At 41.5% G+C, this 144179-nt stretch overlaps 1 protein-coding gene across 3 annotated transcripts; it reads right to left on the reverse strand.

The window, feature by feature from the left end:
- Positions 1 to 7131: 7131 nt before the first annotated feature.
- On the reverse strand, positions 7132 to 112339 carry Kiz (kizuna centrosomal protein). Of its 3 annotated transcripts, XM_038330305.1 has the most exons (14): positions 112204 to 112339; positions 107055 to 107117; positions 104385 to 104547; positions 98516 to 98596; positions 82918 to 83563; positions 81663 to 81966; positions 42168 to 42246; positions 33987 to 34152; positions 33115 to 33177; positions 25679 to 25744; positions 23093 to 23179; positions 20259 to 20355; positions 7948 to 7991; positions 7132 to 7271 (listed from the first exon to the last, which is right to left on the reverse strand). In XM_038330305.1, the coding sequence occupies exons 1-14, from the start codon at positions 112317 to 112319 to the stop codon at positions 7168 to 7170; spliced, it is 2079 nt and encodes a 692-aa protein (XP_038186233.1). In that variant the 5' UTR covers positions 112320 to 112339; the 3' UTR covers positions 7132 to 7167. The 3 variants fall into 3 exon arrangements, with proteins under 3 accessions (XP_038186233.1, XP_038186234.1, XP_038186235.1); XM_038330306.1 differs by lacking the exon at positions 98516 to 98596; XM_038330307.1 differs by lacking the exons at positions 98516 to 98596; positions 104385 to 104547; positions 107055 to 107117; positions 112204 to 112339 and adding an exon at positions 94242 to 94338.
- Positions 112340 to 144179: the final 31840 nt, after the last annotated feature.

The raw sequence follows: 144179 nt of genomic DNA on the forward strand, positions 1-144179 counted from the left end.
CTCAAGGAGCCAGAGATTTTCAGATGATTTTGAAGTAAATATCTACAACTACTTTCTAAAGCAGTTGGACTTGAAATCTTTGCTGCTGAATGCCAATGAGCCTTTCCATTGGACATGTTCTGCCTGTCAGTTAAGTTATTGAATAATATGTTCTTATCTGCCTGGATTTGGGGCTGGAGTTTTGCAATCATTTTTAATGTTTTTTTTTTTTTTTGCCAGCTTTATCCAACTGATCCAATGAAATCTAACTGTCACCAGAACACTTTGCTAAGGATGCAGCCATTGGTGACAGCGATATCGAAAGTGGACAGAAGCTTGAGAATTAAATAAAAGCTGCTAGGATTTTCAGTTGCTTGGTTTTTGTACTTTTTTGTTATTGTTTGGGGAAAAAGAAAAAAAGAGAATTGGATCCTAAATGAAATCTTGTCAATCAATAACACAACTAAATGCTGAGCCTAGCAAATCCCACAGTAATGGAGAAAGTCAGAGAGGAAAGGGTGGTACACTGATCACTTTAAAATAATTTGAAAGTAGAATAACAATTTATTAAAATGAAAAACATTCAAGAATAACCAAGATCTAATGGCAGCAAATACAGGTAACTTCCTGGGCTTAAAGTCTCCATCCAAGACTTTAGGAAGTTAGGATGTATGCCTTGACAAAGTGTGGGCAGTTTATAGGGATGGGTTTCAAAGGAAAGGATTCAATGAACGTAATTTTAGTGATTTACAGAATTCACCTTGAAATTGGGATTCTCTACTGAGAACAATTTGTATGACACTATGCTTGAGGAGATGTAAACAAATGTTTGCTCACTCAGACAGGGAATTAATGACAGATAAAAGTCAGGATTGGTGAGCCAATATTTTATTAAGGAAAATTTCTTAGAAGAGTATTGGTGAGGGATTACTTCCAGGAACAAGTATGACTCAAAGACAGTTGCATCACCAGAAGCCCACCCATCATCATGGGTGACATCTCACAGAAGCTGGAAATCTAGAGGTCGCTGCATCACCTACCAGGAGTATGGAAGTTTGGAGAGGGACTCTTCATGTAGTTCAGCTGGTCTGAGCCACAGTCAGGAAGCTCAGTAGGATTGAGACTTAAGAGTTCTAATTGCTTATTTAACATTGGGGATGGAGGAGCCTAGTGAATCTACTTAGTTTTCAGGGACTTTCTGAACCTTTTGAGTTGTCCACTTCATGAGTTTTAAGGAGCTACCCTGTACAATGGAATGTTTCATCTCTCAACAGAATTATAATATTTCTCCCTTTTTCCCTCTAAACCCTGCCATGTACCCTTCCCCACTTTCCTTTAGCTTTATGGCCTCTTTTTTCACTAATTGTTATTGCATGCATGCACGCGCGCGCGCGCGCGCGCGCACACACACACACACACATTCCTAAATTTAACTTGTTGAGTTTATATAATGTTATTTGCATGTGTGCTTTCAGGGATGGCGGTTTGACATTGGACACCAATTGGTGTGCTTTTCCTCAGAGAAAACCACTTCTGCTCCCAGCTCTCCTCAATTTCGTAGTTCTTTGTATAGGGTTGAGTCTTTGTGAGCTTTTCTCCATCCACTTTGGCATGCTCATTAGTGTCATCTGTAGCACAAATAATAAATGGGGTTCAACCTGATGATCAGAAAAGCAAAGCAGTCAGCCATTGATTCTTACCTCTACCTCAGACCAAAATGGGAATCCTGCCTCCATGAATCTCAGAATGAGACTGAGCAGAATGCCTCACTGATAGAAGGTACCAAGCCACATGGCTAAACATAGACAAGAATTATGGGTTAAGTTGCAAAAGCTAGTTAATAATAATCCTGAGTTAACAGGCCAAACAGTTTATAATTAATATAAGCCTCTATGTGTTTTTTGGGGGGCTGAACCAGCTGTGGGACAAAAACTTCTGTCTACAAATGGCACCCAACATGGGGTTTGAACCCATGACCCTAAGATTAAGAGTCTCTTGCTTTACTGACTGAAGACAATCATTCTGGTGAAACCTCATGGGTGTAGCTTCTCATGTTACTAGGTGATAACTGTTAAAGTCACTTTTAGGAAGAAAGGTAGGAAGGAAGAAGCACATGGAAGTGAGGCAGGAAATTGTAGATAATGTACAGAAGCTGTGCATTCATGGTTTAGATCACTTTTTCACAACATTTTTTTTTGTGTTTTTACTTACTAGGCATATAATAAAAGAAATTGCTAAGTCTGTTTAATAAATACTGTTTGTGATAGTTTAAATGAAATTGGCCCCTATAATCTCATAGGGAGTGATTCTATTAGTAGATGTGGCCTTGGAGTAGGTGTGGCCTTGTTGAAGGAAATGTGTCACTGTGGGCGCAGGCTTTGAGGTTTCATATATGCTTAAGTCATAAATAGTCTAGAAAGCAAAGTTTTCATCTATGGAGTTGCTGCTCTTTGGATCCTATCCAAGTTAAAAGAAAAAAAAAGAGCAGCAACTCCATAGATGAACAGTTTACTTTTTATATCCGTTTGATAAACAATACAAATAGACATGAGATTTTCTATCTATTGTCCATGAACTTCTTTTTCTGATTTTAGCTTTGGATTTTTTTGTCTTATTTAAATAAGTTCTCTTCCCTTCTCTCTTCCCATCTCCTCCCTTTTCCCATCTACTTCCCTCGTATCCACTCCTCCTTCATCTCCATTCAGAAAGGGACAGGCCTCCCATGGGCTTACACAAAGCATTGCACATCAAGTTAAGGCAGGACCCAGATCCTCCCCTTAGGTCAAGGTGGGACCAGGTAATCCAGCATGAGGGACAGGTTACCAAAAGCCAGCTAAGTACCAGGGAGAGGTCCTGTTCACCCTGCTAGAAGATTTATTAAGAGATTGTCACACACATGCAGAGGACCTAGGTTGGTCCCATCAGTTACTGGATATAGTATCTTCGATGACAATTAGGTAAGTCATTAATTTGCTTACAGTAGATGGCCAGTTCAGATACCTTCTCAACCATTGCTAGGAGTCTTAGTTGGGGTCATTCTTGTGGGTTCCTAGGAGTTTCCCTGGCACCAGATTTCTCCTGAATCCTCAAATGCCCTCCATCAAGACTTCTTTTTTGTTACTCCCCCCATTCTGCCTCTAACCTGTCTCCCACACTGAGCTGGCCCAACCTGCTCCCTCTAGCTCCCATCCCTCCAACCCCCAATCCCAGCTCCCAGTTTACCCAGGAGATCTTTTCTATTTCCCCTTCCCAGGTAAATCCATGCATCCCTCTTTGGTCCTTCCTTATTATCTAGCCTCTCTGGGAAGGAAGGAAGGAAGGAAGGAAGGAAGGAAGGAAGGAAGGAAGGAAGGAAGGAAAGGGAAGGGAAGGAAGGAAGGAAGGAAGGAAGGAAGGAAGGAAGGAAGGAAGGAAGGAAATTTTTATGAGAAAGCCATGGGGAATGATGTATAGAACAGAAATCCATAGAGTTCTTCAGGTGCTAGCATATGGCAAGGTCTTTATATTGTGCCATACAGTAGAGCAACTGAGAAGTCAGTTGAGGAGGGGAATAGGGCCAAGCTCAATCTTTTAACCAAGCAACATTCCTCCATTACTTATGATTCCATCCCTGCCTCCACATTCCTGCCCTGACTCCCCTGGATGATGGACTAGAAGCTGTAAGATGAAATAAACCCTTTCCTCCCTTTTGGTCATGGTATTTTATCACTCTGAAACAGAAATTGGTACCAGATCTGTGGGATATTGCTGTGACAGGCCTGACCTTGGTTTGGGGAGGATTGTGGAAGTATTTTGGAACTTGGTGCTAGAAAAGCCATTGAGTACTCAGGGTTTAATGGGCTATTCTGTGGGGGCTTGGAAGATAAGAATGTTCAGAGTGATGTAGATGGTAGTGGCCTGACTTACGATGTTTTGGAGGGAAGCAAAGACCATTTGTGTGGTATTTTGTATTAAGAATATGTGGTTCTAGGTAGTAAGGGTTGGATAATCTGCTGTTTTACACGAGACCAGACTCACTAAAGTGAAACCTTTGCAATGGATGCTGCTAAGCTCAGCCGGAAGAATCATCTATGATTAAGAAGAGACCATCATTATTGATGATGGCACAGTCTTTGGGGAAGCATTTCCTCAGGGTCAACACACAGAATCTGTAGTCCAGAGAGCCAAGGCTGTACCTTGTGCTGGCAGCCAAACAAAGTCATGTAATCGACTCCCAGGTGGTACTGGTTTAAAGGCATGAATGGAGCATGGAGAGCAGCTGAGGTTTGGCACGGGGTCAGGGGAGGCCACTGGTGAAGGTGCAGTAGAAGCCCCGGGATGGAGAGAGGTTGTGCCTGAGCACCAAGTGGCAAGGTCAGAGTTCCTGCAGAGAACCCAGACGAGGCTGGTGGTGACACCAGCGTTTAGGAGATGAGACAGTGAGTAAGCACAGCAGCAGGTGTGGCGTTGAGCTGGCTTGAATGAGATGAGCTGTGTGTGCTGTAGATGGCAAAGCTAGAGAAGCACAACTACCACAGCCGTCGGTGCGCAAAGGACTGTGAGTGTGTCCCAGAAGTCTGAACTGAGCTTCACACGGTTGGGTTTTGATTTTGCTTCGACTGTGGCTGTGCCCTGGTTATTCCCTTCTGGAATAAGAAAGTTTCTAAGTTATTTTTCATCTTAAAGGAGCCCACAGTTGAGAGACTTTGAACTTTTAAAGAGGATTTGGATTTTCAGAGACCTTGGAATTTTAAAGAGACTTTGAATGTTTAGAGAGACAACTTTCTAAATATTTGAATTTTTTTTGAGGACCGTGGAACAAGTCTTACCTTGGGAAGTAAGCCAGTAAGCAGCATTACTTCATGGTCTCTGCTTCAGCTCCTGCCTCCACGTCCCTGCCTTCAGTTCTTGTCCTGACTTCCTTTGATGATGGTCTGTGATGTGGAAGAGTAAACCAGATGAACTCCTTCCTCGGCAACTTTCTTCTGGCCATGGTGTTTTATCACAGTTAGAAACTCTATGACAGGCAGCCAAGAGAAAACAGCTTGGGAGCAAAAAGAAAACAAGGGAAGTGGGGAGGAGTTGGCAAGTATTGTTAAGTGTGGAAAAGAAAACTTGAAATTTTTAAAGAAAAAAAGGCAACTATCATGACTTTGGAGAAAGAGAATTTATTAACAGAAAAGACCCAAACTCATTAAGGGAAAGTGTCAATAAATATCATGACTTTAAAACATTTGGGTGCCAAAATTGCTACAGTGTGAGGACACAAACCACTGTTGAAACACTGACATTTGTAAGATACCTGTTTGCCAAAATCTGCGAAATCAATGAGAAATATACAACTCAATCGAAAAATCAAAGGGTCAGAAGGAGAAAGTTTTGGAAAACACAATCAGTAGCCATAATAAGGAAACCAAATTCATAATGCTGTATACTACAAAAGAAACACACAATAAGATGCTGAGTCATACCCAGTAGACTGTAAAGTTTGAGGGACAGATCATAGGAAGTACTAAGAAGGACTTCAGGAAAGGGGGACTCCTACACTGTCAAGAGTATGCTTATTAAGAAATGTGGACAACCTGAAACCATATTAGTGTCCGAGGGCCATGCTGCTTTCAGGGCTGCACTGATCTGGGTGACCTGTGCTGCCAAGGGTCATGACTGGGTCCATGGTCCCACTGTAGCTGGGGTCTGTGATGATGTCCATGCACGGGAAGCGAGTGGCGGAGAGTCATAGGAACCATTCTGTGCTGAACCAGCCCCACCCTTTGCTGGCCCTGGGATAGCTGGTGCTGCCCCTCACTGGACACTGCAGCAGGAGAGTATCCTGGGACACTGCATGGTCCCACCCCTCAGGAAAGCTGGTCCCCACATTCAGGAACGATGTCCTTGTCCCAACCCTTCACCACAGGCATGCATCTGGGCAGCACACTAGAGCTGACCCTGTTGTGGGGGACACAAGTGAGCCAACCTGCATAAGTCGAGCAGAGTTGACCCTGTACCCTCTCATCTGCCATGTGGTGGCATGGGTGAGGGAAGGACACTCCACCCTTACACCTTGTCACATGCAGCAAGTGAGAGAGCTGGCCCTGGGGTCATGAGAGTGAGAGTTAGCTCTGCCCCTCACCAGCTGCCGCACACAGGGAAACGGGGTCTGTACCCTGCCTGAGCAGCACACTATAGCTGACTCTGTTGTGGGGTGGGGGACAGGTGAGCCAGCCCTGGGGGGATGAGAACAGGAGAGTGGACAACCCCCCATATACCCCTTACAGCAATTAGGATAGAGGGCCCTGCACCTTGCCTAGGCAAAATGATAGAGCTGGCCCTGGCGCTGTGAGTGTGAGTGACCTGGATCTGAGGACCTGAGGGCAGGAGAACTGGCCCTGCTCCTTGCTGAAGACTGCACTGGGTAAGCTAACCGTGGTAGTGATGGTGAGGGAAAGCTGGCAGAGTGACCAACCCAGCTACCACCCAGACCCAGACGGCAGGGCAAGTCTGTGGTTAACCCTTTGAGGGCTGTTTTCCAAAAATGCTGTACCGTATCCTATCCAATCCTTCCAGCAGCCTGTGAGATTTCTTCACATATGTATCAACACTTGGATTGTCTCTTTAGAGCCTAGTGGTATCTCTTTGCGGTTTTGACTTGCATTTTCATAGACTAAAAGCTTTGTATTGTGCTTACTGGCCATCTATATCTTTGGAGAGATGTCTAGTCAAATGTCATGTCCATTTGAGACAGGGTCTGTCTTAGTTACTGTTCTACCGCTATGTCAAAACATCATGATCAAAGCAACTTACAGAAGAAAGCATTTAATTCCGGGCTCATGGTTCCAGAGGGCAGTAGAGTCTATGACCATCATGACAGGAAGCATGGGCGCCAGCAGGCAGGCAGGGTGCTGGAGCAGTAGCTTACATGTTGAGATAACACCATGAAACAGAGAGATGTGCAATTACACTGGCTCCCCATAGAACTCCCTGGTGCTAGGGATTAACGCCCCCGAGCCTTTCTCATGCTAGGCAAGTGCTGTACGACAGAACTACTCCCCAGCCCCTGTTCACATTTCTATCATGCAATCTCACTTGATAATAGTCTCAGTTTTCCCCTTTAACAACTAGCAAACTTAGAAGGATATTTTTATGTTGGGAACTACACATAAACACACAGTGACAGTTTGTTTAAAGACTTTATTTCCGGCATCTAACAGCTTACGTGTCATAAAAATCATCGAAGTCATCAGACATGTTATGGTCTCTAGGACGAAGAGCAGCTTCGATGTCAGAGTTGCTGTCATCAGACTCCCCCCAGAAGGCTGGAAGAGAACAGGACATGGCTTATTAGCATTTTGTACTCTAATAGAGCGTTTTCAAAACAGCAAGGCAACCGCCTAGTTGAAGCACTGGCCTGCTAAAGGTCTAATAGTACTGTGTCACCTGTACAAATTTACATATTTCATGCTATGCTCTTCACACTGTTCCAGCACAATCCTTGAAGAATCCTTCTTTTATCTTTCATTATGTCCAACGCTTTACTATAGGATAGACATCTTCTGTGCTGCAATTAGTGAGAGACAGTGGGATTGGAAAGCAAGTGAAGAGAGTACATCCGGGTTAAATGCTAGTAGCTGGTAGGGACAGGAGGAATTGGGTATGGAAAAGCCAGTTAGGGCTACTGCAAGAGTCCTTCCAGGCATGGGCAATACATACTCATGGGCCCTGCCTTGGGGGCAGGGAAAGAGAGGCAAAATACTCTGTAGGTAGAAGGCACCAATTCTGACAATCAATTCCAAATAAGCTGTACTACCACTGTGGCCCACGGCACCTTCACGGTCCTTTCACTGAAGGCCTTGTTCATGGGCACCTGTGTGTGTTGTCCCTGGGCTCACAGGACATGTCATAGTCCTCACACAAGGACACAGAAGACAGAGACACAACATAACTATTTTGGTTAAAATGAGAAATGACAATTGGTGTCCGTTTATTTCTTACCATTTGACTTTATAGTGGTCACAGGGTCCCTTTTGCTTTCATGCCTATAAAATAAGAAAGTGAAAATTGACAGCTGGTCTAATAGCTTCACAGGGAGCTGCTCAGGAAGAAGCGGTAGTGTTTATGTTAAGGAGAGAAGTTTTATATTTCCTTCCCAGGCTCTAAAAGCATAAAAGTGTTAGGGATGGGGTGGCCAGAGGCATTTGCTGGGGGGCCCTCCTGCCGGAGGGAGACACAACAGTAGTCGGCAGAGGATGATTTCCGTTCAATAGTCCTCTGCAAAACAATGTGTACAAAGTGTCAGCACTTTGGAGAAAACGCAAAGTGGAATACCTGAAGAGAATTCAAGATGTTGGGGAGGAAGTTGAAATACCTCAGTCAAACCAGCAACAACAATGCTAACAGTTTAACTAAGGCAGTCACAGTAGACACACTGTGAGAAATAGCAGGTGTTTTGCGCACCCAAGTTTAGCTTTCTAGATATCCACTGATAGAAATACTTGCAGCTATGGCCTCTGGCACCTACTGGCCTCCTCTGGTGAATGTAGGAGGGCAGGGTAGCGGCTCTTTGGAGTGGGATTTCTCAGTGTGCCTTTCCAGGGCTGTATGCAATCTTATTAACTTAAAGAGCCCTTCTGGGGGCTGGAGAGATGGCTCAGTGGTTAAGAGCATTGCTTGCTATTCCAAAGGTCCTGAGTTCAATTCCCAGCAACCACATGGTGGCTCACAACCATCTGTAATGAGGTCTGGTGCCCTCTTCTGGCTTGCAGGCATATATTGTTGTATACATAATTAATAAAGAAAGAAAGAAAGAAGGAAGGAAGGAAAGAAAGGAGGAAGGAAGGAAAGAAAGAAAGAGAGAGAGAGAGAAAGAAAGAGAGAGAGAGAGAAAGAAAGAAAGAAAGAAAGAAAGAGAGAGAAAGAACGAAAGAGAGAAAGAAAGAGAGAGAGAGAGAGAGAGAGAGAAAGAAAGAAGAAGAAAGAGAAAGAGAGAAAGAAAGAGAGAAGAAAGAGAGAAAGAAAGAAAAGAGCCCTTCTGGGAGCATCACTTACACTCTGTATTGTACCTAAATTCTCCAAGTGTCATGTTGAGGGACAAGTGATCAGTGGCGACATTAGGGAAGAAATACACTTTTTCTATACAAGGTATCACCATTTCCCTCTCATGGCCAGGACCCTGTTCACCTAGATGGAAGAACTTTTCAAATTCATACCCCACTTAGACAAGTCTTGACAACCTGCAGTTTACACATATGCCTTGTAATACATGCATCGGCAAAGCAGGCTCTACTAGGGGTCCGTCGTTTATGCTCTACAGTACCTTACAGTACTCCTTTGCACTTGGTACCTGCTGCTGACCAGGATCTAGCAGTATAGCCCATGGCCATTCTTCATAAAGAGCACATCAGAAAGGGGCCAACAGATAGTCAATAGTCAAACTACCATGGGGGTGGGCATCAACAAAGTGAGCCTCAAAAATCCTTTTATGTAAGGTATGTACACAAAATGAACCCCATGTGCATTGTGAAATTATTCACCTACTCCCATTACCTAGGTGCTAGATAGCTGGGCTACGTGCAGGGAGGCAGAGGTAGATTATAAAAGCTCTGGGAAAGTGGTAGTCTTTAGACAGCTGTGATCTGGATAATAAGAGGCATAGGAAGAGGGTCAAGTCTATTGCTGGATGGGATTGAGAGAACAAAGAGCTTGGTGACAGAGAGGGCTGAGAGCTGCAGGGTCCCCAGATGGCAAGGTGCTTCTAGTTGAGAAAGAGGACACTGCAGGTCTGGACTGAGGAATGGGATGTGGTGGGATGAAGCAGCTGAATATCTTGATGCAAGAATAAAACCATCCAAGAGTAAAAATAAATAAATAAATAAATAGGAAGAAAGAAAGGAAGGAAGAACAAAAGAGAAAGAACAATGAAATATCAACTGTAAAAGAAAATAAAAATTGAAAAATGAAGACTTGCATGGTGAGGCCTTTAATCCCAACACCCAGGATTTCAAGTATCCCCATTCCCTTTCCACTGCAGTCCTCATCAAATTGCTGTTTTCCACCCATTCCCTCTACTAACCGATAGGCTACTCCTTATCCCATAGGCTGCACGTGGATAACCCGGTGCTTAACCCGGTGCTTAGCAATTAGCAGGTGCTTAGGGTGGAATGAATAAATGACCTTTTTAAAGCACCAGACCCTACTGAAAGGCTCATGATCAATGTTCAATGACACAAAATGTGATCTACATGTTTATAATTAACATGTGACCCCAGTATCAGGTTGAGTTTCTTTGTCTTCTCAGCAAAGGGAAAAATATCCAGGGGGAAAAAAAAGAGGAAAGAAAGGAAAAAAAAATACCTCATACAATGCTGCAAATGTGGCCATGGCCGTGTGACTATCCTCCATGCAAGTGAGTGTTTGTAATCACCAAACTAATCAAAAGCAAGTGAACTGAGCCAGCAGCAAGGTCAGGTCCCACTGCGTGGAGGTGACTCACAGAGCATGCCAGGGACCTCTTGCTTTGTGCAAGGTAGTTTAGGAATATCATCTCTCCATGAGGCCACTCGAGCTTACTTTTCTGTTTGCTCTGTGGTTAAGATGCATGGTTTTGAATCATTTAAACCATTGGGAGCAGGAAACAATATCAGTGAAATATGAATTAATTGTACAGTGGCTCTGAATTATTAGGCTTCTTACAAGAAATCTATTTAAGAACTACATATGCCACAGTTCATCACTGAGAAAGATAGAGGATGCTCTCAAGTATTCTCCATTCTACCCTGTTATCTTAGGAAGAATAATTTTTTTTCTCTCGGTAGGAACCCATCTCTAAAAATCAATGTGATACTTTTATTACATACAATTCCTAGAGTCAACATTTCTTTCAAGGGTCTCACCAAGCATGTAAAAAAAGGCACAGGGGAATGACTGTCTATGGAATCCTGAACAGAGTCAACTAGTTTAGTTATGGAGAGAAAAGTAGACGTGAACTTTCCCTTTCAGAGTAAGACACTGGCTTTTACGTTCCAGGCCACACACTTGGGCCATCAGTCCATCAAAGTGTTTATAAATGAATATGGTTGTACCTCAGTGAAACTTCATGTAGAGAGAATGGCACTTGAATCTCATGTACTTTCACATGTCATGAAACAGAACTTTACTTTGGGCCCTTTTAAACAACCAATTAGAAGTATAAAAACTAGCCAGGCGGTGGTGGTGCACACAAGCTACTTCCAGGACAGGCTCCAAAGCTACAGAGAAACCCTGTCTCGAAAAATAAAACAAAACAAAGCAAAACAAACAAAAAAGAAGTATAAAGACTGTTGGACACAGTGGTTAATCCCAACACTTGGGAGGCAGAGGTAGGCAGATCTCTGTGAGTTCAAGACCAGCCTGGTCTACATACTGAGTCTAGAACAGCCAGGGCTACACAGAGAGATCCCGTCTCAAAGAAGGACAAACAAACAAGCAAAAAGTAGAATTATAAAAACCACTCAGCTCAGAGTACAGATCACTCCTGCTTGTCATTTACAGAGCCGTTTATATATCTGAGGTATATCATCTTAGAGGCTGCAGTACCCAACTCTGCTCGCCATGTGCCCTGGGCCAGTTCCCTACCCTTCTGAGCATCAATCAATCTGCTTGCCTATAAAATGGGTCAGCAATGCCTTCCTTCTAGTATTCTGTCAAGCTTACAGATGATCTCATGGGGTAGCCCATATAAGGTGGACTTTGAAGCAGAGGCAGAGCACTTTGGGCACATTTGAATGAACAAAAGCCCCTGGATATTCTGGTGTGCAGGTATGAATTCTAACTAGAGACAACAAATCAGGCATACAGCAAAGGCAAACTAAGGCTTGGGACAGTGGAGGCAGGCCTGACATACATTTCCTTAAGTTGCACAGTAGGTAGGAGCACTGAAGGTGACCCGTCAGACTTCCTCCTAGAGGTGGAAAACAGCTCCTGCTGTCCTCCTCCAGTGTGGCCATGACATCTAGTCTGAGTTTGTTCACCCATTCAGTCATTCTCTAAGCAAGAATAAAGAAATGAACGTTATGGAAACCACAAATTAGATTCTGAGCTTGGGCATCAGAAAACAAAATTCTAGGCACCTTCCAAGAAGAGAAGGAGACTCATTGGGAACTAGTCCAAGAAGAATAACAGTTTTGCTGTTGTTGAAAGTTGCAATGCTGAGGATTCTGAGACAGCCCTAGCATTATTGCAGTGTAGACGTAGACTGTCTCATTAAGGAAAGGTTTGAGTTGCAACACTAAAGCAAGAAAGGAGTTGGAAGCAACATACTCTAGGATCCACATGGGCAAGATCTCACCTAGCTCTTCATATTAGCTCCTGAATTTCATAGACACTCAACACTGTAAGATGCTAAAAATGTAGAAGGCTGGAAAATTCTGAAGCTAAGAAGCATGCGCTCTAAAGAAGACAGGGAGAAACCAGAACAATAAAAGTCTAAGAGGACAAAGCAACACAAAGACCAGGCCAGAGAGTGCCTCCTGGTAAAATGGGATTCCTGCAGGATTCCTACTAGATTACAGATGACCTTGATCAGACATCATTGGTCAGCCCAGAAAGATATGTTTGCAAAGACAGCCTGTCTCCCAAAATAGTCTGTCCACTTGAAACAGACAGTTTCAGGAAAGAGACTATGAACACATACCAAGGCTGCAATGCTCTCCTCATTTTCAAGCCCCTAACCTGTATAAAGGGTTGCTCCCAGACCTCACAGTTCCTCTTGCTGTGTGTGCTAATAAATACAGTATGTTGAAAGTCAGACTCTGGTCTCTTTCTTCCTTCTGCCTCTTTCTGATGCTTCAGAAATCTAACACCAGGGGCTGCAGAGACTGGGATGTGGGAATAAGGTGGTGAGTTCAAGAGCCTGTAGGCAAGTCTGTGGTGCATCTTCTCAATTAGTGACTGACATGTGAGGGCAGTGCTAGCCGCTGGACAGATGCTCATGATCGCATAAGAAAGCAGGGCAAGCCATGGAAAGCAACTCACTAAGCTGCATTCCTCCATGGTCTCTGCTTCAGTCCTGTTCCTGCTGTGATATTCAGCCTTGATTTCCTTAAGGGATAGACTGCAGCAACCAAATAAACCCTTTCTTCCCTAAGTTGCTTTTGGTCATGGTGATTATCAAAGCAAACTAGGACACTCACTAGATTGAAAAATCTAATAGAAACAGATGAGTTTCTTGATATAACCGGCCTACTAAAATTAATGACTACGTTATGCAGTTACCAGTGGTCACTTTCATGCAGACCTTCAATAAAAAGGAACACATGAAACAAGGAGAAATGTAAAATGTACAATGTGAGGAGAAAAAGAGCACAAGGAAAGGTGATGCCAAGTCAAGTCCTGTACTCAAGGAGGTAAAAAATTTAAAGAAAAGCCTATGCTAAATGGAATAGAGTGGTAACCCCAGGGAAAGACCCCGATCTTGCTAAGCTTCCAACTTGTGAAAAGAAATAAAAGGAACACTAAGGCAGCAATTGGAAATGCCAACAACAGAGAGTGGGGTTAAAGGTGACTGAAAGAGGGGACAAGTTCCAGTCCCAGCAAGCAGAACTTGGTAGTTTCGGCCATGTGCCTCTGACTTACAGTCTAGGACACAAGACAGGGGTTGTGGAATCTCCCTTCACAGTTAAGGAAAGCCACTGAGGCCAGGTGTGTATTAGGGGTGTCCTTGAGTGGAGGCTGAGAAAGGTCACTGTGTGAAGCTGTGAAGGTGAAGCCTGGATTGTGTTAGAGACCCCCAAGATGTAGATGCCAGATCTTTGGGAAACCTGCCAACAAGAGCTACAGACTGGGTGTGGGACCAGCCCAAGAGAGAGGAATATGGCACAGTCAACAAAGCTGAAAGGAGTTGGAGATCTGAAGACAGCTTTTACATCACACATAGAGATGCAGAATCTGGCCTTTGCCCTGCTGGTTTTTATTCTTGCTTTCGTCCACCATCTCCTTCCTCACTATGCTCCCTTGACTTCCTTTTGGAATGGTAATGTACATTGTGTACCAATGTATGCTAGAATACGTGATCTGCTTCTTGACTTTGATTTATAGGAGTTACAGTAAAGAGACTGCCATGAGTCCCACAGAGACTTTGGACTTTTAAACAGCACTGAGACTGTGATACACTATGGGGGCTTCTGTAGTAGGAATGAATGCATTTTTTTGCATTATATGGCTAAAAGCCTAGGGGCACCAGAGAGTTGAAGGTGGTGGTTTGAATAAGAATGGCTCCCATAGGGTCAAATATTTGAAGGCTTAGTCACCCTCCAGGGAGTGGAATTGTTTGAAAGGATTAGAAGGATTGGGGGTGTGGCCCTGTTGGGATTGGTGTGGCCTTGTTAAAAAAAATGTGTACCACTGGGGGTAGGATTTGAGGTTTCAAAAGCCCATGCCAGGCCCAGGCTCCTCTCTTGTACTCTGCTTTCAGATCAGGAGGTAGCTCTCAGCTGCTTCTCCTGCACCATGTCTGCTTGACACCATACTCTGTGCCATGATCACAATGAACTAACCCTCTGAAACTGTAAGCAAGGCTCCAATTAAATGTTTTCTTTCATAACATTTGCCTTGGTCACTGGCGTCTTTCACAGAAACAGAACAGTAACTAAGACAGTGGCTCCATTACAAACAGTGAGACTGAAAAAAACCAAACCAAACAAAACAAAATCACTGAGGAGCTGGAGAGACAAGTCATCAGTTAAGAGCACTTGCTCTTGCAGAGGGGCAGGCTCTTAGCACCTGCAAGGCACTCACAAACATGTAAATTCCACTTCCAGAGGACCCAACACCCTCTTCTAACCTCTGAAGGCACCAGGCACACATATGGTGCATATACATATATGAAATCAAACACTCATACATACAAAAAAACACAATAAACACATCTAAAAAGAAAATCTGATTTAACAATGGCCAGGCCCAAATGAAGTCACTGGTGAATTTTAACATACTTTCAAAGAAGAATTAATACCAATGCTTCTCAAATTATTCCATAAAACAGGAGGGAGCACTTCCAAACTCTAAGATGATCCCAAAACCAATAAAGCTATAACAACAAAAGGAAACGATAGACCAGTCTCCTTGAATGCAGGCACAAAAATTTACAACAAAATTCTTGTGAACTAAAATCAATAAGACATCAAAAGAAATGCAAAAACAGAACATTCGCCCTAATAAAGCTCAATAAATATTCTTTATAAAAACAATAAATTTAACATACCAATAAATAAAATCAAAAGACACAAATCATAAGGTCATCTTGGTAGATACAGAAAAGGCTCTGGACAAAAATCCAATGTCCTTTCATGACAAAAGTACTGTAGACCAGGAACCGAAGGAATGCATCTCAACACAATAAAGGCTGTTTCAGGGCCCTGACATGCACCAAGAGTCTACACATTCCCATCTAGGTCAAGATAAAGACCAGTCTTCTATCAGCAGACTGAAAGGCAGGCAGGAAGGAGCCCAGGAAGGCTTTCTTGAGCATGCCCACCTAGTTCCTGTTTCTCGAGATGGAATGCAGATGGCACTGGGACAGTCTGGGAAGAGGACCTCACTTGAGGTGAGCTAAGATTTCCCTTTAAAATTTCTCCTATACATACCATGTGCAGATAACTGTATAGAATATATACTGCCCTTCAGCTCAAGAATGCGATGCCAGACTGAGGGGAGGCACTTTTGCTTAAAGAAGAAGGCTTGAGTGGATGGTAGAGCACACTCTAAGCAAGTTCAGCAGTGGCCTGGGGTGCCAGTGAGAAGCTCACATGGGGAGAAGAGACAGGTACCTAACAGCTTTTATACCTCGCTAGGTGGTGATAGGAACACCATGGGGCCACTAGAAGGGCATCTGGCACAGTCACCCTCTGCTCAGGAAGCATTGGAAAAGTCAACTGAAGCCAGGTAAATGGTAGGGTAGGTGTATTCCAGTCAAACAACGAAACCCTCAAAGACAAAGGACAGTATGCTATGTCAGGGCATGACATCAGACTTGGCACCGTGCTGGACATCCCATAAGTCTACACAGTAGGTCAGCAAGAGCACCTAGAATGTGGCTATTCCAGGGTGAGGGGTACATGCAGCGCATTAGGATGTGGCCTGCTTGATACTCACTTCTGATCCTGAAAGGAGGACAGAGACTAGGAGGCTGGGGGATATGCTAATGTTAGCAACATACTGATGGCCAATCCTCTCTCGCTCTATCTCTTCCTCTCCCTGCCCCTCCCACCTGTCTTCCACAGGGGAAAAATTCCACATTAACAAACACACTCAAGTTACTGGATTTGGGGTCCACTTAAATTTGGCAATTAACTTTGAGGATCCTGCCAAGAACACAACTTGTGACAGAGAGGACAATTAAGGCTGGCTGTGGGTGGGCTGCATCCTCCCTGTTCTAGGAGAAAGCCTGCTGTGAAAGCATGAGGACCTGCCTTTGGATCCCCAGGGTCTAACTCCACGTGCTGGGGGTGGGGCGGAAGGAGGCAGATCTTTGGGACTCAGTGGCTGAATCTAGACAAATGGATGAGTTTCAGCTTCATGAGAGAGCTTATCTTGAAAAATAAGGTACAGAGAGCAATCAACAAAAACATCCAACATTAACCTCTGCCCCCACAGTATGCCCCCCCCACATAGAATCAGAAGACATTAAAAAACTAACCAATGAGAAGATATAAGATGCAGTATCTGTCTGTGAACGACAAAAATTTCTGTGGGCTTGAAATTCAGTATTAAAAAATTTCAAATAGCATGTTTAATTGTATTTTTCTTCAAAATAAACATACTTCTGGAAAAATGTAGGGCAAAAAGCAATCCAGAAAGAAAGGAAAATAAGTACAAATGGCCAGACCAACAAATCTCCGCGAATACCAATTTTAAGTTTTAAAAGGTCACCGTCTGAGGCTGCTTAAATTTGACAAAGCCTGAGCGCCCCCTGATGGCTAGTTGGAGCTCCTACAGCACATGCTGTAATTTTAGCAGCCCTGGGGTCAACTTGTTTACTTTTTTCCTTCAAATAATCAAAGTGATTATTATTAAGCAAAAGTGCTGTGCGCAAGAAAAACAAAGTGTATGGGTTTGTGACAGCAAATGTGGACTGTTTAAGAAGCTTCTAATTTAGTAAAATTGAAGGTCAAAGCGGACTTCCTAAGCTCGAGATGAGGTGTGCACTTTTATAAGGGTACGTGAAGAACTGCCAGGGAATTTTTGCTTTTAATTCAGTGGATAACTAGTGTCTAAGAATCTTTAAACCATTCCAGGGAAAATAACACAAACGATCAGATGAGAAAGGAAAGCTGCAGCCACCATCTGAGCATCAGCTGCAGGCTGGCGCCCTCCGCTGGCGGCTCCCATCGCTGCAGGGCTGGCAAGGAATGCCACCCACGATGGCCCAGATAAGGGGTGTGGGTGGCCGGGTGACTTTTTGTACCTTTCCCCCAGGCAATTGTGTTGCAAGTACACACTCTTTTTCTTTTGGCAAAAATCTTATCTTGATTCAACCCGAAGGGAACCGGTAAGCCGAAGTTACAAGGGAGCTGTGCTGATACACTCTCCATTGAACAAATGGATCCTGGAGAGTGAAGCCGCCTCCTGGGGAAGGTAAAGAGAGACAATGTTTGCAGAGGAGAGGAAGCTCCGGCATGCACCCCCGAACAAAAGGGAACAAGTGGTCTTTACTCGGAAAACAGCTTCCTATTAGGACTCACTCCTTCGGACATCATGCCTTTCATCCCCACTCAACCACAAAATGATTTTACTGAAGCAAATACAATGGTAGAAAAAGATTTACACTGAAAGAATCTTTAATAATAAACTGTTGCCGATCGGCCTACTTGCCCGTGATTTATAATACAATAAACATCGGATTCTATTACGGCTCATGCACTGAAGCCTCTGCTCTGAAGAACGGAATATGAAAGCACGGGGACCCCGCCATCATCACAATGAAATGAGCATGTATAAATGTGCTAAGAGTATCTCTTTGCATCTTTTATAGCTTGTGTGTATTAATCTGTAACGCTTATTAAGAAAGTCATTGCTATGCAAAGCAGCACCCAATCCCTTTCTTTGGCTTTTCAACAGAGTGCACTGTTTAGCCAATAGGAGGGACCCTCTGGCCCTCATTCTGCATTCATCACAGGCAACATTTGCACAATGTATCTCTCAAAGGCGGCTGAAAAGAAGGCCTTAATACTCATGTAAACAACTGCAAACCAATTACTTAATGAATCAGGCCCACACATAATGAGGTGCAGACAAAGAGCTATAAATGCATTTTTGCGCCCAAGCCCCTGCTTTAAAGTAAAATCCCTCAGCTGTAGTTTGGGCTTAACTAGCACATCATAATTATTGTCTCTAGGACATCAGAGGAAGCCATTTTTTTTAAGGTCCAACAGGGTCCTTTTTTTTTTTTTTTTTCCGAGGTTGCTCATCAGCTCACTGACAAAACAGAGCAAAGAAGAATTTTTAAAAGTGCTACAGCAGCGCAGCAGTGTTATGTTTATTCTCAAGTACTGGGTTTCGAGACCACTTGTAAAAGCAATAAAGCACAAGGAGTGACTGCAGTAAGTGGGATCCTTAAATGTAAGCCTCTAAGAAATTTCAGCGAAGCCAGGCACAAACAGCAGAACCTGAGCTCTCCAAAGCCCAGGGTGGGGTATTAACACTAACAGCCCCAGCACAAGAACCAAACTGTGCCCAACGGCACACCAAGCTGTACACACTCACCGCCGAAGCCTTTCACGCTGGATTACTATCAAGTGTCTAGAACCAAGGGTTCCTGGAAGACCTTTTAGTGGGTTTATTTTTCTTAAAGGGGGAGGGGGTGATGAGATTACCTATAACTTATTAGGAAATTAGCTTCATGCAGAAATATCATAACAAGAGGCTTCTTGCTTTAATTTGTACAGAAACAAAATTTAATTTTAATCTTTGAAATGTGCCCAAGTATGAATGACCAGGTTGAGAAAATGTCCTATATAATCCTATTGCTTTCTAAGTGTGATTAAGAACTTCCCACAGAACTTGTTTTATGTCTTTAAAATATAACGGAAACAAATATTCCTAACAATCTTAAAAACTGAAGGGATAAATTTTTAAGCCAAATAGTAACATTAAGCCCGGGAACTACCTATAGAATTTATTGACCTTTTAAAATTCTCTTACAAGACTGAGAACTTGAATTTACAGCATAACCCTAACTGTATCGTATTCAATCTCTGCAAAACCCAGTTAGCTCCTGTTTTCCCCAACAATGTGAACAAAAGCCAGGATTAAAGTTAAATTCTGATAAACAAGGAAGCATCTTGAATACTCATCAAGTTTCTAAAAGCAGAATTTTAGAAAGTTAACCCATCCAAAGAGTCCAGGTCCTAAAATACCGAAATGTTTTGTAAAACACAAATGAATAGATTTTTCTCCATTTTCATTTTCCTTAATATGACATTTCTGGATCAAATCATTTTGTTATTTGGACATTACACACAGCAGTAGAAATGTAAAGGTCATGTTTTAACATTTTAGCAGGGTCAAGTAGTAAATTCAAAGGTAACACATCATCTAAAGGACACTTTTTTAATGAAGGAAACTTTCTAGGCTGCTTGAAATAGTGTTAGCCAAAGGTAAAGTTAGCATTAGGCAAGTGCTCAGATTCACATTATAAAGGCTTCCTGAGAGACTGGAAGTCACTGCACGATTCGTATTGTAGGCAGATGGTAAATTCAGCACACAACTCACTTATCAGAACTTATAAGGAGTGTTACATTCTAGCGAATGTAAAAACATCAGTTCTGCTCTTGAAAAGGAATAGGCCAGAACGCATTAGAAAAGGAATGAGTAATGTGGCCCAAAGACTTAAGAGAAAAAGAAACCACACACAAAAACTAACATGCAGCAATTGCCTGTTCGTCTATCAGTTGCCTCAGAAAGAAGAACATGCCACTTTATTTCTTTTAAGGCCTGATGTTTTCTCCCTGCCCTTTTCCTGACAACCTCCTTTGTGTGGTCTCTAAGCAGTCCTACTGCGAGCAGCTGTAGACGCTAATTTGTGGTTCACTGAGGTGTCAATTGAGTCTTAAACCAAGGAAACAACAGCTGCAAAACAATACTTGGCTCTGGTGCAAATATTTTCAGAGGTAGACTAAAGTTTCAACTGTTATTTTAGATAAACAAAAAACCCAAACCATAACCCTCCATCAAGTCACACAACAAAATAACAAGCAGCCAGGGCTGAATTCACTGTGTAGTGACATTTCTCATCTTGTTACTGCTATTCAGAAAGGCTTTCACGACTTTACCTTGACAAAGGACTTCCTTCACTAGATGAAAAACTAGCTTCCGAAGCGATTTTGTGGGCTGTCTTTGTCTTGAATGTGCTGCTGCCAATATCCAAACCTGTGACAAGCACAAACAAGGAGAGTGAGAGCTAGCCACCAAACAGCCACGAAACAAGCGCAGATACAGACCCATGATAATTTTGGAAAATTCTGTTTAAATCACAGAAGGGTTTAAGCAGGAAAAATACTCACTGCAAAGAAATAAGAATTTTCTTTGTAATAGAAAAAAAGGTAAAATTAAAAAAAACCAACAAAACTACCCAAAGAGTTCTGCTTTTACTTCATTTTTTCATTCTATTTTGTGGTATGGGGGCTGAACCCAGGGCCTCCTCAAATGTGCTTGGCAACCATGTGACCTAGAGCTAAGTTCTCAGCAAGTTCTGCTTGAAATGGCCAAGATGTACATGTAGGAACATGGGCTGAATAACTGCCTTGGTTAGGACTTAGGCAGGGATGGCTCACCAAGACAACACATACTGGGAACCAGGTCTCAGACACAAGTGAAACTTCTGGATGACAAGCATCCACACTGCCTACTCCGAAGCCCCTTTGCTAAAACCTGTTTCCCATCCCACAAAGAATAAATTTCTGCTAAAAGCCACCAAGGTCACTCTTTCAGCTTGTGCTGAGGAGATGGATATACAACACACTTTCTTCCCTGGGGATGGAGACTGGAGTCCTCATTGTCCTCAGCCTTGGATATTTCTGCAGCAATCTGGTTTCAATGGGCAGTCACCCCATATCCCAGCCTGTGAATGGCTTGCCTGCATGTCATCTTTGTAGCAGAGTAGCTCTGTCAGCACCAGGTCAACTCGACAGGGGCTCCACTTTCATACAGGACAGGGCTTTGGGCTATGAAAAGTGGGGTTCAAAACTTAAGTGGTTTTCCTCTGTAACAGATCTGGAGACAGAGACCTAAACCATCTAACTTGGAAAGTAACTGAAACACTCCTTCAGGAATGAGGGGTGAGGATGAAGAGTCCTATCCAAACCGCCTTTAAATGCTGGGAAGGTTCTCTTGGCCTCACAGATGGTCAACTGCTTCTCTGCAGCCCAAAGGACCTGCGGACAGCACAAGTGAGAAGACAGTGCACAGCCAGTGGAAAGCGCATGCGAAGCACCATCATCCCGAGGGCAGTCAACAGCACAAGAAGCTCGTGCCCAATACTACCATTAGGCCACGAGGTCTTTCAAGGAATACAGTGTCACTGTGAGGTGGCCCGAGGAAACTGACCTGCCTGTGCTTAGCTGTACAACCTGTGATGTGTCATTTCATGCATGAAAAGTTTAACAGGATATGATCAAAATACACTGTCTATGAACTGTTCAAGGAGTTTTATTTGAAATAAGTTATTAATATATTTAATAGTAGTATAATTTTTATAGACAGCCAAAAGATGACAATTTATGCACCTCCCAATTAGTTATCAAAATACATTTGCCAAAAACATTGCAGCACCCCATTCCCAGTCATGTGGATTGCTAAGCAGTTATGCTTGAAGCAAGGCATGGCTCTCTTGGGACCTTATTTATAAAATGAGGGGCTAGACAAACACCTTTTAAGACTAGTCTTGATTCAGATTGTATGACTCCAATGTTAACAGAAAGATGACAGGCATTAAAATCTTTCCAAAGCAATAAGGATCTCCTGTAGGAACGAGGTCCTGCTTTATACTCCAAGAGACTTTGATTTTTGTATTTTCAGAGTTAAATCATAGCTACCAAAAGCTCTGCCCAGGAGGGGTCTTTAACCTAAAGTGGTTCAATGAATCCTTAAAGCAACCAAAATAAATATACTACCACTAATATTACCTAGCCATGTATTCTCCAAATATAGACAGTTCTGATACAGCATAAGCAAGTGTCTTGAAAAGGTGTCTGTCTGAGGAAGAAATGCTCAACACAACCTGCAATCTGAATATAGTCCAAGAATTGTATGACATTAAGAAAGCGCTGTACAACTCTGATCACAGAAAACTAAAGCCACTCTGAGATGGGAAGATGGCTCAATGGTTATGAGCACAGGTTGACCTGGGGTTTAATTCCCAGACCTCTCATGGTGGCCCACAGTCAACTGTAACCATGGTTCTAAAGAATCCAACTCGCTCTTCTGATATGCATGGGCATCAGGGATGTATATGATACACATTTATACATGCAGGCAAAACACTCATGCACATAAAATAAAATATACATAAAATAAAATAAAAATAAGCTACTCATACACTTTCTTCTGTATTATATATCTTTTATAAAGGGTGCTAAATTGAGTAAAACCTAAAAATAAGATATAAGATTAAAATCACTAAAATAATAAATGTAAAATGGGAAAATATAAGAAAATTAAAATAGAAACAAAATCCTATGCTAAAGGATTTTGCCTACATTTTACTTTACTGGGGTTTACAGACCTTTCTTTATAAGAGGAGAATTTCCCTTCCTACAGAGTGAACATGCAGCACAAAGCTGCTCATTTGATGATTCAGAAATGAGGAGATGTGGGGAAGAGAAGACAGGAGCATCTTCTGTGATAGCTGGTGAAAAGATACCACCGTGAAACACCAAGTAGAACCGTAGAGTCTGTAAGAGCTATTACCATGCTGGGCCAGCCCCATGTATCCAGAAGGCAGAGACATTCCAAATGTTTGTTTGCTAAGGATGTCGAAGTTCTTGCTCACTCAGACTCAGTAACACTCCTCACAAAGCAAACTCTAAAACCACACTTCTCTCTGCATAGTGTAGTTGCTGTCTTGAGCCCAAAACAGGATTCAAGTGTTGAACTTGTCCTTACTTACTTGAAAATTGACTTTCAAATTTCTCTTCAGTTTGATTCGAATTATCCTGAAGGGTAGACTTCTTCAGTAACTGGTAGGCTTTTGTCTCTATAGATGAAGAAAATGAAGAAAAGCACAGAAATATTTCCACTGTTCATAACTGTTACTTAAATTCCTCTTATGTGGCTAACACTGATGCATGGTCTCCCTATGGAGCCCAAGTGATGGCATAAAAGGTGTGTGCCACAAATAAAAATTGTGTTGAACCTAAATTTTAAGATTTGGGTTGAATTTTAAGAGTTTGTTTGAGGCCGCGAAATGCACTCAGCTCTTTTGGTGGACTGTGGGTAGATTCAGTAGCACATGAATAGCTGCTCTCCATCCCAAGCCCTGCAGATGTATCCTGGGTAGGCAGGTAACTCCAGAGCACTCCAGACCCTGGTTTTCAGGCTCTTAAGCTAGAGAGTGGGGCTCTGAGAGAGAGGAGGGAGAATGCAAAGATCTCCGGAAGGGCAGAGGCAGTAGGATAGGTTCAGTAAAAAATCTGATCTCAAGGGCTAAGGAGAGGGAGCCTGACTGCAGAAAGCAAGGCCAGGTGCACAGAGGGATCAGCAAAGCTGCGGTCAAAGGTACAAGTGAGATGCTAGGGAAAGCCCTCCTGAAAAGGTACGGACCTCAACATGATCCGGAGGGGTTGTGTCAGCTGTGATATGTTAAGTGGTTGCGGATCAGCTTCGACTTTGCAGGCAAGTGTGCTTTTTGCAAGAGGTTCTCAAAGAATGCAGATCCCCTTCTGTAACAGTCTAGAAGACTTAGTCAGGAAGCCAACTCACAGTACAAAAAGGCCAAACAATGCATGTGAGTTTTTGCAACGTGGGCCCAGGCTCCTCTGTAAGGAAAAAAGAGAGCAAGGAATCGTGCAGTTGAAGTTGCTGTGCGCTGCTGCCTTGCAATGCAGTCACAAAGCCAAAGGAGAAAAAGTAACATGCAGAAATAAAAGCTAGTCTACTATAAACAAAGGACTAAGGGATAAAGAACTGGCTGCAAGAACAGCATAAATCAGAAAATCCGAGGCCTAGGTGGCTGTTAAGGGCTTGATGCACACTGTAGCTTGTGCCTGAGAACTCCAGGGAAACACTTCTCTCATTTGTAATGTCAACCACTCGAAAAATTATGGAGTAATAAAAATTATTAGATGAAACCAACCTTTTAAAAGAAGTAAATTCTTTTCATACATAGAAACAAATGTATATGCATCTTCAAGTTTTTGGTTCTGAATCATGCAGTCAAGCACCATTATATATTCAACTCTATGTCAAACTTAAGCTTAAAAGTAGAAAATGTTGCAGTTTAAAACATAAAACAAGGCAAGAAGTCTACATCCCATGTAGTTTCCAGTCCCCAGGATATGAAAATCTATCCTGTTTTTTAATCCCAGGCTGGTGACACAGCAGGACAAATATATTTCCTCTACTTTGTTGCATCAGCTGGAACCCAATCATTCATCTCCCCGCAAAGCGCTGAGGCGATTTTTTTCTTTTTGATATACATTTTTGGTCTAGAAAACAGAAGTAGCTATAGAGAAAAAAAGGTGAAAACACGCTGAATAAAGGGGCTAGGAGAGAAATGATGCTGAGGAGAGGTGAAAGAAAAAGCCCCAACTTATCTTTTATTCTCTTTTATATGCAAATGTACACCTGCTAAAATACTCCTAAATCTACAAATAAAAAGAAAATATCTGATGAACAAGTGCTTTTAACAGCCCATTACAAGATACCATGTGTTTCACAGTCTCTAAGGGGTGTGTGGAGGCAAGGGATCTGCCCATTGCTTGTGCAGAAATCCTTAATGAAAAAAAAAAAAAAAAAGAGAGTTGGCCTGGAAAGGAATAACAAAGGGAAACACAAACAATACTATCACGGCCGTGCTGCAGGGAACCAGACCTTGAACTCACAAAGAACTGGGGCATTTAACTCTGGGCATATAAGTACTGTTCCTATATGAAGTGGGTAGAAATTCTAAAATTAAAATTGAAAAACGCTTTCTGTATAAAGAATGCTAAGGTTCTATTTATTACTTTTCATGGATTTCTATACATTAAAAATGTTTTCCATTTATATTAGACGCATTGCCGATGAAATCAAACTCAGTTGCTTTTGCAAAATAAAATTAAAAACAAAAAATATATTTCTAAAATTAATTCAAAAGACGTATATTATCATTTTAAGTCCAAAAATCAGCTATCTAGTAATCTGCTCAAATAAAAAATATTTGAATATGAGTGCTTTTACAATTATGAAAATATAAAAAATTCTTGTAGACTTCAGAGAAAGAGGCCAAAAGTCTATGAATGTGGGCAGCACTGGCCCAGGGGAATCCTCGCATCTGGACTTCCGGTGCTAAACTTGTCCCCCTGGAGACCTAGACCAGCAAAATCACTGTGAGCTCTATCTGCTTTCCCCACGAGTGCTGCGGATACACAAGGAACGCTCCTAACTCACAGGGGGCCTGGGGCAGTGTCAGAAAATAGATTTACATTCTAGTTTTAATGTTTGTGAAGCAACTCAACAATTAAACCTGAAAATAAAAGCCAGGTTTGTCACTGACCTTTCATGGCTGCTCCCAAGCTGAACTGAAATAGCTCTGAGGGTACTATATCCGCTTCTCTGTGTCCTTCAGTTCCACATCCACAGGTCCAAAAACCAAACATGGATTAAAAATATTTTGGAAAAAATATATTAGTATTGGGTATGTACAGACTTTTTTCTTGATATCACTTCCTAAATGACACACTATTATGTAGCATTTACATCATATTAAGTGCTAAAAGTATCTAGAGATGATTTAAAGTACATGGAAAGATGTATGTAGACCATATGAAGATACCAAACAGTTTTATATACGGAAGTTGAGCATGTGTGCGGTTTGGTATTCAAGGGGGTCCTGGAGCCCATTCCCCTTGTATATTGAAAGAACTGCACTTCCTACAAACTTAACCACCATACTGCTTGCTGCTTATCACTGTTTAGTAACAGGAAGAAAATTTTCAGCTCTCAAACTCAGGGAACCTTTAACTTTTAAAAGATTGAGGGATTTCTGTGAAAAGCTGGGTTTTAACAGTGTATTCCAGTGCTTTTCATTTTCCCTAGTGCTGGTGAGTGAACTCATGGGCTCATGCAAATTAAGTAGGTGCTCTACCACTCAGCTGCACTCCAGGCCCTAAACATTTCCGAAAAAATCATTTTTAGCAATTGATACTAAATAATTTATATGTTGGAAGGAATCAGAAATATTGGCATTATCTTTGCTACTTACAGAATGACCAGGAATAATGGGTATGAGGCAACCCAAATGCTAGAAATGTAAAATATGAAGAATGCCCTTCTTAAACCCTACAGTGGATTGAATATCGCACTGACTTCCCCTGCCCAAATTCAAATCCACTCAAACCTCAGCATGTGATCTTTTTGGTAACAGATTATTGCAGACACATGAGCTAAGGAGAGCAAGATGACATCTCCTTGCATTTTCACTGGACCCTAAGCCAACGGCTGGCATCTACTTGCTAAAAGGAGCAGACACACAAACACAGAAAAGGAAATAAGAAAGCAGAGGCAAACACTGAAGGGAAACCACCACAAACCAGAACCACAGGGGCTGGGAAGAATTCTTCCCTGGTGCCCCACCCTGGTGGTACCTTGGTTTTTTGCATCTTGAATTGTTCTACTATCTCAGGTTTGTGGCATTGTTTTGTTGCTGAGGGAAGCACCAATACTCCCGATTTTATGAAAATGTCTGAATTCTGACCTCTTCTCTTGATCTGAATTGCCTATGTAAAATATAGGTCCTTTGACAATCTACCGTAGAGGCTCTCCCAGCTTTGAGACTCCCACTGCTTAATTCTCTCAACCTGGAGGCTGACTTGGATGTGTCATAAAATGCTTACACCTGGGATCTACACTGAGTTCTGCTCTAGCACAGTGCAGGAAGCCCACATGGAATTTTACTGCATATTCACTGGGGGACTCTCTTCTCAATTACGAGTTTATGTCTTCAAACGCTGACACACTAATCAACAGCACTTCTCAGAAAGGTCTTTTTTTTCTTTCACATCTATGTCCCCCAGCTGCAAGCAGCAGGTAATAGGCTCAATAGCAGAGGCTGCCTTCTGCCTAGAGACAGAGGTGCTGACTACCATGGACAACACTACAGCAAACCACACCCTGCTTTCCGCATTCCCTGAAGTTCCGTGACCCAGGCACAGCAGATAACCTGTCTCTACTAATTCTTCTGAGTAAAGCACTTCTGGGACAAGGGAAGAAAAAAGCATTCTTGACGAACTTGCAGTCCTGGAGGTTATACGCCATTACACGTGGGTGGCCCAAACTTGTCACTGCATTCTTTTCTCCTGGGGTAAATCCAGTCACCAGTGACAACCTGGCCATTGTATGTGTCCAGCTCCCTTTCAGCTTGGTATAAAACAGAAGCTGTAATGTCTGGAGGGCAGTGTCCAGAACTCCAAGCAGCACCCTGCAAGTTGATCTGATCTGTAAAGCTTCTCCGCGGATGCTTCCGTGTGACGCCGGGAGTATTTCAGCTGGCCAGAGAATATTGAGGAGGAATGGCACAGGGAAGCGACACTTTTAACACAGCTTGACCAACAGAATTGGTGTTAAAAGAATGAGGGGCTGAATGGACATTCTTAGAGGCTTAATCCTCTTGAGATGAAAGCTGACAGCCCTTTTCACATGCAGCTTAAGGAGATGAGTTTTGCCAGGATGGGCACGTGGGGTGGGAAAAGTGGCAGTGGAGTGAGTGATTGAAGAGATAGTGTTCTGGCCTGAATCAACAAGCATTTAAAGAAACTCCTTAATTCCCCATTTTTATTCATTTGTTTGACAAATTAAGGGCCCACTGTGTGGTACATACTATGTAAGGGGCTGTTTTTCATGATTTAATGTAAGTTGTATCATTTGCTTAAACTAAAGCTTGATACTGAAAGGGACATTAGTGTGAATACAAATTAAAATGCCATCACTGAGGATGTGAGTACTTCAGAGGGACATGTTCTCTTATAATCTTACTAAGCATCACTTTCCTCCTGAGTGTTTCCAGGGAAACTGACCAGAATATCCTGCATCCTCCATCTGGATGAAGATGGTCCAGATGTTCTCAGGCCTGTCACACTTTAGAAAAGGAAAGTCTGGCCTTGGAAAATTTTTGCAAGCTGCTCACTTCTCTAGGTGTAGTTAAAGAGAAAGGAAAGGTATGACTGCTTAACATTGCTCCCCAGAACTTCTTTGGTAAACCCATCTTTTGCTATGATGTACACTGAGGTCTAATTGGCCCAGATGCCTGAATGCAGCCGCCTTTCTGCTGCTGTAACAAAAGAGACAAGATGGAGGAATGAAAACATCAAACCCGTGGATTCCACATCCTCTGAGCTAGCCCTTATGCTTCTGTTTGACGTCAGGATGAGCTACTCAAATTGAGTCCTGTAGGACTATTGTGAATATTAGAAATGACTGAGGCTTTGAGGCCAGCCTGGTCTACAAGAGCTAGTTCCAGGACAGGCTCCAAAGCTACAGAGAAACCTTGTCTAGAAACAAACAAACAAACAAACAAAAAACCAAACCAAAACAACAACAACAACAACAAAAATGAGTGAAGCTCACTGAGGGCAGAGGCATTCTTTTCTGACCTGGATATCCCGAGATTCAGTCTAAGTAATAAGCTAATACATTAAACATGTAAATGGTATATTACTTATCATATAAAGAAAAACATATGTTCATAGATGTGACATTCATCTGTTTTATCTGGATTCTTTATTAATGATACTAGACAAATCAAAAGGGCTAGACTGTTAACAACAAACTAGCCCGTGGAAATACTTGGTCTTGTTGACTGGGGAATGAGTGCTATTATGAGGGGCATTCTATTTAAATCTTAGTGAAGAAAACTTACTTTTTCTATGATGACTAACAGAGCAGATATCTTTAGAGAAATAATAAATTCTTTAAGAATGGACTTCTCTGCTAAGAAGACTTACGTTTGGGATGGCTTAAGTAAGAAGGGGAAATAAAGACATTAGAATGTTAGCATATTGTAGTTGACTTTATTTAGGCCACCAACTCACAAATAACACAGAGTCTTATTAATTATGAAAGCTTGGCCTTACCTTGGGCTTGTTTTTAACTACCTCTTATAACTTAAATTAACCCATTTCTATGAATTTATGTACTGCCCATCCTGCTTCCTCCGTGTCTCCCTGCATCTCCAGCTGGCAACTCCCCTGAGTGCCTAGATTCCTCCTCCTACTTCCTCTCTCTGCCTGGAAGTCCTACCTAGACCTCTGCCTAGCTTTTGGCTGTTCAGCTTCTTATTACACCAATCATAGCAATACACTTTCACACAGTGGACAAATATCCCACAACAATACATTAATTCCCTTAGTGTACAGGGAGAATCAGTCTTGTATGAAGGAATGATAGGTTCTATAACAAGAATTCCTTCTACAGAGCCTGGTGTGGTTCAGGTTCTCAGCCCATTTAGGATATGAAAGCTAGAAAGTGCCTCTGTTACTGATCTGTACTTTAGCTATGCTCAGTAAATGATCGACCTTGCACAGAGCAGCTCCTCAAATATACAGAAAAAGAGAGGGAGCAGGTGTGCCCCTCTTATGTTACTGTCTCAGGACTCTTATTCTGAGAACAGTGTAATTTCAGAGTTCTCCACCCAGCCTGGAACTTGCCCTAGACTTCACCTTGCCCTCTTGCTTTCCTATTTCCTTTTAAAATGGACGCAAAGCGAATAGGTACACAGAGAAAGACTCACACTGGAGAGCTTTTCCAGACACTAAAGTCACTACTATTACCTTCTGGTTAACCTGAGGGACAGTTTTATAAGTAGTTTTCAATTCTAACACCCCAATATAATTTTATTTGAGTTGCCCCAAGTCTCATTAGAAAGCAGTTTCATCCACTAGCAAGGGCCCACAAAATGGCACACAGAAAAACAACTGAGGATAATTTTACTCTACCGAGAAAGCTGGTATCCCAACTGGATCTCTATTTTAAGAAAAGGTCCCAGGGGCAGGAGAGATGGCTCAGAGGTTAAGAGCACTGGTTGCTCTCCCAGAGGTCCTGAGTTCAATTCCCAGCACCCACATGGTGGCTCATGACCATCTACAATGGGATCTGATGCCCTCTTCTGGCCTGTAGCTGTACACGCAGAGCACTCATATGTAAAATTAAATAAAATTAAAAAAAAAAAGAAAAGGTCTCATGCATGTGTTCCACGGCATGTTTCACAAAAAAAGAAGTTAATTTTGTTGGCCATTAAGGACTTCATCCAGCCTGATCTACACAGCAAATTCTAGGATATCCAGGGTACACAGAAAAACCCTGCTTCAAAAACAAAACAAAACAAACAACAAAACAAAACAAGCAACAAAAACCAGGACTTCATTTTCAACTACACAATACAGTTGTGAAATGGCAGCTCACACTTTCAGTTTCCTTCTGAGTCTTCATCATGGTATGCACATTATGTATGCTACAGAAAGCTAAAGATATCACACGGTTAGCCTCAAACTATGTTATTCATTGAAATATTTTCTACACAGAGTGCATTTTGGGTAATGTTGCATTGTCCATCAATACTTATGAGACAGTACCATAGAGAAGGCCTGCTGCATGGCCATCAAATACCCTGCAGTACATTCATCTGTGAGCATTGAGTCACTAAGGGCTTCTAAGTGCGCAGAACCAGATACCCCCAGCCTGGTAAGTAAGATCCCAGGAGCCAGTCTGCAATTCACCTGTAAGGGTTTCACTTGTGGAACTCATTGGAATTTCCAAAAGTATCCATGAGTTAAAAGTATCTTTCTGGAGTCAAATCATTGGCTGTGCTCTCAAGTGGAGTTGTCCTGAAAGAGCTAACTCAGCAGTGCTGCTGGGAAGTACTATCCCCAATGAGCCACAGCTACACCATGTTCAGGCTGGTCTTGGGCCTCAGTCACGTCATAACTCAGGGAGGTTGAGCAGTGACAGCCTGACACACTGGAGGCAGCCAGCCACCGTGCAGGCCCACCTAGGGACTTCTTTTTCTGAGGCATTGCATTTTCACCCCTATGATTATTTTGTTTGCTTGTTTTACTCTTTGAGCTTGTTTTGTAAGAATCCTTTTAACTGAGAGCTAGGAACTGATTTGTAAGTGTTAGGGGGTGTGATATCCTGCACAAAAGACCTTATTGTTACCAACATTTGGACTATTACTGTAGACCACAGACAGCAGGTCTCGAGCGTCTAATATCTAGTATTGTTATACAGAGAAGCCCTGTCTCAAGCATGAACATCCTAAGAGGCTGCAGGGGAACGCTTAGAAGGACAAGCCCATGGGTGGAGAGGACAAAACAGCAATGCTCTAGGAAAAATAACTTAACAAAGTTTTCCAGAACTTCAACACTATTATTTATCTATTCATTTATTTTGAGACAGGGCTTCTCTGTGTATCCCTGGCTGTCCTAGAACTCACTCTGTAGACTAGACTGGCCTTCAATATACAGAGTTGCCTGCCTCTGCTTCCCGAGTACTAGGATTAAAGGTGTGCATACCACCACCTGGCCTGAAACTTGCACTTTATACCAGGCTGGCCTTGAACTGGAAGATCTGCTAGCCTCTGCCTCCATCAGATGCAGCTCTCCTGTGCTATAATACAGTTAATACTTCAGTACACTATGGCATGGTATTCTCTGTCAACTACTGACAGATGGAGGGTGGGCTGTTAAAGTTACAACTTATTTTAAGTAAATTTACAGATGGCCCTTTGTGATCACAGGTTTATAGTCCTAACTGAAATTCATCCAGAGTCATTAAATACTTCTGCACTCAGAGGTATCAATAAATATATACCAAATAAAAAGATAACCAAAGGACTTCATGGACATCTACAGCTTATGAATCATCTCTACTTCTAGTAACATCACCAACTAAAATATACAAGCAAAACCCAGAGGAAACCCTATCAGCATTTTCTCAAAATGACAAATAAAAGCACAATGAACATCAATTGGAAAAAAATATTTAAACTAAGGAAAATCTTTGTATTTGGGAGTAAAATGTTACACATACATAATAATTGCTCTGCTATAAACTCCATTTTCAAAACAAGAGTTTATAACAGAAACTTGAGTTTAAAAATGAATCATCATTCCGTGAACTATATTACCACAGCAGCAAGACATTCACCTTTGCTTGTAAATGAAAACAAGACTACCTCATGCGCAGATGCATGCCTCAGTACCTCATGCGCAGATGCATGCCTCAGTACCTCATGCGCAGATGCATGCCTCGGTACCTCAGCAACGGTGTGTTTACTTGTATAAATATTTAAAGTCAGACCTTTGAATTCATAATGAAGCAACATAGCACTTTACAAAATAAGGATCTAGTGAATTTAGATGTACAACAAATAAGATTCTGTTCAGAATACTAATTGCTGCTTGCTGATATTTTAAGCCTAAAAAATGTAATAATACAATTCAGATTCCACCTATAAACACACCTAACACATATGCAGAAGTCTTAATAGGTCTTGATAGACGAAGCATGATTACTGAGACTTTTGAATTGCCAGACAGGCTTTTGTACCTGAGGTATGAGCAAATTTCTACCTAGCACATTTTTTTAGAACATTAGTTTTAAGCAGTTTCCAGTCTGATTACTACAGGAAAGAAAAAACAAAATCAGAAACATCTACAGTGTGTCATCTAGTAACTGGGCACTCTGGCAAACTGACACCTCTCCAATGGCTACAGGGGCTAAAAAGCTGCATGACGGAGGATATTTACAGACTGAATGTTTACAATCAAGATGAAGAGCTCAGTGGACAGGGGCTATGCTAACACAGCCTGCATGCAGTAGCTAGGATATTCTCTCTCCTCACTGAGTCCCTGGACCCACCAATGACTGACCCTGAATGCTCTGATGATGCAAAGACTGCATACTGGGCCTGAAACTGTTAGGCTCTGGCAACTTTACCTGTGGCTGGGGTTGCAGCTATGCTTTCTTCCTTGCTCTCATCTCCACAGACACTCGAAACTTCTAAAAGTAAAAACATAATAAAAATGTGTTTCAAATTTATGGAACAGATGTTCTTCAGTGCTAGCAGTGGAACTAGGGCCTCACACATGATAGGCAAACTCTCTGTACCACTGAGCTACACTCCCAGCCCTATAGGTGTTTTAAGATTTATTTTATGTACAAGAATGTTTCACCTGCATGTATAAATGTATGTGTGTCTTGTGCCTGCTGGAGGCCGGAAGAGAGCTGGAGTTAACAGACAGTTGTGAACTGTCATATGGATGCTGGGAACCAAACCCGAGTTCTCCCAAAGAGCAGCCAGTGCTCTTAACCCCCTCTCTCCAACCCCTGTATGTGGAGTATTAATAACCATTCTTTTCTTTTTCACTGTCTCTTCATTTACAATTCTTGTCTATTTATTTGTCTTAAGGGCACATAAGTTTTTTTTTTTTTTTGGTTTTTGTTTTTTTGTTTTTTGAGTTCGAGACCAGCCTGGTCTACAAGAGCTAGTTCCAGGACAGGCTCCAAAGCCACAGAGAAACCCTGTCTCGAAAAACCAAAAAAAAAAAAAAAAAGTTTTTTTTTTTTTTTTAACTTGTGAGCATTTTATTTCACTAGAAGCTTAACAGAACAACACTTAGGGTTCCCACTTCTGCCTGACTGAGAACATGCATATTAACTGGAAGGTACCACAGAACAAACACAGACCATGCACTTAAAACCTGAGCTAGGCTTTAGTTAGTCATCTTTTATAGTAATACCCTGAGAAAGAGGATGCTGCATTGACTTGGAACGCCTTTTTGCTGTGGACACTGTTTAACAATGGTTACCTTGTTCCCTTGTAAGAACACTGTTGAGCCGCAGAGCGGGTTTTGCTTCCTTTATTCCATTATTGTCATTCAGAATAGATGGCATGCTGCACGATGATTCAGTGCTGTGAACAGCTGACCTATGGTCACATTCTTCTGTAAGGACTTTTTTCAATAATGCTGTGGCCTACAGTGTTTCAAAGAAAGCACACACACACACACAAAATCAAAACAAACTGGAACCCCATTCTCTTTGCTCTCAAAGACTCAGATTTAAAATATTATTTTAGGTTAATCTTTACTTAGAATTTAGATCGTTTCCTGACATTAAAATGTCCTTGAGGTCAAAATAGCAGAGAAGGGGAAGGGGAGAAAGAGAACCTGCATGAAGTTATGAAGTTGGGTGGGTAGGGAGGTGGAGAGAATCTTGGAAGAGTTGAGGAAAGTAAAAACATGATCAAAACGTTTTAAATTAAAAGTAACATCTGGTTATTTTCCAGTACAATTTAATTCTATACAGGAGTTTCATCACAATAATATGTTCTTGAAGACTGAACCTTGGGCACACAAATGTTCTACTTAGGAAGTAAGTATGTGAGATGAGGTCACCTCTGTTTATCTGAGCTAGTTTGTTTGCCCTTTGGTATACATAAGAGCAGACCCTCAGACCTCCTTTCTGAAGGAAAAATTTATTCTTTCATTGCAGGAGTCCTGTTTTCTAGACTTGTAAGAGAGAGTTGGTTTAAGGCTGGAGATGTCTCAGTAGTTGAAAAGCACTTGCTGTTCTTGCAGGGGACTTGGGTTTGGTTCCCTGCACCCATATCAGGCAGCCTGTAATTTCAGTTCCTGGGGATCTGATGCCCTATTTGGACCATTGCAGGTATGTGATGCACATATAGACAAACATGCACACATACCTAAAAATGAATTAAAGAAAAAAAATGCACCAAGCAAAATGATAACCAACTTGTTTGAGTCTTAATCTTTAGCCAAGGATAAAAGTCTACACTTGCCTTTGAGTGTTCTGAGCAGCTGGGGAAATTTACCTGCTACCCTGCATATCTTTTTCAAAGTACACTAACTAGCCTATCTATATAGGGAAATTGATTTTTAATCATAGCCTACCTGAGAAGCAAGGTGAAGAAAAATGGCAATGAATGGATCTGAGCTAACTAAGTGTTTTAATTTCCAGGTAAGCACTTTGCTCCTAAGACAGAGCTTTGCTAATAACAATAGTTCGGTATCTGTCCCACTGACAGAGTACACACTCTATTAGGAAGTGGTGATTTGCTCCATCCTGGTCATAGTGCTGGGGACCTGTTGACTGATGATTATAGAAAATATGGGGCAGCATCCAATCTGTAAGAAATGGGTCCAAGACATCACAAGCCAATAGGACAACGGCCCTCAAGTCCTATGCAGTTCAGTGTTCGAGTAACAAGCAATTGTTCAGTGAACAAAAAAGAAATCACAATCCTTCATGATTAGCATGAAGAAGGAAAAGATGCTCCATGTGAGAGCCACTGAAGCAGAGCATGGGAGACCCAGCTCTGAGCATTCAGCTCAGCTAATCCTTCAAGACCACAGTCTTTGGCTCTAATGCTGCTGCCGCTGCAAAGCTCTTTCTTTCTGATTTCCTTAGGGCTGATTTATCTCCTGGACCCAGGGCTTATGACAGAAACTAGAGAAACTGGTCTGGGGGTGTTGTGTTAAGCAGCTGTAATTGTTGGCCAAAGACCCAGCTATTAAGTTAGCCTTGGAGTAGGACCTTGTGCTGCAGTGCGTTATTAGGTTCTTTGCCTCTATTGGTATAAACTGTGCCTGGATTTTACTTCAATTCTGACCAGTCTATGTAGAGGAACTACTCAGGACTTCTGCTTCAGTAGACTGAGGTATGGAAATAGAGCTCTGCCCCTGAAGCTAGGCCCAGAATGGCTCCCATCATCAGCTGTCATTCTGACAGCCCAGCAGCCTACATAAACCTCTTTACTATGTATGTTCCTTAGATCTGAAAGGAAGAAAGAAAGCCTCCTTGAACTGCATCCTCACACTGCCCAAGGGGCTTTTTGGACCCACCCTGGTCTATCTGCCTGTGCCCAGAAATCCTAAAGCATCATAAAGTATGAATAAAAAGAAACCTCACCTTTAGAAATCTTAGAGTGAAATCCATAACTTGTTATGTTCTCAGGTTTAAAATAATCCATACATTCTAATAGAATTTAGAATGTGTATTTCTAAATTATGATATGTGATATAATTGATAATAATTTTTAACCTCTTAAGAGTACTGTCTTAAACCTGTCAGTAGAGAAATTCCCAGGATTCCACAAGGATGACCCCAGCAATTTTTATTATTTATTATTATTTATTATTTTATTATTGCTAAGACCCTAAGCAATAGTGGAGAGGATGCCTGAACTGGCCTTGCCCTGTAATCACATTGATGACTATTTTAAATGTTATCATAGAACCTTCATCCAGCAACTGATGGAAGCAGATACAGAGATCCACAGAAGAGCACTGGGCTGAGCTCCCAGAGTCTAGTCGAAGAGAAGGAAGAGTGATAATGAGCAAAGAGGTCAAGATCATGATGGAGATACCCACTGAAACAGTTTACCTGAGCTCACCGATTCTGGCCAAACAGTGTGGGGAGCAAGTACAGGACCAAAGTAGGCCCTCTGAATGTGGGTAGTTTTGTATCTGGGGTAGACTAGGGGGCCCTGGCACTGGAACCAGGATTTATCCCTATTGCATGTACTGGCTTTTTAGGACCCGTTCTCTTTGGAGGGATACCTTGCTTAAGCTAGATAAAGTGGGGGAGGTCCTTGGTCCTGCCTCAGAGCAATGCCCTAAACTTTGTTGAATTCTCTCTCTCTCTCTCTCTCTCTCTCTCTCTCTCTCTCTCTCTCTCTCTCTCTCTTTCTCTCCCCCCCCCCTCTCTGAGGAATGGATGGGGGTGGGAGGTTGGAGGGAAGGTGGAGGGAATGCAAGGAGGGGAGGAAGTGGGAACTGGAATTGGTATGTAAAATGAGCTTAAGCTGAGTTGAATTGGGCTTCAAAAGAATACAGAATAAAATTCTAAAATAATATTGCAAACACTTGTCTAGTAAATCCCTATGTGCTTGATAAAAACACCATCACTACTGTGTAGAGAGCCCTCTTTTCCACACAATGTGGTAGACATACTGCATAGCTGGTTTAAGTTATTTTGTATATTTTATGTCATTTACCTTCACTACTCAATATTAATTGCTAAGATTTCTTAGTTTTTCTAAAGAAATGTTCAAGAACTGATATGTGAAGACAATCTTATAACTATAATTTCTCAAAGATGAGTATTTTATTATTATGGAAATTTAGGTGGATGGTCAAATTGTAACATGAAAATAGATGGCATAACTACCAGATCATGGAGACAACAGACAGTAGCAGATCTGCCCAGTGAGTCATCTGCAAAGGAATCTATCTGTAGTGTGAGCCCCTAAAAAATAGGAAATGATATAAACTGACAGAGACAAATGTCAGACCACGGCAAAGAGCCAGTCAAAAGCTTTCTAATTCAAAACATCTGCTGAGTCATAAAAAATATCTGCAATAGTGTGTGTGTGTGTGTGTGTGTGTGTGTGTGTGTGTGTGTCTGCACACACGCATGCATGCAAGTGTATGTTCGTTCATGCGTATGTTAGAAGACAGCCATGGTCATTCCTCAAGATTTGTCTTTTTTTTTTCTGGAGCTTGCTAAGTAAACTTGACTAGTTGGCCAGCAGTACCAAGGATCCACCTATCTCACAGCACCCCAAGACTGCAAGTGTATAGCCTCATTCTCCGACTGTTCTTGATGTTGTTGCTATATGTTTGTTTGTTTGTTTAACATGGGTGCTAGAGATGAATTTGGGTTGTCTTTACTAACTGAGCCATCTCCCAGCACTGTAACACATTCTTAAGGCATGCCTTTTCAAATGTTCAAGAAATTTGCATTTTCTGAGAAACTCCCAATTCAAAGGAGGTTATCTATTGATAAGGAGATTCTCATAACTGCAAAGGAGCAAAGGCCCAGGGCAGAGTTAGAGCAACAAGCTGTCTTGCACATCTTACACTAGGATTGAATGGACTCTGCAGTCTGGAGACTCGCCTTCTATTTATTTTTATTTTTATTTTTCGAGACAGGGTTTCTCTGTGGCTTTGGAGCCTGTCCTGGAACTAGCTCTTGTAGACCAGGCTGGCCTCAAACTCACAGAGATCCACCTGCCTCTGCCTCCCGAGTGCTGGGATTAAAGGCGTGCGCCACCACCGCCTTCTAAAACCAAGAATTGGCCTTTCTCTTCCATTGGATGTGCTTATGAATAGACCATGCATAGGTTTTAAATTTCTCTGCTACTAAAAAACCTCTCTTTAGATTAGACACCTTTGGAGTCCATGAAGGAAACTGGGGGGTGTCCTGGTGTAGGAGTTCCTTCTGTTTATGTGTTGTTTTCATTGGTTAATGAATAAAGAAGCTGCCTTGGCCTTTTGATAGGGCAGAACGTAGGTAGGCGGGGAAAACAGAATTGAATGTTGGGAGGAAGAAAGCAGAGTCAGAGAGAAGCCATGGATCCTCCACCTGAGATGAAAACTAGTTAGAATTTCCGGTAAGCCACCGCCATGTGGCGATACACAGATGAATGGAGATGGGTAAAACTAATATGGAAGAGTTATCCAATAAGAAGTTAGAGCTAATGGCCAAGCAGTGTTTTAATTAATACAGTTTCTGTGTGGTTATTTCGGGTGTAAGCTAGCTGGGCAGCCGGGACAAACAAGCAGGCCCCTCCTCTCCCTACAACAGTGTCCACTACCCTCAGCAGTCTGAAGACTTAGCACCATCAAATGGTTCACTGGTCTTCTAGGGCCAGGAAATAGAGTTTGGGAATGACATGCAAGGGCACACACTATCTGTAAAATGACTGGTGTTGATGCTTCCATATTTCAGAACTAATGGTATATAAACTTTTCTATGATTTTCACTGAGTAGTATTCCTAAACCTATCAGCTCAATTCTTTTAAAATTTAATCAGAGTTCAGTTTAAATATGGATCCTGTTATGTTTGGACCTACAAGAGTCATGACTGTTCATATATATCCCCAAGTTTATCAATTACTATTTTCAAATACATGCAGTGTGTAAGGTAGATAGGTGAAACTATTAGTGAAAAAGATATCATCTCCAAACTACCCTTAATGAAAGCAAATATCAGCTACCAAAAATATGGCAACAATATATACAAATTTATATTTTAAAAGTTCTTACAAATCAGTAAGGAAAAAGCATTATTAACCTAGTAGAAAAATGAACAATGTGCAAATAGGAAAAGAGTTAACCACACCACAGAAAGGCCAAGGGAACACAAAAGAAATGAAATGTCATTTTCACATCTCTAAATGGTTCCCCAAAAAGAATTGACTATTTAATTTAGAAAGAACCCAAATAAATATTTTATTTAGCCATTATTTTTAACTCTACGACCCTTCCAGGTAATGCATAGCAAAAACCTGAAAAAATATATGTATATATACATATACACATACACACACATACATACATACATTTGACCTGATCATACTAAACATAGGAGTTTGTTCTAAGGAAATATGATATTTGGAAACCTGAATTATATAGATATTTTATGAACCTTTCTTAGTGGGGAAAAGGAATAAATTTAAATGTTCAACAGGCAACTAAAAGAAGACAGGGGACTGTAAAGTGGGCAGGGGCCTGTGTATAGTGGACAGGGATTGTGTATAGGGACACGGACTGTCTATAGGGACAGGGGTCTGTGTATAGGGACAGGGGATTGTGTATAGTGGACAGGGATTGTGTATAGGGGCAGGGGACTGTGTATAATGGACGGGGGCTATTAAAGTCATTCAAAATAAAACACAGAATATGGGATGCTATTAAAGAAAATTCATTTTGTGGCAAGCAGGAAAAGGAGGATCAAACACTGACAGTGTGGTGTGTGTGTGTGTGTGTGTGTGTGTGTATTCGTGCGTGCATGTATTACTGTGGACTGAAACCAGATTCTTGTGTGCTAAGCAGGTAGTCTACCACTCAGTTATCCTTCTAGTTCTATTTGTAAACACTTTAAATATTAAAGGTCTTACCTCATGCCAACAGTATTACTTATGGCAACACAGAGGCACTTTTCTGTTCAACATTTCAGTTTTATTTTATTTTTCTGCTTGTTTCTTCAAAGAAATCACACCCAACTCTAAAGAATCTGAACTTTTGATGGGCACCATGAATCCAGAGAGGAAGGAAGTGGAAAGCACCTGGGGAGTTAAGCTCTCTTCTATACGCAAGCAGTGCCAGAGGCGTAATGGCAGCGATGACAGTTCCCAGAATTAACTACCACTTCCTCAAAATCCTTCCTCTTGATTACAGAGAAATAATTTTCAGAAGAGAAACACATTTACCAGTACCAGTTACACCTGAGTTAAAGCAAGGAAAGGAATTTCATTCACACATCATTTAAAAGATGAAGAAATAATCACAAGAGCCAGGAAATGAATATGTAGGAGATATCAGAAAACAATCCATCATTTAGGGGACATTTCTCCTGGTAAATGAAATATGTGTGGGGCAGGACCAGACCAATTCTGAGTGAGTTGCTCCTTTGTGTCACAGTCTGCCCATGTTGAAACAAACATCACTTGGGAGAAAAGAAGTATTAAGCCACTTTGTATTTTAATGACACTCTCAACTCATTTCCCCCACATAAAGTAATTACAAATTTCTCTGAATTAAAAGCATGCAGCTCAATTGTGTAATTGCCTATGGGGTTATGAGGGTGCTGACAGGTCTTCCCTGGTCTCCAGGGCAGTGAGTGTCTATGGCTTTGGCCATGTGTTTACTCAAGAGAAGGGATTGACTAGAGCCCACAGGTAAACATCATTTACATGTGGCTGCTTAATTAGCCTTTTCCCCAAGAGATCAAAGTAAATACTTCTGGGCTTCATTGGACTTTAAATTTCCAATGGAGCATTCTTAAATTTTCAAAATCACTTACTTTTAAGATTTTCTCTAAAGAGAGATATTTAACCCACTGTATCTACTAACTATCTATCCTGTTTCAATACACAGAAATAACTCTGATACTCTATTTAGCTAATCATGGGAGGATGATGAAGGATGAGGATGTAGAGTAAAGATAAACATGTGTTTAACATGAACAAGACTCTGGGTTCAATATCCAGCATCACATATACTTGCAAGCACATGAACGCATGCACAAATCATCTTCAGAAATTACACATGCATTTTGTATTGAAGTTTACGGGCATGTTGTTATTTTGGTACTAATACTATTCTTTGGATTTGTGAATTTCTTTGGCCACAACTACATGTTTGAGAAACTGCTTGTTTACTCCACTTTTTAAGTAAAAGCCATCTTAGCCCTGCCCAAAGGCCTGCAGTCGTGTTCCAAACTCCAGGAGATATGTAACCCTTTTCTGGCCTTCATAAGCACCTATATTTACTTTCACATATACACAATTAAAAATAAAATAAGTCTTGGAAAAAAAGGATGGTTCTACTCCTTCATATATGCTGGTTTCTAACAGCTCTTCCCTGTCACCCCAAACACTTCCCTGGTCTCACTTTGTCAAAAAGCCAATTTGTAACGGGTCCCATCTTACACGTCCCTGTACTTCCATCAGAAGCTTTCCCTCACTTCTCCTCCAGGTAGCTGGCCTCCCTTTCTGGTTCCCAATCCTCAGCAAGAGAGGGTCATATGTCACTTATTTCTTTCCTTCCAATGGACCTGTGCACAATAATACAGCAAAAAATGTATCTGTTGGCTTAACCTTAATGACTTTACAATATTTTAAAGTAGGACACACTGACAGAAAACCAGTATGTTACAGATGTTTCTAAACTCTGAAGAAATTGTAGTGGATATATTTAAGATATCTCTGGGAATCAACATTAAGTCAGAGTTAGATCCTTTCACAAATATGGAAAAGGTCTAAGATTAGAAAGTTAAAAATATTATCTGCCAATCATGAAACCTAACTTCCCACTGTTATCATTTTTTCAAACATGTTTATTATTCAGAATATACTATTTCTCCAAACAAAAAGCTTGCATAGTCTTGGAACTTATTTAAATGAAAGTTACTACTAACCCTAGTCCTTGGTTGTAACTAAGAAAATAACCTCACCACGTACCTCTTCTTTAAGAGAATTATCATGTTCCTTCATACACTGTTGTGTCTTCAGTAAGTGCCAATTTGGTACTTGTTCAGATCTGTAAGACAGAAATAGGAGACACACTATAGATCTGGAAATATATGTAAAAATGGGTAAATAAAAAAATTCCCATATTTTTAAAGGCCTTATAGCCAAGTTACTAGAACAACATTTATCAAGAAAAGTCTGGAACCTAACATATTTGAGACAATAAAACTGTGTTCAAAGTCCCCTGTGACGTGTGTGTCTGTCTGTCTGTCTGTCTGTCTTTGAGTGTATGTGTCTGTATGTGTGCATGTATCCTATGTCTGGTTGTGCTCACTTGTGTGTGCACATGTGGAGGCCAGAGGTCACTGGGTGTCTTCTATTACTCTCCACATTAATTTTTGAGACAGGGTCTCTTAATGAATCTGAAACTTGCTGTTCCAGATAGACTAACTCTTGGTGAGTCCCCAGGATCCACATATCTCTTTATCTGACCCAATTAAGTTATCTTTCCCAGATTTTCACCAACCCCACATCAGACAGAGATCTGATCTCCAAAATATACAAAGAACTCAAGAAACTGGGTCATCAAAAGAACAAATAATCCAATAAAAAATAATGGAGTACAGAACTAAACAGAGAACTCTTAACAGAGAAATCTAAAATGGCTGAAAGACACTTAAGGAAATGCTCAACATCCTTAGTCATCAGAGAAATGTAAATCAAAACAACTCTAAGATTCCATCTTATACCTGTAAGAGTGGCCAAGATAAAAAACCCTGATGACAACTTATGCTGGAGAGGTTGTGGGGTAAAGGGAACACTTCTGCATTGCTGGTGGAAGTGCAAGTTGATACAGCCCCTTTGGATGTCAGTGTGGCGATTTCTCAGAAAATTAGGAAACAATCTTCCTCAAGACCCAGCAATATCACTTTTGGGTATATACCCAAAGGACATATACTCAACTATGTTCATAGCAGCATTATTTGTCATAGCCAGAACCTGAAAACAACCTAAATGCCCCTTAACCGAAGAATGAATAAAAAAATGTGGTATATTTACAAAATGGAGTACTACATAGCAGAAAAAAATAATGACATCTTGAAATCTGCAGGCAAATAGATGGATCTAGAAAACATCATATTAAGTGAGGCAGACCCAGAAAGACAATTATCATATGTACTCACTCATAAGTGGCTTTTAAATATAAAGCAAAGAAAATGAGCCTACAAATCACAATCCCAGGGAACCTAGACAACAATGAGGACCCTAAGAGAGACATACATTGATCTTATCTACATGGGAATAGAAAAAGACCAGATCTCCTGAATAAATTGGGAGCATGGGGACCATGGGAGAGAGTTTAAGGGGTGGGGAGAGGAAGGGAAGGGAGCAGAGCAAAAAGTATAGCTCAATAAAATCAATATAAAAAAGTTATCTTTCCCAAGTCCTTTTTAAAAATTTATTTTATGATGTTATTGTTAATAAGCATTCTCAAGTTTGACTGCATATAGAAATAGCCAGGAAGCTTTACAAAATCTAGATACCTAATGCTATTCCTGCTGAGTCTCACAAAATGGTCTATACTGTGACCTAGACTCACTGCATTATTCTAAAGCACAACCATGTACCCTGGAAGCATGAGATATGACTGTAAATAACATAAATCACATCTCTATCTCAATAACAGCTTTTTGTGCCATTTTTATTATACAATGAAAATCATTCAGGTACTGTTATGGAAGAGTTAAGAAGGAAGTGTGAGCTGCAACAGCACCAGCTGTATTTGCTATACTAAAAGGTGGCTCCTCAAAGGGAGGCTCCCTTCCAGTCTGGTTGCAAGAAACTCATCAGCTGAACTCAAAACATCAAGCAGCAGCAGAAACTAAGATGTCCCCCAAAGTCGCTGAGGGTTATTGAAGGATTCAGCCTGTCCTGAAGGGGCTCCCACAGCTGACACTGGAGACCATGTGGATGTCCGTGGTCCATGCTGTCATCAGAAACTATGTGCAAGTCCATGATCCATGTTCCTGTTGACTCTGAAAGGAAAGGAAGCTACTGCATGGTAGTGATGACTGCAGACTTACAGGTGAGAAGGAGGTGCATATGGGCTTGTGTGACCAGCTCTACTCCCACACACCCTCCTAAACTGTAACTGCCTAAGCAGAAAGCCATCAGACTCTTAAAACTGATGAGGCTGCTGGAGGGTAGCTCCCCACACCTGATAGCTTCTCAGTTTCTTTAAGGGGCTGGCCACTGGGCCACGCTCCAGTGGTATATAGGCAACACAAATTAGACTTTTTCTTTCTTCCTTCCTTTCTCCCTTTTTCTTCCTTCCTTTCTCTCTTTCCTTCCTTCCTTCCCTTTTCTTTTTCTTTCTTTTTTTTTTTTGTGTGTTGGGGGTGTTCCAAGGACTGGCAGGACTGAGAAGTGAGTGTGTTGGGGGTTCACGATGTGAAATTCTCAAATAATCAGTAAAAATGTTATAAAAAATTTTAGAGAGAGAAATGTACAGAACAAAGTACTCGACAACGTTCGCATGCTATAAATGGCGTCTGTGTCTATGTGGGCACACACCTGAGTGCAGACATGGACTATTTCCAGCCATCTTGCTTTCCCTTTTCTGGTTATCTGTGTCAGAACCTCTGTGGCACTATATTCCCTCTGATCACCTTTGTGTCATTGGCCCCTAAATCACAGGTTGCATAGACTGGGCAGTGGCTGTCAAAACTAGAGGTGTCTTTCCATCTCTATGTACAGGAAAAGCTGTCAACAAGCTTTCTGCGGGCATTCCTTAGATCCTAGCACCTCTAAGCCTGTGTCAATGCTTGTCCCTTTTCTAGAGACCTACTAGGTTTCACTGTAGTCTATGGCCTATGGTTCGGACCCGACTTCCACATGGAACACTGTGTGGTTCTGACTCAGGGTTTTCCTATCTGGTTGAGGTACTGTGCAAGCTAAGATGCAGAATAGTCTCCTAGTCTCCTCAGACCAGCTCTGGCTTCCCAGAGTAGGATTCTTTTATTTTTAAATTTTGTCTCATTTTCTCTAACTCATTTTCTTATTCTCCCCCTCTGCTTCCTTCCCTACTCTCTCTATAGCCCTCCCTTACTCTCCAGTATCTTGTTATGTATCCCAGGTTGGCCTGAACTCACATCAAATTTCCTGTGTCAGTCTTCCAAGTCCTGGGATTACAGGTATGTGTTACCATGTCCAGTTTATTTGAATTTTTTCATGATAAAATGTAGAAGAAAAAGATCTAGGTTCAATTTAGAATCTTTGTTGTTATTTTTTTTTTGTTCTGATAGAGTCTCATCATTTCACCCTGACTAGATTAGGATACACTCTGTAGACTAGGCTGGCCTCCAACTCACACATATCTACCTGCTTCTACCTCCTGAGTGCTGGGACTAAAGGTATGCACCAACACACCTGGCCCAGAATCTTCTGTAACATGTCTTGCCTGACCCAACTCAAGTTTTCCTAAATTGGAATAAGATGGGGTGAATTCTTAGAACCATTTTAAAACTCCCAAGGATGATTCCAAGACTTCCCACTCATGTGACAGAAAGCACCTTTGGCAATGTGGTTCGTACCACAACTCAATGGTATCCCTTTTCTGATTCTATGAAATGAAGTAACCTTTATGTCTATTTCTTTCTAGATTTTCCTACTGAAAAATGTACTGACTTGTTATTGACAAATTTTAGGCCATTCATGAAGTAAATCTGTTTTAACAAGTAAGCCAACTGTTTCTAGCTGAAAGTAAATTTAATTAGAGTGAGCTTCACTTAAAATTAGGTCAATTAAATTGTGAAAAAATGCTTACCCCAATGACTAAACCATATGATTTCCGGTAGAAGAAGAGTCCAAGTGTGAGGTCTTGGTTACTATGACTCCAGTCAGTAGCAGCTTCCCTGAGGCCAAGCTAGTTAAAACTTCTTGTATTTACTTATTAATTATTTAATAAAGTATTTATTTGCTCCAAAAAGACAAGTCCAATTAATTACCTGGGTTGTGCAGGGCCAAATGTCAAGGCGAGAATGGTTAGAGCATCCAAGATTTGACTTTTGAAAAGCTAAACTAGCCGTCCAGCTGTCCTGCTGATTTGTTTCAGGACACGTGGGGCAAGGAGCTGTCCAGCCACAGCTGTCCTCGAATGTAGTCTTTCCCATGTCTCCACGGGAACACAGAGTGTGAAAATTTGCAAAGTGGTACAAAAAAATGGAAGGAATTTTATTTATATTGTGAAAATGTATAACCTCAACACCATGGAGAGCAAAGAAAGTTTGATGTATTACATCTCTAATTACAATCCAAACAAATATATCAGCTTCTCCTTAACTACAACTGAATTATTATAGATTGACAATTTGATCACTGTTTTAAATGCAGATACAGTAATAACTATCCTGAGTTTTACTGTGAATCTAAGTAGACTGAAACAAAGAAAATTTTGCATTCTTTACAAGTCACGTAAAGCTCACTGCCTGAGCTGAAAAGAATAATTATATTTGAAAGTAGATACAGAGAGAGATTTTTTTGCACCTGGAAAAAAATACAATGGATGATGGAAGTCTTACTACATTTTTCATGTATGACAAAACTACTTAAAATGTTTTGTTGCAAAATAGCAAATTTAAATAATTCAATATCCAAATGATGTGAATCGTATTAATTCATAATTGTCTAAAATAAGAACTTGGTTCTCACCTAGTAACAGTAAATTTTGCACATGAAGCTCTTGGCATAACATAAATTAATCCTTGGCTTAACAGAAACCAATAATGATGAAAGTAGTGGTTTTATTAGTTTTTCTTCTCCTTTTTAATTTGCTTGATTTTGTGAGTAGGATTCCACATCTTTACATTATCTTCTGGAGTATTTTCTAGGGTGGGTGTCCTACTTTAGGGCAGGATTAGAAAGACATTTCTAAGTGCCATGTTTTGCTGAGCAAGGCAGGGCTGCAGTCATACCAATTTCATCTATTCAATAGGCTTTAAGAATTTCGTAACCTGCTAAGCCCTTCTGCTGTCCCCCCTTATAATTCTATGAGACGTGAGTCATTAACTGTTAGACAACAGAAGTAAACATTCTCTCCAAATCTGCATTTCTGGAATGGCTCATCAAACTGGCCTGCAGACTGTTTGGACCCTGGGAAGATTGCAGAAGAGCTACTTCTTTCTGGGAAGTGCCCTGCTAGAACTCCTGGGCACTGAGGGTGCAGCAAGGTTGGTACAAGGAAGACAGAGGGGAGCATGGTGATTCAAATTCCTCAGAAAGAGTTTGTGTTTTAAAATCTGACCGCTTGTCTCCCACAGGCCACAACACTTCACTTTTTCCCAAGGTTAGAGAGTGAGTCAGTGCTAATCAGTGTTTTATAAGCAGCATCTCTGGCGACAACACATACAGCAACTCCAACCATAACAGAGCATAATGTTCATGGCAGGCATTTCTGACTTCATCTGGTTTTAAAAATAATCACAGTGAAGAAAAGTCTTGAAGACTCTTAATTTTATAATTTGTGTGGGTTAAAGGATAACATCTTATGCAGGGCTGGTGTATCTATAACTGTAGCTTGAAGGTGATATGAAATGAAATCTTTTATAATGGAAATCGTAGGGTAATCAATGTAGACCCATCTTATCACCACACTCTCGGGTTTAAGGGTTACATGATGCATCATTTACTATAAATGCAAATACACTTTCCATATCACAAATATGGGTATATCAAATAGTATATAAACAGATATAAAAGACAGTGAGAAAAAGCCATGAGATTTGCTAAAGAGTCTTGTAACCTGTAATCACCAAAAAACCCTCAAAGCTCAGACAGACCCCTTCCAAGCCAGCTTTTCCTATCACCTTGTAAAGTAGAATTTTAAGACAGCAGGTTTTATTCTGCATGATAAAAATGTGATAGAAGATGAAAAGCTACCAAACAGGAAGGTCACTTACAGCCTCTTCCAGTTCAGAGATCATAAATAAAAATGTAGAAGTATTATAAATTGGGGCCACCTAATCCACTGACACTTCCTGTGTCACAATCTCTCCAGAGACGGCAATCCTGACTTCTACCTAGCCCATGACAGAATGTATACTTGCTGTATGTTTAACTCCACTCTAAGGAAATGAAATTTCCTTTCCTATTAGTTACTTTACTAACATACAACAATATAAGTGACCCCTGAAAGATAGAGAAGACAGCATTAGATGGAAGCCAAACAGATATTAAGTTGCTTTCTCTCAGTTCACCAGGTGCAATCTGTGGTGGTTTGAATAAGAATGATCCCTAGAGACTTATATGTTTGAATATTTGGTCTCAAGTTGATGAAACTATTGGGAAGGATTAGTTGGTGTGGCCTTGCTGAAGGAGGTATGTCACTGGGGGTGGGCTTTGAGGTGTCAAGATTCTCACCATTCCAGTGTCCTTTTCTGTTTCCTGTCTATGGATCTGGACATGAACTCTTAGCTGCTGCTCCATGCCTGCCTCCCTGCCTGCTGCCATGTTCCCTGCCATGATGGCTCCTATCCCTCTGGAAATATAAGCATCAAATAAAGCCTTCCTTATGTAAGTTGTCCTTGTCCTAGTGTTTCACATAACATTTCTTTTATCACAATAGAAAAGTAATTAAGATACCACCCATCAATGGTCTTAATAAGCAAACATTGATAATTCCTGTGTAGTAATTACTTCTCTACCAGTAAACAGTGAGGATATATTCTAAGAGGAGATATAAGCAGCCCTCAACCCAAAAGCAGAGTTGTGACATCAGTAAGTCTTAGGCAAATGCATTAGGTACATACTATACATATCACACGTTACACATGCATATATTACCAAAACAGTCCGGATTCTACAGAGCTTCTAAAACCACAAAGAAAAACTCAGACTAGCTAAAAAGTAGATGGATGGTGTGGAATATGTTTCTACACAGCAAAGAGGTGCACAAATCAGCCGCTGTAGAAACCAACCAGTAGTAGCCCCATCCCTCATCCCAGCTTTATTCTTTTTTTTTTTTTTTTTTTTTTTGGTTTTTTCGAGACAGGGTTTCTCTGCAGCTTTTTTAGAGCCTGTCCTGGAACTAGCTCTTGTAGACCAGGCTGGCCTCGAACTCACAGAGATCCGCCTGCCTCTGCCTCCCGAGTGCTGGGATTAAAGGCGTGCGCCACCACCGCCCGGCCCCAGCTTTATTCTTATTTAAAGTTATTAAACTGAAAGGCTTTTTAAATAAGGGGTCATTTAGGCCCAGATATCTGGGTACCACCCTCAGAGTTCCTGAGTCACTGAGTCTAGGGTAGGACTGAAGAGTGAGCTTTTTCTTTTACCTTTTTTTTTTTTACTGTTTTATTGAGCTACAGTTTTCTCCACCCCCCTTTCTTCCTCTCCTCTTCCCTTCTATCCTCTCTCCCAATTTACTCAGAAGATCTTGTCTTTTTCATCTTCCTATGCAGATCCATGTATGTCTCTCTTAGGGTCCCCTTTGTTGTCTAGGTTGTCTAGAGTTGTGGACTATAAACTGGTTTTCTTTGCTTTATCTCTAAAAGCCACTTATGAGTGAACACATATATTTATCTTTCTGGGTCTGGGTCACTTCACTCAATATGTTTTTTTCCTAAATCCATCCATTTGCCAGCAAATTTCAAGATGTCATGTAACAGGAAGAGTGGGCTGCTAGTTGTCCCAGCCGCCCAGCAAGATTACACACAAAATAACCACACAGAAATTGTATTAATTAAATCACTGCCTGGCCCATTATCTCTAGCCTCTTATTGGTGAACTCTCACATCTTGATTTAACCCATTTCTAATAATCTGTATGTCACCACGAGGTCGTGGTTTAACGGGAAAGATTTAGCATGTTTGACCTGGCAGCTCCACGGCGGCTCTCTCTGACTCTGCTTTCTTTCTCCCAGAATTCAGTTCTGTCTTCTCCGCCTACCTAAGTTCTGCCCTATCAAAAGGCCAAGGCAGTTTTCTTTATTCAACCAATGAAAGCAACACATAGCTAGAAGGCCCTCCCATACCAATGTCATTATTTTTTTAACCACTGTGTAGTAATTCATTGTGTAAATGTACCACATTTTCTTTATCCATTCTTTGGTTGAGGGGCATCTAGGTTGTTTCCAGGCTCTGACTATTACAAGTAATGCTGTGATGAACACAGCTGAGCACATGTCCTTGTGGTATGATTGAGGGTCTTTTGGGTATATACCCAACAGTGGTATTGCTGGGTCTTGAAGTAGATTGTTTCTTAATTTTTTGAGAAATTGCCATACTGATTTCCAAAGCTTAGAGTTACAGTAATGAAAACAGCTTGGTATTGGCATAAAAACAGACAGGAAGATCAATGGAATTGAATCGAATACCTGAATATCAATCCATACACCTACAAACACCTAATTTTTGACAAAGAAGCTAAAAATATAAAATGAAAAAAAGAAAGCAATTCAACAAATGGTGCTGGCATAACTGGATATCAACATGTAGAAGGATGCAAATAGATCCATGTCTATCACCAAGCACAAAACTCAAGTCCAAATGGATCAAAGACTTCAACATAAAATCAACCACACTGAACCTCACAGAAGAGAAAGTGGGAAGTACATTTGGATGCATTGGCACAGGAGACCACTTCCTAAATATAATCCCAGTAGCACAGACACTGAGAGAAACAATTAATAAATGGAACCTCCTGAAGCTGAGAAGCTTCTGTAGAGCTTTTTCAAAAGAAGTTTCCAGTCCTATTGGTGCTACTGGCTCTGAGACCACATTTCAAGAACCAGCTTTAGACTGAGGGGTCTGTATCTAGAGTGAACTTGGAAATCTGGGAACGCAACTAGTGCTTAGACCTGTTGAAGTCCTCCTTGTCGGTTGGTAGCTATGGTGGATAAGTCCTGAGCTGCTCACCTGACTGTACATCAGTCAAAGGTTACACCTCCCTCCCCCACTCACCAAAGTAAACATTTGTATATTATGGACAGACCTGTCTCAGAAACATTGCTAAAAGAAGGTGCTGAATGTAAGAAGTTCACTAATAATAAAAAAACAAATCATTTATAGACAAATAGATGAGGATGTCTGCCAAAGGGCTAAACCGATGGCTGTGAGCATGGGCAGTGCACACCAGTTTCATCACGTGTCAGTCTTTTCAGTCTGAAGCCCTGGAATACGATGGATGCCTCACCACAGCGGCCATTTCATGCCAGACACCCATGTCCTGTTCTGCATTGTTGCTGCCCAGCTTCAAGTCTGGGAGGTTGTGAAGGACAGCTGTTCTGTAAACTTCAAGGTCTTCCTTCAGAATGTCACTGTGATTACAGAGCCTATAAAATAAAACAGGTACTGCCCGAAATGTTTATTTAAGCACAGACTGCCTGTTTCTAGAGGCTCTAGTGGTTCATGGTGGTTTATTGAAATATATCTGTAATATAATCTGGACATAAAAATGCAGCAACTACACTGTCTCCACGAAGATGTAAAATGTGGCAACTTGAAAAACTTGTGTATTTGTAGCAGTTTTACTTCCAAAGTAACTTTTAACTCTTTGATGACTTTAATGGTGCTCAAATACACAGCTGGACAATGTCATTCCACAGTCTATATAACCAATGGGATACTGATAATCCTAACAGCAGAAAAGGCTAATTTACTATTGTTAATCATTACAGAGTTAGATCTCTACAGCCTATGAAATTTATTTAAATTGTCCCTGCTAAGGAACTGCAGTTTTCTGGCTGAAGTGTGAGTTCCATCTTCTACTTCTAATGCAGAAAATGACTACTGTTTTCCTTTCAGCTCCACTGCAGCAATGTTTCTTTCATTTTACTAAGAACTGGAAGGCATGGAAGAGTTATGGTACTTCTTTACTCATTGGGGGAATTTAACAGTTTGGCTATTGTTTTAGATTAGCTCTGTCACTGTACCAAGAAACCTCCAACAGTGCTGAGTAGTTATTGCCTCAAAAATGTGTAATGGTGGGAAGTACGATTCTGAACTAATATGGGAGAAAATATTAAAGCCAAAACAGTATTTTTGCTTAGAGGCAGCTAATTACATTGTGAGTTGGGACTATTCAGCACACATACACAGAAAAGAAAATGAGATTTATAAAACTACTTATTAAGCTTGCTGGTAATTAGCGTTCTTAGGCATGTTACTGAACTGGTGTGGTGGCTGGATGCCCGATAGCTCAGAGATAAAGAGGATGTGGGCTGGCTGCTAGAGGGGGGAACAAGGGCAGACACCGTCCACCCCAATTCCAAAGCAGGTCTTTATAGTAAAGAAAATATAAAGGAGCCACTGGATTCACGTCCCCTCTTGACTGTCATCTGTGATATTAGTGCTCCAACTACAGCCAGGTTCCAAGCTGTTAGCCTGGGTTTCTTGATTCCTGTGTCAGGTCCTTCACCACTGAGGTCTGTTGCCCTAACCCCTCCAGACCTGCCAGACCAGTCTGACTCAGGAAAACTTCTCATTGCACAGGCAGAATCTGGACCCTGGCTCTTCTTGGAAGGCTTCTTCAAGTAGCCACTTCATTCCAGAATACCTGCTCTATTCTTCCGGAAGAGGAGGGTCCCCCAGAAGTAAGCCAGTTTCAGAGCAGTAAGGGGAACCCAGAGTCAATGGTGAGTGTCACCAGGCAGATGAATGGACCATCAGAAGGTAAAACAAAGATCCCTGGAGACAACTGGAAAGAAAACAATGCCAATTCAGGCTGTTCTGAACATATAAATTAAGGGATTTTTTAATCATAGAAAAGAAAAAGGTACTATGTTTTTTATTTCAGTACTACAAGTTGAGAATTACTTAGTAGTGAAAGTACTAAACTCCAATATGAAGGGCTATAGAAACAAAGCCCTTCTTCATCTCTATCTGGTGACTTCTTCATGTTTCTGTGACTGCTATCTTTTGGAAGCCTTCAGTTTTGTATTTCAGTTGCTGTGAGCTATGCTTGGTCTGGTAGTTTTATTTCCATGGGGAAGAGCAGGTTGAAATAGTCATAAAGGGTGTCGAACTCTACTACATAATGTTCCTTGTTTAAAGTTTTAAATATTTTACTCTATTTTAAATAAGATAAAATAATCATAAAACACTGTATTTGTTCACATATACAATAAAATTTTAGGGAAGTGCAGCCTACGCCAGCCAGAACAGATAGGTCCCTAACCCACTATCATCAGAGAAGCTTCATCCAGCAACTGATGGGAGTGGATGCAGAGACCCATAGTCAAATATTAGGCAGAGCTCGGGGAAGCCTGAGGGAAAAGGGAAGGACTGTAGGAGTCAGAAGGACATGAGAACATGGCCCACAGAATCAATTAAGCAGGGATCCCTGGGACTCACAGAGACTGAAGTGATAATCATAGAGCCTGCATGGGTCTATACTAGGTTCCCTGCATATATGTTATGGCTGTATAGCTTGATGTTCTTGTGGGACTTTTTACAGAGGGAGATGGGAGTGTATGGCTCTTTTGTCTGCTTTTGAGACCCTTTTCCTCTCACTGCGTTGCCTTGTGCAACCTTGATATGAGGGTTTATGACAAGTCTTACTTATGTGTTTGGTTGGTATCTCTGGGAGGCCTGCTTTTTTCTGAAGGGAAGTGGAGGAGGAGTGGATCTTGGGGGAGGAGGAGCTGGAATGAGTGGAGGAAGGGAAACTGCTATCAGGGTATAAAGTATGTGAAAAGAATAAACTTTTAGAGAGGTGTCTTAGCCAGTGTTCTACTGCTATGAAGGGACACCATAAAAAAAGCCGCTCTTATAAAAAAAGAAAGCATTTAATTGGGAGGTTGGTTACAGTTTCAGAGGCTTAGTCTATTACCATGGCAGGCAGCTGGCAGCAGGCAGGAGTGGTACTGGAAAAGAAGCTTGAGAGCCACACTCCAATCCCAAAGCATATTCTCTCTCTCTCTCTGTCTCTCTGTCTCTCTCTTTCTCTCTTTCTCTCTCTCTGTCTCTCTCTCTCCCTTCCCCCCCCCTCTCTCTCTCTCTCTCTCTCACACACACACACACACACACACACACACACACACACACACACACAGAGGGGGGATGGGAGGGGCGAAGGGCGAAGAGGATAGGAGAGAGAGAGTAAAACCTTAAATCCCACCTCCAGTGCTACACTTCCTCTAGTGAGGCCACAAGTACCATAACTTCTAATACTTCTCCCAGGTGACTAAACATTCAAACACATGAGCCTATGGGGGCCATTCTTAGTCATATCACTACAGGAAGGAAAGTCAATTTCCAAATGCACAACAACAAAAGTCATCAAAGAGGTGACTGCAAGAGATGAGTGAGTTATTTAGGAACAACCTACATCCACAGAGGTAAGAAAGGAAAAAGGCAACTGACCTTCCCATTTCAGGGTCTGGTGAAAATTTCCATCATAGTTTGGCCCTATCCTTCTTCCTGGTTCATGTTCTAGGGGCCCAAGTCTCCCTTCCTCCAATCCTGGTTAACTACCCTCTACCTGCCATAACTACCACGACCACTGACAGGCAGTTCTGAGGAAAGGGGGCACTCGGCTGTAGAGCTGGGGAGGAGGGTTCCTGTAGCAGTTTGAATGGGAAATGTCCCCTTCCGGTGGTGCTGCTCTGGGATCCAGCTATGGGACACAGGCCACTAAGGGTGGGCCTTAAGGTTAAAATCTGGCCTTCCTTTTGGTTCTTTCTACTTCCCATTCACCATGACATGAGGCCTTCAGCCATATATATGTTCCTTCAGCTACAGACTCCGCCATGACAAACTAAAATTACGAACTAAAATAAGTGTTTCCTCCCTGAGGCTGTCTCTGAGAAAGGGACAAAGCAGCGAGCAGCAGTGTTCTCCACAGAAGCAGCATAAGGGATGGAAAGCCAGCATGTTCTCTCTAAGAACTCTAGGCAGCCTTTCTCACTTTTTTGCACTAAATTTCATTCAGCCTCTCAGAGGCAAGAAGACCAAAAGCCTGCTGAGATGCTTTGGTCTGTGTGTTTACATTGTCAGTTTTTTGCTCTTTAATAAATAAATAAATAAATAAATAAATAAATAAATAAAAAGTTTAAAATAAATTTACTGGCTAAACTCAAACACTAGAAGTTCCTTTTTAATACAAATCAAAGATGCATTCTTTTCTGGATATTCTGTTCTCAACTGCTGTATATGTACGAATACATAAAAGCAAGACGAGCAGATAGAGCAGACAGTCTTCCTTTATCATTACTTCACTCCTAAAACATAATCTCTTGCCTTTGTGAGGCCAGTCACTGTCTCACAAACTCTCAAAGTTAACAAAAAAAATTAAAACTAACTTAATTTTGGTTTTTCCCTGGAACCTCAACAGGCTCTGGGCCTGACCAAGTCTCTTGGAATACTCAAACACTCTGCTTTTATCAAGGTTCAATGCACCACGGCACTGTTTTCACTTCCAAATACTCTTTTTTTTTTTTTTTAGTTTTTCGAGACAGGGTTTCCCTGTAGTTTCTAGAGCCTGTCCTGGAACTAGCTCTTGTAGATCAGGCTGGCCTCGAACTCAGAGATCCGCCTGCCTCTGCCTCCCGAGTGCTGGGATTAAAAGCGGGCGCCACCACCGCCCGACCAACTTCCAAATACTCTTAAGCTCTCCAACATCCTTTAACTTCATGCATTCAATTCCAGACCAGCCTGGAACTAGATTGTTCCTGCCTCAGTTTCCCTAGTGCTGGGATGGTAGGAAAGCAGCACCATGCCTCACAATGCTCTTACTTAGAAACAACTCTGTGTGCTCTTCTTCAGTCTCCTTTCCATGTGCGACATGGAAACTGGTGAGTGCCCAAGCCTTTTAAATCAGCGGTTCTCAACCTGTGGGTCTCGACCCCTATGGGGGTCAAAAGACCCTTTCATGAGTCATCTTTAGACCATTGAAAAATACAGACGTTTACATTACAATTCATAATGGTAGCAAAATTACAGTCATGAAGTAGCAACAAAAATAATTGTATGGCTGGGGGTCACACAACACGAACTGTATTAAAGGGTTGCAGCATTAGCATGGTTGAGAACTACTGTTTTAAATTATATTTTCTATCCTGAACACTATACTACCAACAACCCATACAATTCTTTTTGATTTCAGTGGCCAGAACATGGTCTCCTATGGGCACAATTACATGTTTGGCGAATAAATGACCAATTGTTTTATGATGGAGAAATAGTGGCACTGGTGATGAGGTAGCCATTAAAATACCCCAAGTTTATTTCCATTCCCACCAAGTATCTTATCTGTTCCATTTATTGAATCCAGGTAAGTCATAACCCTTTCTTCCCCATTATTCTCATGACCTAGCTTCCTTTGTAGCCTTCTGTATTCAGAAGCAGTGCAGGTCAATGCAGAGCCACTGCTTTGTGTTAGTGAGAAGACAATTTCACCTACTGCTTATAGGGCAACCTAAACTAGAAGCGCCTTTAAATACAGGACAATAGAAACTAGGGCTGCCTTTAAACACCACGCCATCAAGTTCTCTCTCTTTTTTCTTACATTTCTGTCCCAAAGAAATTTCATTACAACTCACAATATTTAAAATCCTCTTAAGATCATGAAAGTTCTTAGGTTTAAATACTTGTATTAATTTCATCCATATAGCAAACACACAAGGTAGCCACCTGCTGTAACAGGTAACTGATGAGCCAAAGCAAGTCTGAGTCCCTAGTTCACTCTGTGTGGCACCTGCACTAGTCAGAGCGGTCTAGAGACCTCCCACCCCCAGGTAGACAAGTGCTACCTCCATAAGGATGCAAATTAAGACTTAAACAGTGGAGCAATTGCCCAAAGCTAATCCTTTTACAGAGGTGTAAATGGTCTTTGAGAACGGAATTCCGAGCTGCTGGCTTTTGTAAAGGAGTCCCACAGACACTTTTTACCAGAGAGCGGTGTTCAGCTGCCAGCTCTGAGGCCTCTTGATAAAATGGTTAAATAAAGCCAACACAACTTGTTTGTTTTGATATCAAATTTCCTGGCCATAACAAGAACGTAAATAAAACCACAGTAAGAATTAGTGCCCTGGGAAAATAAACTGGTTGTGACCATCTCAAGTCTGACTGACACCTGATGCTGGAACTGCTGTCTGTGAAGCAACTGTGAAATTTGTAAACCGGGTTTTGTTTGCTACACAAAACGATTGTAGAAAGACAAACACATACATAGTTAAACAGTATTTTTCTTTGACTGGCTGTCTTACAAAACCTATGTTTTGGTGGCTACCTCGGTCCCCATTGTACAGCCCCCTGGGTGGTCCCTTCCAGGGGGCCACTTGAAGGGAGCACAATGCCCAGAAGGAGAGAAGGAGGGGCCAGCAACACAAAGGCCAACAGAGCAGGGCGGTCTCCAGCAGGCTGAAGAGCAGGGGTCAGCAAACAGCGCTGCTTCCCTTTACCCAGGAAACAAGGGTTCCTTCTCTTTACCTGGAAGCACTGTGATTAAGCTGACAGCTGGAATTATGGGCTACCTTTTGTAGGGTGCCGTCCGGCTGTGCTAAGGTCCCCTTCATTGTCACAGAAACTGCAGAAGCAACACTCTTGCCTTTACCCGCCTTTGGCCTCCCAACAGACCTCATCATTCTGTTCCATTTCCATCCTTAGAACTAGGCCCCTCCTGTCACCACATTTTTTAAAAAGTTTCTTAATGAGGAGCTGGAAGGCCTGGGAGAATTTATAATAGACGTTTCCCTCCACTCCTGAGCAGAGATAACCAGCCTGGACCTGTCACTGTTTCTAGTAGCCAAGAATCATTAGTGACAGCTGTAGATGTCTTTTAAGAAACAGATAAGTGTTTACAGTCCATTCTCTCTTTGGTAACTACGGATGCCATACTTAATATATAGGCTGATTGAAATCCTCGCAGTTGCAGATAGGGTGAAGATCATTAAAAAAATGTATTCTTACTTTCCTGAATTTCTTTTAAATCCTCACTGACCCATTGGCAGAGGGGTTTAATTAAAAGGGTGTTAGTTGAGTTCTCCATCAGAACAGTACACATGGTCCTCCAAATGGATCTCCAAGGCATACAGAGGCTAAGCTCATTGTGCTTTACCATCTGATGAAAAACAGAGTGTCCAGGGTATACGTTTCATAATCAAACAACTCCATACCTTTCCTAAATTTAACAGAATTGGACTCTGTATTTTGGAAAAGTCTTAAAACACTATAGGCAATATTCCTCTTAAGTATTTATTAGATACTATTTTAAGTGGGTCCATAGGTAAGTTCCAGAACAGAACAGTTGCTCTCAACCTTCCTAAATGTTGAAACCCTTTAATATATTTCTCATGTTGTGGTTACCCCCAACTATAAAATTATTTTCACTGCTACTGCATAACTGTAATTTGCTGCTGTTATGAATTATAATATAAATATCTGTTTTATGATGATCGTAGATGACCCCTGTGAAAGAGTCATTCTACCACCCAAAAATCATGACACACAGGTTGGGAACTGCTGCTCTAGAAGGTCCTTGAGGGAAAAAGACAACTGATATAGTCAGGGTAGAATCATCTTTGCTAGGACCTAAAAGTGGCAAAGAGCAAAACAACAACAGACTGCTGTGTTGTTACAGTTGTGTCTGGAAACACATACATACCTGTGTACATACGTATATACAAGGATATACATACATATATATGTGTGTATATATAAGGAGGTTTATGTGTGTGTGTATATGCATGTATGTATGCATGTATGTATAAGGAAGGAGACAGGGGACTCAGAGCAGACATTATGCCCTCTGAATGAAAAAGGGAAATTGCAGGTAGGTTTGCTGAGGTCTCAGGCAGCATTCACAACTCAAAAATAAGATGGGCATAATGGTACATGCTCACAATCCTGGCATTTCAGAGGCGGAGGCAGGAGGACAGTGAGTTCAATGCCAGACTGGGTTATAAAGGGAGACTATCTCAAGCAAAACAAAATGAAGAAAAAAAAAAAACCCACAAGTCTTGGAAATAGGTCACTTTTCCAGGAATAAATGATTCTCCATGTAGGCCATGAAGTTTCATCTTCAACTGGGGAAGTAGTGATAAAGTGGGACAACCATTACCCATCTGTCTGCTGGTGGCATGGGGAGAGAAGAGTTGTCCCTCTTCCCCATGCCCATCAATGTCTGGGGCAGGTGGGAGAGCTATCTCTGACCTGCCAGCTACAACACTCGGGATAGCAGGTCCTGCAGCTCACCAGGACAGCACAACTGAGCCAACCATGTTAGCACAGGTGTGGGTGAGCCAGCCCTGAAGTTGTAAGCATGGGAGAGTTGTCCCCATCTCACAACTGGTGGACCGACCAACCCTACAGCTGCACAGGCCTAGACCCAAGGATATGTCTTGGTCTGCCCCAACATCCACCCTATCTATGATCTGCTAGAGCATGTGATGGGAACTGATCTGTAAACCCAAAGTTGCAGGACCTCTACAACACAGGGCAACAGCAGCAGGATATCCAGAAGGAGTCTTAGCAAGGGTCCAGCATCAATAGGTACTAGAAACCAGAGGCCTCTAAACCAAACCAATGACTTTTTGCAATTAACACTTGCAAGTAAAGATAAATGAACAAAGGGGTTCATGGTGTGACTCACTGAGTCACACTGCAGTTTCCATGACAAATTTTTAAAGTTTTTCCATTTTTTTCTATTGTTCTCCCCCCTTACTCTTAAATTTTGTCTTATTTTGGGGGTGTGTAGGGGCAGAGGGTGAACGTGAAGGGACAAGGAAATGAATGAGATGAAAATATATGTAAAAAGACACAAAATAAATTTTTAAAAAAGAAGTGGGACAATTCCCTCCCATTGCTCTGACTGGGTTCTAGGTCCACCTTTAGGGTGACAAGGACGTGAGAAATTACCTCCAAAGTACTAAATGCCTGGCCATTTCCGTTTGCCTCCTGCCATTGAGTATGGCAGAAGCAGAGCAGGCCTGCTGAAAAGACTTTGCTGGGTTACAGCTGAACCCTTCTAAGCGGCAGCATTGTATTAAACTGAAGGAGCTGAATCAATTTATGATGCAGATACTCATTCTCCTAAGAAGCTGCTGAAAGGAGCTGTCAACAAAAAGATGAGATAAGGAACAAGTGGAAAAAGCCCACCTCGTTATGAATAAACAAATGGATAAATTGTAAAAGGGAGCAGGCCAGAGGCTGTAAGGAGACAACAAAAGCTACTTGCTTTCCTAGGTAGAGTTCCCCAAGCAGATGAACACACTTCTCTTGTCAGTGAGTTCAGGGAATATGAGCACAGCACAAATGTTTTCATTTTTCAAAATGGCAGATACCAATTTCAAGTATGCTCTCAGCTGAAGATGGGATGGTGTTCCTGAAGCAACCTTGACCAGGATATGCCCAACACACCAATCAGGCCATCAAGGCTCCAGACTGGAAGGAGATTCGATTGTCTAGGAAAGCAATAGTTTTCAATCACTGAGGTGCAGAACACTTGAATTCACAGAAATTTTTGCAAAATACACTGAGTACAAAAATTAGGAAAACATTTGCTAGTAGGCAATAAATGTATATATAATATGAAAATCAAACCACTGGCACATATGCCCACGATTTCTTAAAAAAAAAATCTATCAATGTCCACAAAATCATCTATTTCCACATGCTGTTCCTTTCCATTTATTTTGTTATCTTCTAGTAAGCAACTAGAGCAGGTACAAAACTTTTAGTAAAAATATTTTTCAGGTGACTGAAGTAGGAAGCCTATCATAGACCAGGCAAGTACTCTTCTACCACTGTTGTGGGTCACTATCCTTATGATCCCCAGGACATCACAATGCTGTTCTCACCTTGCAATCAAAGCAGCAGGGCTTACCCACAAGAGATCCTCACAAAATTGGGTCTATTAACATTCCCTTATAGAAGAGGAGAGAAGTCATTAGATACTCACCTGAGATTACAGCCACTCCCTCCCTCCTGCTCCAGCTGCAAGAGGGCCATGGGGGATGCTGAAGTATAAAGGACACAGGTTTACTGAAGGAGGGCACTTCACTTATGGAGCTTGTGGGACATTTTCACCCAGGTCTCTTTACACAGCTTTTTGGGAATCACTTATATTCTTGTAACTAAGCCCAATAAACTTATTGGTTCATGAAGCTGGACGTGGATGGAATAATTTCTTTCATCTATGTTGGTGCCTTATCTGGGGTTCACAACCCCTCAGGAAGTTATGCCAAGAACTACCAACCAATGATTCCACTTAAGGTAATTTTGACAAAAGCACCCAAATTACAAAGATTCATTTCCCTTAAAATTTAAGACTTTATTTAAGATTCACCACAAAGAAGGAACCAAGTTCAAATCTAGCACTGTTCTTACCATATTGAGTCATTCAGACTGTGACAGCCAGGCTGACTGATTTACCTTTGCAGAAGGAAAAGAAAACTCTAGACAGCCTATAAAAGCCAAGGACAGGACTTCTGAACTGCTCATCATATTTCCCCGCAGGTCAGGGCAATGCTCAATCCCTACCAGGATACAAGATAGTACGATTCAGTATAAAAGAGAGAAAACACAATAGGACCCACTCTTCACTCTGTTTTCTCCACCTATGCGGCCTATCTGCAAACCCTTGCCTCTCAGTGAAGGGGAGCACTTCCATTCTAGCCATCGAGTTTGAATATTCTTTTTCAAATACCTTTTTAAAACTTTAATATTTTCCATGCTCATGATTCTTCCTTTAAAAAACAGATTGGATATTATAATCACAACATTTCTTCCTTCCCCTTTTTCCCTCCAAAGACTTCTACATACCCTTCCCTGCACTCTTTCAAATTTATGGTCTCATTTTTTATTGTTATTGCCTGTGTGCGTGTGTGTGTGTGCGCGAGTGTGTGTGTACGTGTGTATGTATACATAAATATTCCTAAACGCACACTGTTTAGTTGGTATGTTACTTTTAAAGATGTCTCCCACCAATAGCTTCAAAGACTTTTCTTCAAAGGTGATAAATTAAAAAGAGAATAAAATGGAAGGTGGACCATGAGGAACTGAAGAATGACAAAGAAAAGGAGAAGTGAAGTCAGCAATGAAGAGGGACAAAGTGCTACAACTTGTCATTCAGCCACTAGGAACAGAACTCAGGTTCTAATAAGCTACTACTGCCCCTCCAAATTCTCTGACATTCAGACAAGGTGGAAATAGGCCCCATTTTTGGGCCTCCACAGACAGGTCATCTTCCAAATGCTTCAGAGATTTAAAGAATATGGCATTTCAGATGTTTTAATAACATAGGTTCTATATTTTATGACAATGAGACATGTCTGCTCCTAGCAGCACCAGCCTACTTCAGAGATGATGTTGTCAAAGAATCTCCACATGTGAGCCTATTTCCACTTTGTCTTAAAGTCAGAGAGTTTGAGCTTGCTCAAAATTGTTGACAACAACCAGGTTACACATCCTGACCTAGGGTATGGTTACTTGGTTCTTTTGACATTAAAATGGTCTATACAGTTGGATCCACTCCACCCTGACCAATGGTCAGGATACTTAAGCATACTTCTGCTCCTTTTTTTACTAAAATAGGAGGTTTGGCCTTGGGAGTGGCTTTCAGTATACTTGGTCTGGGGTGGGCTCACTGCCTAAACAACAGAATGCTAACGACTTGATGTCTCAAAGTATTGAAGCAAATAACTATTCTAGTTGTCCTTTGTACCATGTTAAAGCAGTCTTTTGTCGTCCCCCCCCCCACTGTATTGGGGTATAAAAGTATATGGAAAATTAAATGCAGGGGGATTTCAGTATTCACTAGAACTCCCTCCCAGTACTATCCTATGTTTTCTGCTTTATTGTTTTCACTTGCATCTTTGTACTCTTTACTTATTTTCTGATCCCCGTGCTCCTAACCTGGTAAGTGGTATTTTCACCAAAGCAAGGCTCTGACACCTGTCTATCTAAAGTATATCTCTTTTATCTTGGAAAACATACCTAATATGACTACAAGTTCAATTGTAATAGGTGACTAATTACTAACTTGCATTTCCTTATTATCCTAAAGAGTTGGTGTAATGGTAAAAATAAAATAGCACCACTCCCCTGATTGGCAGCAGTGGGCAGCAGGCCATGAGGGGCAGCAGGTCCCAGGCAGGGCGCCACATGGCAGATGAGAGACCATGACAGATCAGCTGGTCCCATGAGGAGCTAGAGATGGATAGGCATGCCATGAGGAGCCATGGTGGGTGAGAGACAGAGACGGATAGGCACACTATGCAGAGAAAGTGGGTATTTATTAAGTGGGTTTTGGAAGGAAAGGTTTTGGAAGAGAGGGAGGGAGGAAGGGGGAGAGAAACAGAGAGAGAGAAAAAAAAACAGAGAGAGAGGGGGACTGGGGGGGAAAGGAGAGGAGCCATGGCAGCAGCCACCTCTTCCAAAGAGGCAGAGAGAGAGAGAGAGAGAGAGAGAGAGACAGAGAGAGAGAGACAGAGACAGAGAAAAGTGGGGGGGGGGTAGGAGAAGAGAAGCTACCTCTTTGGGAGAAAGATGGAAAGGAAGGAGCTCACAGGCTGGAAGCCGAAGGAAGATTCCCTTGCCTCAGCAGATGGGAGGAGGGAGCGGGCAGTGCTTGTCTCTTAAAGAGACAGGACAAACCATTACACTTGGTAATAATAACTTTCAAGGGCTAGAAATTTGTATTACCTTGTTAAATAAGCTGTATAGGTACAATATGTTGAACAAGATGAAAAATATGTTTTAACAAAATTAATCTCAAATTTGTATCAATATACAAAAGTCCAATCCCATGTCGAATATATTTAAAAATAGATTCAATAATCTATCCTTTTATCTTATATCTACAACTTCCCTTTTTTCTTTTCAGAGTAGATTCAATAATCTACCCTCCTATCTGTCATATCTATATCCCCCTTTTTCTTTTCAAAACAAGAACCCTGAATCCAATTTCCTTTGTTCAACTTTCCTTCTGATCGTAACCAATAACAACTTGTAACCAATCCCCCTAAACAATGACAAATATCCATAACCCACTGAATGACCAAAAACCATCCACTCCACTTCTTTGGAATGTGGGTGTCATATTCTTAAATTTACTTCCTGCTGTCTGGGGCAAAGGCATTTTTAGAGAATACAGAAAAGAAAAATTTGGGTTAACTGTCAAGTCCTGGGAGAGGTAGCTGTATCATTTGTTGTCCAGTCTCTGTAATGGGAAAGTAAAGGGCTTATCTCAAGCCCTGGCTAGAGTAGTCCGTGAGGCTGGGTCATCTAGGCTAGCCACCTCAAAATTGTTCTGAGCAGTTTGTAGTGCAAAGTCAATCTTTAGGTGGTGTTTTTTCAGCTTAGCGGTGTTATCATAGTCCTGGTTAAAGTATTGTTGAGCCCCATCCTCGTTCTGGAGATTTCAAAGGTTGCTGTTTGGCATGCTCATGGTTCACTGCAGAAAACTGATAGAGACTCAAACCCAAAACCATGTACAGGAAGGAAGATGAAACATTTTTCTAGAATTACTTAGTATTCTATATGATCATTAATATCATGACAAAAAGCTTAAAACACACACACACACATATATTAATCTTATACATTTTGAGATGATATTTATACCTTAAGGAAAGCTGTTAAACAGTCAATATAAAACCAAAGAATTATGAGATCAGTGGCAATAAAATAGTTTTAAAATATGTTTATTTTCTATCTCAGATCAGGTGGCTCTTCTGACATGAGACAGAGATTTTGGATTTTACTTTAATAAGCATGCTTAGATTTAGAGAAGAAGAGAGCCACACCCCAACTCCAAAGCCAGCTTTAATCATTAATTGGAGTGAAACTATAAAAAGACCATTTACATTATATGTTTGTGGAGAACAGTAGAAACAAACACTTATGGAATTTTAACCTGGGAATTGTGATATACCAATAGACCAATTAATTCTTTTTCTTGATATATTTGTTTTCTGGAAGATTTGTCCTTTTTCTTCAGATGTCATTTGTCCAGTGGTCTTTGGATACCTTAGTTGGATGCCTCTATTCTCCTGAAAATATAAAAACAGAACCCTTCCCCAACCTTAATTTTGGGGAGATTCTCTTTTGGCAACTTATATCTTGATCAAATGAAAAGCATCTGTTATGCCTTTTATAGGTTGTATAGGTTTTATATGTTAGTTTAGATTAAACAGCCATGCTGACTGACAAACTTCTAATAAAGAGGTGTCTCTTGTTTAAATTGAATCTTGATTTTGATGGTATCTATAGCTTTCATCTCCTGTGGAAACAGAAGTAACATATGTCCTGGTTTCCATTCTGAGAACAGTACATCTTTAAAGTATACTGGCTGATTTAATTCCATAGTTTTTCCTACTATCCAATGTCTCTCCACAACTACTCTTCCTAGAACATCAGCATTTAGAAAATTCAAAGTTAAAGCATTATGTAATCTATTTCTAGGGGTATTTATCATCCTTTTCTATTTATTTAACATATCCTTCAGAGTTCAATTTGATCTTTCTATAATAGTGTGGCTTGCTGTCTTGTGATGGAGGGGTCTTTTTTAAAGCCTTTGCTACTGACATGATTTTTTAAATGAAATTCTGAGGCCTCCAGCACATTTTCTATCAATAATTGATCAATTTCTGCATTACCTTGTGCTTGAGAACTTGGCAGACCTGTATGGAATTGGATGTGTGTTATGTATATGGGATGATTCCTATTCCTATTATTTCTTACAACTGAATAAATAATAAAACCAATTCTGTATCATCTTGTATAAATTCTGCAGTTTCAATATGCAAAACATCTCTTTCTGCATACTGTAAATCAGTAACTATGTTGAGAGGTTCCTTAAAATCTATTAGCACCAAGAGAATAGCATGTAATTCTGACTTTTGAACAGAATTAAAAGGGCTTTGGTCCACTTTACTTAAATTTTCTGATTTGTAACCTGCCTTTCCCAATTTATTTGCATCAGTATAGAATGTAGAGACTCCAGTGATTGGTGTTTCTCATATGAAGCAAGGAAGGATACAGGTAGTTCTCTTTGTAAGTTGAATTCTTGCCAGAGGTGCAGCAAGTTGCAATTGAAGTTCCAGGTGTCAACTCAGCAGAAGGGAATCCTCTGATGAGCCAATCTCATGTAGGCAAGGCCAAGGAACTGCAGATCCTAGAATGTCTTTTGCTTCTACTGTGCCTCTATATATTTGCTGCAGCTCTCTTTCTCTGGTATTTAGCATGGTGTGAGTGGAAGTGGGGAGATCTCTACTGCCTGTCATATAGTAAGTATGTTTATCTCTTGGAAACATCCCATTGTACACAGGCATTTTTTAACCTGTGGATTGTCAAAAAAATGATCCGTCCCTTAAGATGTACTGTCTAATTTGATAATGAGATAGCTTATGCAGAGTTTTGATTAATAAAAATAAATACAGGGATATGTTTCATAGTCAGGGTCTGTGAGTTTCACCTGAGGAGCTGCATGGATTGTAGCTCAATTTAATGATAAACAACTAAGTCCCAACAGCCCAACCAGTTTAAATTCTTTTAATTTTTATGTCAAGAGATGCGTTTACAGGTCTGAGTGCATCACAACTGAAACAAAGCTTTGAAAATAACCAAGTTAGACTAAGATGTTTTGTCAAATAGCTTTGAGGTGAAAACCCAAGAAGATGATCTAAAGGTTTAGAAAGGCACATGGTTGAATGCAGAGCTCTTTAAGGTCAGGAAACAAGAACAAGGCAGCCCAGTTATTACTGGCTGGCTCTTTCTTTGTAACTGCAAAATGTAGCCTGACAGTAAAATACCTGATAAGAACACCTTGCTTGTCCACAGGGTTAACCTATAACAAGAGGCTTGGGTATGAATGTATGTGGGTCCCTGAAATAATTTGTTTTTCACCTAAAATACATAAAATTTTTAATCATGTGAGGGAGATGAAAAACACGTTTTTACCTATAATCATTCACTTGAGAAATGAAATGCAACTGTTTTGACTCTTGTACTGTCTAAAAGATTGTGTTGGAGTATAAAAGTTGTAAAACAACACAAGAAAAGAGAAAAACAATAAAGAGAGAGAGACTAAAGAGAGAGAGAATTTAAAAGAGAGAAAATAAAGAAGAAAAACATCAAGAGAGTTTGTGAGTGCCTTTTCCTCACCCCCCTTCAGATAGAAAAGTCTAGCTTCGCTGACTCTGTGGATTCCTATCAAAGCCCTGTGCTGCTGGAGGCTGCTCCCACCCAAGACAGAGATAAATTCTCTTTCATTTGGGATATTTGTGGCTAATAGTTTCCAAAAAATTACTACAAGACCTTTGCCAGGGTTCACTTTCTTCCCATAATTTATCAATTTCATCATTATTAAAAGGTACTATAACTTCTGCTGCGTTTATTCCTGCTAATTGACAAAGTTTCAATTTTCCTTTTAGAATTAACACAGAGACTTTTTTAAAAAAATATTTATTTGTTTGTTTGTTTGTTTATCATGTATACAATATTCTGTCTGCGTGTATTCCTGCAGGCCAGAAAAGCACACCAGACCTAATTACAAATGGTTGTGAGCCACCATGTGGTTGCCAGGAATTGAACTCAGGACCTTTGGAAGAGCAGGCAATGCTCTTAACTGCTGAGCCATCTCTCCAGCCCCTACAGAGACCTTTTCCATGTATGTTTTTATTTTTATTTTTTTACTCATTTTATGTGGCATAAATATCTATTCTAAGATAACATCTTCCCACTGCATTAAAATTCCTATAAGGTAATACTTGGATGGTAACATGAACAGAATGCAGGTAAATTCAGATCTACATGATCCACATGTGCCTTCTGTAATTTCTCTTCAATCAAAGCCAATTCTCTCTCAGATCAGATGATAATTTCCTGGAACTATTTAAGTACTTATCACCACCTAAGGTTTTGTTTAAATTAATCAGCTCACCAGGTTTTATCCCAATAGTGGGCTATAGATTGGAAATGTCTCCTAGCAATTTTTGGAAGTGATTAAGAGTCTGCAATTGATCTCTCTTAATTTGCACCTTTTGGGGTCTAATTTTTATAAACCCATTTTATAGCCTAAATAATTATTAGAATCACCTTTATGTTTTTCAGAAGCAATTTGTAATCCCCAACAAAGTGATTTTTTTTTTTACTTCTTCAAACATTCTTTCTAAAGTATCTATGTTTGAATCAACTAATAAAATGTAATGTACTATGTAATGGTAACATAGATTGAGGAAACTGCTTACATATCATTTCCAATGGCTGCCGTACAAAATACTGGCACATGGTGGGGCTACCTAACATTCTCTCTGTGGGAGAACCTTCCATTGATAACTCTTAGCAGGCTGAGAATTATTATAAGTAGGCATCATTAAGGAAAATTTTCTGTCTTTTTTATTATCTTTACCCCTTTATCTATGACTGTCTGTACTCTGTCTCTTTAAAGGCTTTGTTTCCTTTTTTAAATAAACCATTTACTTCTTTTTCAAATATTTATTTATTATGTATACAATATTCTGTCTGTGTGTGTGCCTGCAGGTCAGAAGAGGGCACCAGACCCATTACAGATGGTTGTGAGCCACCATGTGGTTGCTGGGAATTGAACTCAGGACCTTTGGAAGAGCAGGCAATGCTCTTAACCTCTGAGTCATGTCTCCAGCCCCCCATTTACTTCTTTTTATAACTCTCTATACTCTTTTTCTTCTCTCTCCTAAGCCTACATACATTTATCCAACACTGTGACTCATTTAGAGGTCTTTTATGTCTGAATCTGCCCTATTGCGTATCTGTAATTCTTTACTGTCTGGGAGCACTTCTTAAAATGCTAAGCACGTCTTAAAAACTTAAGCTGCGGAATTACTAGGATATATACGGTACTTCCTACTTGCCCCACACAGTCGAACATGGTGGAAGTCTGTTCACCTCCTCTGCAAGCCCTGCACATTGCCCCAGTTTTAGACACATAGCCAGTCCATGTTGCCACCAAGAAAGCCATAGTATGTTGTTCACAAACCCCCATTCAAATGCTCAGTCTCCTGAAAGAACCAGAGTGCATGCTGGTAGCATGGCATTTCAAAATGGCATGACTTCTTTTCTTGCTAACACTGAGTCAGGGAAACTTCTCTTAAAAGAGCTGTGGCAAGTCACCAGCAAACAGCAAGAAGCTGTGTTAAACTCTGCATTTTTGTGTCTAGAATTTCTTTTCAAGCTGCCTCAGGTTTTAAGTGGATTTTAGTTGGCCACGTGGGCACCAATTTGCAGTAAGGAGGCTGTTTGGTCGTTTCCCAACTGCCCAGCACCGAAATAATCACACAGAAACTGTATTAATTAAATCACTGCTTGGCCCATTAGCTTTAGCTTCTTATTGGCTAACTCTTACATATTAATTTAACCAATTTCTATTAATCTGTGTATCATTATGTGGTTGTGGCTTACCAGGTAAAGTTCTGGTGTCTGTCTCTGGCAGGGCTACATGGCTTATTTATGACTCTACCTCCTTTCTCCCAGCATTCCATTTTCCCTACCTAGCTCTGTTTCCCTATAGCTCTGCTATAGGCCCAGAGCAGTTCCTTTATTAACCAATGATATTCACAGTATACAGAGGAGAAGCACATATCAGTTCCTCTCTAACCTTATAATGAAATGCTGACATTGGTTCTCTATCACATTCCTCTTTGTGGATCTGAATAACTCAACAATATGTTTTATTAAGTTTTTCTAAGGCCTGTATTTTGGCAGTCAAACCAAACAACTTTTTAAGAGATAAACAATTATCAAAATGATAATAAGAATTATCAAAATGATAATTAGCAGTACATCAATCCTACTTGATTATCCCTTCAGTTAGTTGTTCCATTTTTAAATCATGCATTACATAATCATGCAGAGCCCTAACTTTCTCTATCATAATTGTGGTCCCCATTTTTTAAAAAAATATTTATTTATTTATTATGTATACAATATTCTGTCTGTATGTCTGCAGGCCAGAAGCGGGCACCAGACCCCATTACAGATGGTTGTGAGCCACCATGTGGTTGCTGGGAATTGAACTCAGGATCTTTGGAAGAGCAGGCAATGCTCTTAACTTCTGAGCCAGCCCCCATGTGTTTCCCATTTTTTAACGTGGGAAAAAACACTCCCTTGTAACTAATTCCTCCCTTAAGAATTCCCAATTTTCAAGCTGGGCAGTGGTGGTGCATGCCTTTAGTCCCAGCACTCAGAAGGCAGAGGCAGGTGCAACTCTGTGAGTTTTTAGGGTAGCCTGGTCTATAAGAACTAAGTCCAGGACAGGCTCAATGACTACAATGAAACCCTGTCTCAAAACACCAAACAAACAAACAAAACAAAACAAACAAAAATAACATAACAAAATAAAACACAACAAAGAAACAAGAATTCCAATTTTCTCACCAAATCTGCGGCCAATGATGATGACGATGTGAGGCATATTGCTGCTCTGTAGAACAGTAAAAGCCTGACTAGATTTCAAGGCATCTACCTAGTTTGGCAGCAGCCTGAGAAGGGGGTTCAGGAGAGAAGAAGGAAAAACCTACCCAGTATGACAGTGACTTTGGCTGCATGTAGGTCTCTGTCCTATGTCAGTGGCTGTAAAGAAACAGGCAAATGGCTCTTTTGTGAATTTATACACTAAACATTGGGCTCCAGATGTAGCACAAATAATAAAAACCCAGAGACAGATACTGGGGTTCAAGGTGAAGATCAGAAAAGTAAAGCAGCCATGCCCCAAGGCTCAGACAAAGGGGCAATCCTGTCCTCAGAGAGACTGTAGACTGCAATGCTCTCCACCAAACCTCAGACTGAGTCCTGAGATCCTGTCTCCCGTCTTTTATTCCTCTCTAGTGCTAGGATGAAAGGTGTGTGCCACCACTGCCTCACCTGTATGGCTGACTAGTGTGGCTAGCTTTGCACTCTGATCTTCAGGCCAGTTTTATTTATTAAAACACAAATAACTTATCACTATAGTTGTGCAGTTACCACACAATTTCAACTTAGAACATCTACAAAACATTATTTTGAGGGCTTATTCTACTTCACTTTTTTCCTCTGGTTATACAAGTAGTATTCTTTCATTATAAAATAGTTGAATGTGGTACTCTGACTATAAAGCTACCAGGGTCACATGTCAAGGATCTTCCTAGAGCTGAGTCTGGTGGTACATTCCTGTAATCAAGATGCTCTGGAGGCTGCGACAACAGGACCACAGCTCCAGGGCTGATTGGGCTAGAATGAATCTAAGGCTGGCCTAAACAACTTGTGCAAAACCAGGCTCTAGGTTCAAACCCCAGTACCAAAAGCAGAGTAAAACTTGCTGAGTGGCATTCTGTCTTCACACTGAGCTCCTCTGGCTAGCTGTTTCTTGCAACCACACCTCTTTTTTCCTCCCCCAGTGCTTCCCTGGGGCCTCATGTATGCTAAGTATACACTCTGCCATTGAACTGCACCTTTGCGATGTACACTCCTCTTCTGAATAACTTCAGTGATAGTGCAAGTGTCTACTCAATGTCACTTTCCCTCTCTTCCTTTTCATGGAACTTGTTTTTGTTTAGTAACCAACCTCTCCTCATGATCCTGAAAAATCTAAAGCAGGGGTCAGGAAACTATCACAATAAACCTGGGGTGTCAAATTTAGACAACCCTTGAGCTATGAGTTACAATGAGAGCGGTAAGGAAGAAGAGGAGGATAAAAAGGAGAGAGAACTTACTATTTTAAATAAAATACTATTTGGTCGTCTACCAAAAAGTCTTCTCTACTCCAAGTAAATTATAATACATACTGCCACGATTATTTTCATAATGGGCCCTTGACCAAGAGTCGACTGACAGTTTTCCTCACAAAAAAAGGGGGAAGGGGGGAGAGAGAGAGAGAGACTAAATTTGAAAATTAGGTTTCAATATACCACAGAAGTTCAGAAGATAATAGATAGTCAAAGATTTCAATTCCCTCCATTCAACAATGAATATTCAGTCTGAAAGCAGTGAAGAGTGGACTTGAGCAATGCTACAGACCAGACGGACCTAACAGACACAGCACAGAGCATTCTATCTAATGGCAGCATACAAAACACTCCCAAGAATGGATCACATGTCATGTCAGAAAGCACACCTCAAGAAATTTGTGAAGACTATTATCATACTAAGTATATTTCCAGGCCAAATGCAATGAAACTAGTAACCAGGGGCAGAAAGAAAACTGAGAAAATATTTAAAATAAGTGGAAATTAGTATATTTCTGAAGAATCATCGATTACAGAAGTCTGGCTAGATGTATCTGGTTAGGAGACTGCTCAGTACTCACAACTTCCCACTAAAGCATGGGTCAGGACCTGATGCCTCATCAGTAGCTTCTATAAAATATTTTAACAGTGATCCATCTCAGCGTCTTACAAAGAGGAAATTTTGAAATTCATTTCATTAAGCCAGCATTACCCTGACACCAACACCAAATAGATACAACAAAAGAGAAAAGTACAAACTGATATTCCTAATGCAAAACTGTCAGTAGTCAGGTGTGGTGCTGCACGCCTTTAATCCCAGCACTCAAGAAGCAAAGGCAGAGACAGTTGGATCTCAATGACTTCAAGGCCAGCCTGGTCTACACAGAGAGATTCCGTCTCAAAATAGCAAAACAAATTTAAAAGAAAACAAAAACAAAAACAAAACCACCCCCAAACCAACCAAACAAACAAACAAAAACTTCCCATGGTCAGTAATACAATGTTAATAATATATTAAAAAGAACATACATCAATATTAAGTGGATTTATTTAAGAGTTAATCAATATACAAAAATCAATCAATGAAGGTGTGGTGGCACACACCTTTACTCCCAGAACTTGGGAGGCTGAGGCAGGCAGATCTCTGTGAGTTTGAGGCCAGTTTGGTCTGCAGAATGAGTTCCAGGACAGCCTCCAAAACTACACTGAGAAACCCTGTCTAGAAAAAAAATCAAGCAATGGGTGAGGAAGCTGGGGGCAATGGCCCATTGAGTAAACTGATTGCTATACAAGCCTGAGGACTTGGGTTTTATCCCCAGCACCCATACAAAAAATCCAAGTGTGATGACATGCACTTGTAATCCCGGTGCTGGAGAGGCAGCAACAGGGCTATTCTATTGCTACCACCCTAGTCCAAGACATCAGCATGGTCTCTTCCTGGACCACAGGGCTCCCTGCCTGCATACTTTTCTTCAGATAACTGTCTAATAAGCAGCCACAGTGATGATGACTTCATTTTCACTGAAGTAACATCCAAAATTGTACCTATGGCCTATAAGACCCTTCATGATGGGGCTGTCTTCTGCTCTGTTTCCTTCTGCCCCCACATTTTCTGGGCCAGCTATACTGGCCTCTACTCTTCTTAGAAACCCAATACACTTCTATTTCACAGCCTCTGTACTGTGTGGTTCCCTTTACTTGGCATATTCTTCTTGAAATATATTCCTTCCCTTCCTCAGAGATGTTTGGAGAGAGAATTAGAAATGAAGGAAACAAATCCAACAGGGCAAAATAAAATGATGAAGCAGAAAGGAGAGTAAGTGAACAAGTAATGTAACTCTCTTACATACTTGAGTTCTCTAACCAAACTTCACCTTAACAGAAGGACCTTCTCTTACTATCTTCTATTAAAGGTGTCCTCATCTTTCCCAGCCACTCAACATCCTTATTATTTTTCAGAATAGTTTTCATGCAGAAATGTTCATCAGTTTATATTTCTTTTTTCCTTCCCACCTCTACACATGCATGATCAATAATACCACAGGGGCAATACCAATCCTTGTATATATACATCAGGGGCTCAAAACTTCCCACTCAATTGATATACTACCTTCTCACTTATTTACAGGTTTGTAACTGCTACACCCAAAACTCAGTAGCTTTTATTGTATCTCCCGATTTTATAAGTTAGGAGCCGGGTAGAGCTTGGTTGAATGAACTTCTGCATCATATTATACAGGCACTTGTAGAAGGAAGATCTGTTAACCAAATCCCAGAAGGCTTCCCCTAAGGGTCTGGCACTTTGGTGGGGACAACAGGCAGGGGAATGTTCAGCTGGTAATACAGAGCATCCACACATCATTCCTCTAACACAGTAGCCCCAGAAGGCAGATTTCAAATAGGATGGCTCCTGGCTCCAAGGCTGATTGTTCTGGCAAATAAGGTAGAAAGGTGCACAGCCTGTTATAACTTAGCTGCCTGCTCTAACACGGTTGTTATAAGCCATGTAGCAGTTATTCCATCACGCTCTGTTTGTCTGAAGCAGGCATAGCCAACCCAGACTCAAAGAAACACTGAAGAATCTGTAGCTAGCTTTAACTGTCACACAAACCCATAGCTCACAGTACAGAGCTTTGGGCTTAGCAAACGATGGGAATTAGATCAAAGTGGGATCTTAAATAAACTGGAGTTTCAATTATGGTAGTGTAATTAGAGGAGAGAATAATTTAATTTTAATACATCATCACAGAAAGTATAATTTTAAATGATCTATCTTCCTCTTCTCCTCACCATTCTTTTCTTTTTGTTATTGTTGTTATTTGTTGAGACATGATTGCACTTAGTAGCCTAGGCAGCCCTCCACCTCTTTTTTATCCTAGGCTGGCTCAGTCTTCCTGCTTCAGCCTCCCAAGTGCTGACAAGGTAGGTCTACCATATCCATCTCATCAATATAATTTCAAAAGAAAAAAAGGTAAGAGTCAACCTCAGTACAGAAGGTCTGTGGGCTGAGTGTACCTTATCCTATTCCTGAGCTTCTTTCTATACATTCCCATGCTTAAATCTATGTTAAAATCTTTGTGATAAACTCCAACTCAGCTCTAAAGCATGTCTGTGGTGAGCTTACTATAGAAAGGAGAACATTTTAAAAAGAATTGGAGGAGAGGGGCAGTGAGATGGCCTGAGTTCAATCTTTGGATCCCATGATCCAAGAGAGAACTGACGCCTGAAAGTTGTCCTCTGACCGCCACAGGTGTGCACTGGCACTGGTACACACCTGCACACGCAGGCACACACACACACACATACACACACACACACACACACAGAGAGAGAGAGAGAGAGAGAGAGAGAGAGAGAGAGAGAGAGAGAGAGAGAGAGAGAGAGAGAGAGAGAGAATAAAATATCACATGTTTTTAAAAAGAAATTAACTAAAGGGGCTGAGGATGAAGCTCAGCGGCAGTTTGCCTAAAATGCAAAATGTCCAGGTTTGATTCCTAGCATTACAGAAATAAGTAGAAAGAAAGAAAACAATCACTGACTAGATGAGATGTCAAGACAAAGGTCTTTTTTTTTCTTCCTCAAGCATAGGAGTTTGGAATAAACATGGGCAAAATAGAGAAGATAGGGAGGAAAAGCATGAGAACTTGAAGATTATGTCAAAAGAAACGCAAAATTGGCATGTAAAGAGAAAGAAGGAAAAAGAGAACTGGTTATCCAAGTACTGTGAAAATACCACCGGAGGATACAACATTCACACTGTGGAGATACCAGGAGAATAAACGAGTAAAGGAATAGAGAAAATATTTAAAGCAACAATGGCTTTGACTTCCAAAATAACAAGTATATCCCAACCCAAAATCTGGAAGTCAGAGAATACCAAGATAAATACCCCAAATTTCTGCACCTAGGTGTGCACGTTCTTAATGAAATCAGAATGCAGTTTTAACTGGTAGATTCTTAGAGATAAATCCACTATGACAGTTGAGACCTAAAGCCACCTCTAATAGTAGCTGACTGACTCAGTGAGCAGTCAAGAAGCGTGCAAAGCAGAGAGCAGCAGCAGTCAGACGTAAATGAAACACAAGGACCACTATACCCACGACCACCACAATCCAGTCGTCTCAAACTCACAGAGCTCATTCTAAGAATATCACACACCTTGCCAAATTTAAAATAATAAACTAATTAATATGATTAAGAAGTATTATTTTTAGAACAAGTATGGAATACCATAGATTTGGCAGGTAAAATAACTCAACTGTATTTCTCACGGTTTTGGGGGATCGAAGTCCAAGATCAGGGTGGTCAATTCAGTTCCAGAGAAGGCCTGCAGGTGGCCACCTTCTATCTGTGTCTTCAAGTGTAGAGGAAAGCTCTGGTATTCTCTATAAAAGGTGACTCATTTATGACCTCACGTCACTTTTGGTACCTTCCTTCTCACAGGCCTTATTCCATAAACAGTCACATTGGTAGTTAGAGTTTTGACACAGGAATTGGCGTGGGCAGATGGGCAGACAAGTACTCATTTAGTCCACTATACTAGACTAGCAGAGAATGGGAATAAATATCAGGACACAAAATTCAGCAATGACAGTTCTTCATTACCAATATTACAAATATCAAATGGCAATTAAAAGAACAACATGAACAAGCATATGTCTACCCATATGATAATTAGATAAAATTGAGAGATTACTTGAAGATCAGGATCTATCACATACAAGGAGAAATGGATCATTTACAGAGGCCTACAGCTATTGCATAAGCTGAATCAGTGTTTAACCTTCATTAGTGAATTCTAGTGACAGTCAAGAGAATGAGCTCTACACCAAGTCTCTGTAATGCACACACACACGTAACAAAAAAAGAGGTTATGAATTTGAAAGAAAGCAAGGGGAAAGGCATATGGGAGGTTCAGGAAAGGAAGAAGGGAATAATGTAATTACAGCCTCAAAAAGTAAAATAAATAAATATTTAAGTATGGACAGATGCTTCTACTCACATAATCCTTGCAGAGATGCAAACTCACTTCCAATTCTTATATCTACCTTCTACTGCTGCATAGCAAATCACAATTCTGGCACCTAACACAAATTTATTATCTCAGTTTCTATGGATCAGGATCTTGATACAGGTGAATAGGCCCTTTGCTCTAGTCTCACCAGCCTGGAATTAAGGCATCTGCCAGGCCCGCAATCTCACCTAAGGTCCAATTCCATGAATTCCTTTTCTTGTCTCTGGAGAACTGAAATCTTCAGTCCCTGAAGGGTATAAAAACTATTTCTTGCCACAAGATGGCATTTTGCTTTTTGTAGTATATTTTATCTGCTCAGAATCCCTCTGACCTCAGTAAGGTCCCAATCTCTTTTAAAGCCTCATCTGATTAGGTTAGGCCCATCTGGATAATCTTGATTAGCCCAAAGTCAATTAACTCAGGGTCTTCATGATATCTGCAGAATCCTTCATCTTCCATATAATATAGAATAGTCAGTAAAATGAAATCGGATGTTCAGTAGGGGGCAGGAATCTTGGAACCAACTTAGAATTCTTCCTACCATGTGGAAAATTAATCCTTAAGAGGTCAATGCTGTCACATTAATCCTTGTAAAGTAGGCCACTCCTCACACTGCCCGTCTCTTAAAATTATGTTCAATACTTCCACAAGATACAAAAAATGAACTCTGAATGTATTATTCAAGGTCCTTCTCCACTGGAACCCTTAACTCCCAGAATCCCTCCTCAGTGAATAAGGGCTGGGACTCATCCACACCTCAGTGTCCTTTGTATCAGTGTGCCTGCTTCCTTCAGACCTAATTTGCTCTTTTCTTCCTAACTTAAAGGCTATCAAGAAGCTGCACTGAGCCTCCAACAAAACCTTTCCTGACTCTTTGAACCCACACTGAATTTTTCTTCATCTGAATTTCTCCTGAAATACTGAAGCAGACTGCAATACAACTTTGAGAGCCCTACGACTCTTTATCCAATGGAAAGGCAGCAAGCATGATGCAAGAAGATACCTGCACAGCACTCCTACAGAGCTGAGGGCAGCTCTGCGGCAGAGTATTTGACTAGCATGAGGAGGCCAGGATTTTAGCCCAAAACCACAGAAAAAAGCCAAAGCAAGCACTAGGGAAATAGAGCTTGCCTTCATGCTGTCTTGAGGCTCTGTCACCACCTAGTGACAGGCCATACTAACCTTCCAAATGATGAGAGACATGAGGCCAAGTCACTCCTGTGGCCCCCAAGTGACAATGGACCACCATCTGTCACATGGAAAATAACAAAGGTAGTGCTTCAAACCATGAGGCTGGATATCGATCAACTTGTATTTCAATTTATTTATTCTTTAAAATAAGGAGATTCAAAAATCACCCTTTTTAGTAACATTTTATGGCTTCATTGTAGTATACAGTTTTTTAAAAAATTTATTTACTCTGTGTGCATGTGTGTGTTTATACACATAAGCATACAGAGTGGATGTACTGGTAAGAGGATAACTTTGTGGACTTGATTCTCTCCTTCCATCTTTATGTGGATTTCAAGGACTGAACTTCAGTTGTCAGGCTTGTGCAGCAAGCACCTTTAAATGCTGAGCTATCTGTCCAGTCCTTGGCATGTTTTCTTATAAGAAGAGTTTATTATACTTATGATGGAGAAATTATATAAACTGGCTTTCAATATCTGAAAGCATTTATGGGAATGGGTCTAGAAACTGACCCAAACACTTAGCAGAGAGCGAGAGAGCTAGAGAGAGAGAATTTTATTTGTTTGTTTGTTTATTATTTATTTGTGAGACAAGGCTTCACGATGCAGTTCCTAGTGGCCTGAAACTCACTATGTAGAACAGGATGGTCTCTAACTTAGAAATCCGCCTGCTTCTATCTCCAGAGCGCTGGATTTATAGGTGTACACCACTATACCCAGCAAGATTTTATTTTTCTACTTATGTACATGTGTGTGTCTGTGTGTGGGTTTGTACCTTCAGAGACCAGAGGAGGGTAATGGATGCTCTGGAGCTGGAGTTATGAGTGGTTGAGAGCTGCCCAAAACGGGGGCTAGAGACTGAACTCAGGTCCTCTGCAAGAGCAGTATGTGCTCTTAATTACTGAGCCATCTCTCCAGACTCTTGATTACCAAGTCAAGTATCATTAACAGGTAACTGTACAAATGATTTGTGGTATATCCATATACAGAAATATTATTCAACCATAAAAAGAAATGAATTTTGATATATGATAGAATATGGATGAACCTCAAAGCCATATGTTTAAACTGAAATTAGCTACACATAAAAGGGGTATGCGTTACTCCATTTTCAAGAATTATTTAGAGTATGAATTTTAACTATACATTAAATATAATTAGTTTCAATGAATTGCGTATTTTACAATGGCAAATTTCATGCTATGTATTTATTATATGATTTAAAATTAATGGTGTAATATACTCAAATCCTAAACTGCATACTCTAAATAGGAGACTTGAATAGCATGTGAACTGTATCTTAATAAAGCTGTATATATATCAGCATACCAAGCTCAGTGGGAAAGGGTGCTTGCTTGCAGCCAAACCTGATGACCTGAGCTCATCCCCAGAACCTACACGACAGAAGGAAAGAACTGACTCTGAGTTGTCCTTTGGCCACCACATTTGTACCATGCACATATGCAAGCCCTCGCTAGGTGCACACTAAATAAACAAATAATTGTAATAAAAACAAACTCTCCTTCAACCTAATTTCTAGAGAGTGCTTTCATCACAGAAAATCAATAAGCTCAAATTTAACAGCACAGACAGCAAATAACCATTGCTGACTAACCTCTTCATTTTGAGGAGGGAAGGTTATTAGCATGAATATTCAAAAAATTACTAAATGCCTATATTTTCCGATGAATAGTTGAAAATTCAAACGTATTTAGATTTAGGGTTATAGGAAAAAAGTCATTCATGCAGGAGATTTTACCTCAGAAAGCCACCAAGTCTTAGGGAAATACACTGGTCCTTAGCCTACAGAGGTACCACCTTGTTCAGCCTATTGTCATAAAAATAAGCCTGCTATCTTAGCTGGGTTTCTATTGCTTAGACCAAACACCATGACCAAAGAGCTAGTTGGGAAGGAAAGGTCTTATTTGGCTTATATTTCAGCATTGCTGTTCATCATTGAAGGAAGTCAGGACAGGAACTCAAACAGGACAGGAACCCAGAGGCAGGAGCTGATGCAGAGGCCATGGAGGAGAGCTATTTACTGGATTGCTCAACCTACCTTCTTATAGAACCCAGAGCCATTATCCCAGGGATTGCACCACCCACCAGGGGATGGACCCTCCCCCATGGATCACTAAATGAAAAAAAATGCCTTCCAGCTGGGTCTCACTGAGGCATTTCCTGAGCTGAGAACCCTTCCTCTGATGACTCTAGCTTGTGTCAAATTGATAAAAGTAGCCAGCACACCTATAAGCACAAAGCAGACACATTCCATCTCTAGTCATAAAGTTTCTGACGCACTTCTGGAGATGGACACCTGCAGCTGTTGGGTGAGTGAAGCATTGACAGCAGAACCCCCTGGGCTTCCCTCAGAGGCATCCAGTTTCTACAACAGCCACCAGCCACTCGTGTGCAGGCATGTGCTCTGCACCTGTACACACGTGCAGAGCACCCACTTGGACAGTCACTGCCCCTCACTGCTGGAATGAAAGGCTGTCAGCGTTTTGGTGCAATTGAAGGGTTTGGGTGGGGGTCAGAAGTTAGGTGTGTAACTGCCCACTGCCCACTGCCCACTATTGAACACTATTGTGCTCCTGGTCTTAGTTTAATCATTTATAAAAGATAAGGCCTACCTTAAACTATTTACTTAAGCTTCTTCTCCTAAAAGGATATGATGTTACCAGCATGATTTAATTGGTTGGTTTGTTTAATCAAAGGATTTGCTTTCATGGCCTAGTAAGTTTTCTTTCTCTCTTTCTTTCCTTTTTAATGGTTTTTCAAGACAGGACTTCTCTGTGTAGCTTTGGAGCCTGTCCTGGAACTCTCTTTGTAGACCAGGCTGGACTTGAACTCACAGAGATCTGTTTGCTTCTGCTTCCTGAGTGCTGGTATTAAAAGCATGCGCCACCACCATCTGGCTCCCTCGTAAGTTTTCTATTCAAGGGGCCTAGAAAAACTTCTATTTGGCCCAAATTTCCCAATCAATTGTAAAAACACATACCTTAACTTTTACGAGGTGGACATTAGTAAGTGCTCAAAATGTACCATGCTCTACTGAACACAGGGGTTCCAATGTTCTCAAATTTACACCCAGAAAAGGAAGTCCAGCTTAGCAGTGCAAGAAGTATTAGCTCATTTACTGGCGTGAGGGAAACAAGCGACACCATGGAGAGCAACGCAAGGACTAAGTGTGTGCTCATTAGATACAAAGTTCTGAGTTCCCGAAGCTGAACTCCTAGTAAGTTTAGATATTTCTCTCTTCCATGGGAGAAAAATATTAAAACCATTTTTTTAAAAAAAAAAATGGTAGGGGGCTGAAAAAAATAAGGGTAAGGGTTGCATTGAGTGACTTGTAAATTTACCAGGGATTGCCTGGAAAAAATTATAAACTGCCAATCACCACAGTTCAATGACACTCAGACTTTCAAAAACTACCTTAAAATTTATAAAACGGAAAGGAAGGAAGAAGAAAGCAAGTGAGAGTTTACTAAAAGCCTACTTATAAGACAAGGCAGCTTACACAATCATTGCTGGGTGCTCACTAACGTTTTCCAGGTGGAATAGACTCTAAACACCATGAACTGAAAAAAACGTGAAAAAGAATGGCTTACTGTCTTGGGGAGTCTGGGGAGGACTCCCCTTTTGAGTCAGGAGGGCTTTCAGTCTGCAAAAGGTAACCAGTGAAGAGCGGATCTCTTTGCTGATCGGTGTAGACTGATCGTGAGGCCTGCCTTCTATCTTCACCCTCCAGCTTGGCTCCTGGATTTAGCAGTGACTCCAGAGTGTCCAAAATCAGATCGTCTTCACTTATAGAAACCGTGAGGTCGCTGCTGCTGCATGAACTTCCCCCCTCCTGCTCTTCCTGCAGTTTCAGAAAGGCCTTTTGTGACTTTGGGTCCCCATGAGCAAGATCATCTGCAAGAGGGAAAACGAATGCATTGCTTGTTACAAAGTTCTGAGAATGAAAATAACACAGAACAGAATTTTATTCCTTAAAAAAAAGTACAGAAGCCTGCTGGTGTGGTGATATATGTCTGTAATCTCATCAAAGGCAAGAGGATCTCTATGAGTCCAGGGTCCACTTGATCTAGACAGAGAATTCTAGGCCTATTAGGACTACACAGTGAAATTGTTTCAAAAAATAAAACAAAGACAAAAACAAAAGCAACAAGCATGTAGAAGCACAGGTCTGGGAGACAGCTCAATGAAGTGCTTGCCTCAGAGGCATGAAGCCATGAGTTCGCCCAGGATGCACATACAGATGCAGGCTGGAGCGGAGTGCTCATAATCCCAATGCTGGGGAGGCAGAGACAGGGCACTCTTGTGGTTCACTGGCTGGTCAGTCTAGACAAATTGGTGAAATCTAGGCCAATGAGCAGCCTTCAAAGGAAGTAGGTAGCCTTTCTAAAGTTGACAGCCAGGCTTGTCCTTTGGCCTCCCTCCGTATGCGCACACATGTGTATACTCCACAAGATAAATATGCTCATATGCACACATACAAATGCATTAAAATATAGCAGCAATTAACAATTATAGTATTGAAATCTTTCAAGAATGTGTTTCTTTTTTAAAAAAAATGTATAAACTTAGTGGTGCTAAGGCTCAAACAAACTCAGGGCCTCCTATATTGTAAGTACATATCTACCACTAAACTGAACATCCTCAACCCTCAAAAATATTTTAAGCATATGACTTTAAAAATTCATATTTTGAACCATTTCCTTGAACATATTTAAGAAATCATTAGAATGGAACTCATTGACAAAGTCATTTCTTTGTTTTTAGACAAAGAGATAAAATTATAGATCATAACCAGAAAAGGTAGGCACTAAGAAAACTCAGTAAACAAACAGTCTCTCATCTCACCTGAAAAACCATCCCAAGCAGAATGCTTCTCTTCAGCCCACTTATTTGCAGATGCACGGTGTTCTGAAACTGATAGCGTGGGGCCCAGCGGGCTAGCTCTTTCTTCCCCGACTTCAATATGTTCTTGTGTCAGTATTTCTCCATTTGATCCCTCTGATCTGCTGGAACTGTCACACTTTAAATCAGTGGTTCTGTTCTCTGGACTTAATCTTTCCTGTACTGAGGCATGGAGCTCAGCAGACTTCTTGCCTTCAGATAAATTACCCTTGCTGGGACGTGTGCTGCTCCCTGTCTCCAAGCAATGAGTTTGTTCTTCCTCAGACAATACACAGCTTGTGACTGGCGTTTTCTCACCAATCTGAAGAGATGTCGTTCCATCTATTTTGTCAGACTTATTTAAGCGCTGTGTGTCACTATTAGTTTGTACTACACAGCTGTCTGTCACACAGCTGCTCTGGGTTGTCTGTTGGTGTGAATGTGGGTCAGGAATTGAAAAGTTCTTTGTGGGTTGCTTAGATTTCTGCTCTGTACTGAAATCGTCCATGCTTGAGATGGCTGACATCTGGCGGCCCATAAAGACTGTTGCTGGTTGATACAATCCTCTTGACATGGCTGTCCCTGAGTTAATTCCTGCCTGCACTGCACCCTGCAAAAAGAGGTGTCAGTTAAACACATTGCATATGAACAATTAAGCAGAAAGAAAAGGACGTAAAAGAAGCATAACTATGGAATTCAACACCTTCCACCAATAAAACATGTCTTCCCACTTAATGAGTTGGCAAACTCTACTACAGTCCAGATTATTATTGTAATAACAATGTCACTGTACAAAGTAACTATTGCCAAAAAACTACGGAACGCATTTCTGAAAAATGAAATGCATGCATTTAATCCAGGTGAAGTACATGGCTCAAATAAAACGAAATTAGTAAATTTTAGGTTATGTGTCTTTTACCCCCAGTGACATTCCCTGGAAAGTGCTGAGTTATAAAAGCCCTCTACACAGAGCTTAATTTAGCACTGCTATAAAGGAACCTGACCAAACACCAAAGGGAAAAAAACCAAGGGAAGACATAGGGCAGACAATGAACAATGAACGGATTCAACTCTATTTCTAGTGCTTTATATAAAACAAAAACTTCCAATGGTGACCTTCATAATGGCATTAAAGCACAGGATAGTCATAATCTGTAATCAAATTAACATCAAAGCTTCCTGAACGTCTTTAAGGAACTTTTAAGTGATTTAAATTTACTAGCATGTTCATAGGAAGTCTGAGCCTGTTCTTTGAAGGGTGGAGAAAAGGAGAGAAGCCAGAAGCAAAGTTGAGCAGAGAACCGGCTTGCACAGGGTGCTGGTGCCAAGCAGAACTTAAAGTAACAAGCATAAAGCCTTCTAGAAGCGAAGTGCTTTTCTTCCCAGAGAACCAGAGAACGGCCACAGTCAAGAGTGCTCACTTCCCAGAGCCTTACACTATGAATGGGGAAATGCAAAATGTATCTACACCCTTCCTCTGCAGAAGGAAATACCAACATCCAAACTGCAGGACAAGAAATGTCAGAGACAACAGAATCCAGGCCACATTTCTCTTCAAACACTGTCTCTTCTAATCCTGGAATAACAAACAAAAACCACAACCACCCCCAATTCTAAGTCAACAAATCAAGGACACCAGAGAAAGGCAATGGGATAGAGTACTAAGCAGTCTCTGCCCTGCAACAGAGCTGACAACCCAGTAAAGCTCTCTGGGAGTTAATCAGCCTTCTAGGAATCTGGGGAGCATTTACTTAAGAGAACCCGTAAAATCTTGAAAAGAACAGTAAGCTTCTGAGCTGCCAGGTGCTGGCCAAGTTGACAACCTATAGTCACAGGGAAACCCAGACACTAGAAGAGGAATGGGGGGGAGGGGGAACAGAATTCTTTCAAGGGCCCCATTTCTAGACAACAGTAATCATTGGACTATCTGGTATCTCCTTGGGGGACTCCACACAAAAGACTATTTTGACTTGAACTAGCTTTGAGCTGACAAATAGCCTTGTTCCCAAGCCGAGTTTGCTGAAAATAATCAGAAGCAGTTGTTCAATGTGGAAGCTGCCTAAGGGAGTAGACAGCACTTGGAACAAACAAAAGGCTACATACATTTTAAAGAGAAAGCTGGTCAAAGAGCTGCCTGTGGGGTGGCAGACTCTGGAAGGTTCTAGTATACTCCTGGGAATCTGGATGACCACCTGCATGCCCTGGGCTGTGGGAATGCTCAAGTAACAGGACGTAAATGCCTGAGCTCTCACCTGAAGCTCACTTTGAGGCTCCAAGCAAGAAGTGAAGGCCAAGGTGTACTTAGAACCTATTAGCAAAGACAGTGAGACTCCTAGTCCCAGGCATTAATGAAAGCTGATGGTTATTAAGTAAATTTAATAGAAATCTCAGAGACCACACATGAAAAATAATACACATTCCACATAACTAAATCACAAAATGGCTAAACAAATAGAAATTAAGACAAATTCTGAGGGTAGAGTTCTCAAAATGGCCACATTTAATTACTTAAAAATGAAAAGAAGTAATAAACTTTATCTCATATAGACAGTGAGCATATACAACCAGTAAAAACAATCTCTGAGCAAGTCCAGGTATTAAACTGACTAAAGCTATTAAATAAAGTATAATTAGCTAAATAAGTTAAACAGTTAAAAAAAATCTTGTCCAAAGAACTAGAGTAATCCAACACTCAGAGGCTGACTCTTCAGGCACCCAGATGAATGACTTCGAAGCCAGTAGGTGCATTTACAGAGAGATCTCAAAAGTGGGAGAGGCAGGGAAGGAGGGAGGGAGAGAGGGAGGGAGGGGAAGACGGAGGGAGGAAAGGGAGGAAGGGGGAGATTTTAAATACAAGAATAATGTCCAAATACAGAATATTATAAAGATATATAAATTACAGGACTGAAGCCAAACACACCTATAATCTCAGAAGTTCGGAGGTAGAGGCAGGAGAGTAAGTATTCAAGGCCAGTCCTGCTACACAGAGAATTCAAAGTCAGCCTGAGATACATGAGATACTATCGCAAAAGAATTAACAAAAAGTACAGGTCTAGTTTGATGTGGTGGGGCATGCCTTTAATCCCAGTACTCTGGTAGAAACAGGCAGACGCCCATGAGTTCGAGGACCATCTGGTCCTCACAGATAATTCCAGACCAGCCAGGCTACACAGTGAGATTCTGCAGGACTAGAGGTGTAGCTCACATGCCAACTGGAGTAAAACCTAGGTTTAAACCATAGCGCAAGAGATACAAATGGTTAAAAAGGCCCAAGTGGGAATTCTTCAGTTGAAAACAACAATTATTAGAACAAAGGGCTCAGCAGCAGAAACAGACAGAAGAATGAATTAGCAATGCTGAGATAGATACATTGGGACGGCACAATCTGAGAGAAAAAAAGAATAAAGAAAACTATTAGCTCAGAGTACCTTTTACTATAGCATATGCATTCAAGTCCCAGATGAAAGGAAAGGGACAGAAAAAGGCTATGGGGGAGGTAATCTTTATAACTGGAATAAGGAAATTTCAAGGGTACTTATTAAAAATAAGTCAAAGGGTATTATTCTCTACAGTTCCTAAGCTTAACTTGTATAGAAACTCTGTCAAAAAGGTTTATTTTTCAGTCATGATTTGAATCTGGGACACAAATCCACATCAATGATACTAATTAATGGAAAATGGTAATTACCACAAATCAGGCTAGCCCACCAAAAATCAAAGTGATGCTTTTGTTGAAAACAGACCATTTCTGAATCTATATTAGTACTTGACTACAAAAACAAACCTGAACTAATACCTGAACTGTCTTCTCACTCCCATATATATAACTTGAAGCTTCAGCCATCAGATGTGGAAATCTCAAATAGCCTTTGGGGTTAAGTGTGCACAACCACTGCAGAAGGTCAAAGGGGTCTGGGGGTCTTTGTTCGTTGGTGATGCAAACTACAGTTAATGGTGATCCTTCCGTGCACCTGGAATAAGCTCTAAAGGGAACTAGAAGATCCCAGGGTAAGGACAGAGCCAGCCCCACCACTGCACGAGAACACACCTCTAAGCCTCAGAGAGGGCACAGCGGCCAAAATCAGTCACCACTCTCCTTACTCAAAGGAACAAACAGTACATTTTCCTCTGAAAGTCTTGTCAATGCTTGCCTTTTACTGTTAAAAAAATTAGCCCGCCCTCATGATGGGGTCATTGCAGTTTTTTTTTTGTTTGTTTTGTTTTTTGTTTTCCAAATACATGCTATACATATGCACTTAAAATCACTGACTGCCTTATCTTTGTCTTTGTTTCCCTGAGTGGATAGGTGTTGGAGCATCTTGGATGTTTTTCTTTTACAATGGACACAGGCTGTTTAAAAACAAAACAATCCCATTATCTTTATCATCATTCATTTCAACCACTTCTGATTTTCTGCCCTTCCAAAAAATGCTATATAAACTGAAGTGGGGCCCTGGCTGGCCCCAGGCTTCTCTGGAATGTTAGGAGTGCCCCATGAAGCTCTTTTCTCTCTTCTGTAAGCCTAAAACCTCCTCCTTCATATAAGGTAAAGCAGATGGGGAAAACTATAATGAATTCTTTCTTCAGTTAATCTCTTCCGCAGTAACTTTTGTTTCCTTTTAAATCACTCTTCTATCTTTTACCCACATTTCCAATTCCTGTTGTCCCATTTCACTGCTGGGTATGACGGCTAAGGAAATGGAGCATTCTACTCTTCAAAAAGCTTTACCTGTCCTTTTTCTGTTGGCATGAAAAACACAACTGAAGACTTTCACCAAAATGGTAGCATTCATTATTCCCACAGCCGTCTTGGCAACATCCTCGTTCTCAAACTCCACAAAGGCATGGCTGCACCTACTTCCAAATCCTTTCACTTCTGGACAGTCTGAATCTTAGAATAGTGCCAAACCGGGAGAAGCAAGCATGGATTTGGCTTTCAAAAACATGCTGGAGGTAGGTGGCCCCAAAGATTGCTCCAGAAATGGGGAGGGGCTAATGTGTATATATGTACATGCTTGTGCATGTATGCATGCATGGAGGCCAGAGGTCAATATCAGCTGTCTTTCTCTGCTTTTTCTTATTTTTTGAGACAAGGTCTGTCTGAACCTGGAGCTGTCTGGCCAGCAAACCCCAGGAAGCTTCATTGTCTTTGCTTCATTAGTGTTGAGATTACGCATGTGTATCACTGTGAAGGCTTTTTTTACATTAGATGCCAGAGAGCTGAACTCATGCCCTGATGTTTGCAAAGCCAAGTATTCTGACTGAGCCATCTCTGTAGGAGTAAGTTCTTCTTGAATTTTCTTTGTTGCATGTTAGCAAACCTATGCCATTTCCCTCTGAAACTGAGTCTTCTTGCATACTCGGCAAAAGACTTGGCTTAGCTGAGGCAGGCAAACCCACCATGCTGAAGGTGCTCAAGCAGCACAGCTGCACACAATGCTTTCTAACAATAGGAGTTCTGGAGAAATAACAGAAAAAACCTCCCAAATTAGATGAAAACATGAACTTGGCTGATCTTCTACCAGCCAGGCAGAGGCAGACACTCTTCTGGATTCTTCCCTCCCAATAAATCTCTTGAATGAGGGTTGGGTGAAGACTTTCTTTCACCAGAGGAGAGGAGCTGGAGGAAGACAGAGGAGCTGAGGAGAGGAGCAGGGCTGTAACACTTTGGCTTTTCCATCCATTCCTTGGCTGGCAACCGCCAAAATCCCTTTCCATCTGAGCTGTGATACTTTCCTGCACTTGGTGGCAGTTGAGGAAAATAAATTTGGCATCAAGGAGAAATCACAGGGCACTGAGGAGTATGACCTGTGTATCACCTCCCACAAAACGGAGAGACTAGGCCTTGACTTGGATGATGAAAGCAACAACCAGCAAGCAGCAGTCACACAGGGCCCAGCTGATTCTCACCTCCTGACCATCGAACGCTGCACACAGTCACTGGTGCATGCCTGCCAGTGCTGCAATGCCAACTGTTCCCTGCCTGCCTGCCAGAAGATGAAGAGGACCATACAGCCCAACAAAGGCTGCAAACAGGAAAGCAATGACTGATGCCTCATCTGCAGACAGCTTTTCACATTCTACTGGTACCATGCCGAGCACTGCCAAGAGAAGGAATGCCTGTGCTATTCTCCCTCAGCATCAAGCAAAAACTCCAACAGCCACAGGCCCAACAGCAGGGTCTGCTGTTCCCAACTCCTGTCACTCGAACCACCCTCACTGGCCAACAGCCAGCAAACCCGCAGACACCCAGCCCCATCCCACCTCTCAACCTCAGTCCACTCCTCCCAACAACATGCTATCCTACTGGCCTAGGGCTCAAACTACCAGCCCTGGGTCCCAGGGTAAGGCCAAGTGACCCCACCAACCCCACCTCAGACTGCTTAGCCCTCCCTTCAGGGCCTCCAAGTGCAGCAGTAAAAACAGCATGCAGATTCAGAGGACAGCAGAGACACAGAGCCAGATGGCTCATGTACAAATTGTTCAAAGGCCAATTCAGCACTGGATACTCCTGATGATGCCCATGACCCCTATGGACATGAAACTGCCTCTCCTGGTGTAGGCATTTGGAGCTGGGAATGAGTCTCACGGGAATGCAACAGCAGCCACTTTGGGTCCAAGGAGGAATGCCTATTACCTCTTGTTAAATAAAGTGTGTGAAACAGAAAAGAAAAAGAAAGGAAAAAAAAAAAAAACATGAACTTACATAATAGAGTTCAACAAAGTAATGTAGGATAAACTAAACAAATTAGCTTCTATAAACTATACTCATTAGCTTCAAAAGAAAATTAAATCCAAAGCTGACAGCAGCAAAAAACAATAAATTACAGCAAAGATAATATTTAGAGACACAAAAGAGAAGCAACAGACCAAACTATGATCAAAAATTTTTAAAAAATCTTTTAAATCGACTCATTAAGAAAAAAGAGCAAGAACTCAATTCATTAAAATAGAAATGTGAGTAGGTAGGTAATATGTTACTAATATTTCATTAAAAAATTAGAAGAGAAGCTGGGTGGTGCTGGCGCATGCTGATGTGGGATGTCCTTCTGTATATGTGCTGCTTTTATTGGTTGATGAATAAAGCTGTTTAGGCCAATGGCTTAGCAGAGTAAAGCCAGGTGGGAAATCTGAATAGAGATATACAGAAAAAATAGGCAGAGTGAAGCACATGCCAGCCAGCTGCAGAGGAAACAAAACATGTAGAAAATGAAGTAATGCCATGGCCATGTGGCAATACACAGACTAATAGAAATGGGTTAATTTAAGATGTCAGAGTTAGCTAGAAATATGCCTGAGCCACTGATCAAATAGTGTTGTAATATAGTTTCTGTGTGATTATTCAGGTTTGGGCAGCCGGGAAACAAAAGTATAGTCTCCATCTACAGCGTGCCTTTAATCCCTGCACTCAGGAGGTAGAGGTGGATCTCTGTGAGTTCAAGGCCAGCCTGATCAACAGAGTGAGTTCCAGGACAGTCAAGGCTAAACAGAGAGACCCTGGAAGAAGAAGGAGAAGGGGGTGAGGGAGAAAGGGGAGGAGGGAGAGGAAGAAGAAGAAAGGAGGAGAAGTAACAACTGTGGCTAAGGATGTGAAGACAATAGACTCATCACTGAAATATAAAAAGGTGCAGCCACACAGGCTCTAGAAACTACAGGGAAACCCTGTCTCGAAAAACCAAAAAAAAAAAAAAAAAAAGGTGCAGCCACTTCAGATAAAAAGTTTGGGCGGTAAACAAAAAGTCTTACTAAAAAATAAGTTATATGTCTAATTTAAGATTAGAAAAAGTATTCTTGTGCCTATTGAGGACGTGGAAGAATATGAAGACACAGTGGGACAGACAAGCTGTCTAGAGGAAGAGAGAAGCCTTCCTCCATGACCATTTGAATTTCAGTCCTTCAGTTTTTACTTCAGAGACAATATCACTGGTAAGTAAAAATTACCTGTTACTATTCCTCTAGTTCAGCAAATACTTTCCTTATTCCAAACAAACAAACAAACAATTATTCAAATAGATGGTTCCAAGGAACAGGCTACTACTATGGCATGCTCTAGCTGACTGTACCAAGGCCTCAGCTGGAAACCTCACATGGCTATTTAATAGAGATCTGAGGCAAATTACTGATGCAAAACCGACGTCTCAGAGGCCTTTGGTTTTTTCACTTTCAAGACCAGTTTAGGGAGTTACCAGCCTGGCTACTAACCCAGCAAACAGAGGACAGGGCAATTCTCATGATCTCTCTATTTTTTGTTCTAAGCAAAAACCAAAGACACAAAGCAAAGGGCCAGGTGTAGATCTCAGGTGGAAAAGTCATAGGGCAAAGACCAAATGAAGTGTATCTGAGTTACTCCCCAGTAGTTCTCAGATCTCTCTGATTGACTAAAAGAAAGCAAAAGATCCCCACTGAACAACACTCAGAGAAGCAAACACCAGGAACCAGTTAAGATGCTCATCATACAAACAAGGGAAAACCACATAATGGGATCTTAGTCAGGCTTCAGACCCCACAGGAAGTGGACGCAATGCCCTGTTAACAGAGGTTTGCTTCTGGCAAAGAGAAGCAACAGCTTATGACAGGAAGTAGTTCAGTGCTCTCTGATTCTGCCAGGTGTGACCAGAGTTCCCAGACTACTGAATTCTGAGTTCTCTGAAAAGTTGAGCAATATACTTATGAATGAGGACATTGGGTTTTAGGAGCCTGTCGCTAGTCAGGAATTATGATCAGATGGCCCTAACTACACAAAAAAATGAAGTGGGACATCACTCACTAAAACCCCATACAGGCAACTCTAGAGGATCCACCAAGACTCAAGGAGTTCCCAAGTCTTCAGTTTGGTGTCTTCACTGGCTAGTTGTCCTGGTTTATCTGAAGTGATGTGTGGAAGTGCATGTATGCACCTGTGTCTTAGACTGATATAATTTCAAACTTACAGAAAACTTGCAAGAATCATAGAAAAAAGCAGCTTAACACTCTTTAGCAAGATGGATCAACTGTTTGCATTTCTTTGCCATTCTTCCCTGTTCTATACATGTGCCTGCAATACACTTACTTATATATGTAGACTAGTTCTATATGTTTCCTAAGCTCGGGGCACTACACTCTTTGGCTTCATTACTATAATCAGGAAATTTAATGAGGATATAATTTTGTTCTCTATTCTGTAGTTCAGAGTTTTTGTCAATTGCCCAAGTAATGTCCTTTATAGATAGTTACCTTTGTTCTAGGTTTAAGATTCAATTTAGGTTTGTGTTTCCTGAGTCTCCACTAATCTGCAGCAGATGGTCAGGCGTTGTTTGTCATTCTTGACCGTGGCAGTTTTTAAGAACACAGGTTATCTGTCTGCACATGTTGTCTCTCAATGTATTTGACTGATGTTTCCTTAAGATTGCACTCATATTATTCATATATGGTAGTATAATTCCAAAAGAGTATTTCTACTTTGTAAGGAGTAAGAAGAATGAGAGAAAGAAGAGAGAGAGAAAGAGAGAGAGAGAGAGGTTGATTGATGTCTAATTTTCTTCTAGTAAACAAAGTAATTAGAAAATAAACCCAACAGAAAAAAAGAACACCACACAAGTGTAGTAGCATTTCACTTGTATTTTAATAAATAAAACTTGCCTGAGGATCAGAAAAGTAAATGTTGGCCAGCCGTCTAGACCAGGCAGCAATAACACACACCCTTAATCCCAGTAGACACACGTTTGCCAGGCGGTAGTGGTACACGCCTTTAATCCCAGAACTAAAGAGGATTATAAAACAGGAGGAGATAGCTCTCAGGTACAGTCTCGTTCTGAGATTCCTGGAGGCAGGACTGTCATTTTTGAACTGAGGTGGAGCTAAGAGCCAGTGGCTGGCGGCTTCACTTTTTGGATCTTCAAGTTGAACCCCAATTTCTCTCTCTGAGTTTTTATTAATCATATTTCACACAAGTTCATGTATAGATTATTTATAACCAAGAAAAGTTGGAAGCAACCTATACATACAAAGTCAGGACTTTGCTTGGCAGCTTTGCTATCACTAGATTCTAAGACACATATTTCTTTTCTTTTAAAAATCTTCAAAATAGGAAAACCTGTAAGTTCTGAGTCTTCTCAGAGCAGTTTCTAAGTCAGGGAGAACTCCCAGTTCTTCATTATTGTTGGTACTGCACCAGAACAAGGAATTCAAAGGCTTCTAAAAGGCAGCCATACTGTCAAAAGAAGGCACATGTGTTCAGTATTTAAGAATCTGACATAAAGACTATCTTGTCTGTGCCCTTCTACTGGTGTGTAGTTATGACCTGGCAGTAAACCCATCCTCTCAGGTTTCCGCTTTGTTCTTCCTTTTCCTGCACCATCCACCTTCCACTTCTTAAATTTCAGGGAACTGAGGAGAGTAAGAGCGAAGCAAATAAACACGGCCGAACATACTGACTGGTGATCACAAGTCTCACTGACAGCTATTCCTACAGAAAAGGAACCTGTTCTACAGATATCAACAAGTTTAGAACTGACGGACTTAGGAACTACAGTTTCAAAGTAGATAAGTCTTGGTCCTTATTCTACTTTAAACAATGCTGCATTCATATTTTGAAAACTGATAGGAACATTTTAATTTTTCTAAGTGATTTTTTTCCCCTACAGCCAGGGGAACGAGAAGCAGAAAGCTGAAGGAGAAAGGAAAAGGAGCTGTCAGAGCAAGCATTCAGTTACATGAAGAATGGCTTTGCTAGTGATGTATTATTTTACTGAATATTAACAGGTTTGAGATTTTCAGAGGACCCTAAAATGACAAAGAAAAAGAAAGCAGCAATGTATGTTTTCCTCTGGCACTCCCCCTGTGCCATGTCATGGGGGAATGAAACCATTTCCTATAAAATGTACCTGTCTTTGCTTCCACTTCTCCTGTCCTCCCCGTTCGCTGTTTCACCTTCCCCTCGCTCCACAGCCATGGCCCTGTATCTATGTGCATGAGTTTCCCACTTGTAAGAGCCTCTGCACCATAACATGCTTTCCCATCATCCCACCACAGACGGCGAACAAAGGAAGAGAACTGTCTAGCACAAAGCTCCTATCAAAGGTGTTTGGACTACGGGAAAAAGGTTCCTTCACAACTTGCCCTTTCCCACCATTTTCTTAAGCAAATTATTTTATACAGTTACCTAAAAGTAGGTTGATAGACATATTAAGACTCTTGACCAAAATAAAGTTTAAAAGCAAAACTATGGTTTTTGCTTTATTTGTTTGCTTTTTAAGACTCTGGATGATGAGTCTGTCTGTTAGGATCTGGATCCAGGCTCTAGCGCTCACCATTGTGGGGCCCGGGGAAAAACAGAGAACTTCTTTGAGCACTTCTTTCTTAATTCGCAAAGTAGACATTAAACACGCTGGGTTTTGTAAGGCTGTTGTGGACTCACACACATACACACCCACACAGACCCCTAGAATGAGAGCAGAAATATAGCAAGACCAAAGCCAATGTTAGTTACTATTAGACTGGTTTCCCATTAGATATATAAAAGGCACACCTAAAAGGAAGCAGGATGCCAACCGTGCAGGCTCCATCTGGACTGTTACTGCAGTACTCCTCTGCTCTGAGCAGGATATTAGCACCCTTTTGGTCTGAGAGCTGAGAGAGAAGAACATTTCCTACACAGTCCTGAAAAATGGGTCTGTGCATCTACTCTGCAGAAGGCTTTGAACTTGCTTAAATAACTTAATCCTCTCGAGGAACTACTATAACCCAGCTTAGCTTCTAATTGTTTTCTGAATTACCTGCATGCACATTAACAAGCTGCAGGATCTGGGGATGTGGCACAGTGGTACAGAGCTTACATCTGTAAGGGGCTTTTACTCAGTCCTCGGCACTGAAAAACCTATTCATGAAGACACCGAGCTGTAAATAGAATCTTTTACCTTTCATGACTCAGAGTAGAATTGATGTCACTATATATGTGAGAATGTCTCACATAGATGTGAGAAGGGAAGGTCACCATACCCACAAAGGCAACTGCTCAGAGCCTCATTCTGGGAAGATTCTGTTTCCATTTGAGCAGTGACTCGAGGAAGCTACTGGTGAGGGCAGCACCACAAACTGGTAAGGTGAGAAACTGGCCTTTCTTCATATCTGTTGACAGCAACCTTCTCTGCTTATTTCCCGTGGCAGATGGAAGAAGACAGGACCAACTTCCTGGGCCCTCATTATCCTGACGTGCACCTCGCATTCTCCAACCACACCTGCTCTTCTTCATCTGTGACCCTCTGTTGATGGCCACAGAGCAGTCAGAAGTGGGGACAGACACACAGTTCAGAGGCTAAGCTGGAGGACAAATACCTTCCTTCCTTTCCCCTATGGTAGGACACTTCTGGGATACATTTTGTCTAGTCTTCTGAGAGTGCCCAGTGGGCTGAGTGCCAGGTGTTCACAGCCATAACCCATTCAGTCACACACTCACTGGCTGCTTTCCGTCTCTGTCACTTTCCTCCCTCCTTGACTGTGCTTCTGGGACTACCTCTTAAGTAAGTACCTGCAACAAATCCTTGGCTTGAGATTTGTTTCCAAAGGATTCCCAAGTCATTTGCTCTTTCAATAGGGGCACTTGAGCTTTAGGATTCCGTTTCCCTCCTATGAGGGGTCTGTTCCTTAACCTCTTGGTGATGACCCTGGCCCTGCAGAGGCTGTCCTGGTTTTATGGATACTGCTCAGAGGCTGAGAACAGCTGTCGCCACCCCCCTCCCCACCACACCTTGAGCAAGGAAAAAACATCCTCACCATCTAACACTGGGATGCTGCCTCACCTACAGTGGGGCTGCTCCAAGTAGCAAGTAGGTCACCTCTGCTGACCTTCCTCAAGTCAATGGTTAAAGCTGTTTCAAAGCTTTTTTCCTGACCAGCAGACTCACAGTGACTCTGGTGTCTGCCTGTGCAGGCTTTCTCCATTTAAACTCTTTCTACTGTACAATCAAGCCAACTGGAACAGATGTTCCCATTACTGAAACATGAAGAACTCTAACAATCTGCTACATTCCTAAAACCATCTTTTTATGATCTAGCCTTATTGCTTTGATCTAGCCTCTCTCCTCCATCAATGATTTCTTCTGCAATGGCTACCCTGATTATGATTTCTCCAGGTTCACCCTGGGCCAGCTTCACTCCTGTGATAAAATCAGTCTGTGTCTTCCTTTGTCCCAATAAGCACAGATATGAACACAAGCACACATTATTCTAAGGAAAGCTCAGTTCTTGAGCACAGAGCCTTAGTTATGGGTAACTGAATCTCACGATACATCTGTCCAAATTCATTTTATGGTGTGTCCCACAATCTCTTTAGATTTCAGCCTCACTGTGCAATGACCTTCTGGGCTTCCCTGCTCCTACTCCTTTACTGGTAGTGCTATGACTGCCAACAGTGTCCACACTTTGCCAAAGACCATCCATCGTCCTACTCATCCTTTAGTGCCTGCCAAGCACCATTTCCTCTACTAAGGCCTGTGTTAGGCACCACAGAGGAAGCAGCCTCATCTTTCTCCTGCAGCTCAAGTTCATCCCCGTAACTAACTGGCACTTATTATTAACTCATTACACACTACCTTGTGCCTCAGAAAGAACACTGTTTCTCGAGAGCAAGAATTAAGACATTCTTGGAGAGGCCTACTGTGGCTTCTCAACAGAACAGTTACTCAGTGACTGTACTATGCACTAGAAAGTTCCAGACACCAGTAACTGGGCATGGAGAGAAATTCCTATGACTATCTAAAGAAGAGGAGCTTGGATTTCAATACAAAGTACAACATAATTCATAAGATAAGGAATTGTTCAGAAATTAGCATTTAATGAGGATTAACTAAGCCATGATTTTGCTGCAGTGTTTACCTTTTAACTGATTAGACATCAAGAGAAAATTAGAAAAGGCAAGATACAAGTTCCTCAGAATGTTGCCTAATTGATTTTTATTACAGTCAACAGTCAAAGCTTTTGAGGACAGCTTTCAATACAAAGAAAATGCCCTGTTCTAATTATCAAATGGAGACTCCATAACTATAGGCAAGGTAAGGAGTCAATAGTGCAGACAGGGAGTTAAAACTCTCCATTTTACTTAAGTGTCATTGATACAGCCATACTAAGAATGTGTCTATCAGGAATAGCAAAGAAAGAACAAACTGGAATATGTCTATCAAGAACAGCAGAAAAAGAACGAACCGATTTGTAGATTCAAAGTATGTCAATTATTTCCCGGCCAAACATCCAACAGAAATGTCGGTCTGGTCTGGAAGTCTATCACATCACACCACATTTACCCCACATCTCATGCTGTATAAATCACTTATCATTAAAGGCCTTTTATATAGGTCAAGGTTGCTGGGGCTTGGTGTTTTGTATCTTACTGTTTAAAGAATACTCTAAATTCTAGCTTTTTAACTTTTTAATCTATGGAAAAAGAAAACTAAAACTTCTGTAAACTCAGATTAATGCCTGCTACTGCAAGGAAGAAAGGAAAACTAAAACCTTCCTCCTACCATAAAAACAAAATAGTGTGGCCTCTGTTTCTTTTCTGATAAGAGTCTTAAATACCAAACAGTTAACTGCATAATAACATTTACTGGCAGCCAGGCAGCCTGCTTAGCAGATATATAAAGCAGGTAAAAGGAGAAAAAGTTAATTTCTTGGCTGAATGATTCCATCGGTAGCTATAGGGCAAACCTGAAAGTCTTTTAGTAAAGTAGCAGTTGATTCTTCTATCAATCTGTAGCACACATACTCTTCCAAGGAAAGCATTAAATATGAAAATCATATCCCGTTATCATCTGTTTCCAGCTTTCAGCCCAGTAAGCTTTTCTTAATGAATACTGCAGCCTAAGGAACAAGCACGCTGGTGGCTTCTCTGAATAATGGAGTGATGCTACCATTTTTGCTTATTACAATATCGACTGGCTGAGGGGGTTTCACACATAGTCACAAGTGACTACTCTTGCCAGCATGCTCCAAGTTATTACAAGATGTTTTTAGACATTTCATCTAAAAGAGCTTTACTGCTTTTAGTGAAGAAAACATCTATGGTCTTGAGCAGAATCATTTATATGGAGATAGGCAGAAGGATTAGAAGCCTGTATTACGGCAGATACATAGCAGAATTTATTTAAGTATTCCTTGCCAGTCTTTTTGTCTGTTGCTTAGATATGCAATCTTTTCTTTCCACTTTGTCTGTGAAAAGGTTCAAATGTAAAAATTATACATACAAAGGAAAGAATCAAAGCGCCATACTTAGTTTATTTTCATTTAAAACATTTCTCAATCCAATAAAAAGCAGCTACAAAACACTAATGATAAAAATACAGTTTTACCTTTTGCAACACCTTCAGTTTTCTATAAAATCTTAAGTCCAAGTGACTACCTTTTGGCAAATTTAATTAAATTAGACATTAAAACAGTATCATAGAAGCAAAATTCTTTAGATAATCATGGTTCCATCAAAAACTCCTTATAATAAGGTAATTTTATTTAAAACTCTCAACATATGGGCACTCTAAAAATTGTCTAAATTTTATGTCTAAAAACCATAAAGTCCATCGCCTTACTGTGCTACCTTTTCTCTGGCTTCACCTTCCGTCCCCAGGCTGTCTTTCAACAGGAGGTGCATCTTCTTCATCTCGGCCTCATATTCAGTCTAAACATAAACAAAGTTTGATTTTATGGGAGATACTATCACTATTACAAGTAAAAGCCAACTATAGTCATCTTTGCAACAAAAAAGGAACAATGGAGCAGAAAGAAGCTGACACTGCTGAGAAATTCAGCTTATCTTAGAAAACAGGCAATTTCACAAATAATGTATCAAAAGTTGAACTCTATAAAATGCTACATAATTTTAAAGTAAAACAAGGCTTAGTGGATTTTTAGTTTTCTACCTTTTTATGGAAAACCTTAATCCTCAATATATAGCAATAGCATATTTTCTTTAAACTATCATGAAAACCCAGTTACTTGATTCTTAAAATTACATGTTAGAAGTCTATTTTCAAAGCCAGGAAGAAAGGAAGAAAGAAAGGAAGAAAGAAAGGAAAAAAGAAAGAAAGAAAAAAGAGAAGTCCTATGGGTTTGTTGTATTATTACATATTTTATCTTATATCACTAGGATCCTCAGAGTCACAAAATTCAGTACATTCTTTACTAGGGCATCAACTTGAATCAGTTTTATTCTCTAAGAATAAGAGTATTCTGTAGGCAGTCACCAGTACCATCAAAATCAAGTTTGCTCGGGCATCAGTAACAGCATCAAGAGGCCTGCATTGTCACCTCACTATAACTATATATATGAAACTATATGAAAAAGGAAATGATTCAGTTCCAAAATGTATTCCTCTAAAATGCACAGCATCAAAGTACTTTGATTCAGTATATTCCTACTCAAAGCCTTAAAAAGCCGCTGACTGCAGTCCATCACAGATAAGTATCAGGATGTTTCTGAATTAAGCAGTTATACAAACAATTAGAAACATACCTCCGAGATAATGAATTAAAGGCTGTTTCCTTAGCTCCCATTCTGAACAAAAAATAGGTCTGAAATTTGTTTTGACAGACAAAAAAATGCATAAGCGACAATAACCCAAACTGAACATCTGCTTTAACATTTTTAAAGACATTATACATGCCCATCTTTTTAATAATGATTTTTCTTCTAACAGGTGCTATTAACATGACAGAGGGCAATAATGATCAAGGAACTATGTAGCTAAAGTTTATATAAGACCAGTGCAAATGATACAATAAGATGATAAAGTAAACAAAGGTAGTGGAATAGGCAGCTATCAAAACGCAGTTCCAACACTTCAGCTCTGAGTCTACATGTTTGAATTCTGACAGACTTGATTCCTAAGCCCAAACACTTTCAAACTGCAAACTTGTCAGATACTAGAAGTACCTTTAAAAAGACGAGAGTAAAAAAAAAGACGAGAGTCAGATTACAATAGAGACATAAAATAAAAACACATAAAACTGCTCCTGTTATGACTATAATTTTTTTTTGTTATGATCAGTGAGTTTTGGACCAGTCTGGTTATTAGGGAATAAAAAAGAAAAAACAAAGTCTAGTCCGACAGAGGACATGTCCTTGTTTGAATCTCCATTCTCTTGTCTCATCCCTAATCTTCTCTCTGATCAGGCTCAGTTTTTTCTGTTTCCTTAAAACATCAGGGCTTGGAACAGATCCTTTCTCTCTAGTGTATACCCCTCCAGTCTTCCTTTCCTTTCTGACACACAAACTTTTCGTGGTTAGATTTGTTGATTTAGGGGGGCAGGGCAACTCATGTCCTGGTAGCATCACCTAATCCAGAATCCCCAGGATGACCCTCTTGTCATTTTCCCCAACCTGGAAAACCCGTTTTTATAAACTAGCAGCACTGAGTTAACCCATGTGAGAGCGCCTTCTGTCAGCAACAATTCTGCTTCATGGCACTGGTGATGCTGTCCACCTAAATTTAAGAGAACCTCTCCACTCGCTCCCTCATACGCAAAAGCAATTGATTTCAGCTAAATTACTTACTAGGCACCGTTAACAATGCTGGGCCATGGGAAGAGGAGACAAGCAGACCTACAGACATTTCAGGTCTCTGGGTTCCCCCGCACTTACAACACATTTTCCCTCCTACTGCATTCTCACTTTCCTTCCCTTTTCCCTCCCCACACTGTCATTTGCCTGACAACGTCCCCACCACCCTTCTTCCCTACTACTTTCTTTCCCTCCCTGGTTTCTGGAATTGCACAGCTGATTCTCAGTTACAGACTAGGGAAACAGCTTAAGCTAAACAGGTATTTACGGTCGGCAGCCCCACTTCCACAGGTTATAACTGAAGATGGGCACAGTGACAAATTGTTTAATTTGATTCTCAGGTGAATCTTTGGTTTTCTCTCCCCCTATTTTTTCCAATACCCGTGCTTCCTCCTAGAGAGTAGAATCTCACTAGAAGACACAAGAGAACGTGCATTTATTCAACTAGCACTTATAGTAACAAGGTATACATAAGATATAACTAACCCCATATTAGTTCTCTCATAGGTGGCTACAATCCATTAAGAGAACCAGACCCCAAATATGGAAGAACTGACTTTCAATCAGGTCTCAATGCTTACTGAGTACTTATTGGAATCACAGTCTGGGTAGGACACAGAGCACTGACATCCTAAGACAAGGAACCCACAGTGAAATAAGAACAACCAATACATAAATAGAATATCATGAGGGAAGGACAGAGGTAATTACGACACAGATTTAAAACAGGGCAAAGTGACAAAGCAGGTATGAGATAATGTGGGGCATCAAGGAAACGCTGTTTGTTCATCAGGTTAGAGGACTGTGGGTATATGTGATCATGAAAGAAGGGTGCATACGTCCAGCAGATAAAGAAGTAGAGAAACAGTGGAAAGATACAGGGATGGAAGAGGTAGAGGAAGGGAGACAGGGAGAGAGACTATGTGTATGTAATTATGAGGGGTGCATCATAGGACTGAGGTGGGGGTAGTGAGCAAGTACAGACCAGCACCTGGGCTCTGACCTAAGATACCCGGGCTACCACCTCATAAATGGGTGAGGCTTGCCCTGGTGATGACCCTTCCTGAATTCTGACATGCTGGTGCCATGCCTGGTACAGTGTGGGAGGCTGCACAAGTATTAGTAAATAAATACTCTATTCATGTCTTAAGGACCCTTTTCTGGGCTCCAAAGTTCCAGTACCTGAGTACCTGTGTCTAGGGCTTCTCAAACCCCAGGGAGGTTTCTCTGTCTATAGGAGTACATGACTAATTCTCCAGCCCCATGTGCACCCCTACCCATCCATTCTCAGCCCACACTGCTTCAAGAGCCCCTGCAGAAAATCATAAGCTGAGCCATGAGATTGGTTCATTCTTTTTCAGCTTTCAAGGTATTCTAAAGGATTTATCATTATATATACAAAAAGGTGGGGCAGGCTCATCTCTACAAAGGAGGAGAAACTGACCAAATGTAACTTGAGAAAAACCCCCATCTCTCAAAAATTGTTTCAACTCGTTCTCCTTCCTGGAATTCTATGAATTTTAAGTTCATGTGTATTAACTATGCTCTATCCAGGACAAAGTCTGCAAAATTTGGAGACATAGGTGATGCGCTCTGAACATCTTTAAGTAATTTACCCAAAGTCCTCAGCAAGGAGGTAAAGATCTGGCATCAAAGTGGAAAAGCATTAAGAGGGAACAGACGACTCCATCATAACTAAGGCCAACACTAGACACTGGCATAAAAAATCAACATCTCCTAGGACAAACCTCTGCTTACAGCTAAACTAATGGTCATAAACTGGGTTTCTTGCATTAGTGCTGGGTTCTGCGGACATGTGCTCAGCAAGCAGCTGTGGATTCGGTGTGACTGCTAAGTCCCGGCGCTACATGTACCTCATGTCCTTCCAACTGCAGCTACAGGGCCTATTCTTTTATTCCATCAACACAATTGTTTCAAACAAGGAATTCTTATTCCAAAATTTAAAGCAACATAATCTATGTGATTTTTGAAGCATGTTATAAATAAAACTTTCCATATTCTTATAAAGTTTGTTCTTTTCTGGAAAAAAAAAGATCCTCTATACTGATACTCTTTCCTAGCTCATTATACAAGTTTCTAAAACATATGTTATATATAACTAATACTCTAATATAAAATTATTTACAAAGGATGATTCCAATTCCTTTCTCCAACATTGATTATAAGAAGAAATCGTTGGATAAGGTCATATGATATAAAAACGCGAAAATTTTCCATTATTTCCTTTATTCCTGAATTGCCCACTGCTTTACTTTCTATGTGAAATCTCTGAGTCGTTTACAATGTGGATAATGGCAACTGCTCTGAACCTTGAGCTCTTGACTGGAATACTGAGGGGCAAAACTTGTTAAAGCTTAAACACAGCTAATCCCAGAACTTGGTTTCTAAACTCTGCTGCCCCACCTAAGCCACTACAGCCCTTTGAGCAAAAGGCTACAGGCAGAGAAGACACAAGGCACACTTACAGCATCCTGCTATGCCCCAAGGAAAGAAGGCTCACAATACAAAGGGTCACGTACAAAGGGCACAGGAACCATCAGTGGCTGCAGGTGTAGCTCAGTATATGTGCTGAACATCTTTAAGGTACTAGTTTCAATCCCAGCACCCAAAAATAGAGACTTCCATTGGCTACTTTTGTAAAAACAGGAACAAAAATAACTACTGACGTCAGGGACTCCTTATTGGACACTTCAGGAAGCATGATTCATCTGGGACTCTTACCAAAGTCAACTAGAACCGCAGCATAATATCAAGTCACATGTCAGGGCTCCACAGTATGGCTATATCAGAGGACACTGCACAGACACAGCATTCTTGGAACTGCACAAAGTCCTGCCAGGCAGTGCTAGTCCAACCACATTTCCTGTTCACAGAGGATGCAGCAGAAGGTGGGGGCAGATTCTGGATAAAGAAACCAAAACTCAAACTTCAAGTGACCAGAAATTGGCTGTCAAAATAGGCAATGCCATGAAAAAAAATTTTTTTAGAATTAGATTAAAATAGACTTTGAAGGTCACGATGAAATATATATCCAAATAACATGTAAGCTCTAGTGGGATCATGGTCTAGAAATAGAAGATGCTTTTTAGGGAAACTGAAAAAATTTGAATATGAGCTGAATATTAAATGGTACTGTGGATTAGTTAGTTTTAAGGATGATAAGAAGAATATAATTATATAAGAGACTACTCTTGTGCTTAAGAGCTTAGGAGAAAAGGGTCATGATGTAAGCAGGAGACTTTGATTGCTCAGAAAGAAAAGCCCACATGTATATACAAAGTAAATACTGCAAAATAATTATACCTGTTACATCTAGTGGAGAATATGTGCCCACTAGAATAATTCCTTTTATTTTTCTGTATATTTGAAGTTTTTGCAATAAAATTAGGCTAGAGAAGAACTGCTAGACCATAAGAAAAAAAACCACTGAAACCAACTTCTTCTATAGCCAGTATTCTGTTGGGTTAACCTGGGCAACAACACCTGCTACTGCAAACAGCAGGGGGGAAAGCCAAGCTCTGGCCTTCCAACCTTGGCATAAGTTTTAGAGCACCATGTAGGCATGCACTAGAAGAGACTAAGGTGCCAGAATAAAAGAAAGCCTTGAACAGCAGTCACTATACCAAGAGGCTAGGAGCACAAAGGTCAACTCCCAGGGAGCACTCCTTAGTGCTCCCCATCCCTAATGGACTCTTGACCTGAAGAGAGCAGCCCAGACCAAAAAAGACACAAAACAGGGAAAAAAAAGGACTCAAAAGAGGGAACTGACTTCTAAAAGGAACCTTAAATTCGCACAATAACAAATAACCCTGTCCAGACAACTGAAAGTGGCCGCCACTGATCTGGGAAAGCTTTTCAGAACACACTGTAGAAAACAAGAAGCTACCTTCAGTTTCTGAAGCTTCTCTGAATTTGTAGTCAAGTGTTCAACATAAGTCTGGACACACTCGAACTTCTTTAAATATCCTTGGTTTCGGAGATGAGCCCTCCTTTCAGATTCACAGATTTCCTTCAGGTATTTCTTTAGTTTTGCACATTTCAGCTTAGCTCTTAAGGAAAAAAAGTAAATCTTTAATAATATAGCTCAAATTTAACAAACGTAAGAATAATTTTCTTTAATAAAAGTGTTAATAAGACAATAAAAATCTAAGAAATTTTACTCAAAGCATTGACACCCAGGGAACAGAATGCATATGAAAGTTCAGAGAAAGAAAATTATTATGGTATCACATTGGTCATGACATGCTTCTCCTGAGAAATGCACAGTGCCACTGGACAACACAGGAAAGCCTCGTGCTGTGGGGACAGGTCTCACCACACAGCCGAGGATGGGCTGGAACTTGTGGTCCTCTTCCTTGGCTTCCCCCGTGGGAATATTACAGGTGTGTGGCACCATGCCCAGCTATGTGAAATCTTTTGTTTTGTTTGGTTTTTTTGGTTTTGGTTTTTGGATACAGGGTTTCTCTTTGTAGCCCTGGCTATCTTGGAACTTAGTCTATAGACCAGGCTGGCCTTGAAGAGATCTGCCGGCCCTGCCTTCTGAGTTCCAGAATTAAAGGCGTGCAGCACCACACCAGCTCTGGATTTATTTCTTAAACTGGAGTCTGGTTTCAAGAGCACCGTCTCTTGAGTCATAGTCAGGTGCAGACTTAGCCCAGTTTCTATATGATGGCAATTTTTAAATTAATCCCTCATATAAAAGCAGAATCAAACTATAAACTATAGTCCATAAAATTAAGAGAATTTAAAATACAAAAACTGTCATTTAAATAATGTATAAATGCATTAGACATTACAACATGTTAGTGAAATATTTTGTGGCAAAATTAAACTATAAGAAACCTTTTGGAGACTCTTATCCAAACTGTAAAAGTAAAAGACATAGGAGACAGCTAAGTGCACAAGCTTCTCTTCTCATAGACCGAGATGCTAATCGTCTTCCTACTTCACAATGAACTGAGCCACAGATGAGCACCTTAGGGAGCATTTGTATTATTGATCCAGTAAGATATTTTATATTCGCTCATCTACATATTTTTTTACCTTCCCGGTACAGATTTTTGAAGATCCTAGAAATTTCAAAATTTAATCAACAATAGATCTTAAGCCTCTAACTCTAGGTCAACAAGATTTCTGAAATCCCTGCCCCCTCCCATTTTGGGGGCAGTGGAGGGGAGTGTTTATGTATGAATGTGTGTTCTGTGCAAGTCAGAGGACAACCTCGGGTGTCACTCCTCACCTTTTATCTCGTTTAAGACAGGGTCTCTTGTTCACCACCACATATACCAGATTAGCTGGCTCACAAATTCCTAGGGAGCTTGGTCTCTGCCTACCATCTTGATACGGGATTTCAGACAGCACCACCATGTCAGGCTTTATGTGGACTCTGAACTTCAGTCCTCAGGCGTGTCCAGCCAGGACTTCCTCACTGGGCCATCTCCCCAGATCAGAAGGTTACCATACTAATGACACGTGCTTTAACTATGATTGGCTGTCTTCATCTTTCCTTCTGAATAAAACAATTTACCACTGTTTTTACTGCCTGTACCTGCATTTTTGACACAAATGACGGTAATGGAGGGTGACTCAACACACTCATATCTAGAGACTTAATAAAGCCGCTTAGCAGCCACATCTTCTCCACTCAAACTCTAGTCGCCCTTCTTGCTATTAGCCTTCAAAACCGGTAGCGCAATCCATCCGTCCACCCACGCAAACCCGCATCTATTCAGGAGTGCGAGTATAAAAACTGTCTAGCTACAGTCAACAGAAAAACATGCAGGTAATTACCACGTGCTGAAGACTATGAGGGAAAGGAAGGGACTTTTCAGAATAACCTGCCCTAGCTGAACCTGCAAGGAGGCCCTCCCAGGGGCAGCAATTTTTCAGGTATGGCCTGAAAGATGAAAAAAAAGCTAGCAAATCAGCGGCAACAATAACATGACTTAACCACTACAGGAAATAAATATGTTTAAGTAAGAACAAAAAGAGTATACTGCCTTATTTTAAAATATTTAAGCAAGCTGGGCAGTGGTGGCACATGCCTTTAATCACAGCACTCGGGAGGCAGAGGCAGGTGGATCTCTGCGAGTTCGAGGCCAGCCTGGTCTATAAGAGCAAGTTCCAGGACAGGCTCCAAAGCTACAGAGCAACCCTGTCTCGAAAAACAAAAACAAAAAAATTGAGTAAAATCGTATTGCTAACACAAATAAAACTAAATACTGAAAACAAAATGTTTATAATAGCTATATAAAATCATAGTATTTACTTCAAATTATTATGCATTGAAAATAAAATAATGACAAAAACATTCCAACTATAAGAACTATGATATAACAGTAGGGGTTCTTTTTTCTTTTCTTTTGGAAACAGGGTATGTAGTCCTAGATGGCTTGGAACTTACTATGTAGACCAGGCTGGCCTCAAACTCACAGAGACAGAGAGATCTGCCCGCTTCTGCCTCTAGAGTGCCAATATTAAAGGTGTGTGCAATCACCACAAGTATAGGGATTAAACTTTGACAACAAGCTGGACATTCATCACTGTCACCTCTTACCTGCACTTATCAGACTTATTGTATTCATAAAGCTTGTCTTCCAGGTCGAATCTCTTCTTTTCACTGTAATATCACAACAACAACAGAATAAGTCACTGTATTGTGCAAGCTGTTTTTACTGTATTCAGACCACGACAACCTTTAAAATCATGCCTTTGTGAGACTGTTCCATCAATCTATTTGAAAAAAGAGAAAATGTCAAGAGTGGCTGAAACAAAGACCTATCACCAAGGAAGCAGAAGAAACAAGGGGAACACCAATCTGAAGCAAAACCTCAAGATTCTCAACATCAGTGGAGCTCTGTTGTGCACCTGTAAAGCCAGCACTTGCGAGGCTGTGGCAAGAGGATCAGGACATTGAAGTCAGCCTGGGCTATATAGTGAAAACCTAGCTGAAAAACAAAAATTGACAAGGATTCTTTTTAACTTTTTAAATATTTATTTATTTATTAGGTATACAATATTCTTTCTGTGTGTGTGCCTGAAGGCCAGAAGAGGGCACCAGACCTCATTACAGATGGTTGTGAGCCACCATGTGGTTGCTGGGAATTGAACTCAGGACTTTTGGAAGAGCAGGCAATGCTCTTAACCGCTGAGCCATCTCTCCAGCCCTTGACAAGGATTCTTAAAGTAAGAGAAAATGTTTGAGGCCAGCTGGAGACACAAGACCTTGTGTGAGAAAGCAAACAAAGAAAAAAGAATGAACTCAGAATAAACGTGGACAGGACATCATATATTTATTTCCACATTAGAAATTCATGTCGAGATCATGATTATTAAACCTTCAAGGGTTCTATAACCAATTAGGTCCTTAACTCAGGAAAAATGAAGGACTAGATGGTACAGGGAATTTGCACTTAAATTGATCTTTAAGTACATCTAGAAGGCTATGCCTCCATGGTATTACAGCCATGACTGAAAGACTGAAGTCTGATCATAAGGAATCATCAAAAGGACCCAGAAAACTTAAATTGTCAGGACCATGACCAACAGGGATGGACCAAAAAATTCCCTCCAAAAAGACAGAAGAGATATGGCACACAAAATGCAAACCATGTTTCCCAATGAAACCCTAGACCAGTAAGGACCAGAAGGAAAGGGGGACATTGCCGGGACAACTGGTGTCTGGCATGAGTGTGTGGACTGGAACCGCGCGGCTGGCAGGAAACTGTGAGAGCTCTCCCATGGCTACCTAAAAGGGCATTCTTATTTAAGTACATTGAAGATTTTAGTGGTGATAGGCTATCACACCTGCAGTTTCAAATATTGCAGAGAAGAGCATTGATCTGAATAGGCATATGGAAAGAGAAAATGAAAATACAGTATCGGGACTTCAGGAGAATCCGGGTGAGGAAAATACTGGAGGTCTCTGTCCCATGTTTGCAACTCTGCTGTAAGCCTGACATTATTTTAAAAATGAGTCTGTGGTATCTAGTGAAGGGGGCCACCATTTCTCCAAAACTCCATCACCTCCCAAACTGCAAGTTCTTTTTAATAATGATGTAAATATCTTTGGTCTCAATTCCCTCTTCGGGGGATGCAGACACCTGCTAATCACACTTCCTCTCTCCAAACACTCCATATCTTAGCAACCACAGTCAGACGCATTGTGGCTCTCCGTTCCATGCAAAATGGTGCTGATCTCGTCAACTCCTCGTCTTCTAACTCCCTCCTCCATGCTGCTGCATCTCTAAATGGTGGTCCTTCGTGCGAGTTTTAAACATAAGGCTTAAAAACTTGATATTTACTTCAGTGAAAGTCAAAGGGAAAGCTTATTGGTAGGATCACTATGTGAAGCCTACATAGCAAATCTCTATTTCAGACTCTGAAATGCCCAAACCTGGGAGGCTTAACCAGCCCACGCTGCAGTCACTTGTGCCTCTCATCTGGGCTTTCACAGCTGCCTGTTCTTACAAGGCTGGAGATTCTGCATTTTAAGGCACTTGTTCTGTCTGTGCCTCAGTACTACAATTTTCCATCACCCTCAGCTCTACTCAACTAATGCCTCAGTGTCAATTTCTGGACCATTATGATATGTTACCCTGAATCAATATCACCATTGAAAATAACTGGGGCTGGTTAATGGACCTTTCAAAGGATGTTTTTATATACAATAATTGTTAAGCATCAGTCCCACTTATATGTTTCTACCACACTTGTGGGCACTATACACACTGCAACATGTCACTCCATTAGACTCTTTTAGATTCAATTATTGACTTTCACGACAATGCAGAGAAAGCACTACATACACACAGAAAAACATTCAAGCTATATAATTACACCTATGTGTGAATACTGAGAAGATGACTGGGGTTCAAGACAGGGCAGTTTCAAAGGGAGAGCCCAGCTATCAGCTCAGCTAACCTTTCAATGACTGCTTCTAAAAGGGGTGAGAAAGGCTGAACTGTGTTTGTTGTTGCCATTAATCTCCTGTTTCTCTAAAGTTTCCAAATTGATAAAGCATTTCCGACTGCTATCCAAATAGCAGCATTCGAGAGGACCACAGACTTTCAGGAGACAGCGCTCCCTATGCTGAGACTGGCTTTTCGCTTAAAATGTTATTACATTTATTTGTATGTATGTGTGTGTGTGTGTGTGTGCATGTGCGTGTGTGCGCATGTGTGTGCTCACACACATTCATGTGTGGCAGTCAGAGGACAACTTTCATGAATCATTTCTCTCCTCCCACCCTGTAGGTGGGATCAAACTCAGGGCATTAAGTTTGGCAGCAGGCACCTTCACCTGTGCATCCATTTCACCAGCACAGCTTTAATATTTTAAAAGCCTACTAACCTAGTTTTTTAAGAAGAAGAAGAGGAGGAGGAAAAGGAGGAGGAGGAAGAGGAGGAAAAGGAAGAGGAGGAGGAGGAGAAAAGAAAATGAATCTTTATTCTATATATATTAATCTAGTTCCCGCATTCCACTAAGAACCAAGGTTCAAAAGGGCCAGATGACCCTTTGTTAAGGTCTCAGGACTTGCCATGGCTAGAACTCATGCTCCCATGCTCTTACTTTAGTGTTCTCTCTAAAGTTATTTGCTTCTCTATCTTGTGTGCAGTATGCATTAATTAGAATTACTTACAGATTCTTAAAATGAAAAATGATCACACACAGGAACAGATTTATACTGACTTAAAAATAAAACAAATCTTCAAATGCAGGACCATGAACAGGCCATAAAATGTGATTCCAATTTCTTATATAACGTCAACAACCTTACCTTGCTTAATAATTAAAGCAAGCAGTGCTAAACATAAAGTGGATAACCACTACACAGTTATTGTGCCATAAGGACCATAAACAGCCAGGTGTGTCGAGCACAGGAGGCAAAAATAACTCACCACTGACTTAGTCCAAAAAGAATGTCATTTAAATCAGTCACATTTTAAGACCAGATCTTTAGCTATGAAACAGAAATGAGTAAAAGCCCAAGGTAACTAGATGACTCTTCAACTACAGCAATGAGCTAAAGGCACAGAAACAAAGTCTTGTTTTTTAATTATCTGGTATATGAAGACAGTTAATATCACCTTGGATGACTAGAAAAGTTTTGTTATTTAATGACAACACAAGGCCACTGGGTTCCACATAAGGCATTCATAACACCTAGACACTAGCTAACTGACTCTTGGATTCCACTCATAAACTCAAATATTTTACCAAACACTCTTTCACATTACTACACTGTAAGCCAAAGGGTCTGCTAGGTGTCATTTCTTCCCTCACAGAATATTCAATGTAGGCCAAAGAAAAAAAGGAAGTCGTCATCTGTGTTCCCCGAGAGAGCAGTAAGCAAGCTGAAGGTACAAACATTAGGAAAAGTGTTTGGAAAAGAAAGGCTCTGCAGGGAATGATACATAGATAGATAGATAGATAGATAGATAGATAGATAGATAGATAGATAGATAGATAGATAGATAGATAGATAGACAGACAGACACATACATACATACATACATACATACATACATACATAGAGATTTTTTAACATGGGATCTCCCTGGATGACCTGGAACTCATTATGTAGTCTAGGCTGGCCTCGAACCTGTGATCCTCCTATTTCTGCCTCTTCAGCATACACTACCACCAGTACACCCATAGCTGATTAATTTTTCTAAAGTGGGAGATTACGAGATCCCTAGGTAGGTGAGCAGGAGTGCATCAGAAAGAAAACAGGATGTAGAAAGAAGAAAAGACATGGAAAGGACAGCTAAGGCCTGTGGTAAATAGTTCACAAACAACTGACAAAAATTAAGTCTGGCATGAGACGCAGTTCCTTTGAAAAATCACTTTCTTTACCTCACCTGCAATTATCGTTATCATCTTAGAATTGTTATAGCTCTCCTGTTCCATCTGAATGATTCTGTAACTTTAACACTCATTAAATGTTTTATTTATCAAGAGATCCAAAAATCTATTTCCTTTCTTGTCAACTAATGAGATTTCTAAGTCCAATTAATTTGGCAGCTAAATAAGTGTTCCGACAACTTATCTTTCATGTGGTTATTTATCGTCAATTGCTTTACAATTTTCTCTATTTATAGAGTCTTAGATCTAGCTCTTTCCAATGGTTCTCATCTTTCATACCTTAATTAAAGGCAATCCCAACCCTCGAAGCTGAGCTCGTTGAAAATTTCATCCCTTCACTAAAAATTTAGGCGGCCCCTCCAAATGACTCCTGCGTTTTAACAGGGCGTGGGTTTTAAATATACACTTACACGCACAACACCCCACTCCAGCCTGAGTTCCTGGACCCGGCATTATTGATGCAGTGTGAGTGTCAAACTAGGATGACAATTTGAAGGGAGTGAGGAGGAGGCGTGTAGAAGAGGACTAGAGGACTTGATGGGGACTGGCAGGCAAAAGAACTCCCACTCTGACTTCTGGCCGCATCCTCAGGCTGAGGGACACGGCTTTAGTTGCCATGGGAGATTCTAGTCTCTCTCTCTCTCTCTCTCTGTGCCTAACTCAAACATAGGGTCATTTGTGTTGAACTTTGTGCTCCGGACCCCCTTCGGAGCTAGTGGAGGGTCGCAGGCGGGTCCCGGGCCTGGCGAACCTTTGGCGGGAATGGGAAGGAACGCCAGACAGGGTACCCGAAGATCTCAGTGGCGCAGCTGACTCCCCGCCCCGTCCCGCGACCGTACCTTTCCCGCAGCGCCTGCTGGAGCTGGCCCACCCTTTCGTAGTAGCTGGGGCTCGCCAAGAGCGCGGACGCGGCGGGGGCCTGGCGCCCGCCACCGCCACCGCGCCCTCGCGGCATCGCCACGGGGCAGCGCGAAGGCCTCCGTTGCCAAAGGAGACCGCCCCGACATGCAACGCGGGTAAACACGGAGCCAGTCCGCCTGAAGAGGGGGGGGCGGAGGCGGGGCGCCGAGGAGGCGGGGCAAGATGCCATGCGGGGCGGGGCGGGGCGGAGACTGAGAGCCTGGCTAGGCGGCGAACCCTAGTGGTACAGGTTACTTAGGGACCAGAAGCCCAGAGTTGTCACCTTCTCTCTGCTACAGCTGCATTGCTCTTCCCTGCTCCTGCTATAGAATCCGTACCGACTTTATTCATTTTATCAGATGCAGTTTCTTGTTTCCCACTCCTTTCCCTGCCTCTTTCTTCTTAGAATTTGCTGGGAGATACTGTAACAAGGTTATTTTGCTACCAGCACTTAAAAAGCAAAGCAAAAAGCCAGAAGAAGAAAAAAAAATTAAGGACTCCAAATACTCAGCAGATGTACACAGTCCCGTGCTGTCCTAGAAACGTGATGGCTCCAGTTGCCGTCAACTTTTACAGGAGAGAAAGATTTGGTTTCTAACTAGTTACTTGTGAATCAATTTACTTCTACAGACAATTCTCCAAGGTTTGGAGCCAGACTGCCTCGAATAAATCCTCTCTCCCAGTGTTCAGCTGTGGGGGAATCCAAGGCACCCCAGAGTGAATTAGGCAGGCTGTGACAGTAAGATTAATTTAACCTTAGATTATTTAAAATGAATTAGGGGTTATAAAGAACATAGTGTCAGTTTTTATCATTGCCTCCATCAACATGGCAAAAGGCTTCTTGAAGAAAGACAACTATATTCTGAAGCTCATTTAGAAAGGGAAAATAAAAATAAAAAATGTCTAAGCACATGTATGGAATCACTGTGTGGTTCTTTATTCTACACTTTTTTTAGGTTTCTTTTCTCAAGCCAGTAGTTTTATATGCAAAGCGTCACTTAAACCAAAGCATCTTTAATAGTGAGTCAGGACACCATGGTGGTTGCACAGAATCTGAATGGGGGTGGGGCTGTGTATTAAAAAGTTTGCAGAAGTAAACTTTTTGCTAAATGTACAAAGACCAAAACTCAATTGAAAATTAAGGCATCATGTATCCCAGGTGTTTCTAGAAGCATGTGTTCATACGTCACACCTTGACATAAGGCTCACTGTGCACGTCTGTCACGCTGACTTCAAATCTTAAACTGATCATTAGGGAAAGCAATGAAATGCTCAAAGGTCAACAATATAAGGGTATGACTTTACTTCCCCGTACTGTCTGCCTAAATGTTGAAGGGTACAAATAAAACTGGACCGGGCAATAAATCCATATAATTCCAGCCCTCAGTGGATGAGGCAGGAAGATCTCTAATTCCAGACAGGACTTACAGACTCTGCCTTTATAGAAAAAAATGTGGGTCAGGGAGGTATCTTAGCAAGCAAAAGGTGCTTGTTTTGCAGGTATGACAACCTGAATTTGATTTGCTTCCCCAAAGTTGTCCTCTGACCTCCGCTGGTACACTCTAGCACATATGCATTCACATTCACACGCACACAATACTGATCTAATTAAGCTCTCATGTATCAGGATAAGAGACTATAAGTAAAAGAGGGTCTCTCTTCCTGTCTTCACCATTATACCTTTGTAAGAGTGTGGACATCCAGGGTGGAATTCAGTTCTCTGACTCCTTTCCTAATCCAACCCCTTGCTGTGGGACAATGGTCTTGTACCTTGTAAAGATTTGTTACTTGGGGCTGGAGAGATGGCTCAGTGGTTAAGAGCACTGCCTACTCCTTCGGAGGTCCTGAGTTCAATTCCCAGCAACCACATGATGGCTCACAACCATCTATAATGAGATCTGGTGCCCACTTCTATCTGATGCTCTCTTCTGTCATAGTGGCATACATACAGATAGAACGCTCATATGTATAAATAAATCATTTTTTAAAAAGATTTGTTACTTGTATTTTAATAAAGCGCTGATTGGCCAGTAGCCAGGTAGGAAGTATAGGAGGAGCAACCAGGCAGGAAGTAGAGGTGGGGCAATGAGAACAGGAGAATTCTGGGAAGAGGAAAGCTCAGTCTACAGTCATCATCCAGACATAGAGGAAGCAAGATGAGAATGCCTTGCTGATAAAAGGTACCAAGCCATGTGGCTAACACATACAAGAATAATGGGTTAATGTAAGATGTAAGAATTAGTTAATAAGAAGCCTGAACTAATAGGCTTATAATTATAAGCTTATAATTATAAGCTTATAATAAGTTTATAATTAATGTAGGCCTCTGTGTGTTTCTTTGGGACTGAAAGGCTGCTGGACCAGGCAGGACAGAAATCTCTGTCAACACCCTCCAATTTCCTACCCCAGGTTCAGGGTTGCATGATAAGATGCCTCACTCATAATAGGGCTGTCTGTGCCCTACCTTCTCTCCATTCAACAAATCCCATTTGCATCCACAAACCTATCTCAGCCTCCTTTTGACCTAAAGCGAAATACTAGTGTTGACTCCTTGTAAGAATGGCCCAGGAAAGAGCTCTCTGGAGGCCCTGTAGAGCAGTTTGGGACCCTTAGAGCTAGGGTTCTGGGTACCTGGTACTGTGTTCTAGAAGCTGTGTGTTTGTGTACCCTCATAGACATATGCTTGACTCATGTGAAGTGACCAGAGAAGGACCAGAACAGGTCTGTGATATGCAGGGCTAGTGCAGGACCCTCCCATCCCATGGTTAGATAAGCAAGGATGTGATTTACACTTATATGCTCTATCAACTCATTATAGCAAGTCAATCCATGCTTGTGTACTGATGTTAATTTTACCAGCTTTAGTGTGTGATGATTAATCTTCTTTGTCAACTTAATTAGATTTGGAATCACCTGGGGACACATGTCTGGGATGGGGATGTTTCCACAGAGATTTAACTGAAGGGAAAGATCCATCCTGAATGTGGCCTGCAGCATTCCACAGGTGGCAGGGCCAGACTGCATCAAAACAGAAAACAAGATGAGTGTCAGAATTCCCTGTGCCTTTTTTCTTGGCTCTACCCAGATGTGAAGAGTGGCAACTGCGCACTTTGGCTGTCATGGACTCTGCCATCCCTTTCTTAACATGGTGGCTCTGGAACCCTCTGGAACCTAGAAACCAGAACAAATCCTTATTAAGTTGCTTCTCTCAGTATTTGGTCACAACAATGAGAAAAACAACCTATACATATAGGACCAAAGTTTTACTACAATCCTGACAAAAACAAATAACTTTTTTAAGGCCCCTAGAGTAGTCTGTGGGGTGAATGACCAGGACCCACCCCACAGACTAATGTCTAATGGACCATCTCCCTCCCCTTGAAATGCAAGCAACAAGCTCTACCCTACAGTAAAAAAGCCCAAGATCAGGCCCCAAACTCCCACCAATCCCAGGCCAACGTGGAAAGCTCATGTCCCCAAGAAATCCTAAGCATGTCTGCTGCTCGGTTCTTTGCTGTTTCTCTCCTGAGCAGAGGCAGTGGTCCTCTTCTGTCTTTCCCAATAAATCTGTGTGAGGTTTGTTGTGTGGTGTGACTCTGTGGTATTCCTTGGCTCCTGACTATCAGTATACCTTTCCCTCAGAGCTATAACACTACAACTTTCATTTTTAAGATATTTTATTTATGTCTGCACATTCTTCTAAGATAACAATTTAATAATTACATTCAGAAAATAGCAGTGTTGACTGAGCTCCATTCTGTTGATAGTTTTCTGTCCTGCCCAGTTCTCGCAGTCATTAAGTCCCAAAGAAAACACACAGAGGTCTACATTAATTATAAACTGATTGGCCTAGTATCTCAAGCTTCTTATGAACTCTTATATTAGTCCATAATTCTTGTCTGTGTTAGCCACGTGGCTTGATACCTTTTTTGGCGAGGCAGTCACATTTTGCTTCCTCTGCATCTGGGTCACGACTGCAGACTGAAACTTCCGTCTTCCTAGAATTCTTGTTGCCCCACCTCTACTTTCTGCCTGGCTCCTGGCCAATCAGCGTTTTATTAAAAATAATAATAAGTGACAGGATAAAAGACCATTGTCCCACAGCAACACAGAGTAAACAGGAGAGACAGTCATTTACCATTTACCATCCTACCCTTAACCCCCCCCCCCACACACACACTGGTGTTTTTTTTTCCAGATATGGTTTCAGAGAATTCATTCTGTAGACCAGGCTGGCCTCAAACTCAGAGATCAGTCTGCCTCTGCCTCCTGAGTGCTGGTATTAAAGATGTATACCACCACAGCTGGCTGGCATCCCAATTTTCATCAGGTCAGTTTAGAAGAATCTAAAATTAAATACAGTTAAACAATAAATACTCAAAATAATTAAAATGCTCTGACTATGGCTGACACATTAATGGCATATAAGAATTCTAGATGAAGAGCCTCCTTTATCAACAAATGAAAAGAATATTCCTAAAGTATTTATGTCAAAATTATACATTTGGAATAATGATAAGCATTTAACAAATTCAGAATTCTTCACTTTAAATATTTAATTTGGAAGACGCTCTCTTTTAATACTTTACTTCCTCTAGTAGCCTGCCTGGACTGTGGGTCGCTGCCTAATGTTCCTGCAAGTCTAAGGGTGAACTGGAGGGGAGAAGGACTCTGACTTCAGCCCCTTATTTAATTTAATTAATTTAATTATTGTAAAAAGGGTCCTTTTATGTAGGTCTGGTGGCCTACAACACACTATGTAGATCTTACTGGCCTGAAACGCATGACAATCTTCTTGCCTCTGTCTCCTGAGCACTGAAATTATAGGTTTATTCTTACCACTTTCAACTTTGGTCTCCTCGTTTTAAAGATGAAGAAAAAGCCATGCAGCTGGTAATCTGTGTAATTTTAATTCAAAATTTGTGTCCTCAGTAAGCCAACAGCACTGGGGGCCTGTGAGTTGAACCAGCCTTCACATGGGTCTTTGGATAAGCTACATGAAATTATTGTATCTGTTAATTAAAGCAACTGAATGAAATGATGATGTATCTTTTGGGGATATGTTGAAATTAGAACTTTACCATTTAAAAGATAAATATCATATACTCTCCCCCACCCTTTGATTGAGCCCTTGAGTATGTTAGGTAAATGTTCTACCACTAAATTTCCACATGCCTGCGTGTGTGCGTGCGTGCGTGTGTGTGTGTGTGTGTGTGTGTGTGTGTGTGTTGGGGGAGGGATTCCTCAGAATCCAGAGAAGTTGGAGTTACAGGTAATTGTGAGCTTATGGGTATTTGGAAGAGAACCGAGAGGTCTTCTGCAAGAGTAACCAGCTCTCTTAACCATCTTCCCAACCTCCTCTCCCATTTTTTCCTATGTCTTGTATAGCTAATTCAGTAACTGGTTGGGTATTGATACATTGTGTCACGTTCTTGAAGGTAGACTTTCAAGATGGAATTCTCTGCAGGGCTGGTTTCTTCCTTAGGCAAGGAAAATCCAGGTGACTCATCCAAATTCTGGTGGGTTGGAGACAGACAGACTTTGGTATTCCTTGGTTGGGAGACACTGTATTCCAGTCTCTGTCCTGATATTCACAAAGAGTTTTCCCCATCCTAATGATTTTAAAACAAATCATTTCCCACAGGCCCTACTTTGAAATACCACAGTCAGATTAATTTTCTACGTCTGCTAATACCTGACAATGGGCATTAAACTTTGATAATGAAACCCTGGATGACACACTCAAACCATACCCAAACCACAGCATTTGATGTGTAACATACATACTATGTCACCTAGAGTTTTTCTTACGTGGACATGATTACTGTTGGTGAACGAGGTGCATTTACACAGAATGTATTTTCTACATGTATTAGCACACTGTGCTCACCATTCTGTTTCTATCATTCCCCTTCTCACCCTCCCCCCACCCCCCAACGTACTCAGAAAGACAACATCCTTTCTAGTAGTTAAATAAGTCTTTAGGAACAAATTTGCCTAATGAACTATGGCCTCAACGATGTACATCTTCTTGATTTGGCTCCAAAACAGCGGCACAATCCTCCCAGTTTTTGTTTCTGAGCTGTCCAGATGTAGAACATCCAGTGGCGTGTCTGTAGACCTTAAAAGAAGAGGGAAATGACTGTAAACCACAAGAAAGGTGAGCTGAGCAATACACAAACCCTTGTTTTCAGCACCATTGGTATTTTGGGGGCGTTTGTTCCAGCAGCTAGATTACATTTTCTGACTCATACACAAATGCACTAAATTACTTTTTCCATAAAATTCTTTATGAGTAATCCTGTATCTAGATGGCCAGGAGACTACAAATCTAGAACCGAAAGATTTAGTTTTAGCAATGGGTATGCGCGCCCATAGTCCCAGTACTCAGAAGTGGAAATCGGATCTTCTTGAATTTGAAACAAACCATATTGTATAATCAGATCCTCTTTCAAAAAAAAAAAGTCAAAGTCTAGGCTATAATAGTGAAAAACTATCTAAAGCAACTCTGTCCCATGGAGCTGCAGCAATAATGGAAAATTTAAGTCTATCCCATGTGCTCGTCACTCGCTATATATGTCTATTCCACAATTCAAGGTGGCTAGTACAACTAAAGAATTGAAATTGTAATGATTTTTTTTACAAGACAGGGTTTCTCTGTAGCTTTTTCGAGCCTGTCCTGGGACTTGTTCTGCAGGCTGGCCTCGAACTCACAGAGATCTGCCTGCCTGTGCCTCCCAAGCGCTGGGATTAAAGGCATGCACCACCACTGCCTGGCGAAATTAATTAATTAATATACATATATATATATAATTTGACATGTAGCTAATAACTGTTATGTTGGACAGTATGAATCTAGACATAAAGTGGAAAAATAAATAAATATGGTAGAGGGACAGATGATACATGATGCCAGGAAGTGGGGAGGTAGGAACCAGAAGGTAGGGTATCCTTGGTGAAAGGCGATGGGGTCCAGAAGGGAGGTACGATGATTAATTTTATATGAGAACCTGGCTAGGCCTTGGTGCTAATTTGATCAATCAAAAGTCCGGGTGTTGCTATGAAGTTGTTTTCTTAGATGTGTTTAATATTTAAGTCAGGATACGTTGAATAAAGCAGATGATCCTCTGTTAGTTCTTCCTTCCTTCCTTCCTTCCTTCCTTCCTTCCTTCCTTCCCTCCTTCCTTCCTTTCTCTCTTTCTTTTCTTTCTTTTTGTTTGTTTGTTTTTCAAGACAGAGTTTATCTGTGTAGCGTTGGAGCCTATCCTGGAACTTGCTCTGTAGATCAGACTGTTCTCGAACTCACTGAGATCTGCCTGCCCCTGCCTCCTGAGTGCTGAGATTAAAGGCGTGAGTCACATCACCCAGCTCATTTTCTATGCTATAACAAAATATGTAAGGCTGAGTACTTTATACATGAAAGAGGTTTATTAGCATGTATTTTGAAAGGCTGTAAGACCAAGATCAAATGGCCTCTTGGTTTGGTCTCTGGCCAAGGCGTACTATCAGATGATGGAGGACTCTCATTGACTAATAAAGAAACTGCCTTGGCTTTTTTGTTTGTTTGTTTGTTTGTTTTTGTTTTTCAAGACAGGGTTTCCCTGTAGTTTCTAGAGCCTGTCCTGGAACTAGCTCTTGTAGACCTGTCTGGCCACGAACTCAGAGATCCGCCTGCCTCTGCCTCCCGAGTGCTGGGATTAAAGGCGTGCGCCACCGCTGCCCGACTCTGCCTTGGCTTTTTGATAGGGCAGGATTTAGATAGGGGGAGTAGACAGAATAGAATGCTGGGAAAAAGGGAAGTTAGTCAATCGCCATGCCTCTCCTCAGTGGGACAGTCGCCATGAAGCCAGCCACCAGGTCAGACATGCTGAATCTTTCCGGCTAAGACACCACTTTGTGGTGTTACACAGATTATTCGATATGGGTTAGTCAAGATGTGAGTAAGAGGCTGAAACTAATGGGTCAGGCAGTGTTTAAATGAATACAGTTTGTGTGTTGTTATTTCGGGTGTAAAGCTAGCCGTGTGGGATCCGGGCAGGAATGCAGCCCAGTGCTCCTCACTACAATCAGAAGACAATGAAGATGAAGCAGTTATGACAGAGATCACATGGTGACATCAGAAGCCAGAGAGAGTGATGTGGGATGCCCTTCTGTATGCTGTGGATATGTCTTATTACCATTAGTTAATAAAGAAGCTGATTTGGCCAATAGCCAGGTAGAATATAGGTAGGCAGGAAATCTAAGCAGAAAAACAGGGGGAAAGAAGGTGGAGTCAGAGAGATGCCAACAGCCACCAGGGAAGCAAGATATGAGATAATAAGACACAAGCCTCGTGGTAAAATATAGAATAATAGAAATGGGTTAGTTTAAGTTATAAGAGCTAGTTAATAATAAGCCTGACCTAATAGGCCAAACAGTTTGTAATTAGTATTAAGCCTCAGAGTGGCTATTCAGGAACTGGCAGGAGGGAGAGAGACCTTCAGTTACAAGATAGCATCAGGGTCCAGGCAGTTTTACTATCAAAACACTATTAGGAGAACAGCCCAAGGTCCCATAAGAGCTGTCAATCAAGGAGCACCCACAGTGACTAAGTAACTACTCTGCACTATATGCCATCTGAGAAACATGGTACCACTTCAAGACCAAGACCATGATGAAGACTTAGCTTCCAGTACAAGAACACTTGGGGGATACATTGACTTCGTATCTAAACTGCAGCATCTACATACCTGGATGGGTCTGATCTAACAGTTAAAGGACTTAGGAGATAAGACTAATAACTCCTAAAGTCTCATAAGCCAATTCCCACCCCACCTCCCAATGTATCTCCTGCTGGTTTTGTTTCTCCAGGGAATCTTGGCTAAAACAGAAAGGTATGGGATTGCTAAGAGCATTTTGCTGGGAGACATTGAGATGATAAGATATAGGTGGTCCAAAAAAAGAACAGAAAAGGTATGTCTGAGGCCCTGGTTTCGATCCTGGAAAAGTAAACAAATAAAGATGTCAATGAATAAATTTTCTCATTTTCTTTCAAATCAGAAAAAAACAACAACCACTAAATACCTGAGCTACCAGAAAGCTAAATAATAGCCAAAATACATACTAAAGAGGAGTAATGGGAAAATGAAATGTTAGAGGCATTGCTTAATGAGATAGACTCACTTTGTCTTATAACCCCTGTCTACCTACAAGTAAGTCCTTGAATCAGCTCCTCCGAGTTCTCCAGAACTGCCTCTCTAGGAGCCCTTTGAGGAGCTAGCCCTGAAGCATCATATCCTTGTACACTTTGCCCTGTGAGGAGCTGGACTGTGGCTTTGTGTACCAGTCAGGGACAGGTCTGCAGCTCTGGATGTATGAGTGGCAGGTTGTAGGTGTTGACAACACACATGAATTGCTCTAACAAGGCCAAGATCCTCCTCAAACATCATTTGGTGGATTTCATAATTGTTTGCCACTTGCACGCACTTCTCATCAGGGTTCAACAAGTACTCCTAACTGGAAGGATTGGAGACAAAGAGACACTCTAGGCTTCTCTTATGATGGTGCACTCACGGGAAGGTTAAAACTAAAGAGTTTTTGCATAATAAACGCCGGTTAATTTGATAGCTACGTGTTCATGTTTACAGGGTGAGATGGCACCAGTGGAGAATTTTGTACTTCTCATTGTGTTCAATTATCTAGGAGTCTTTGTAGGAACATAGGCTTCATTCATTCCTGGGGCACCTCGGTGGTGAAGCCACAGAGAGCGTTCTCCCTACTCCAAGTACTTACACTGTGTCCTTGAGAAGTGGGTGAACAGAGGTTGACAATTTTGAAGCAGGTGCGTCGTTGATGTGGTAAACTGGAGCCTGCTCTTAAAAACTGGGTGCCTTGGGCAGAATGCTTATCTTTGCTATGTCCCAAGTCTGTCACTTATAAAATGGTGGTAGCAGCAGTGCCCTTCTCTCTCAGGGCTGTTGAGAAGATTAAATGTGGTAAACTGTGTGATGTTTTTTTGAATTATGCCCAGTATAGTTGTTCCATCCACATAAGCTGGAATTGTTTCTTTAGAAGGCAAGAAAACAACCCTGTGGGAAGCAGAGTAGGGTCAAAGGAGTGGGCCTTGCTTACCTCATGGTCCTGTATCATGCAATGGCTTAGGTTTTTTGCTTTTTTTTTTTAGGAGGCTAGCTTCCAAGAGTTCCCATTCTTCATTATTGTTTCTGAGGCAATAATCATGCAAATTTTCAGTTGTGGAAAAGGATATACTTTGAAAAAAATTCCTCTTGTCCTTGCCAGCAACCCTCCAATTTCTTCTCCTGCTTTCTTAATATGGCCTTCTTGAGTTATTCAAAACATGTATCTGTCTGTGTCTATAGGTAGATATGATACTACTTTAAATATGTTTTTATGTAGCATGCTTTGTTTTGAGAGTAAAGGAAGTACAAACTACAGTATGCCTGTGGAAGTCTGGTAACAACTTATGGGTTCTTTCCTTCCACCACATGGGGGGCCTGGGTACCAAACCCAGGGCATTGGTCCTGATGGCAAGTGCCCTTTCGTGCTGAGCCATCCATCTGGCCAGCTCCACTATGAGACAGGGTTTCTCTGTGTAACAACTTTGGCTGTCCTGGAACTCTCTTTGTAGTCCAGGCTGGCCTCTAAATCACAGAGATCTGCCTGGATCTGCCTCCTGTGTGCTGGGATTAAAGACATGTGCCACCACAGCCCAGTTCCACTATTTTTTACCCACTGTTTTGTGTCTTGAGTTTTAGCTAAAGTGTCTTAGAGAGATAAACATTTATCTACACATCTACATCAAGACTTTTTTGTTTTCTTATGTGCATATGTGTACACCTAGGTGTATGTGTGTGTGTGCTATAGGTAGGTGCTTGAGGAGGCCAAAAGAGGGTGTTGGATACCCTAGAACTGAAGTTACAGATAACTGTGAGCCACCTGATGTGGGCACTAGGAGCTGAACTCATGTCCTCTACAAGAGCAACAAGTGTTCATGACTACTGAGCCACATCTTCAGTCCAGCACCTCAAGATTTTACATAGCTCCACTGGTTGTATTCTTAGCATACAGGACCTTGCAATTAGAGCTCCAAGCATTACATGGTCTGTATTTCCTAACACTAAGAGTTTATATGCTTGTTAAAGTCTCATAGAAGACAGAGAAATCAAGGATAACCCATTGCGATCTACATTACATTTCCAGGGCCAGCAAGATGGTTCAGTGGGTAAAAGGGCTTGCCAGGCAAGCCTCAAGACCTGAGTTTCATCCCAGGAACTTACTGTGGAGAGACCAACTCCTGAAAGGTGTCCTCTGACCTCATGAGCATATGCACACACACATGCAAGCACGCACGCACACACACACGCACATGCACACAAATAGTAAATAAAAATCATTAAACTACAGATTTATGGGGAACATGAAAACCAAGAAATATCATTCTGGTTTCTCCTAACTTGCTGAGGAGATGGGAAGATGAAAGAGCAATACACAAGAACAACTGTATTTATATATAACAACAAGAAGTAATCAGGGGTTGAAATGTTATAAATACCACTGTGCTAGTCAAATTCTCATCTCCCTAACAGATACCTGAGAGGGTTTAAAAGGAAGACAGGTGATTTTGAATCTTAGTTGCAGAACATCTGCCTCATGGAAGAAGAGGAGATATGTTGGGTAGGATTTTTCCTTTGCCTTTTATGCCATGTTGGTGCCCAGCCTATTGGGTGGTACCACCCATATTCAGAGTGGGTCTTTCTCCCTTACTCAATCCTCTCTGGAACTGTTCTTGCAGCCAAGTCCAGTAGTAAGCTTTACTAACCTTTCATGTGCTTCTTGGTCCAATTACCTTGACAGTCAGAACTGGTTGTCACTCCACGTACAATATGTTCTGGTTTGAAAATCTCCTGAATTCATATTGCCGTTTAGCTCTCTGGTGTAACAGTGCCGAGAGATTGCACATCCTTTAGGAAATGATTGGCATTAGTAAACTAACTTGAGAGCGGGTTGTCATAATATGAGGCCACTCTGTGTCGTCCTCTTCTTAACAGACCTGCTTGTCCTCTGTTTTGCCCCCACGAGCATGAGCCCTCATCAGATACAGCCATTCATTCTTGGTTTTCCAGCCTCCAGAATTAGGACCCAAATAAAATTCTTTTGTTTATAAACTATGCAATCTCTGATATTCTGTTACAGCACTAGATGGAGGAGACATGAGAGCATTTAGAAATATGAGTTATCTCAGGATAAACCTGGTGTAAAATGGAAAAAAAATCTTCTATGCTCAAACCTGTGATTATTGTTGAGAGAAGTTAAAGAATTTGTAAGTAAATTGAGAACAATACTGATCAGGACATGCACATGGCTGAGGGAACAAATGTACTCAGATTAAACTCGGTACTCAATGGAATCCCAATAAAATTCTCAGCAGTTTTATTAATGAGATACTGACAAAATGATTATAAAACTCATATAGAGCTGGGTGGTGGTCCCACATGCCTTTAATCCCAGCACTCAGGGAGGGAGAGGCAGATGGATCTCTGTGAGTTCGAGGCTAGCCTGGTCTACAGAATGAGTTCCAGGTTAGCTAGCTAGGGCTGTTGCACAGAGAAACCCTATCTCAAAAAATAAAAACAAAAATTCATATAGAAAAGAATTTCATATAATTTCATATAGAGCCCTAGAAAAGAAACAAACAAATACAAAACAAACTTTAAAAAGGAAGAAATCCAGAGAACTAATATTGTTTTTATATTTCTTATGGGAGCTAGAAAGACAGATCAATAGTTGAAAGCACTTTCTGTATTTGTGGAAATCCCAGATTCTGTTCCCAATACCCATATGGAAGCTGACAATCATCATAACTCTAGTTGTGAGGGATCCACAACCCTCTTCTGGCCTCAGGAGGCATGTGATACACATACATTCATGCAGGCAAAACACACATACACAGAAAATAAAAATAAGTATTTTTTAAAAACACTTATAACGGGGTTTCAATACTGTATTGCTTTAACCAACAAGAAACCACTCAGGTGTCCTCCACACCCAAGATTTGGGTTGAAGAACTTGGTAAATACACTCAAAAGCTAGATAGTGGAGGACTTTTGGTCACAAGCCAGAAATGCTAACCTGAGCCTAGATCTTGGTCCAGCTTTGTGACGTTTGCACTCCTGTGACTTTAAGAGATGTTATAGATCTGCTGAATTCTGACTGAAAATCAGAAATAACACTCTGTGCAATGCTATTCCTCAGACTGAAGTATGTGGGATGAACTTAAAATAGGAAGTAGAGGGAAGTGGCTCATGCCTGGAATCCCAGTGCTTGGGAGGTGTCAAGGCTATCTTTGGCTACATAATGAGTTTGAGGCCAGCCCAAGCTACATGGGCTCCTGTTTTATAAAATAATTAATAATAATAATGATAATAAATATAAGGAAAAGTAAATGAGATAAAATAATTTTATACTCTAGAAGTAACAATACAAAATGAGAGAAATTCGGGTGTCTTAGTTTTTTATTGCTATGAAGAGGCATGACCATGGTAACTCTTAAGAAGAAAACATTTAGCTGAGGGACTCACTCACAGTTTCAGAGGTTCAGTCCATTATGACCATGATGGGGAGCACGGCAGCGTTGCAGGCAGATGCAGAGCTGGAGCTGAGAGTGCTACATCTTGCAGGCAGGAAGTAGACTGACTGTCACACTGAGCGAAGCTTGAGAAAAAGAGACCTCAAAGCCTGCCCCCACAGTGACACACTTCCTCCAACAAGGCCAATTCTCATAATAGTGTCACTTCCCTTGGAGGCCATAATCTCTCAAACCTCCACATCAGGCCAACCAGCCACTGAAAAGCACACAGAACATGTTCAGTCTCTAGGAAATGCTAGAGCAGTAAGTCAACATTCTTTATAATCCAATGTCTTCTCCAAGACGCATCCTCCTTTCTGCTTCTACCCTCCTCTCCTCTTCCTCTCACACTTCCTTCCTTCCTCCTTCCTTCCTCCCTTCTACCCTCCTCTCCCCTTCTTTCTCTTCTCTCTCACCCGTTGTTCCTTCCTTCTTTCTTTTCCCCCTGCGTCCCACTTTTTTTTTTGAGACAGGTTCTTGTTAAGTTGCCTAGGTAGACCTTGAACTTGTAGTTCTACTGACACAGCCTCCTGAGTAGCTGTGACTATAGCCTTGTGCTTCAATCCTGGCTAATTTCTTCTTCTTAAGCTTATTTTCTATTTCTGCTATGCATTTCTTTGTAAGAATAAGCTTCTAATGAACATGTTAGAAATGTTAGAAACCATGATGTTTGGGCAATAAAAGGACAAAAAGATGATAGGCTATTGAGATTGCTCAGCAGGTAAAAATGCTTTCTGCCAAACCTGATGACCTGAGTTTGATCTTGGGTCCCAAATGTTGAAAAGAGAGAATCATCTCGAGCAAACTTTCTAAGGCCTGCCCCTCCCACACAGTCATTCCTCTGAATCTTTGGGGTTTGTATCATATGCTTTGATTTAACCAATTGAGAATAGAAAACACTTTAACATTCACTATCATTTATTCATACATGGGGGGGGGGCATGGTGTACATGCCACAGTGCCCATGTGGATGGAGGTCAGAGGACAGCCTGTGGAGAAGTTCTTTTCCTCTTTTACCTGGGGTCAGAGGATGGAGCTCAGGTTTCCAGGCTTCAGAAACAAGGGTCTTTATCTGCTGAACAATCTTAACAATCAGCAGAGTATTTTTTTAAAACAGTTACACCTTTGCTGCTGTGTTTAATCAGGCCAACAAAGATGGCCCCTGCGTTAAACATATATAGACCTGTTTTTCTTTTTATCTATCCCTAAACTGTACAATGTAACAACTACTTAAACACTGTTGCTAGAGGTGATTTAAAATATGTTACAAGTTGGTTTGGGGGGGTTACACTTCTGCAATCCCAGCACTCAGGAATCAGGCAGGAGAATCACTGTAAGTTCAAGGCCAGCCTGGACTACATAACAAGTTCCAGGACAGAAAGAACCACATACTGAAGCCCTTTCATACAAATAAATAAATAAAATAAAGTGTATAAGGAAGATGTGTACTGGTTATACATAAATATTGTGATTTTCACATAGGATTTAAACACCCATAGATATTTATTTATATTTATTTACTTATTTATTTAGGGTCTTTAGGTGGTCTAAGAATAAATCTCTGATGGGTATTAAAGAATAATTGTGAGCCAGGCAGGGGTGGTATGTGCCTTTAATCCAGTACTTGGGAGGCAGAGGCAAGAGGATCTCTGTGAGTTTGAGGCCAGCCTGTCTACAAAGCAAGTTTCAGAACAGCCAGGGCTGTTACATAGAGAAACCCTGTTGTGAAAAAGCAAAACGAAACAACAGTAACAATAAAAAGAATGATTGTGTGTGGGGGGTGCACATATATATTTAAATGCCTGTGAATGCAAAGTTTGAGAAATCAGAAACATACAGGCCATTAGAAACTCAGGAAGGAGCTGGCTTGGGGCAGAACTGTTCCAGAAAACCTGCTTTTGCTTTCAAGGTGTTTAACTGGTTTGCAGTCATCCATATTAGTGATGCTACATTCTCAAAGAGACTTAGAAAACAAAAGTGGGTGATGGAGAGCTTTATGAAACAGAGCTAATTTGAAATTTACAACTGGCTTTCTTAAACCAGAGCCCTGGTCCAGGAAGTGAGAAACGTTGAGTTCCTGCTTTGGTTGTGAGCTATGAACAGGCACTGGAAGTCCCTGTGCTAAGCGTGTCCCCCCAACCCCTAGCATTCCAGGAACAGTTGATAATGTGCACAAAAGCAGCAATATAAGCTGTTATGGTGGCACTGACTTTTAATTCCAGGACTAGAGAGGCAGAAGGATCATTAATTCTGACCAGCTTTGTCTCAAAAAAGTAAAAAGTGGAACAAACAAACATAACAAAACAAATAACAAAAATGACAACACAAACAAATAAGTAGAATTATTTACCCCACATGGAGGCTTCTTGTTGACTAAACATTGTGTTTTCATTGTTTTGAAAGCTTTTTATGTGGTATGATTCCTCAATTCACATTTCAGAAGAGGATACTATCAAGCTCACTAATTGAGGTTGCCTTCAAAGTCTCCAGGTTTGGAACAAAGTCTCCAGAGGCAGGCATTTGTCCACTTTAACTCCTAGGATACAAAGTGCTCTCTTAGTCCCCATGCCCCTGTCATTGCAGAACAGACATAGGCATCACTGCCTGGATAAAGATAGTCATGATTTTTTTTCCTCCATGGGCTTATGAAAAAAATCATACAATATTATGTTTCTTCTCCTCTGCACTAGCTTCTGTAGGATTTATGAATTTCACCTAGCAGCGTGTGTGTGTGTGTGTGTGTGTGTGTGTGTGTGTGTGGTGTTGAGTTTTGATACCTATCTCTTTGTGTGTTAGCGAGCAGGGCAGAAAAACGCAGACAACAGACTAACAGGAGAGAAAATATCTCATGAATAGTCTTAGACACATTTAATATTATTGATGATATTCTGTGATAAAATAGAGCCATGGGATCAGCATTTATTTATTTATTTGATTACGAAATTGGCATCATACCCTAGTAGGAGAATTAAATGTAATTTAGCTTCTAAGGATTTTGGGCATATCCTTGTTTGGCATTTGTTTTATTTTATATTTTTATTTATTGATTTGTTTTAGGTATTTTTGGGGGGTTTGTTTGTTTGAGAAAAGGTCTTCTGTAGACCTCAATCTAGCTTTTCAGCTAAGAATGACCTTGAACTCCTGATTCTTTTGTCTCTACCTGGATTACAGGCAAGCACCACAACATCCAGCCTATTTTATATTTTTGAAGAGAAAATAAATTGGCTGGATCTAAGGTTTCCTCAGAAAACTGTAACTAATAACTGAGCTTCACTGTAGCCTCTTCCTAGAAAGAATGGCCCCTCCTGGCACTCTGGGCTCAGCTTAGGCTGAGCAGAGGAGACTGGCTGGGTGCGAGAATTAGATTCCTTCTGAATGTGGATTTCAAAATAGACAGTTTAAAATGCTTATGATGGCTGACAGGTGGGTATCCCTGTCACCCCTTCCCAAGGTGGGGATGACTTCCTTTCCGTATATTGTTGTCTAAGCCTAAATGCTGGGGACTGGCCACACTGCTCTGCACCAAGACCACTTTTAATAGGCCCTTGTTTCTTGTGTGTATAATTAAATCATAACGTAACATCGATTGGTTTATTCATTTTTAAAAGATCTGGTTAGTAAAAATAGGAAAGGGGGAATCAAAAAAGTAAGGTGACTTTATGTTTTTAGAATGAAACCTCCAAATACGCATTCAACTGAAAACATTTATTTTTTTTTCTTTATTTGCAATTTGTAGTGTTCAGAAAAAGAATAAGACAGCCTCATTGCACTGGAGTTAAAGAAGCCATCCCTGGAAATGTCTTCACTGACCTGGCTCCATCGTGAGTAAAGAAGCTGGGATTCAGTCAAATTCAACCTTCTGAGAAACTGCAATAGTGAGGACACAATTGATTAAAATCGACTGCGTAAATCACCCAGATTAAAATCTAAATTTCAAGAAAATGGGCCGCGAAGGATGTGGTTGGACTTCCGACAAACTCTTTGCTGAACTCTAAAGCTGGGACTGCACCTTCCCAAATCTTTTTCTAGGCAAGAGGTCCCAAACAATCCGCCTGGGGCTTGTGAGTTTCTTAAGAGTGACTGGAGAGTCCCCCATCCCCCAAAACCAGACGTACCCGCCGCCTGGTGAACCATTCTGGGCTGTCAAAACACATGGCGCCGTGCTCAAACCCAATAACTGGAGTGATGATTAATGAGCAGCTTGATCATTTAATATCTCATGTGATTAAATTATAAGGCGTGGGGGAGGGGAGCTCCGCACACTCCCTTCAGCGGTGGGGCGGGGGGGGGGGGGACACAGATCTGCCAGCGAGTACCGGCAGCTTGCGCGAGCCCTGCACTCCTGCTTCGAACGTCGCCTGGCTGGGCTCCGCCACCGTGGGTCGGTGCTTCTCAAGGTCAGTGGGTCGGGGAGGGGAGGGAAGGAGGAACTCAGGTGGTGGTGGGGAAAGGGGTCGCTTGCCTAGGGGAGGGGAGATGTGGACACTCTGCCCTGTAGGTCAAAGCCGCCCACTCTTCCCGCAGCAAAGCAGCTCGTTGCCGGAAAAACAGCCTCAGGCAGGGGACTGTCAGACCTTAAATCTCCTTCCCTCTACTGGAGTCCGGGGTGTTTCGTTCCTGGAAAGGAGGGACCGGTGGTCTGGAGCTTTGGATCTCCACCTGTCCCTGGACACGCACCTAGACCTGGAGTGGCTTTTCCTGTACATAGGCCTGGTGACCGTCGAGTGGGAGCACTCTTCCTGAGCCTGCAGACCCTGGCAGGGTCTCGTGCCGAGCGGGGTTCACGCCAGCCCGGTGTTCAACCGGAAGGTGTGCGCAGTCGCCCCAACGTACCGAGATGCAGGGACGCGCAAAGAGTCCACAAAACTATGACTGAGGGCTTCTAATTGTCTGGGGGAAGGGGAGTCGGAGTCGTGGGAAAACGGATTCCTTTGGTTTTTTAAAAGAGGCTCTGCTGAGATTCCGGTGTGACTACCACTTACCTCCGAAGAGAGAGCGCAGGGCCGTGCTAAGTAAAAGGGCGGGGGCTGTCACTCGGCTGAGGCTGCAGCTACACAGTTCCGCCAGGAGCGAGGCAGGTGGCTAGTGGCCTTTGCTGTTTAGCCGAGCTCAGGGTCCGCCGCAGGGGACAGCAGCCTCAGAGGGGTCTTGAGGGGCAGCCGGTGGTTCACCGGTGGAGCCACCTCTTTTTTCATGATCATATGTTAGGTTTTACCATTTGGCCAGGGATGGGCAGGCCCTCCTGGTGCAGACCCTAAGAAACTGCACCCCAGAGATTTGTTAAGAGCCAAAGCAGAAGGGTAAAAATTAAAGCGCCATGTCCAGAGCTGCGGAAGGCCTCTAGCCAGGCTGAATTTTTCAGCTCAGAAATAGTATCCAGTGGGGGAACTGCGTGGAAACCACGACCTTCATTCAGCTCTGGAGAAGGGTGAGAGGACTGGAAGAGTGGCCTCGGCTCTCTCCTTCAGGGGAAAGACTGGAAGCTTTCTAGGGCAGTTCCTTGGATATGGAAAAATCATCTCCCCACCCCTAGTACCACCTAATTTCTTTGAGCATTTGAAAATAGCATCAAAGAGGGAAGGAAAATCACTAATAACTAAACATGCCTTGTAAATAGAAGTCACAATATAGAAAATGTTTACATGCATGCACATATATGTATGTTTCTCTTATTGTGCATGCAAATGTTTATACAACATATTATATATACCTAAAAAAAAATGAAAAGAAACCTACCCATCTAGAGTAGAAAAAAAGGCCTCAAAAAAGAAGAAAGGAAGAAAGAAAGAAAGAAAGAAAGAAAGAAGAAAGCCCTCTACACTGGTGTTAAGAGGCTTGGCCTGAAATGCCTCCAAGTTAACAGATGCAGACTTTGACTACAATTTCAGGATATTCTGTCTTAGGGAAGAAAATCCTGAAATGGGGGGAGGGGTGAAAGGGGAAGCCTGAAAGCTGCTTTGGTGCTTGGTCTTAAGTGGCTTAAAACCTGTTCGCCTCTTCCTTTCCAAGGCCGCTCCTTCTTCTACCCCGGCTCAGGCTCTAAAGAGGCCACTCCCCTCAAGGTGCATTCATAATAATCGAGGAGGGTTTATGGTCAAAGCTGATGCCTCAGTAGATGGCAGGGCCAGAATATTGCCTTTGTTTGTCTCTGGGGTCCCGACACGCCCTCAGGCCAACAAGTTGTCCATCTCCAGCCGGACAGTTTAGTTCCAATCCCTCAATCTCGTCCTTCAAATTGTTTCTTGTCGGTGCTTTATTCAGTTAGCCCTATATATCAGGTTCTTTGGGAAACAGTGGCTTGGATCTACAGAGAGCCATTTTTAAAGCCAGGTGCCAACCTTTCTACAAGACATACGCACTATTGAGTAACTAAATCGTGCCTGGTGGAAGCAAGATCTTTCCCAGGAACTACTGTGGGCTCCGGGGGACCCGACAGGGAGAGGCCTAGCGCCCTAGACAGAACGTGCCTCTGAAAGGTCTACTTCGTATTTTCAATGTTAACTAGGGGCCATGGAAGCATGGGCAAACTGGGTTTTATTTCCCAGGTTATCTGCTGACTCAACGATGCCCAGATGCTAAGGATTCCGAAAGTTTCTAAAGGAGAGTTAGTTTTATTCCCCGAGTCCCAAGATCACTTCAGTTTGATGGTGGCAGAGATCTGCAGAACAGCCGTCCAAATTGGTGGTGCCACAGGCGGCATTGTTCTGCAGGACTTGCGGGTAAGCGATCTGGAGGGACCTTTTCTTCTACCGGAGCGCGAGTTGGCGTGCATTGATTTCACCCCTCACTCTCCGCCCTGCTGCCCAACATCATTTAGGCCAAGATCGGGTATAATGGGAAACACCATCAGCAGACAATTACCCTTTCAGAGGATTCACTTTTCCTCGCAGACACTGTTATTTGAGAAATAGGATCATTTGATTTCATATTGCACTAAATAACACCCAGCCGGTTCAAATTGCCAGCTTCTTAAAAACCGCCCATTGGAATAAATTGCAACGGCCTCTTTGGTTTTTCAGGCCAATGCTGTGGGTACCGGGCAGAACTTAAAAAAATAACTCTAAAGCCAACCCTGAGCAGTCGACACCGCGCTTCCCTTCACCCCTCACGCCCAACTTTGAGATGGCTCAACCACTTGACTTTGGAATTAAAATGCACAGTTTCAGTCACCCAGGAAGCGCTTCGAACCACAAAGTGCATTAGTGTTCATCAGAGGAAGATAGTGTGGTGCAGCAGACAGCGAGTTCATGCAAGATTGTCTTGCATGGTTAGCCTGCTTGATGACTGTTGCAAGTTTGGGCTCTACTACCCCTGCCTGCGCCTTTCCGGTTCCCGGGTCTCTCACTCCCAGAGCCAAGTGCCACCACTGCGGACACCGCAGGTACAACCACATGCCCTCTAGCCCTGCTCCTTCTACCCTCGCAGCTAGAGTCAATTGGGTATCTACGACTCCAAGGGTCCGCCTAGATGGCAGAGGGGACGAAACTGCATTGGGGCATCTGCGCGGTTGAGTCGAGTAGGAGAGAGGAGAGGACCAAAAGCCAGCAGAGAACATTAGATTAGTTCACTGTGCACACACCACCACAGTCATTTTAGGAACTATTAAGCACTCTGAAGTTAACCATTTTGCTATGGCTTAATTGACACTGTTCAACTGAGTGGCAATTGTTCTGCTTATGGGGATGATTAAAAAAATAAAAATTAAAAAAAACTGAGTCCTTAGCTCCTTCATGCCAAGGGATAATGTGTGTAAGACACACAGAGTTTTGGCAAATCTGACTTTTGGAACCTTTCTTTGTTAGATGTGTGCTTAAATACTTCAGGAAGGTGGGTTAGATTCTTCCTCTCCTAGATAAAATAAAGACCTGGAGCTCTCCTTGACGCAACCCACTGACCACAGGAGCAAGAAGGAGCCTTTGTGGGCCAGTAGAATAGGTCCTCAGTGACCTACTGGAGAGCCTTTCCCTTCTGGTGGGATTGGGAGGAGCCAGGTAGAAGCTCCAGGAGTTGTTCAGGAGTACCAAATTTCTCCCTGTTGGGCGGGCGCTCAGGGCAGGGTCAGCGGTGACTGGGAAAACATGGGCTGTCCACCTAAAATGGGTAAGATACTGTGTTCTCATTCTGCACTTGGCTCTGCCCTGAGAACCCTTAGCCTCGTCTCTCCCAAGCATTCTGTCAGATTACTTTTCTTCCTCATCAATAATAGCCTACCCAGAAGGCCCAATGTACCCAAATAAAAATCTGGGCAATGAGCCTTGGGTGGGCCCAATTTCCCATCCGGCCTTGCATATCCGGATCCAAGGCAGGCTGGGGCTGACCACTAGATCCCAGGGAGAGTTCTGGCGCCTGCCCTATACCATTCTTAACATTAAGATGGTCCCTGGCTCCTCATTTCGCCCACCCACCCCGATAGCCTACTGGCCGGTCATCCTCAATTGGAGTAACCCTTTTCAACACCCCACCTCTTCTGGGTGTACTACATAACCCAAGAACCATTTTCCCCCCAAGTGCTAAGGCCACAAGGGCGGCTTTCCTAAGAGAGGTTGGGGCAAAGCGGTTAAATTCCGAGGTTCAAGAAAAGCTGTCTTCAATGCCTGTGTAAACCGAACCTCAGAGCTTCTGACGGAACAGCCCGAGCGCCGCAGCAACTCTGATAAGCGGACCTCCGCTGGCGGAGGCTGCTGGGCAGCCGGCCGCGCCCCGGGGCACCTGGAGGAGACTACTGGGAGGATGTGGAAGGACCTTTCCCTCCACGCAGGCCTTTGACACTCTCCTCCCGGGCCAGAGTCCGGAGTGTGTGAATTAGGGTGGACCTGCGATACCCGCTGGGGTAGTCGTGCCCGCCCCTTCCAGGCCTGAGAGCCTAGGTGAGGGCAGTGGGACAGCTGTCGCGGCTCCAGTTGCTTTGGGGAGTGGCTAAGTAGGTCAGCCCCTTTGCCCAATATTACCGCCCCCCACGGTCGCTCGCGTGTCAGTGCCGGTCCCCGCGCCACCCTCACTCGCGCACTGTCCCTCCAGGTCGCAGCGTTTACCAGCGCGTTTTGTCCGCAGTTGGATTCCAGGCTGAGGGGCTGTAACCGTGCTCTTCTCCGACGAACGCTAATCAAGTAATTTCCCCATCCCAGTCCCATCAAATTGCTCTTTAGCTGTTGAACCACGGAGTTTTGCTCGTCTTTTCACATGCTAATCACGCCCATTCAACGGCTCTCCGTGGGGCTGTTTGTCGCGGGATAAATCTTCTTGTTTGCCCGCTGCATGATTAATTGATATTGTTGTCTGGCTTTTGTGGGGACCGCTAGGAGCTGAAAGGCGACGCGTCGTGGCTGCGCCTGGGGCCGCTGGCGACATCTTCGGGCTGCGGAGGTCCCCGCAAGGTCGGGCCAGGGCTGATGACATTATGCGCCCGATTTGGTTTTCCTTATTAGAACGATGATGAAAGACTTGGAGACCCGAGTCTTTACAGCCCACCACTCGGGCGCAGAAACCACACAGTGTTTAAGCCACAAGCGCAGACAATGCCCTGGCATTTGCTCAATTCAGGAAAACGAGTTGGGTGTCCACGCAGGAGACAATTACATCTTATTTCGGCCCACCCGGGATTTCAGTGGAGTTGAATGTGGGAGTGCCGCGCAGAGGGTTGGATTCTCAAACAAAGAATTTTTTAAAAAGTGTTTTTGATTGAGGGCGCTAATAGAAAACAAAGGATCAGTTAAGGAAGCCAGAGCCGTTGTAGGCAGCGGTAGCGCAAACGCAGCGCAAAGGCGCCTGCCTAGGCGCCGGATACTTGTGCTTGTGGATTTGCAGAAAAGCGCTGTTCTGCGACTGCCTTGCCAGCCACCACCAAGGTCCGCCTGGACGGGAGCTCTAAGGCTCCAGTCAGTCTGCAAATTCACATTTTATTTGAGGGCACCGATCCCTACTCGGTGCTGTATTTTTCTGCCTCTGGCAGATGTGCAACTAAACCTCCAAATTCCTCTGCCCCCTGAACCCCTCCTCTGCGCCCTGGGGTTTTATCCTCCACAGACATCCCTAAAACTTGGAGATTCAATTAAACAATTTCAGTTACGCAGAGCTCCTACGGTCTGCTCATTGCAAATATTTCCTTTTTCGAGTTCTTAAAAGAAAAAAAAGCAAAGTAAAGAAAAGAAACTGTCGCCTTCGCTTTCACTGCGTGCGGGGTAATTGATAGGCGCCATCAGAGGTCAGAATTTGCATAAGAATTAAGAGCAGTAAATTAATTTAATATTCCGTGCACATCTCCAATTATTCCTGGAGACCTTTGTCTCCGCGGCTGCCAGAGAGGGGATTCAGCTGCTCTTCAACCAAACAACATCTGTGCGGTTAATAATTTGATAAACAGCTCATACAAATAGTTTCTGAATTATCTGGCTGCCCAATGACTATTCAGTTTGGAAACGTTTTGGCAGGGTCTCCCGGAGTCCTCTGAGGGGCTCAGGCTCTCGCCCTGACAAATGTCCCATCTTTTAAACATCAACAGAAGACAATGTGTAGAATAAGTCATTATCATTGAGTAATAATCCTAACCCTTACAATAAAAAAAGACACAGCCTGGGTGTTCTGGGTTAGGGCAGGTCATCTATTAGAGATTCCACCTGTGATAAATTAACAGGCTGGGGGTTGGGTAGAGTGAAGGCATACTATGTGGAGTTAAGATGGGATGCTGGGGAGAGCAAAGAGAAGTTGCCGGATGCTTCCTTTAACTTCTTTACAATTGAGTGGCTGGACTTGTACGTAAATAAATCCTCAGGGATCTTTGGGGGATGACGGATGAGAAAACCAAGGTGTGACAGAGGAGCAGATGGAGATTAATTTTCTACTATGTTGCTTCTGGTATCTTTCATTTCCCCCCCTCTGCATATGAGTGTTATTTATTTAAAAAATGCATACAAAAGTCACAGGGACCGGAAAGAAGGTAAGTTATGTTGGCTCACGTAGGCTTTGACGGATTTGTCCCAATGCTCCTCTTTGGACACCACCACTTCTAACCCAGCACGACTCACCCACCAGTATCCTGAAAACAGCTTCTCAGCCCAGGTACAGACAAGCCAGATGGACAGGACCCCCACAAAACTTGGAGTTGGCCCAGCTAGTGAAACAGCCATGATAAGATGATGCTGTCCTATGTCAAACCCAACCTGGATTTAGACACTAACCCCTCACTGTTACTGTCTGTAATTCAGAAGATGTCATGGCTGTCATTATGTTCTATTATCTTCCTGCCACCCTTCGCAGAGCCTCTTCCTGATATAAAGTCTAGAAAGGAGCCATTTGATCTCGAATGAGACTCAGACTGCTCTAATTCCTGCAACCTGCGCATTGTGGCTGTTTACAATGAATCTGTATTTACCCCGGAATTGTTCTGCAGTGACTTCAATATAACAGGGTGTTCCGCAAGAGTCTTTATCTCTGTCTATACATTTCCACATGTTTGATGTACACACCTCACACATTCCACATCCTCCTTTTCATTTCCCACACTGCTGACAATCTAAGTACTTGAAGTCACTGGAACTACCTAGAAGTTCTGAGTAGTGTGGAGGCTGTAATATGATAGACCTCTATTCTTCTACTCTAATGAGCCCCTGGTAGCATCAAGCTTTAAAGACAGGCAAATCCTTCAGGCTATAGGTCTAAATATATGACTTTACACGGAACGCAATGCTTGCCTGGGCTCAATTGAAGAATTGCTTTGCCAGAAAACAAGTCATTGTGTCACACAAATAGGACAATAGTATTTCTACTGGGCACATTTATTTCTATTTTTAACATTCTCTTCTTGCATTTCATTAGGTTTCTCTACAGAACTGTAGATTCTGTGGGGCCCGGCAGGCTTTTATATGCATACAAATCATCTCTGTTATTTATGATTGGGGTAGCTGTCTATATTGTTTCATTAATTTCTGACTTTGATTCAGACTTCTCTAGTCACCCAGAGTAATTTGAAAACATTTCTTTTCTTAAATGGAGCATTATCAATTCTTTGGGGAGCCATTCTATTTTAAACACCAACATGTTCAACTGCTTAATCTCTAGCTCTGATGTTACTCATTTTTATGCCCACAACTTACCCCCTTTGGGTTCTTTTTATACTCCATATTTATCTTCCTTACATTGTTTGTTTGTTTTTTAGAGCACTGTGGGCAGAAAAATGGTTAGTAAATAAGAAGGTAGATAACTGATTATACTTTTGACTCTGTGAGTAAAGACACAAAACGAGATTCTTTTTCTACTAATGAAACCCTGTTCAGAAAAGCATTCTGGACACCATCAAAGTTAAGGAGTTTGGAAGGCTTGTCCTCATAAATGCTTGGCTCTTTGGTGATGAAATGCATATTGCCAACAGTCTACTAATTTAGATATATCTTTGGAGGGAGGTTTGGACATAACCAGAACTTGGTCCTGTATGTTTGTAGGGAACCAACTTTCTGCGTAGAGTTCAAATTATGGGTAACTCTTTCTCCTCATGTCCATGAGCACTTAAAAATATTGGGGCTGTTGTAATGAGTGATATTTGGTAACTTAAAGAAAACTCTGGGGGTCCACAAGATGGGTCAGCAGATAAAGGTACTGGCCACGAAGCGTGACCATCTGAGTTCCAATTCCCAAGTCACATGTGATAGAAAGAGAAAACTGACTCCCACAAATCGTTCTCTGACTTCCATACACAAGTGTAGAATGGCACACATGTTCTCTTTGTCTCTTTCTCTAAATGAGCGAATGAGTATAGTTGGTTTAAAATAAAAAAGATTTTAAAGCACAAACTTTGGTAATGTCTTACCAAAGTTGGAAAAGGAAATACAATCCCATGTCTTGGGGAAAGTTTAAAGGCCAAGAGGCAGAATGATGATTCAGTGTGCTCTTTATTTAGATAAAGGATTTCCCCCAGTGCTGGGAAGCAAACCCAAGCTCTTTAAGATACATTTGACTGGGATGTCTTTTCTTTCTTTTTGAAAACTACAAATAGTGAATAATCAGGAAATTCTTTCTATAAACAAATTCCTCTAACTTATTTGTTTCTGTTGATGTGAGTAAATATAATATTTATGTATGTAGTCAGCTTAACACTCAAAACTTACGAAACTTTGAATTTGAAAACATCGACATATAGAAAAGCTATGAACAGGATCACCTAAATAAAGTGGTCTGTTCTCATTGTCTTCTATTTTCATAACTAAATGAACTGCATCAGTTTCTCCACCTGAGATATTGGTTCAAAAGGATGCATCATTGTGGGCTTTGCATGTTTGGAAACCACAGAAGTAAGCCCGGGTTCTCCAGAGACGATGATCCAAAGTTTCTGGTCACCAAGGGTGTCTGCTACATCCCTGGTTCTTTCCCATTCTCTCCTGGCCAGGGTTGTAGTTAGGCAGGTCCAGCTTCAGTCTTCAGGGCTCCCTTCACATCGCTGTGACTACAGCTTTGTAAAGTTGTTAGTGCAGGCTCTGCATAAGTCAATAGCACTCCTTGGTAAAGGGTGCCAGTGAGAGAATCTGCTTAAAAGGAAGAGTCACGGGTGATGGAGTCTATGAGTTTCCTTTGCTGTTTGAGTTGCTCTGAAAGTCTGACCCAGTAAACCCAACCCAAGAAGGAGTTCAGGAGCATGCTCTGCTTTGCTGACTCTGTTATGAGGAACGAGGGACCCACATAATACCAGATTCAGCAACATGGCATTTGAGACTTTCTATAGCAGACCTGGTATCAGACTGAGAATACAAAGGAAAAGTTGTGGGCAGGAAAGCTTATGGTTCTACTTGTCCACTCAGTAACTGTAGACATTTGCCTGATTTCCTATGTCATGGTATAAGTGTCTGCCACTTTTCACCATTTATTTTCTTCCTGTAGCATATACATGGCTGTCCAGCTGAACTGCGTTGCTTAGCCTTCTTCTATTTATGGCCCAGGAGACCATGTTCTGCCCAATGCATACTCGTTAGCTCACTTATGCCTCTTTCTTCTTACTGTCTGAGAATGACATAACAGAAGCTCTAGGGCCCCATGATATCTTCCTGGCTAGACTCATCTCTTTTACTCTGGAATATTATATGAGGAGAAAAGAATTTCTATTTTAATTTAAAACTTTCATAGTTTTGTTCATGTATTCAGAACAATCTTCTTCCTAGCTTTGGTTTTATTAACTATGGAGGGAGCATATATTAGTTCTGATTTCTTCAAAAGCAAGCACTGTTGTAGAAGGTGATCCCAGAAAACAACATTAGTTGAAGGATGGGAAGAAAGGCAACTCTCTGGTATCAGGGAAGAGGAGTTCCACTAAAGTGTGTTATAAAGCAAGTTATTATTATGGGCAACTAGAATTTAATTCTTTGGAAGAACTAGAGAGACTGTGAGCCCTTATGAGTTGGAGTATTTATGCTCCAGCCACTCTCTGTCATTAACTGAAGGTTATTCTTTGTGAGCTTGACTTCCCCAACAAGGTTAGCTTCAGAAGGGAAAAAAACACGGTGCTGGTGCTTGGCCATTGAACTGGTACACACTAATGTATAAAAGGGAAGAGACAACAGACAGGATACTGAGTAGCACCTACCACGAAGGATTTTGGATAGTCTTAAGATCTACTTCCTGCATTAAAGTTATTTAGGTTCAACATTAATGTGTACTCTTCTAGTTGCTAACCTAAAATGCCCTCTCCAGCTGGATTGGTTTGCAAACTTAAGAGTTTCCCACATAAGTTTGTTCTTTACTTCCTTTTTCTCCCCATGGGAATAGTTACTTACTCTTGAACTCCCTTCCTCCCTTTTTAACCAACTACTCTGTGACGTCATGACTTAAAGCAACACTTTCTGTGGGTCAGAAATCTAGGCAGAACTTGTTGGGCATATTTATTCATGGAGGGTCAGAGTCTGTGTAGAAATCCCAAGATGACCTCTTACTCCCCAGAGCCTCTAACCATCCTATGGCCTAACAGAGACATCTCATCTGCATAGCAACCGAACTGTATGAGAAAGGTAGTGGAAAATGCAGGTCTTTTAAAGGCCCAGACAGTCCAAGGTCCAGAAATGTTATTCCAGTCTTATTCTACAGGTCAAAACACTCAAAAAGTTGGTCTAGCTTCCAGAGAAACTGGCTCCTCTTCCTGATGAGAGGAGCTTCATGAGATGGGAGAAAGTTAGATGATGTCCATCTTGCTCACACACACCCCTTTCCATGTATCCCAACCTGCAGGATTCATTTCTATCCTAAATCATATAGGAAGCATAATGGAAACAGCTTTCCATATAATGTAGGATAGAAATGTGTCTTTTATTTCATGTCCCTACCCAAACTGTTAAGGTATTTATTAACCCTACCTGTTGAGTCTTCCTTAATTATTTATTTGTAAACAGAGACTGCACCTTGGTTTCCTGGCTGCCCAGACCTGAATAATCACACAGAAACTTTATTAATTACAATACTACTTGGCCAATAGCTTAGGCATATTCATATTACATCTTAAGTTAACCCATTTATATTATTTTATATTTTACCATAAGGCTGTGGTTTACCAGGAAGGTTCTGGCATCTCTCTCCTTCAGCAGCTACATGGTATCTCCTTGACTCCATCTACACTCTCTCTATATATCTCTTCCAGCCTGGCTATATTCTTCCTGGCCATAGACCAAAGCAGCTTTATTCATTAACCAATAAGAACAACATATATACAGAAGGACATCCCATATCATCTCCTCTTTATAATAGAAATGAGTTAATTTAAGATATAAGAGCTAGTTAGGAATAGGCCTAAGCTATTGGCCAAGCAGTGTTGTAATTAATACAGTTTCTGTGTGATCATTTGGGTCTGGGCAGCTGGGAATGAAAGAGCAGTCTTTGTTTACATTTATTGTCTTGTGACATTCTTTGTCACAACTTATCGCTGATCTTCCAGGACAGAAAATGGAGGCTAGCATTCCAAAAACATTTTGAACAGTTAGGACCACATGGTGAATTCTCATATTTGTATATATACAAAGGACACAGAATGAGAGCCAGCAGAGAGAGTGACCAGCATCCATATGCTCTTGTATTAACATTGAGAGCAGTAAAACTCATTTCTAATATCTTCTAGAGTATTCAATTATATTCTAAAAAATATTTTTACTCCTTGGACTGGAGAAGGAAAGGAAGAGGGGGTAGGGGGAGGGAAAGGGAAATGGGAGGAGGTGAAAATTTGTAAAATTACATAATTTAATAAAAAAAGAAAAAAGTTAAAAAATATTTTTAAAAATCCTTTTAACATAAATGAGACCTAGATGCTGCATATAAATCTACATGCAGAAATGCCTGTGAATGGCATGGGTTACCTGGAAGGCCCAAGCTTCTTCTTCCCAGAAACTAGTAGCCCCACTGTGATGTTCTAACCCCTGGTCAAACATTAGCCTTTTAAAAAATAATTAAATAACTGTTAGAGATAAAATTGGGTCGGGGAGGGTGTAAATTTAAATATCTGTGTCTTATTTGTAAATTAACGGATGAGAACAATGTTTTTCTTTCTCTTACAGAAGAAAGTAGAGCAGGATCAATGTTCTGGAAGATCAGAGGTCACTGGAGCTGAGGAATAGAGAACTGAGAATGAGATATTTCCATGGATGAATCATTTCACTTCACTTCAGTCCGGCCGCTGGTCCAAGAGATGTAACGAATTATTTATTACCCTGGGCAGTAGAAAGTAGCGCCTATGCCCATGGAAAGCGGAGAAACACGGAAATGTGAACCTAGGGAAGATTTCAGAACAAATGAAAAAGTTTGTGTGGCTTGGCAGTCAGTTGATGGAAATCTTGCAAGTCTCTGGATTCTAGTCTCCTATGCTGTGATTCAACTCTTAGTCATTAGGTTTCCAAAGACAGAGTGGAAAAACAGGCTATCATGTCCCTAGGATATACACAGGGTTTCTTCAGACCCGTCTTTACTTTCTTCCTTCTTTTCTTTCTTTCTTCTTTCCTTTTTTCCTTCCTTCCTGCCTTTCTTTCTTCCTTTCCTCCTCCTCTTTTTGGTACAGTCACCAAAGGAAGATCTGCAGACTACTTGGATGACCAAAAGAGCCAAAGATTGACAGGACTTCCTCAGTTGATTCTAACTGACTAGGGCGAGGAATATTTATATAGCTTCTTGACCATGTTCTTCCTGATAATTCCACCCTACTTCCTAACTAAATGGCTTGAACAACCATTTTATATTGAAAATTTACTATATCAACCAAAGAGGCATTGCTTCAGCGAATCCCCTGGCTAAGGGTATCAGCTGAGTCAAAGATGCTTCTTCTGACACACCCACTGTCACAGCTAGCGCCATGTTGTGCACTGGTAGCTAGAATGCAGAAAATGTGCTGTTTGGGGTTCCTGGAAGTTTGTAGTGGATTCTCTGCTCTAAGGAGGTAGACTAGAATAGGGTCTACCAAGGAACACACCTAGGTTTAAATTGCTCTGTCTCTTGCTATGTGATCTTGAGTACATTGGAAAACCTCTGTTAGATGCATGAAAACATTTCCTCATCTGTAAAGTGAGGGTAGATACACTTGACTCACATGATCATTGAGAGTAATACCTAAGTAGATAATACTGTTTCTAGCTACCAAATTGTACTTAATAAATGGCTTGTAAAACAAGGGTCTTTTTGTTATTCTCTGATCATTTCACGACATCACTGTGTTTGCAGTCTGTGTGTATACAGGTCCCACCAGTAGATTATAAGTAGGTACCTGAGACTCCTAAAGATAGAAGAGAAAACCAGAGTAAGGAGCCTTAGCGGCCACTCAGTTAATTGAGAACGTTTTGGTGCCAATTTGAGAGAATTCATAAAGCAGACAAAGCACTCAAACCGTATCAGAGAGGAATTCTGTTTTACGAGAGAAATGAGAGCTGGTATAAAATTTGGAGTTGTCCCTTTTTCCTAGAACGTTCACTACCCAAATTACATACAGACTGAGCCCTCTTCCTGCCGCCTCATTTCCCTCTAAGACTATAAGAGAAACCTTTCCCTTTCTTTCGAGTCACCATTTCCGTTGTTCTCTGAGTCCTACCCGCACTGACATTTGCGTCTCTCTGGGAACCTCTGTAAATACTCCCTCTTGTCCCATCATTATCCCTTGGCCAAACTTCTCCTTGTGCAATCATCCCTCCAAAAATAAATGGTGAGTAATCCTTCCTAAGACCTCCTCTTCCAAAGGCTATTTGTTGGCTGATGACACTACAGAATTTGCAGTGTGCTTAAATGCCAGTGGAGCAAACATCTCTCCATTGACTCCAATTTACCTGAAGCACTCTGATGAGGGTGCCTTTG

This window comes from Arvicola amphibius, chromosome 5 (genome assembly GCF_903992535.2).
Source record: "Arvicola amphibius chromosome 5, mArvAmp1.2, whole genome shotgun sequence".
NCBI classification, from domain to species: domain Eukaryota; kingdom Metazoa; phylum Chordata; class Mammalia; order Rodentia; family Cricetidae; genus Arvicola; species Arvicola amphibius.

Bases quoted from the DNA above. Each gene is read 5' to 3' on its own strand.
- Kiz (XM_038330305.1), bottom strand. From the start codon at position 112,319: ATGCCGCGAGGGCGCGGTGGCGGTGGCGGGCGCCAGGCCCCCGCCGCG. The intron at 42,247-81,662 runs GTAAGCCATTCT...TCTGTCTTACAG, and splicing joins TCCCCAGACTCCCCAAGACA to ATCTGAACAAGTACCAAATT. The intron at 23,180-25,678 runs GTCAGTGACAAA...CTTCATCTATAG, and splicing joins CTTGGGAGCAGCCATGAAAG to AGACAAAAGCCTACCAGTTA.